The 137173-nt window shown below is 40.8% G+C and overlaps 2 protein-coding genes and 1 long non-coding RNA gene across 13 annotated transcripts; 2 read left to right on the top strand and 1 right to left on the bottom strand.

The window, feature by feature from the left end:
- Nucleotides 1-21224: 21224 nt before the first annotated feature.
- On the top strand, nt 21225-46183 carry RAB14 (RAB14, member RAS oncogene family). Its single transcript, XM_003995812.6, has 8 exons — nt 21225-21494; nt 30188-30246; nt 31370-31423; nt 32933-33110; nt 37504-37570; nt 42354-42441; nt 42841-42871; nt 43855-46183. Exons 2-8 carry the CDS (start codon nt 30195-30197, stop codon nt 44030-44032), a joined length of 648 nt encoding a protein of 215 aa, XP_003995861.1. The 5' UTR covers nt 21225-21494; nt 30188-30194; the 3' UTR covers nt 44033-46183.
- A 1636-nt stretch (nt 46184-47819) lies between these two features.
- Nucleotides 47820-132050, bottom strand: CNTRL (centriolin). Of its 11 annotated transcripts, XM_023242660.2 has the most exons (47): nt 131914-132034; nt 129324-129435; nt 124513-124760; nt 120900-121030; nt 116831-116961; nt 115389-115530; nt 112820-113006; nt 109287-109480; nt 103791-103847; nt 101752-101871; nt 100984-101212; nt 100171-100293; nt 99518-99627; nt 97343-97537; nt 92934-93087; nt 91644-91864; nt 88509-88685; nt 86242-86376; nt 82784-82929; nt 81929-82136; nt 81265-81444; nt 78478-78657; nt 77610-77726; nt 77200-77344; nt 76092-76240; nt 74235-74424; nt 72878-73191; nt 71175-71380; nt 68758-68950; nt 66177-66307; nt 65896-66036; nt 65668-65794; nt 64471-64635; nt 63552-63711; nt 62302-62417; nt 62002-62219; nt 58885-59042; nt 57786-57859; nt 56220-56408; nt 55587-55812; nt 53929-54134; nt 52782-52922; nt 51933-52205; nt 51696-51758; nt 49794-50000; nt 48491-48575; nt 47820-48249 (listed from the first exon to the last, which is right to left on the bottom strand). In XM_023242660.2, exons 3-46 carry the CDS (start codon nt 124727-124729, stop codon nt 48519-48521), a joined length of 7203 nt encoding a protein of 2400 aa, XP_023098428.2. In that variant the 5' UTR covers nt 124730-124760; nt 129324-129435; nt 131914-132034; the 3' UTR covers nt 47820-48249; nt 48491-48518. The 11 variants fall into 11 exon arrangements, with proteins under 11 accessions (XP_023098428.2, XP_023098427.2, XP_023098433.2 ...); XM_023242659.2 differs by lacking the exon at nt 129324-129435 and having other exon boundaries at nt 131914-132050; XM_023242665.2 differs by lacking the exons at nt 97343-97537; nt 129324-129435 and having other exon boundaries at nt 131914-132050.
- On the top strand, nt 94968-104637 carry LOC109493955. Its single transcript, XR_006588860.1, has 2 exons — nt 94968-95096; nt 100294-104637. It is a non-coding gene; the product is annotated as an uncharacterized LOC109493955 (long non-coding RNA).
- Nucleotides 132051-137173: the final 5123 nt, after the last annotated feature.

Raw genomic sequence — 137173 nt, 5'->3', positions numbered from 1 at the left:
ACACTCCCGCGCACGCTCGTATGCACCTACAAGCGCCACAACAATCCACCCCAGTAGGCTAGCAGCGCCATCTAGTGGAGAATGAAGCTGTTACACTAAGCCCGGCCCAACTGGGCCAACCTCGCTGTTCAACAGAAGTCTCACTGCCTGGTTAGTTTATGGACTATAAAGCACTTCATAGTCTGACTTCTAGGGGAAAACGAAGTAATTTCGGTCGTATGTCAGTCCGTTAGGTCCATCTATTTAATTTTCTTTTTTCTTTCTTTCCCCTTTTCATTTCTTTTCTTTTTCTTGAATACAGAAAGAGAAAAAATTCATTTTTATTTTCAATTTTTATTAAAAATATTTTTAATTTTTGCACTTTTTTTTTTACTTTTGTGTAAATTTTTTCAAATTCTATTTTACTTCCATCATTTCATTTTAGTCTACTTCAGTGTATTCATTTTCTCAAATTTTCAAACAATTTCCTTTTTTTTTTTCTTCTTTCCCCTTTTTTCTCTAATCTATCAAGCACTTTCAATGCCCATACCAAAACACACTTAGGATTTAGCATCATTTATTCAATTTTGTGTGTGTGTTTAATTTTTTAATTTTAATATTTTTTAACTTTAATTTTTTTAAAATTTTTTCTACCTCATTAAATCCTTTTCTCCCTTCAAAATGATGAAACGAAGGAATTCACCCCAAAAGAAAGAGCAAGAAGAAACGACAGCCAGGGACTTAACCAACACAGATACAAGCAAGATGTCTGAACCAGAATTTAGAATGACAATAATAAGAATACTAGCTGGAGTTGAAAATAGATTAGAATCCCTTTCTGCAAAGATACAAGAAGTAAAAACTAGTTAGGATGAAATTAAAAATGCCATAACTGAGCTGCAATCATGAATGGATGCCACGGTGGCAAGGATGGATGAGGCAGAACAAAGAATCAGTGATATAGAGAACAAATTATGGAGAATAATGAAGCAGAAAAAAGAGGGAGATTAAGGCAAAAGAGCATGATTTAAGAATTAGAGAAGTCAGTGGCTCATTAAAAAGGAACAACATCAGACTCATTGGGGTCCCAGAGGAGGAAGAGAGAGAAATAGGGGTAGAAGGGTTATGTGAGCAAATCATAGTGGAAAACTTTCCTAACGTGGGGAAAGACACAGACATCAAAATCCAGGAAGCACAGAGGACTCCCATTAGATTCATACCTGCACCCCTGTCTGGCGCTTTTGCACAGATTTTGGCCCCATCACTGGAAAGCAGAAAGATCACGATAACAGTCCTAACAACCATGCCTACGTTGGGGAAAATTGCCTTTGTGCAAAGCATGTTCACAGGCGTTATCCTTTTCAGTCTTATCATTGGTCTAACAATTGGTATGTGCCTAAGTAATTTCTGATGTGTGTTTTTTGTTTTAACAAGTGGGATCTTGTGCACAGTATCCTTTTGTCTTTCAAACTCATTTGTGGAGGTTTTGCCACATGTTTTAAGGCATTTAGTAGTCAAATTTGTTAAACCTTTATGATTTGTTTTATAAATCATAGAACTGATTTACTCATATTTTTCCTAAAGTCTACTTATTTATTGATTTTATCTTAAAAAAATTTTTTTTAAACATTTAAGTGTTTGGTCCATTGGTGATAAAGTAGCAAATTCAGTTTTCTCTTTTTCACATGGCTTAGCTAATTATATCACCTCCATTGATGGACTAATCCAAAGGGCTTACTTCTGATGGGTCCCTGTTACTCCCTCTGGTATTCAGACTAAAAACAACACTGGTGTCAGAGAGGCTCAAAAGAAAGGCTCTATTTATTTTTGAAAGAATTCAGAACACTCTGAGGAGAGCCCCAGTTCTGCCCCTAACTCACAGGATGGCCTTGCACAGTTCCTTTCCCCACTGGGCACCTTGCTCTGAGTTTAAATATCTGCCCTACAGGGCAAAGAGAGAAGGTACAAAGTAATCTCTGGCATTGACAATTACTCATCTAAAAGAGTCCTGAAAAATTCTTGCCTTAAGAAGAAGTGTTAATTAAAATAATACCAAGAAATCTTTTTTTTTTTTTTTTTTGTAATCTATCAGGCAAACACTGAAAAGATTGATGTACTTACTCACTGTTGGCAAAGATGTGGGAAAATAAACTCTGCTAAGCTGGCTGCTAATGGGAGTGTAAATTGATTCCGCTTTTTGGAGGAGGGCATGTTGGCCACATTTATTGAGGGTAAAATGCACACGTCCTTGAACCCAGCTAGTCCACTTCGAGGAATTCTGAAAAGTAGAGGATGACATAAAGATATTTTCTGAAACGTTCATCATTGCAAAAAAAAGAAAACTGGAAACAACCCAAATATGCATCAATCAAAAGTTGGATAAATGATGATATAATGTCATAGTTAGGGGTGTTAAAAAGAAAACCACACGTCCAAAAGAGAGTCGGTTACACTAGGCCATGTCACCAAACTGGGGCTCAGTAGCTAACCTAATTGCAGTCTCAACCTCCCCCAGAGATAGTTTTCAGAGGTCAGTTAGCAATATGCTCAGCACCAATAAGTTGATCTGTCACATGGGCCCTCTCCAGTCCCCAAAGGGAGATAAGATAATCCACCCATTAAGACCCTTTTGTCCCCCAAAGGAAGGTGACCTCACCCAAAATAATCCTTTCTCCTGTTATGATTTCCTTGCCCTGTCTTTAAAAACCTTTCCCTTTTGGGGTGCCTGGGTAGATCAGTCAGTTGAGCGTCTGACTTTGGTTCAGGTCATGATCCCACAGTTTGTGGGTTCCAGCCCCGTGTTGGGCTCTGTGCTGACAGTGTGGAGCCCGCTTCAGGTTCTCTGGCTCCCTCTCTCTCTGCCCATCCCGTTTGTACACTCTTTCAAAAATAAACATTAAAAAATAATAATCATCAAATAAAAAGCTGTCCCCTTCTGTAGCCCTTTGAGCTGCCCTCTACTTGCTAGATGGGATGCTGCCCAACTCACAAATCGATTCATAAAGCTAATTAGATCTTTAAAATTAACTTGAACTTTTGTTCTTTAACAGGGGGTTGAATTCTGGCTTCCCCACTTCCTAGCTATGTGACATTGTGCAAGTTACTTAACCTCTCTGTATCTTTCTCATTAGTAAAAATGGAGTGACGATGGAGTCTACCTCACAGTCTTCTTGTGAGGATTAAATAAGATAATACTCATATCTCTGTGCCTGGCACATAGTAAGCACCCCCAAAATATGAGCTATTATAACCATAATATACATTTGGGTGAACATTTGGAAGTTTACTGAGTGTCCTTTCAATGGAATATTGGATGCTATACTTGATTCTACAGGGGTCTAAGTCTTTCACTGTCTTTGACTAGGCTATTTCACAACCCTGCAAATTTCAGAAAAGTTACGGTAATGCGAACTATTCTTGCCCACAGAAATGCAAATTGATCTTGGCCTGAAAATGTACAATTTTAAGAGATGATTTCAAACACCACTTTATTGCTCTAAAGATAATAACTGACTCTGCATCTATTGGCAAATTTATGTATAGATCTAGATATAGATAGATCTGATTCTCCTTTGAACTGGCTTTAGTTTATTATTGGTTCTTTCATTAATTACTGTTAAATACAATCTTTGACAGGGGCACCTGGCTGGCTCAATCAGTAGAGCATGCAATGCTTGATCTCAGGGTTTTAAGTTCGAGGCCCATGTTCGATGTAGAGATTACTTAAAAATAAAATCTTTAAAAAAAATTACAATCTTTGACAAGTGTTCATTTTATGTTTGTAAGCGAGTCACGATATTGACTTTTTAAAAATTGTAACAGTGTTTCTAGTATGATCCTATCTTCACTATAGAGATACATGTCTTTATATTCCTTAGAGAAAGCCAAGAAGGATGAACATAAAAATGTTTATGAAGACTATCTCAGGCGGGTGCCTGGCTCGCTGTCAGTGGAGCGTGTGACTCTTGATCTCAGGGGTTGTAAGTTCGAGCTCCCCATTGGATATAGAGATTACTTAAAAATAAAATCTTGAAAAATAAAGAATATCTTGAGCAGGGGTAGGTAAATAATACAGTAAAACCTTGGTTCACGAGCATAAATTGTTCCGGAAACATGCTTATAAGCCAAAGCACTTGAATATCAAAACAAATTTCCCCAGAAGAAATCATGGAAACTCAGATGATTTGTTCCACAACCCAAAAATATTCATACAAAAATTATCGCAATACTGTAATATAATAAAGAAAATACAAAATATAAAGAAAAATAAATAAATTAACCTGCACTTCCCTTTGAAAACCTTCGTGGGTGGTGTGAGGGAGACAAGAGAGAGGAGGGTTATTGTGTAGGATGACTTTCACTGTCACCAACGGAATCACTGCTCTCTATTGGCTCAATGGAATCTTCTTCTTTTCGTGCAACTTTAACAAGGAACCTATCCGATGACCTAGAATGCAGCAAAGCATTCCTAAGCTTACCCTTCTATGGAAAAGCAAAGGACCGTCCATAGGTGCTCTGAAGTGACAAAAAATACACTAGTGCCAGTTGTGGGCACCCCTTCCAACGTTCTGAAAAATCACTGATTTCTGCCAAACACCATAGCCTGAGACCAAGCATCTGAGCATGGGAGACATCACCCACAATCTCGCAGCAAGAGAGAGAAGAGAGAGAAGAACTATTGGCTCAGCTGTGATCATGTGACATTCAGTACCACATACTACCTGTTTGTACTACTTGTATTGCAAGACATCGCTTGTTTATTAAGTTAAAATTTATTAGAAATGTTTGCCCGTCTTGTGGAACACTCGCAGAACAAGTTACTTGCAATCCAAGGTTTTACTCTATTTCAGCTGACTTTGACTCTCTTCTTTGTACATTTCTATACTGTCCAAAAATTTTCATGCTGAACATGTTTTATGACAAGTTAAAAACAAAACAAAACAAAAACATTCTCCTTTTTTTTAATTACATAGTTTTCATTTTTTTTTTAAATAACATAGTTTTCTTTTTTTTTTTAAATAACATAGTTTTCTTTTTTTTTTTTTTTTTAATGTTTATTTATTTTTGAGAGGGAGAGAGAGACAGAGCTCAAGAGCGGAAGGGCCAGTGAGAGAGGGAGACACAGAATCCAAAGCAGGCCCCAGGCTCCAAGCTGTCAGCACAGAGCCCAATGTGGGGCTCTAACTCACAAACCGTGAGATCATGACCCGAGCCGAAATCGGATGTTTAACCGACTGAGCCACCCAGGCGCCCCAAAAACATTCTCCTTTTTAAAAGACATAACAGAAAACTCTCCTGCTGGAACCAGTCATTTGGGATGGGATGAGAGAGAGTTAAAAGAGGTCAAGTGTGAGCAGCTTCCTCACTCTCTAGGGCTCTGTGTTTGGTTATTTAGGTAAGGAAACCCCTTGGGAAGTGGGGAGCCCAGTTTAATTACCAGCAGACCTGTTTTTCCTGACATAGGGCACTCAGGCCCAGAACAATCTCAAGGGGCAAAGCCTCAAAGTCTTCTTAGTGACTGGGCTGGGGGTGGTCAAGTCTGAGGCTTGGACTTCAGTGCTGGCTCTTTCAGCCTCTTTGATCTTGAGCTGGTCAATTAATTCAGGCTCCAGCCACAGAAACAGAAAGTCAGCCCTGGAGGAGACTCTGATCCCTTCCTACTACTGAAATGAAAACAAGCCTGGAGAGGGGAAGGAAACAGCAGAGGTCACAGAGCAAATTAGGAGTCACTCTAGCACTAGAACCCCAGAATCCCAAGTTCTGGCCCAATGAGCTTCTACTCACTATAGTGGGTTGACTGTGTGGGGCCTCCAATGCTAAGCCAAGAAGACTAGCCCAAGAGAAGCAGGCATGTTGAACAGAACAAGCCAGGGCCAAGGTCAGGGCTGTGCTTTAGGAAAAGTCTTCTCACAGAATGGGGCAGGGGGTGGGGGTGGGGGTGGGAGGGAGCTGTTAGCACACCCCTCCCCCATCTGGTGGCTGGGCCAGGAAAGGGAGGCTACTCTTGTGACTGAACACTTTACAGACCTTTAATAAATTGCCATTGCAAAGCTGCCTGCCATTTTAATTACACTGGAAGAGAAAACGGACTGCACTTTTTTTGTTTGAGGAAAAACAGTGCTGGGGACTTTTGTTACATGAAGAGAGATGGAGACCTCCCTTGAAATGGAGCCCTGTGGGACAATAAGGCGGCATAAAGGAAAGGCTGAGCTCCTGGTGGGTCTGGAATTGGCTCTTCTTGGGGCTGGAGCTCGGCTGGGTCAAGGGGCCTCTCCTTGTGGTCCCTGCCAGGAACTGGGGAGAGAGGCGCCATCCCCCTTCCCGGGGACTGAGGAGGCCAGGCCAGGCCAGGCCATGGATTCTGGCATCCGGTCTTAAGTTCCTCATTGTTATGTGCAGTGTTCCCTAGCCTTGAGGCCCCAAATTGCACAATTTTGCCATTTCAATGGACTACCTACATTACTGTTCACTTAATATTTTTCTGTAAGTCTACTCACTTTCAATAATAAAGACATTTATGAGGTTACATCAATGGGAAATCAGCATCATTTCCATAAAAATAAATACAAGGAAAACAAAACAGTGTGATTAAACTCTAGTTAGATACTGTTGCCTGCTCTCTTGTTAGAAAGGGAGACTAGCACGTGTTAGAGAACTTTTACAAGGATATTAGATACTCCAGGAGGCTTTCCTGATTTATTCAGAGGAAATGGAAGATAATGGAAAATAGAATGACTATCGCACAATGTGGTTCAGTGACTTAATGCCTTTGTGTGAAGCAGCTCCAATGAGATGTGGTTCCTCCCCTATAAGCCAGACTTTGGACGGGGCCCTGCTCTCCCACCAACTAGCTGAGTGACTTTGGGAAAGTCCCTCACCCTCTCTGAACGCCTGATTCCTCACCTGTGAAAGGGAAATGCTGGCAGAAGTGAATCCAGAGGCTTCTCTGAGAGATAATAATGGTGATAATAATGAGGATGATAATGATGCTATCAGGAAGGCATTGGTAAAATTCCTTAAGCTAAACCTTGCAGTGTTAGGTATGCTTTGGGGAGCTGAGTTAGTAGTCTGGGTCTTTGAGCAAAAGAAGAGTGGAGAGAACAGCTGCAGACGGGCCAGCAGACGAGCTGCCTGGTCAACAGAAATTAGCAACCTACTAGGATGGATTTGTGGAAAATTAAAGCGTTCCCTGGGTTGGAAGAAATGTCAAGGAAGTAAAACTGAATAAGGATACTGGACCTCTGATGGTCATGCAGGACAGGTGTTTGGACAATACTGGCTGAGTATTAAAGTGAAGGATAACTGGTGCACCTGGATGGCTCAGTTGGTTGAGCGTCTGACTCTTGATCTTAGCTTGGGTCTTGATCTCAGGGTTGTGAGTTCAGGCCCCATGTTGGGCCCCACATTGGGCTCCTCGTTGGGCGTGAAGCCTACTTAAAAAAATAAACAAATAAAAACAAAAATAAGTAAGGTGAAGGATAACTACTAATAGCCAAACAACGAGGAGATGAGTATTACAGTTATTGTCTTCCCCTTTACACACAAGGAAAATGAGACTATAATATTAGGTGACTGCCAGAAAATTCATAGCAAAATTACACTCCATGCTTTCATTCTTTTCAATATTTCAACAAATGCCTGAACATGCTTAAGCCCTGGGGCAGGGCAGCAATGGGATAGATACATACGAAGAAGGAGAAGGAGAAGGAGAAGGAGAAGGAGAAGGAGAAGGAGGAGGAGGAGGAGGAGGAGGAGAAGAAAGAGAAGGAGATTTGCAAAAACAAAATGGACAATATGATCTTGTTTACATAAAAGAAAAAAACAGCAAAGTTATATCTTCGTGTATATGCATCCATACGTACAGAGGCTTAGAAATAGATCTGATAGCAGTGTTAATGATTGGGTGGAGTCAGGTAGGGAAACAGGGGACTTTAGCTTTACCTGTATTGTTTGAGGTAGTAGTAATAATAAGTTTCTATATTATTTGGCTTATTAAAAAATTAAAAATGACGGTCATGAGCTGAATTGTGTTCCATCCCCAAATCATATGATGATAGCCCTAACGTCAGTACCTGAGAATGTGGCTGTATCTGGAGATAAGGTTTTTTAGAGGTAATGAAGCCAACACGAGGTCATCAGGATGGGCCCTAATCAAACACGACTAGCCTCCTTATAGGCAGAGGAAATTTGGGACCCAGAGACACACATAGGGAAGACCACGTGAAGACACAAGGAGAAGACGGCCATCAGCAAGCTGAGGAGTGAGGCCTCAGAAGAAACCAGCCCCCAGACATCTTGGTCTTGGACTTTCAGCCTCCAGAATTGTGAGAAAATAAATTTCTGTTGTTTAAGCCACCCAATCTGTGATATTTGTTATGGCATCTGTAAATGAAAAAAAAAATTCAGTAACACTTGTTCAGGATGGTAAGGAAGCCTTTATTCTGGACTAGTGTTAGGTATAGGGGCTGTGATGGGATTTTACAATGGGGGAGAGAGATGGGCTCAACTCCAAGCACACCACGGGCTAGTAGGAATTTGTAGCCAGGGAGTAGCGTGGGGTCAGGGGATGGAAATTTACTAAGAGGAAACAACAGGGATTAGGGGGGCTACTGGCTATATCGACCTAACAGGATTTTAATTGAAGACAGGCCCAGTGTTGAGACATCACTCGATGGATGGTGGAGGATGAGGAACCTGATTGGACGGTGAGGGTGATCAGGTATCAAGAGTTGGGGGTTCTTGCTAAAATGACTTAGTAGGGTTCTTACTAAAACTGGATTTTATAGCAAAATGCACAGATGGGTCTAAGAGAAGGTCCAGGAGGGTGACCAAAGTTAGCTCAAGCAAAGAATTTTTGTCACAGTCCCAGCAAATTAATACAATGACCAAAGTAAGTTCCTGACTTCCAGGCGTTCTAGCCATGTGGGAGAAGCAGTTAATGGTAGAACCTCACTATGATACTGGGAAAACTGGGGGATGTACTGCAGATGCACAAATGAGGTACTGCAAATACATGGACCTGGGGGTGGGGGGACAGAATTGAGTCTGGCAGGTTTCACAGAGGAAGTGGCTTTTGAGCTGGGCCTTGAATGATGTGTAGCAGAAGGAACTTGGGGGTATGTTGGCGGTTGGAGGGGGGATGGGAAAAATGGGGACTATTTCTGGAGGAAACACGTAAGTAAAGGTCTGGCAGTGAAGATCTGTCCTGGGTCAGGTTAAGACGGGGGAGCCACACCTGAGCACAGGCTTTATTAGAGGACTGGGGAGATGTAGCTGAAAGTGTTCTTTGGAAGGGGCCATTTGTCGGCTATTGGCCATCATGGAGGGAGTAACAGCATCATATTTGCTTTGTGGGAAGACCACCCTGACAGTCCATGAACCGGGGGTTGAAAAGTGACGGTCCGAGCACCTTTCAGATCCACAGAAATGCTTTGTTTGACATACCTCGTTTTTTTTTTTTTAATTAATTAACTGTTCTAACAGTTCACAAATTATAACTACTTGATTTAAATAATTTAATCAATAACTTATTAACAGAATTTGAATTTATAATATTTATAATAAATAACATTAATTTATACAGACCAACAAAATAAAATTAATTGTAATTATGTTAACTTATACATAAATTATAAATATTATTAATAAATTGGAAGAACTCGTAAAATTTCAGAGTTTTTTGAAAATCTTTTAATGGGCATTGTGGCTTGAATCGTGTCCCACATCAGGTATGTTGAAATAGTCCTAACCCTTAGTACCTGTGAATTTGACCTAATTTGGAAATAGAGTCTTCGCAGATGCAATTAAGATGAGGTCATGCTGGAGCAAGAGAGGCCCTTCATCCAATATGAACTGTGTCCTTATAAGCAGAGACAAGGGACACAGAAACACCAGCGGAAAAATGCCATGTGGCTGATGACAGAAGCAGAGATCGGAACAATGTACCTTGAAGCCAAGCAAGAGCAAGGATTGACAGCCATCATCAGAAGCTAAAAGAGGCAAGGAAAGATTCAACCACTTAATCCTCCTCACAACATTATATAAAACCTCATGCTACAGATGAGAACACTGAGGCTCAGAAAGGTTACATGGCTTAGATGATAAGAACTGACACTGCCCCATTGCCTACTAGGTGCCAGGCACTGAGCTGAGCACTTAATGTGTGAGCTCACTGAATCCTCACAATACCTTTGAGGTAGGTATTATCATTATCCCCAATTATTTCCCCTCCCCTGTTGCGATGAGGAAAGTGAGGTACCAAAGGGCAAGTAACTTGCTCAAGTTAGTCACCACTGAAGCCGAGATGGATGTAGCACTCCACTCCATGCTTCTGTCTGGATCCACAGCCCTTGCTCTACAAAGGCGCAGACTTGTTAGTTAAGGGGTTGTTTACCTTTCATTCATTTGTTCATTGATGAATGCTGTAATGCTTGATGTGTTTTTGAAGGGGGAAGCTGGGTATAGCATGGAAAGCATAGGCTCAAGTGTTCAGAGTCTTGGGTTCTGGTCTAGCCTGGGCCTCAGTTTCCCCATATGTGAAATGTGGGGATTCTACTGGCCAATCTTGAAGGTCCCTTCTTGCACCAAGAGTCTATTTTTCTGTGATTCCCCAGCCTTGGGAAGAAGTTACCGATCACTAATACAATAGCTCAGGATGCTAACTCATTGGCCAATGTCTCCACAAATGGCAGACAAAGCCAGGATTTTAATCCAAGTACACTTGACTCTCAAAGCTTCTGCACTTCCTCCTGAGTTCGGAAAAGAGAGGAACTAAAACAGAGGCCCAAGGACATACAACTGCCAAACCAGATCTGTGCAACACAACTGGGACCACTGACCAAAGCCCAGGAGTTCTGACTGGGGAGCTGGCTTGGCATGGGCCTGTTACACCCTCTTGTGGAGCATGTCTGAAATGCTCCGTTCTGCCAGCTTTTTCATTTCGGTACCAGAATAGATGTAGGAATCCCGGAAGCAGGAAGTAGTTGTCCTAATAGATTTGAAAACCAGCAACTCCAGCTATTGTCCTAAAACAGAGACTGTTTGGAGGCGCCTGGGTGGCTCAGTGGGTTAAGCATCTGACTCTTGACTTCAGCTCAGGTCATTATCTCGCTATTCCTGGGTTCAAGCCCCGCGTCCAGCTACAGGCTGAGAATGCAGAGCCTGCTTGGGAATTCTCTCTCTCTCCCTCTCTCTGTGCCCCTCCCCTACCTCTCTCTCTCTCCCAAAACTAAATATGCTTAAAAAACAAAGATTGTTTGAAGGCATCAAATAATACAATAAACTTAAAAAAAAAAATCCAGAGACTATTTGAAGGCACCCTTCACTTAGGGAAGCCCAGCTGCCCTGTATTCATTTATCGATGAAACAGATCACTTGTTGTTTCTGTTTTTACATCTTGTACATACATTCTGTTTTACATCTTGTATCAGGTATAAAGCAGTAACACAAATGTACTTTTCCTCCTTAGTTCACAGTGAGGGAGGTCAGACATTAAACCTGTAAAACCCAGAATACATTCGAAGGCAAGAAAGAATTTTTCCTTCACTTTCCCTTTTCCCTGTTTTCTTTCCAATATCTGGAGAAGAAAAGGATCTTTAGCAAGACCAAAGAATGAGAGATGAAGACTTTTAAGCCTAACAGTTCATTAAAATTATGTCTATCTGCTTTCAAAAGTTTCATTTGTGTCACAGATGCTGTGTTTTGGGGATTCTAAAATAACTAAGTCCTCACCTATACTGAAGTGCTAGTCCCTGTTCTCCCAGGGAAATCAGCGGCAGTGCCCAGATTTAAGCTTGGAGTCTGCAGGGATCTCCTCCAGGAGGGACCTGACATTGTGGCCACCCAAGAAGGATGGGAATAAGGGGGGCAGGTTATGGTGGAGAGGGATTTTAGATATATTCCTAACCTTCACAACAGTCCAATATGGGGTACCATATACCTATTTTACAGACGAGGAAACTAAGGCCCAGAGAGATTCAAAACCTTGCCCAAATCTAAGAGCTAATAGGCTACAGAGTTGGAATTTAAGTGTTAGAAAAGCAATAGATTAGGAATCCAAAGTCTGGTTTTTCATCATAGGTCTAAACTGGCTTGCTGAGCAACTGCTGACCAAGTCAGTTAACATCTCAGATCTCTGTTTTCCCTTCTGCATAATGGAGGCTTGGCTCAAAAGGCGTCCATGGACCCTTTCTGGTCTGCCAGTATTCGAGGCTGAGCAAAAAAACAGGATGGGGGCCCTGAGGGGCTCCGATGGACAGGAGGAGAGAGGAGCTCAAGTCCAAGTACAATCATTAGTCACTGAAGAGTGAATCACTGATGAGCGAATGCCCTGTTAACTGTGATGTGTGATCACCTGGCAGCCTCTCATAGCTTGGCTCTCATAGTGGCTCTCATAGCTTTCTTGGGAAGAGAACACAGAACTTCTGAAACCTCAGATTCCCTTATCCAGCAGACTTTAAAGTTTTAAACAGAAGTACCATCCATTAAAAAAAACTTAAAACATTAACTGCTATGTGAGGGTTTGGGGGGGGGGGAGGGAGTGTTTAAGGTGGGAATTGACAGGGTCAGAGACCACCTAATTAGACCTCACAGTGTGCCAGGGAGGTTCAAATACGTGGGCCCTATCCCCTCTCAACCCCTTCCCAAAATGTGTGTGTTTGGGGCGGCACAGCAGGAACGGAAAAGGGAAGGCCCAACCCTTTGCCCTGGACCCTATTCCAGCCAGTCTCTCTGATCAGCTGAACCTACAGGAGTCTTGTTCTCCCATTTGTCCCGTTGTCTTTCCCTCTCCCAATTACTTTTATTATTCTGCAGAAACTCTTCTGATCTCAGTTGAATGCTGTGACAGCAGATAAAGGTGTTTTTCTTTCCCAACAGACATGGAGAGACTGCTTCAGGAGCTATTGATGGGCCCTCAGAAATGTAATTGCAGCTACTGTTTCCCGTGGGCTTCTTCATACCAGGCACTCTGCTAAGAGCTTGGCATGCTTTACCTCATTTTCTCTTCACAACCACCAGAGGAATTAGATACTACGATTTCCTCATTTTGGAGGCAAGGAAATGAAGAATTAGAGACCTCATGGAACTTATCCAAAGGCACACAGCTCCTAAGAGGCCAGGCTGGGGCTCAAATCCAATTATGGTGTTGGGTAATCTCTGACCTGTCAGTTTGGGTCCTTCTTGTAGTTGTTGGTTCTGTTATGGTTGCTTCTTCCGCTGTTTCTAAGCCTCGCTCTTTGTTCACCATAGACGGTAGAGGGGAACCCCTTTTCTCCAGTCTGGGTTTCAGTTGGGAAGGGTTTTTTTCTAACCTCATTTCCTGCTTCCTCTCCCTGCTTTATCCATTCCTGCGTAGATGAGGAACGGCTCTTTTGATAAATTTGAAAACACCGGTCGTGCCTATTCAACATTGTCCTTCTTACGGGGAGGGAGCCGCTCCTGGGGCTCTGCCCCCCTTTAGCAGGGGGAGCTGTCCTAGTCTTTGCAGCCCAGGTCTGGGATTCATTATTAGTGGTGCCCTTCAGCTACCAGCTCTGAAAGCTTCTTTGCCAGCCTGGTTTCTTATCACTAGTAAAGGCGATCTTTTTGTTTTCTTCCCCAACCTGTTCAGAACTCAGGCAAAGTAATCAGGATGCTATTTACTCAGAGTCCCTCAGAGAGCCCACATGGCATAGCCTGAGGGAATTACACTGGTGGGAGAGTTTCATGGTCTGCTGCTAGTTCCAATCCTTATCTTGGTGGCTTCAGAGTAGAACTCCAACTTCCTCAGGCCTTCGAGCGCTATTGCCTGCCCCCTCTTAGGCAAAGGGCAGTGTGGCAGAAATGGCTAGTGGTTTCTCGGTATCTGTTCTTTTCTCCCTCTATTAATAATAGTCCTCCCCAGAATAAAGACTAGATTTCCCAATGTCCCTTGCATTTAGGTGTGGCCACGTGACTCATCAATGCCATGTGAGTAGAAGTGATGAGCACAACTTCTGTGTCATACGTGAAAGAGAAGGCACTTTCTATTCACTTCTTTTTCTCTCCTCTACTGGCTGGAATGGGACATGATGGTGGAAGCTATGTTTTGGGGGTAGCAGTGCAATAACCAAGGAAGAGCTTAAAAATTGCCACCTGAAACCTGCCATATCACCCCTAGACTACCTATCCAAACTTTTATGTGAGAGAGGAGTAAACTTCTACCTTGTGAAAGCCTCTATCATTTTTCGGTCCCATAGTTACAGCATCTGAACCCATGTATCCTAACTAACACAGGTAGGGGCCCAAGAAGTTGCTTCCCGATTTCGAGGAAGGGTGTAAGGCTCTGGCGCCTGATTCACATGTATGAGGGAATCAGTGAATAAGGGAAAGATAGAAGGATAGAGTATCTGTTGGATGCTTGGAATATTCTAGATAACTGTGCCTGGTACTTTCAGTTACACTTTCTCAGTTGACCTAGACAACAATTCCATTGGGGTACATTTATTATTCCATTTTGTAGTTTAGGATCTGAGAAGTAATTTGACTAATGTCAGGTAACTAATAAAATGTTTGCTAGAAATGGAGCTACAGTCACCATGCTTCTTAAAACCATATTCTTTCATCCGCAGCATACTACTCACTCACCAAATATTGTACAACACAATGAAATCTTGCCCCCATTGGAAGCCGACCCTCCATGGGTCTCTTGTTGTTTCCACACACTTTGTGAGCACAAGGACTATCATTTGTCCCAGACTATTTTTTTCTTTTCTTTTTTTAATCTTTATTTATTTTTGAGAGAGAGAGAGCAGAGGAGGAACAGAGAGAAAAGGAGACACAGAATCCGAAGCAGGCTCCGGGCTCTGAGCTGTCAGCACAGAACCGGACACAGGGCCGTGAGACCATGACCCGAGCCGAAGTCGGACGCTTAACGGACTGAGTCACCCAGGTGTCCCTCCCAGACTATTTTTTCAAGGATGTTTATATACCAAAGAGCCTTTGAAAATAGAGATAGTTTCCCTTCAGAGTAAAGGACAGAAATGCTCACTCTCCAGTAGGAAAGATTTGGTTTCCCTAAGCTCAGAGTTCCCTTCCTGTAACATATTGTGTGTTCAGACAGCCAAGAACTGAGGCAGAAGTGTTGATGTATGTGCTGCATGAACTGTTGTGAATAATACAGTCCTTTGTCTCTGACCCAGAGGTTTTGCATCTTTTTGCGTCTTCTACTTCTATCCAGGAAACTGCATTAGGCTAAATTATTAGCTTGCAACTAAGGTAAAATCTCAGTTCTTGAGAGCACCTGCCATATTTGTACCATGGTGACAGTCACCATCAGTTTGATACACTTGTGTCACATCACACACACTTTTAACCTACATTATTTCAACTAAATGTAAAAGGTCAACAGAGCAATAAAGAAAATCATACATTTTGCATGTGATAAAAGAGCCAAATCTGCTATTTTCTTAGTAGATTTCAGTTTATCCTGTAGATCTCCTGGTGTGGTCATTGCCATAGTAAGTGTGATTCTAAAGTTGAAAGATGCCCATTTTTTAGGGGCACCTGGGTGGTTCAGCTGGTTGAGTGTCAGACTTCAGCTCAGGTCATGATCTCATGGTTCATGGGTTTCAGCCCCACATCGAGCTCTGTGCTGATAGCTCGGAGCCTGGAGCCTGGAGCCTGCTTTGGATTCTGTGTCTCCCTCTCTCTCTGCCCCTCCCCCACTCATGTTCTGTCTCTCTGTGTCTGTCAAAAATAAAGAAACATTTTTTTTAAAAAAAGAGAGATGCTGGGGCGCCTGGGTGGCGCAGTTGGTTAAGCGTCCGACTTCAGCCAGGTCACGATCTCGCGGTCCGTGAGTTCGAGCCCCGCGTCAGGCTCTGGGCTGATGGCTCAGAGCCTGGAGCCTGTTTCCGATTCTGTGTCTCCCTCTCTCTCTGCCCCTCCCCCATTCATGCTCTGTCTCTCTCTGTCCCAGAAATAAATAAAAAACGTTGAAAAAAAAATTAAAAAAAAAAAAAAGAGAGAGATGCACATTTTTTTCACATAACATGGCCTCTAAATCTAAACCACTCACTTCTTTTTGGTGGTCAGCCAAAGAGATGGCCATCAGATCTGACACCAGAGGAAAACTAAGAAACAATAAACAGTCTCTAGTGTGGAGCTTTCCTGAGGAATTTAAGTATACTTTTCACCTTATGTAATTCTGCTGTGGTTGTTAAGAGAAGTCATGCCATAATAAACTGTGATGCCAGAGGATTACAGTTTGGGGGGATTGGTATAAGATCCATGGGTACGTTGGAGGGGGGACTATTTTAATGGTCAAAACATTTCTTTTCCAATTGAGTATATCATGTACTCATCCTTACATTTATGCATTATTTTCTTCTTTTGTATCATGAATTTGCATCGAATCCTTTTTCATATCCAGAGACTAAAAAGTCTCATGCGCTTGATTATGACTTCTCTGTCAATCTGCTAAATTTTTAAGTACATCAATTGCTATTTCTTCTTTGGTTGATGTAGTATTTTTTATTTGTTGTTTTTACTTAATTCAATTATGTATCACTGGAGATTAACAAACTACACTTAAAAATGCACTTAAAAATTAGGTTCTTAAATAAAATTCAGAGTACATATTGTTTTGGTTTTGCTATGTCTTCAATATCATCCAGGAACTAGAACACCAAAATTTTAGTATCTGGTTCTAGATTTATGGCAACTCCAAAACCACTGGACAAAATGGGGTGAGTGGAGAGAGAGAGAGAGACAGACGGACAGACAGAGAGACAGACAGAGAGAGAGGGAAAAAATATATAACCTAAGACTAGGAACAAAAATTCTAAAATGCATGAGCAAAATTAACCAATGTAATTAAGCCTATAAAACCAATTAGGAGATGAACTAATTTGGTTTAAATAAGCACAATAGATAGATCTGAAAATAACTTCAAAATTTTAGGCTCTGGAGAAAGATAAAGACTAGGAAAACATCGATTTTTATTAAAAAACTATACAAATATAAACAGGGAGAAATGAAACAAGAATGGGTAGATATGACAAAGAATCAGTACCTGGAGTGATCCCAATTCTCTCTCCCTAGGAATGGGTAGCCCCTTGTACATTTGCTGTATCTTCCAGCTGACCGCCAGCTTGTGTCATTTACACCACATGCCGATGATGAACATCTCTTTGTCGCGCTCCAATCTAGGACTGAAAAGTCAAGGTATGTATGGATTGGTGGGGCAGTTTCAGTGCCTCCCCATCTGCAGCCCTCCATCATACCATCCAAAGCCCCTTGCCATGTGGTCTGTCTCGTATGTTTTCCTTTGCCAGAAATGCAACAGCATAGAGCATATCAGTAAGTCTGATGCTCAAATAGCTACTGGGGAGTTGCCAGTCTCCTCTTCCTATGGGCACACCTAGTCTTCACTAGTGATTCCCTTGGAGCCCTGTTCCCTTGTTTCTAGGAAGGGATATAATCCCCCCATGGAGAGACAGGAAGGGATACGTCTCTTTCCAGAACACCACTCTTTCCCAAAGGCTGACTTCCCTCTCAACTCTCTATTCTTTCCACTGATTAGTGGTGATGGTTTATCTGTGGGGAGAAGGGATGGGCATGGAGAATGGGTGGGGCTTATCGGAGTGGAGATAGGGCTTGGTGGAAGGGCTGGTTTCTCCAACCAATGGCTCTTTAAATGTCCTCCTGGAAGACAGCTAGTTCCAGTAACTGGCGGTGGGTACCTTATGTACTTTTTGGTTTTTAGATTTGGGCCTCAGCAGCAGTTTCAGGACAGTAGGAAAAATCCCTCTCAATGTCCATTTACACAAATATATATATATATTTCCCCCTCCCTTACAAAAAAAGGTGTCCATTCATTTATTTTGAGAGGGAGAGAGAGAGAGCAAGTGTGAGTGGGTGAGCCACACACACACACACACACACACAGAGAGAGAGAGAGAGAGAGAGAGAGAGAGAGAGAGAGAGAATCCCAAGCAGGCTCTGCACTGTCAGCACGGAGCCCCATGTGGAGCTCCACCTCATGGTTCATGAGATCGCGACCTAAGCCAAAACCAAGAGCCAGAAGCTTAACCGACTCAACCACCCAGGTGCCTCTCCCCTTTCTTTTATAGTTTAACGAATGCTGGCATACTATTTGCTTTTCTTATTTTTTTCACTTGAAGTATTCCTTAAAGATAGTTCCATATCAGGACATACTATGTGCCTCAGTCTTTTAATTGCTGCATATATTACACAATATGGATGTATTAAAATTTATTGGGGCGCCCGGGTGGCTTAGTCGGTTGAACGTCTGACTTCGGCTCAGGTCATGATCTCACAGTCTGTGAGTTCAAGCCCCGCGTCGGGCTTTGTGCTGACAGCTCGGAGCCTGGAGCCTGCTTCGGATTCTGTGTCTCCCTCTCTCTCTGCCCCTCCCCCACTCATGCTTTCTCTCTGTCTCAAAAATAAATAAAAACATTAAAAAATTTATTATAACAGCTCTCTAGTGATGGTTTGTCTCTAGTCTTTTACAAACAGTGCTGTAACCAATATTTTGTGTATATATCTCTTTTCATATAAGCAGCCTTAAAGAAAAAAATTAACTAGGAACCCTAATAGACAGGCATCCAATGGACAGTTCTAATTATGCTGCAGTTGGTCACATACACCTCTCCTTTGAAAATTGTGATTTATTACAAGAATTGACAATATCTATAGTCTTTAATTGTATTGCTTAGCATGTAATAGACACATTACATTCACAACGTTTCTCTTCAATGCTGCATCCAGGGTAACCTCTTCCACACAGACTTAAGTAACAATTAGAAATCTATACTTAATGGGGCCCACTGGCTCAGGTCATGTTCTCACCTGAGTTCAAACCTGTGTCAGGCTCTGTGCTGACAATCCAGAGCCTGGAGACTGCTTTGGATTCTCTTTCTCTCTCTCTCTCTCTCAATCTCTCCCCCCTCAACCCTCCCCACTCATGCTCTCTCTCTCCTTCAAAATTAAATAAACATTAAAAAAATAAAAGGAATCTACACTTAAGCTGCTAACAAGTGGAAATAAGGCATGACGTCTAAAACGGGGCTTAGGAATGGGTGCTCTGAAGTTATATGTGCCTGAGTTCAAGTCCCAGCGCTACCAATATTTATGTATTTTATAGTTTCTGACCTGTATGACACATAGTTTTATCATTCATAAGATGGGGTGAATATAGTACTGACTTCATGGGGATGTTGCAGGGATTAAATAAGAAAGTATACATGATTCCTAGGTCAGTTCCTACTTCACAGAGGGACTGCACGCAAATTCCCCCAGGGGCCAAGACGGGGAGGAGAGGCAGAGAATGGACTTGGGAGCCAGGCTGTCTGGATTCAAGTCCTGGGTCTTGGCTTCAGGCAAGTTACTCTACTTCTCTGGATCTCAGTTTTCTTATCTTTAAAATGGGAGACAAAAAATAAAAATAAAAAACTAAAATATAAATAAAATGGGGACGATGGTCCTCTCTACCTTATAATTTGGTTGCCAACTCAAATCATCAATACAAGGAAACTGCTCAGAACACTGCATGGCACATGGAAACCCAGGTATTATTTTTTTCAAGGTCATCTCTTTCATTCCCCTGCCTCTGAGCAATCATTTACTCCAGAAGCATTTCCTAAGCATTTGCTATACATGAAGTTTTCAATTCAGGTGACAATTGGATATATAGAAACTCTCTAGCCAGACCTAAGCTCACAGTTGGACAAGTAAAGGCAATTCGTCCACAGCTTTCATATTTACTTGGCATAGGCGAATTTCTTGATTTCAGAGATGTTAAATTGTGACCGCAAACAAACTATACTTATTGGAGTTAAAGAATACAGGGGAAAAAAAGAATATAGGAATAGAAGCATAGACCTACAGGGCTAGAAGAGATTCCAATATTACCTTATATTGGATTATCACATAATAGCCATTCCTATGTATTAAATATTTATATGTCAAGCATTTTGTACATATTACCTCACTTAATTTTCGAAAGGACCCATGTGTGATAGGTATCATTATCCTTATTTTGCAGAAAAGATTGAGGATCTGAGAAATCAAGTGACATGCCCAATGGTGGGTCATTCGTAAGATGAAAAGAAGGTATTCGCACACAGGTCTTTCTGAAAATAAGAGGTTTGTAACCTGTCATGCACTTTCCCAAAGAAATCTCACTTGTCTGTAGCAAAGATAGCTTATGAAAGCTCTTCGGTGTCTAGAGAGAGCTTGAACTTCATTTTGGGTGACTGAGACAGGGCAGTCTTATCCATTAGCTACAACAGGCACGGTGCCCACAAAAATGTTTTAAGTGCTTTTAAGTCAGGGGAAAAAAAAGAACTTGTAGGTCAAAGAAAATGTTTTGCTGTACAACATTGATACATTCATCTGTATACCAATTTAGTTGTAAAATGTGAGCTATATAAGAATATGCATGTTTGTACATAAATATACATATGTATATGTTATCTATCTACCTACCTATCTACCCACCTCCACAAACACAAGGCCAATGTGTCGCGGTTCCACGAAAGTCATAACTCGGCCTTGCGAAGTGCGCTAAACTTTCTGGGAAGGGGAGAATAGCAAACCAAGTTGGAGGGTGGGAAGCGGTGGTCAAATTGTGGAAAATGTGGTAACAATTTCTCTGCTCCCATCAAAGAAATCCTAAAAGAGAGGTTAAAAAGACAAAGGTGAAACAGAATAGGAAGCGCCCACGTTCTAGTCGCATGATCTTGGGACCAGTGACTTGATCAACGTGAACCTGTTTCGCCATCGATAAAATGGGGATAGGTACCTGGGACCTGGTTAGGGACCAAAGTGCTCACTGCTACGTAGGAATCGTTCAATACATACACGTTGAGTGAACGCTGTAATTGTATGGTTAGCATTGTGGCCGGTGTACCACATGCGTCCAGTAAGTAGTAGTCGGTGGCATTAAAAATTGTAAAAAGTCCAGAAAAGTGACAAAACTAGCCCTCCAAGACCTACTGGTCTCTCCGTAGGTTCCACGCGAACCTGCGCAGTAACTTCTCTAGAAGGCGAGAGCACGCGAATGCGCTTGCGCGGAAGCGCTTTCCTCCGCCCCTTCAGGCGCCACGGTCAGTGGGGCGGGCCTCGGCGGCGGCGCGACAAGTCCAGAGGGAAGGGCTGAGGAAGGGGCGTGGCTAGGGAAGCCAGGCCCCGGCCACCCTCTTCCGGGGCTCCGCCAGCTGCGCGCGCATTCTCCCCCCCCCCTCCCCGCCTTCTTTTGTGGTCCGGCCCATTGCGAGGGTGACAGGAAACCCTGTGCAGGGAGCGCCGCCATCTTGGACCTGCCCGAGGAAGATCCTGAGGGAGCCGCAGGAGCAGTCGCCGCTGCCACCGCTACTGCTGCCAGTGCGTCTGCACCTCCTCGGCCAGCCCGCTAGCTGCCGGGGCCTCGGCCGATCGCCCCTGCCCCTCTCCAGCTGCGCCCGCACTCCTCTTCATCGTCCTGACGCCCCCCTCCCGCCCGGAAAGCTGCCCAGCCACCAGCAACCCCCCAGGTAACGCGGGCCTTCCGCAGTGTCCGTCCGGCCGAGGCCTCCTCGCCCGGCTCGCCGGGGGCCGGGGTGCGGACCACTGCGAGCAGGGCGGCGGGCGGGTGGCGCCGCAGGGCCGGCCCTGCCAGGCCGCGGCGAGCCCGGGGTCGGCGCCGGGCACCTCGGCGCCCGGCCCGACGGGACTCCCGTGCGGGGGCGGGGGGTGTCCCCGCGCTGCGTCCGCCCGAGCCTCAGGTCCTCCCCGCCCAGCCGAGAGCTGCGGGGCGTGCGGGGAAGGGTGTGTTCGGCCGCGCCTTCCCCGCCTCCTCGACCGGACCCGGCACACACGCACCTCCCGCAGGCCCCTCTCCCCGCCGCCGCTCTGGCGGACCACCCCCGCCGTATTTATCCACGCGGGCAGCGCCGCCTCGCAGCCCACGAGCCCAGACGTGGCATTCCCCGTCCCGGAGGCCGCGTCTGCCCGGAGTACAAAAGGCAGCACCTCGCAACCTCGCCGGCATCTTGGACTAGCCCCGGTGTCCTTGTCGATGTGGGTAGACCGTGCACTTGGGCTGGGGAAGGGGTCTTATGCTTGCGAGGTTCTGGTTGGGATGAGGCCCTGTAAGGCCCCGGACACCCTCCGAGGCCTCGGGCTTAGGTAGCATGGAGAAGCGGTGGAGAAGACCAAAAAAGTTTTGGCATTTTGAGAATGGAAGCCAGCGTTTGTTTTGATGGTTGGCACCTTGACTGTGTGCCGGGTGCAGCCCAGGTGTCTTCCCACAGGGTTTTCTTCGAGTAGCCCGTGGTGATAAGCAAAGTTCTCTTCATTTGCAAGGGAGGAAACTGAGGCTTGAAGTTACGAGGTGACCGGTTGGTTCAGGATGCTTCCTACCGACTGGCCTCTGCCTGCACTGTGCCTGGTGTTTCTCCACTACCCTCAAGTTAGGCTAGGGTTACAGGCATGGCCACGTAAAATGTACCCACAGCTTAATTCCTCTTTCCCTGCGTTTACACTGGATGACAACTGACGACTTCTTTATAACTGGAAGTGTGTAGTGTCACTCCTCCACTGTCAGTCCTCATTCTCCCAACTCCAGAGGGGAGATGGCAAGGTTTTCACTGTATATTTGAAGACGAAACTGGGGTTCCCGGAGGCCAAGTGCTTTTCTGGTGGTCCCACACGAGTGTCAGAGCTCACCTGAACTCTTGCAGAGTTTACTGCTCATTTTGTTACTGTCACAACCGCCTTTTATTTGTACGTGGTTATTGGAGACAGACTTGACCTTGCAGTAATCCAGCTCCCACTCCTTCCCCCAACACTTGCCTGTATTTTTTTCCACAGTTCTGCTTAGGCCCTTTTATTCGTGCATGCCTCGAGGCATGTGGTGGTTAAGAGTTTTGGAGGGTTTCTACACTAATACTGCCGCTTTCTAGTTGAGTGACCTTAAGGAATTGACTTAGCCTCTCAGAGTCAGTGCCCTTATCTATACAGGGGATAGTTGTACCTACATTTTAGAGCTGTTGCGAGGATTAAATGGGATTAAAAACCCTTAGCACCTTGCCTGGCATATAGTAGGTGCTCCATTGTAACAGTGCCAGGCATGTAGTGGTTGTTTAATATTTGTTGATTCAATTAAATCAGGGAATTGTCCGGTTAGACCTGGGCCTGAATCTTCATTTTCCCTTTGGTAGTGTGGGACTGTGGATATATCAACTCTTAGTTGGTTTCCTTACCTGTAAAAAGAAATATTAGGATTAGAGATTGTGTATAAAGTAGCTGGCGTATATTAGGCATTCAATAAATGGCAGTTATTGTAAAGAGGTAAGATCCCTTTAGATTCTAATAACCTAAAAAAATTCCTTGAAATTAAAGCTACCTTTTAAAAAGTTTTTGCTTTTTAAATTTCATGTTAAACTTTATTGTTGTGGCATACTTGAACTGTGCGACAGAATTTGGAGTGTTCTTAAAATTAATCTTTATCAGTGTTAAATATTTTTGCATAATCTTAGTAAGATTTTGTACTATTAGGGGAAACTTTTGGTTAAGGCAAATATATTAAAACTAGGGCAACTGAGAGATTTTTTATTTTTTTTTAAAGCATGAAACATTTTTGTGTGGTTAAAAATGTCAGGCATGGTTGGAGACAGCAGTGTACAAATAGAAGTATCGGAGACTACTTTTAAAAAACTTTATGCTCTAGATAGCTTTAAACATGTACAAAGGAGAGTGATATACTGAGCCTTCTCCTACCCATCAGCCAGTGTTAACAGTGATCAGTCTTGTTGATCTATATACACCTATACTCTCTCCACCAAATTATTTTGAAGCAAGTTTCAGACATCATATTTCATCAGTAATTTTTTTGCTATTACTAAACCTTTTAACTCTAGTAGTAAGTACAGGTTTTAGTGTTTTGCCCTTTTAAGTACTTTCATTCTGTGAACAGAGGTGCAGTATTAGAGTACTTCTTATAGCATACCATCATAATTAACTGGAAAATTTTGTCTTTTTCTTGACACAGTAAGGGATCTAGTTCCTAATACAAGTATGACGTTAAATATCTTGTCCAAAGTGAGTTTTTTTAAGTGGATGTTATAAATGGGTGGGTTATTTTCAGAGATTGCATTACTGTTGAGGAAAGGAAATTGACCACTCTCACTGGTTAGGTTAGATTATTAGATTAACTGCCCAAATTTTGGGTCCACTTGTCTGACAGATCAAGTAGCATTCCATGTTAGAGGGCTTGTAAACAAATCAGACTGCTTCTGTTCTTAAGTTTCATGAAGGCAAGGAACAATGATTTTTGTGATCATTACTATATTGTCCAAGCCTAGTCCCCAGGCTTTGTGCTTAGTAGATGATCAACAAATATTTCTGTATTGGAATCACAAAAGCAGTCTATCTTGGCTCTGGTATTTAAACAAAATGTCTTGCATGTAAAACACACACACACACACACACACACACACACACACACACACACACAAAACAAGCTTAACTAATTTTAACAATGCAGATAAGAATATAAATCACCTGGAATATTTTGTGGGTTGTTTTTGGCCTGTGTTGTCTTGAATAAGTTATGTAAAAATTATACGGTAACATGTTCTAAGGAGTAGAATAAAATAGCTATATAGCAGTTGTGAAAGGATTAGTCAGACATAGTGCATAAGTTAACACGGTAAAAAAAGCCAAGCTATTTAAAAAAAAAAAAAATGGGAAAATTACTGTCGATTATTGGAGGGAGTGGTTTTTGTCTGGTTTTTGAGGATGATCATATGATTGACTTCGTATGATGTTCCCCATATTGTAAATGTGGAAATAATGTTGAAAGTGTTATGAAAGGGAAGTTTTTTGGTTCTGTTTAGTCTTTAATTTATTTTGTATTAGAATTGTATATTAAAATGTCTTAAATATTTCATAGTTTTTTATTGTCTCTACTTTGAATACTTTAGAACATTACTAGTGAATATAGTACATGCTCGTACTGTTAGTCCAGGCATATATAAAGTTAATAATTTCTATCCTTTTTCTGCTCTAAATCCAAGTATTCATTTTTCACAATTTGGTGTGTATCCTTCCATATTACCTGTATACAGGATTGAGAGAGAGAGTGTGTGTGTGTGTATGTGTGTATGCTATTGCATAAAATTCTGCCAACTTTTTTTCACTTAAAATCATGGATATGTTTTCAGGTTAATAATACATATATATATATAAATGGTTTTTAAACTAAATGCATATTATTTCATAATACAGATGTACTCTATTTAATCATTTCCCTGTTGATAGGAGTATAGATTGTCTCCAAGTTTTGTTTTTGGGGTTTTTGGTTTTTGGTTTTTGGTGTTGTTTTTTTTTCTGTAAAAATGCTGCATTAAATGCTCTTGGACCTATAACCTTATGGACTGAAGATTTTGTATCTGTAGGCTACTTCTTGGTCAAAGGGGGATTTGGATTATCTTTAAGATTTTAAAATATATTGATTACTTCCCCCAAAATGTGGTAATTCATACTTTCATAAGCTGAGTGTATGAAAAGTACCTAACCTTCCCATCTACCAGCATATTTCAAATCCAGTCATTTATATGTCTGTATAATCTTATTTGGAGAGATGTTTGATTAACTGTATGGAGACCATGCAATTTTATTTTGGGGGCAACAATGATTAGTTTTTAGTGTGCACTTAGTAACTATTTAGATAGATCTCTGTGTATTGGCCTGGAAATAGATCAATGATTTTGTTAGGTGAAAAACACTCTGCATAGTTTTATGCAGTAGCATACCCCATTTTTAAATATATTCCTTACTTTAATGGTGGTATGTTTTTCTTGTTCAAGAGATGATGTTAATCTAGGGAAATCTTTTGTTTAAGCAATATTAAGCATAGTTAATATTTAAAAGGGGCCAAACAACAATCATCAGTGCTTAATGTGCACTTATTAATCCTTTCTCTTGACAGCCAGGAAGCTCAGAGCTAAATTTTAGATGAGCTGATAGTAAAACTATGACCCTAAATATTTATTGTAATTATCCTCCATTTTTCTTTTGAGTTTTTGATTTTATTTTATCAGTCTACATAGCTACCTTAGAGAAAATCATGTTCTTTGGAATCAGGCATGAATTCAGATTCCAGCTCTGCCATTTTACTAACTTTGTAGCAGTAGCCAAATCAGTGAATTTCTCCAAACCTCAATTTTTTCAGTTTTTACATAAACCTAATAATGATAATGACTCTGCAGAGTTGTGAGAATTAAGTAAGAATTATATTAAGACAAAGTAGGGAAACATAGTCCTGATCATCCCATGGTTTACTCCCAGCGAATGTTAATTTCAGAAACTTTTTTGTAAGTAGATATAATTTGAATTAGTGTTATCATTTATCCATATCTACAAATCCTGGTTACAATGCATCCTCTGAATATAATTTTTTTAGTACTACTTAGAGTATTAAATTAGAACCAAGTGAGTGAACTGAAAAAGATATGTCTTCCTAAGTATCACAGAAGGGTTTCATGATGCATCTCATAACTATGGAGGAGGTGGGATGGTGTAGTGGTTAGAGGGGGTTCTCTGCAGTCAAAACAGTCTCAGGTTCAGTATAGACTTGACCACTTAGCTTTGTGACCTGGGCATGTTACTTACCTATTGAGTCTTGATCTATAAAATGAGGATTATAGATGTTTTATAAGAGTGTAGTAGTAAAGATTAATTGAGACTGAATGTAAAGCGTTTAAAACATTGCCTGGCACATATTAAGTGCCTAATAAATGATAATGTAACAGTTACATTTGTTATTAGTTTAGAAGTTATTCACCTGTATTTAATGATGCTTGTTGTCTCAGTATAGTACTTTTTTATTTTTTTTTAATGTTTATTTTAGAGAGTGCAAGCAGGGGAGGAGCAGAGAGAGAGGGGGACAGAGGATCCAAAGCAGGCTCTGTTCTGAAAGCAGACAGCCTGATGCTGGGCTTGAACTCACAAACCATGAGATCATGACCTGAGCTGAAGTTGGGACACCTAACTGACTAAACCACTCAGGTGCCCCTGAACGTAGTACTACTCTTAAGGAAATCAAAGGCATTGAATGAGAGCTTATCTTCATATGAACTTTATTCACATGCTTTTGTAACACATGGAAAGAAGTACATTTAATCACATCAGTAGCTGTGTACAAGTTACAGAGTATTTTAAGGTTTTTTAATTAGTGGAGATTATAGTGTTGAATGAACTCATGTTCTCAGTGTTTGAACTGGACCACCAGTTTTTGACTTTTGAGTAAAGCAAAAGCATCCTTAAGTAATAAGAAGAAAACTTGTTTCCCCTTCCAAAGCTACTTTAAAAAGTACATTCTTCACCTTAACAGTGGTATGTCTCATTCCATGTGCAAGAAATGATGTTGAAAAATACTTTTTTAAAATCATATTAAGCATGGCTAATATTTAAAAGGAGACCGCTTGAATATAATTCTATAAATACATAATTTTGAGTGAATGTTATGCATAACATTATGTTTAAACCTAGGTAGTATCTTAGCTTATAATAAGAAAGGGAGGATCTGTTATGTTAGTGACTACAGTTGTAGATATTTTCTGCCTTCATTGTCTACTGAAATTACTAAGTTTGAGTAGCTTTCCTTTTTTAACTCTGCTTTTTGGGTCATTTTTAAGAAACTTGAACCAGAAAATTGTGTGGTGGGGTAAAGACAGGGCACTGGTATTCACTGTGAAATAGTGGTCATTCTCTTTTATTTATAGTGTGTGCTAATTAATGCTTGATATTTTGTAAAAATGTTTTGAAAATTGGTCATTGTATAGATAATTAAGGAATGCTTGTGTGATGACTAGCACGCACACAAATTAATACAACTAGAATTGGTTTATAATTTCCTGATTAGACTTTAGAACATTTCAAGAAGATATTAGGATTGTTAGAGGCCTTGGTTTCAACATAATATAATGGTAGGCAGCAAAATATCTATAGCTACAAGTTTCAGTAAGAAGAGGGAAAGGAAATAGGAAAATCAGAAAGGTAAGAACATGAAAGACAGTAATTTCAAGGTGACTAAATGATTACTTTTCCCCAAGTTTGAATGGGAAAAGAGGAGCTTAAAAAGGAAGTTAAAAGTTAATTACAGGGTTCTGGGAAGAATACAGGTGAAGAAGTTAATAACCTTTAAATATCATTTTTATTGTGAAAGAATGTTTTCTTCCTTGTGTTTGGGATCTGGTGAATAATCCACACCAATTTTAGCCTCAGGACCAACCAAGTTCATTCTTAAAAGTTTTGAGTCCCCATTGTCTGGAAAAAGGGAAACAAATTATTATGTTCAGAATCAGTTAATCTAACTAGAAAAACTCCCTTCCTGTACGAACTGGTTAAGGGAGTTTTCAGTGATGTTGAAGACTGATCATAAAAATGTTACAACACATCAAGCTGGAATGGGTAGCAGGGCATCCACTTTTGTTAAAATAATCCTTACAGCTCATTGAGAAGACTCTACTGTGTCCTGATTGTCTAATACCTTACTGTAATGAACTTTTTTCTCTTCCCTGATAGCAGTTATATACTTATTTTAAATACATATTTTTTCTACATGTTAAATTTTATTATATAGTAATTTTGTTAGTTTTAGTAATTGAACTTCTACAAATGTCTTATGTCTGGCTATTATATAATGTGACAATTGACCATGACAGTAAAATCAGATTAAAAAATACTGGAAATTAAAATTTTAGAAATGGGGTCAAATATTTATAAGTGTGTGTATGTATAATTTTTTATCTTTTCCTTAAGCTGAAAACTGGTTTGAGAATAAATGTTACAGGAAATCATTACCAGTATTAGAATTTACTTCTTGTTTCTAGCACCTAGCACAGTGTCTGACACATTCAAGGCATTCATTTGAATAAATTGGAGAGGTTTTTTTTTAAGTTATTAAAGTAGAAAGAAATTAGAATTATTTAGGTTAAGTCTATCTGAAGGTAAAGAATAGGCTGTGATCTTTAGAAATATTTTCTAATACAGGGGCGCCTGGGTGGCTCAGTCAGTTAAGCGTCTGCCTTGTCAGGTCGTTACCTCACGGTTCGTGGGTTCAAGCCCCGCATCGGGCTGTGTGCTGACAGCTCAGAGCCTGGAGCCTGTTTCAGATTCTGTGTCTCCCTCTCTCTCTGCCCCTCCCCCACTTGCATTCTGTCTCTCTTTGTCTCACAAAAATAAATAAATGTTAAAAAAATATATATTTTCTAATACATAAACTTGCCAATTTTTATAAACGTAAGTGGTATTTTATGCCATTATTTCAGCTTCTAGAGTAGTATGTAGTAGGCATTTGAGACATAATCTTCAAATTCTGTATTAGGTTGAGCCATATAAAACTGCAAAATAAATGACTTTTTAAAAAATACAAGAACAACAGTTTCATGTGGTTTTATCTAATCCTGGCAGTAATTTGGTTTGGAAATCATATGATTGGTCTTTCTTTGGAAGCTATGCTAACCATGATTTAAAGTAGAGTTTTAAAAAGGGTTATTTTATGTTTATAAGTTAGTGGTTACTTTCTATGACATTCTGTTGTGAAATCAAAGAGTCCTGAACAAGTTGGACATCAGTAATTCATTTGATCAGTTGACGAGTGGGGACTTCAAAGAGGAGGGAGGACTGTTCCTAAAAAATAAGGATTTTGTGAAGTTTATTTATTTTGAGAGAGAGAGGGAGAGAGAGAGAGAGAGAGAGAGAGAGAGAGAGAGAGAGAGAGAGAGAGAGGAAGCATTAGCAGGGGAGGGGCAGAAAGAGAGGGAGAATCCCAAGCAGGCTTCCTGAAGCGGGCTCTCAGGACTGTGAGATGCGACCTGAACCGAAATCAAGAGTCAGATGCTTAATGGACTGAGCCAACCAGGTGCCCCTATAGTGATATTTAACTTAAGTTTATAAAGATTTCCTTGTTTGAAATTTTGTTATTGGATGTTTCCTACAGTGAAATACTGGAATTGTTCTGATATAATGGTTTCTTAATATTTCTATGGATAGTATGTGAGAATGTTAATATTCATCCAAGATAATTTATGCATTTGGTCAATTTGAGAAATGTATGCATGCATACATTTTGTTTATAATCATATGCTGTATTTTATATATCTTTAAAGGCTAGCAGTGATCAACTGGGTAACTTGTGTATACTTGCCTTCTGCAGTAACACACTTTTCTTTGTTTTTAGTGCCACCATGGCAACTGCACCATACAACTACTCTTACATCTTTAAATATATTATTATCGGTAAGTTTACTTAACTTATACTCTTGTTCTGCAAAGAAAGTCAATGTATAAAATATTTATATACTAAAACTTAAGATACCACTCCAGAAGAAGTGTATGATTTTTTTCACTGCAAAATTCAAGCTCCTTTAATAACATTTATTTTTGCAGTAATATACTTTTTGCATTGTGGCCATGGATACTTCTATAGTACAGTGGTGGGTACCTTTTGAACTGATGTTGATTGTTCTTGAGGACTGCCTGAAAGCTGTTAATCCTGGAAATGGGACAGATTTGCTAGGAGTACTGATAACTTTCCAAAAATATCATGAAAGCCCTTGGAGTCCCCTGGATTCCAAAAAGTGATAGAGAACACTGATTCAGAGTAATTGTGTAATATATATAATATGATATTGGTAGTTTTTCCCTTAAGTTTCAAGATATTGCTCAAATTAAAACACAATGCTATTTACCCAAGTATAGTTGTAAGAGCTCAGTTGAAAGTACATATACTTTATATATTAGACAATTGTACTGATTGTCACATGTTGATCATATGTGATTGTATTGTAACACTTTTCTTCACCAAAGGTTAAATTGCTATAGTACAATTGGAGATTGCATCTGTTCTGTTGTGGTTTTCATGTAGTGTACGTGCTTTTCTTTTGTGGAATTCTGTAAGAAATACAAGGAATATGAGAAAATACGAGATCTAGTCCATCAGACTTCTAGAATTTTTTATTTCTGCTAGTTATATGCTGCCCTGTTTACTCCCAGAAGTCTTTTGCTTTAATGCATGGATTAAGGGAAAAAAACAATACAAAACTTTGAAACAGCTCAAAGTAGAAAATGCTCTTACAATAGTTTCTCTGTTAGAAAACACTTCCTATCTGATGGTTATTAACTAACATAATTTATAACTTCAGTTCTATCATACTGAAGGTTAGGAATCGTCAGTCTGTACATCACATTGAAAAGTGACCTGTATGATCTTTCAAACTCATTATATATTAGGGAAATATAACTTCACATGTCCCAGAAATTTGTGATGTGATATGGTAGGGGATATAACAATCATTGTATATAATTATAAGAGTATAAAACTGAGTATGTAATTGCCACTTGAAATCTTTTTTTGAAACAGGGGACATGGGAGTAGGAAAATCTTGCTTACTTCATCAATTTACAGAAAAAAAATGTAAGTTCAATATATAAGGTAAAACATTAATACATGCTTTATTGTCACTTTCCTACTTTTCAAAAAGTGCCATTTTCACTATATGCATTTAAATACAACATTTCTTTAGAGAGTGAATTTAAATAGGTGTATATATAGTGAAATACACCTGCATGTACAGTGTTGATTTTTATATACCATATATAATTTGAGTTTCTTGTTTAGTTTGTTTTGATGGTAGGAAATTTTTTAAAATGTATATTACAGTGTCAGATTTAAATAATCTTTTCTCTGACTTCACCATTTTAGAAATTATTAGAAATTTGCTGCATGTATCATTTGTCAACTAAATAATAGATTGGAGATATTTAAATAAAATTCTTTCTGTATCCAGGACTGGTTTATTAATATTTGAAGTACAGTTCTGTCTTGGGTGGTAGAGGAAGAGACCATCTTATTTTATGTAACTGATAGGCTGAATGTAGTTGAAATTGTTTCCATATAGTTGAAATTATTTTTATGGCTTGTTTTGTTTTGTTTTGTTTTTGCTTAATGTAACATTTTGTGAAAGCTCCAGCGGTCTGTGTGTACTTGTACCGCAGAGTAGTGGGTTTAGGTTTTCAGTGGCCTAATTATAAGGAAAGGACTAATAAGCTTGTCCTACTGGATTAGACGTATATAACCTGCCAATATATGATTGTAAGTATATGTTAAATGTGTTTTTCTTTGAGATATCGATAGTATTTTCCAGGATAAAAATTTGACCAACAACTCCTAGAGTCTTAAAACCATTGATTGGTTTGTTATATGTAATGATTATCGGAAGTCTAAATAGTATAATGTTGATATTATGAAGAACTTATTAAAATCTTTATTTTTAATTTGCAGATTCTTTTAGTCCAGGGGTTAGCAAACAGTAGCCTGTGGGCCAAATCCAGTCACTGCCTGTTTTTGTAAATGAGGTTTTATTTCCACAACCATGCTCACTCTACTTACTGTCTCTGGCTGCTTTTTGTGCTTCCGCAGCAGAGTTGAGTAGTTGTGACAGACCTTTTGGCCTACAAAACTTAAATATTTATTATTTGGTCCTTTTTTTTTTTTTTTTTTTAAGTTTATTTATTAGAGAGAGAGAGAGAGAGAGAGAGATGGTGCAAGTGGAGGAGGGGCAGAGAGAGAATCCCAAGCAGGCTCCACACTGCCAGCACAGAGCCCACTACTGGGCTCAAACCCACGAAGCCCTGAGATGATGACCTGAGCCGAAACCAGGAGTTGAACACTTAACCGACTCAGCCACCCAGGCCCCCCTATTTGGTTCTTTATAGAAGTTTGCTCACCTCTGTTTTAGTCCAGTCAGATTTCTTTGACCTCTGGGTTTTTGTTAATTTTTTTTCAGTGCTAGCTTGAGTGCATTCATAGCCTACAAGCCTTAATAAGTCATTTGATTATCCAGTGGATTTTTTTCTGCTGGTCTTAATCTGAAGCTTTCTGGAAGTTGGAATATTATATTCTATTTCTTTTCCTCTCTAACAGTTATGGCTGATTGTCCTCACACAATTGGTGTTGAATTTGGTACAAGAATAATTGAAGTTAGTGGCCAAAAAATCAAACTGCAGATTTGGGATACAGCAGGACAGGAGAGGTTTAGGGCTGTTACACGGAGCTACTACAGAGGAGCTGCGGGAGCGCTTATGGTGTATGATATCACTAGGTAAGAGATTCATAGTTTTTCAAACTTCGTACTTGAAAAAAGAAGTCTACTTTAGGCAGCGTGGTCTCCTTTTTTATCGATGTAGGCATTCTTTAGTTTGTGATTGTGTGCCTATACATGAGCTTATTTGGGCTTTCTTTATGGTTTCTTCTCTAAATTGTTGTATAAGACTTGATGTACGTAACATGTTGATTTCCTTTTCTGAAAGTGGATATGACTGAAGAAAAACTTTAGGAGATGCTGGTGGAGCTAATAGAAGAATACTATTCTGAAAAGCAGCATCTGTTCAATTATTTGAGGTGAAATAATATTTTATACCAAACTTTGTTCTTTTCACTTCAGTAGAAAGCAAGCGAGTCTTGGGTTACTCTGTTCAGTCTCTAGTGTTAAACACACTTTTTCAAAGTAAGGTCAGGGAAGGAATTAAGTAGTTTTGCTAATCCAACATGGTAGGTTATAAAAAGTTCTTATGCTTGCATCTGAAGGTGTTTGAGGTATTTAATTGTTCATTCACTTAAATTCTTTTTTGCTCTAAGATGGATTGAAATGGTTTGCAATACCACATGCAGCAAGATTAAGTTTATTTCAGCTTGGCTTTCTGGAAACTGAAAGCGCTTGATACAACATAACAAAGCTGGACCCTATTTGGGTTGAGAAAAACATGGAAAATTGGGCTACTTCATTAAACTGTGCTAAGCTAGCAAATGAACTGGATCACCTTTCATATTAACGCAGAGTGCCAGTTTATTATTATTTTTTTTAAAGTTTATTTGTTTATTTAAAGAATGTGTGAACAGGGGAGGGAGAGAGAGAATCCCAAGCAGGCTCTGCACTGTCAGCTCCGAGCCCAGTGCCGGGCTCAGTCTCATGAACCGTGAGACCACGACCTGAGCCAAAACCAAGAGTCGGACGCTTAACCAACTGAGCCCCCAGGCACCCTGCAGAGTGCCAGTTTAAAGCATTGTGACTCTTGTCTTATTTTTTTGAGAGGAGGTAGGGATGGGTGAGTGGGGCTAAATGATAATTAGACTTTCAAGCATATTTCCTTTTGAGAAATGCTTTATATGTTTGCTCTTGAAGAGTCACAATACAGCGCACATTAACATGTTAGCACCCTGAGAAGTTCTGCAGAAAAAGTCTTTAACTTAATTTAGTTTGGTGTTTCCTAAGCTTATTTTATTGAGGAACACACTGGGAAATGTGGACTTAGAATGAAGATAGCGGCTGATTATAATTACAGTGCTTGAAGTTCATTGAGTTCTAGAGTTGGGTGATCTCAGGGCAAAAGGAGTGAAATAGCCTTAATGCTTTTCTTTATAGCCAGGAACTGGTAACATGATAAGTAAATAGTTTTGTGGGAAGAATATTAAAGAACCTGGCCATCTCTACAAGACATCCTTATGAGGGGTGCATTCCCGAAGACTTTGCATAATTAAAAACTGTATTCATTATTAATCAATTTAAATGTGCTGATATGTGCTTAGAGTTATCAATCTGTAATGTAGTTGGTTTTATTTTGTGTGTGCTTGTGTTTTTCCCCCTTCAGCTTTACTGATAATATAGTTGACACATAACATTGTGTAAGTTTAAGATCTACAAAGTGATGATTTGATACATGTTTGCTTTTAAGCATAGTAACTACTTTTGGTAGAATATGTGTCTGTTCAAGTCATGAAAAGTACTTTGGCTGGAAACTGCCCAAATGCCCATCAACTAAGGAAGAGATAGACAAATGGGTATATTCATGCAATGGAGCATAATTCAACCATTGAAAGAAAAGAAACTCTGATATATGCCATAAGGTGGATGAGTCTGGAAAACATTTTGCTAAGTGAAAGCAGTCAGACATAAAAGGCCACATGTATGATTCCATTTATATGAAAGATCCAGAATAGGCCAATTCACAGAGACAGAAAGTAGATTGCCAGGGGACAGAGAGTGAATGCTGATGGGTACGGAGTTTCTTTTGGGAGTGATAAAAATGTTGTAGGATTAGATACTGGTGATTGTTGCACAACTTTGGAATATATACTAAAAACTGATACATTGTATACTTTAAAAGGATGAGCTTTATGGTATGTTCATATCCCAATAAAAGTATTATTGAAAAAAAGTACTTCAGGCTTTATACTGGTGTTTTTCATATGCTACATTTCATAGTAGCATTAATCCTTGACATTTTGCAAACTTGAAAGTTCCTGCTTTAGTAATATTTTTTATTCTTGGCATTAACTATAATTGTTACATGATACTTTTCTAAATTGATAACATAGCTTATCATGGCAATTTTTTTGGCTATATCAGTTGTTTGATAGTCATTTAACATCCATGCCAAAGTTAGGGATATAGTTGCACTTTTTTTTTTTTTTTTTTTAGCACTATTACCACTAATTAATGAATATTCTGATGCTGCTGTATTTATAGATTTGAAATTATGGTGAATTTAAGTTAATAAAATAATTACCAAAACTAAAGTTTACGTGATCTGTATATTTAAAAAGGATGTGTAGATTTCTGTTTACCAAAGTAATGGCAGTTTGTGATTCACTGTTGCTGCCAGCTTTGACATTTTAAAATTTACTAAAATCAGTATAAATATTTGTGTATTTGTGCTGTTTGAGTTTTTGTGCACAAAGTAGGATAAATTTATGTGTAAAAGCAAAGTATGTCAGTGCTGCAAATACTGAAGAGTAAAGTGATACGGCTTGTGCTTTTTAAAAATATTTGACCATTAGAAAATTATAAAACATCAGGAAAATGTTACTTTTGTTTATTTGATTTTTTTTTTTTTTTTTTTTACAGTTAGGTGGTGATTTATGTGTAACATGATTTTGCACAGTAAAAAGAGAATCTTAGTACTCCTTTTCAGTTCCCACTGGGAAAGGATTAAGTGTTTGGAATATTCCAACTTTATATAGGTACTGACAGCTGGAGATGATGGAATATATTCACAAGGCTAAATTTGAAACATTTTGAGGACAGTGTGTGTGCAAAGGGTTCAAGGCCTGGCTCTGAAATCATTTGGATCTTTGTGGGGCTTCTGTTTACTTACCTGTTAAATGAGTAGGATGGATTAAAGTTCTGTGAATGTATTTAAATCAGAAACCCCTTTTTAAAAAAATCTTTTCTAGTATTTATTTTTGAGAGAGAGAGACAGAGTGTGAGTGAGGGAGGGGCAGAGAGAGAGGGAGACAGAATCTGAAGCAGCCTCCAGGCTCTGAGCTGTTGGCACAGAGCCTGACGCGGGGCTCGAACCCACAAACTGTGAGAACATGACCTGAGCTGAAGTTGGACACTTAGCCGACTGAGCCACCCAGGTGCCCCCAATCCGAAACATTTTTAACCTTCAAAATTTTATTTGATCCTTTCGGTAGAGTCTGAGAAATATTAATACTATACTGTATTTAATATTGTATATTATTTAAATTTGCTTGCTCTCTTCGGGCCTGTTTGGCTAGGGCAAATGAGCCTATGAGTTTCTAAACTAATGCTTGGAGAAAGTGGAGAAATAAGGCAGTCTGGATCCCAAAATGATTTAGCTGCTGGGTAAATAAGAGTACAGAGTTAGAATAAACTTGCTCTGATATCTAGGGACTTCAATTTCCAGTCAGATGTATTAAGTGCCTTTTTAAGGCCACATTGGTTTTAAAATTTTCTTAATGTTTTTATTAATTTTTGGGAGACAGAGAGCACAAGCAGGGGAGGGGCAGAGAGAGAGGGAGACACAGAATCCGAAGCAGGCTCCAGACTCTGAGTTGACAGCACAGAGCCTGATGACACAGGGCTTGAACTTAACAAACTGTGAGATCATGACCTGAGCCGAAGTCAGATGCTTAACTGACTGAGCCACCCAGGCACCCCTAAAGCCAGTTTTTATGCTGTCGTATTCAACTTTCTCTTTAAGGAAAGGTGAATTTTGTATCTGTCTATAGTGTGACTGTCTTGGTTTCTAATTTGAAAAAGACAGATGCAAACATGTTTGCCACTGAACATACACCATTTGTGAGACATTTTGGTGCTGTGTCTCCATTTTGTGGTCAAAAATCTGGATGATTTAAAAATAATCTTAGTTTTTACTTCAGATTGTAAATTCTGGGTTCAGAATTGTTTTCATTAATTTTCTGTGTTGTTCCTTGCTTGCCTATTGGTGTGCTTTATGAATGTACTTTTAAATGCAAGCAGTTTACTCCTGAAATGTAATTAGAAAGTTGTTGGATTATTGTTTATTTATTTAAAAATAATAGGTTTAGGCTAGATTTTTGGAAAATATGTGTTTACATTCAACAGATTTTGATAAAAGTGAATATTTTAAATATTTATTGAAGTTTGTTTTTAAAAAATTGAAATGGCAATTGTATGTGGTAGTCATACACGTAAACTTTAATTTTTGCAGAAGAAGTACATATAACCACTTAAGCAGCTGGTTGACAGATGCAAGGAATCTCACCAATCCAAATACTGTAAGTTGAATAACCTTTGTTCTACAGAAAATGTGAGAACTACACTAACCCTGAAAGGAAAGTTATTTGTTAATAGGATTTTTGTATTTGAGTACTAAGAATGAAAGAATATTTTATTTTTAAATTAATTAAAGAGAAGTTAACCTTTTTTTTCAGTAGTAATTACTCTAGGTTTTGTATTTATACTTGGTTTTTGTGCATGTTTGTGGTTAAAAAAAAAAATGTTATGAATGGAGTGGTGACCTCCTGTGAGGTGGAGACTATGAAATCTGAAACAGTCACTTTGAAAGGGATCTGCATTTGTTTCATAAAATCTTACCATTAGAAGAAACTGGGAAAAATATAAAGGGTCTCTATTTTTTCTTTTTTTTTGTCCCCAAGATTTTATTTAAATTCAAATTAGTTGACTTATAGTGTAGTATTGATTTCAGGCGTAGAATTCAATGGATCGTCACTTACATACAACACCCAGTGCTCTTAACAAGTGCCTTAGTGCCCATCACCCATCTAGCCCATCTCCATCCACCTCCCTCCATCAACCCTCAGTTTGTTCTCTATAGTTAAGAGCCTCTTAAGTATTTGCCTCTCTCTCTGGTTTTACCTTAATTTTCTTTCCCTTCCGCTATGTTCATCTGTTATATTTCATCTTCTTTGTTTCTGGATCTCTATTATTTCTTAACAACTGCTTGTGAGTCTACAATTATCTCAGTAAAATTTCAATTAAAGATAAAAGAGTTCTACATGCTTTAAAAAATTAGTTTTTTAATTAAAAAAATTTTTTTACCAAAAAAATCTCAACTATACTTAAATATTAAAAAGTAAATTCAAAAAGTAAGCATTATTGTGCTATATTTGCAAACTGCAAATTAAAAAAACTTTTTTTGAAAGAGAACATGAGCTGGGGAGGGGCCGAGGGAAAAGGAGAGAGAATCTTAACCACTGGGTGTGGAGTCTGACTCGGTCTCAATCTCATGACCCTGGGATCATGACCTGAGCTGAAATCAAGAGTCAGATGCTTATCTGACTGAGTCACCCAGGCACTGTAAAAAAATTTTTTTCTTTTTAAAATGAAAATAAAAATTAGCTTCTTAGCCAGAGTGAGAAGATACTGAGATTTTAAAGGCCAACTACCAGCCTAGACTCTGTAGTAGCCGAAGATAAAGGTGCATCTTGGCCCACGGAATGTTATGGTCTAGTAAGGAGATAGCTGTGCGTATGTGTTTAACTGTGCTGAAAAGCAGAGTGAAATAGGAGTTGGAGCAACTGGTGTGTGTGTTACTGGAAGTGCTCCAGATAAGCAGTGCTGTCTGGAGAATCCAGCTTTACAGAGAAAGTGATGTTTGAACTGGGACTGTAGAGGTGAATAAGGCTTCCAGGAACAGGTGAGGAAAGGCCGTGAGCTGTGACTGACTCTGAGCTTCTTCAGAATAAGGCCTGTGTCTTACTTGGCTTTGTTATCAGTGGTAAGATTGGCTTTTTTTTTTTTTTTAATCAAGGAACAGCAAGCAATTGGTGGAACTGAAAGTTAATGTCATTTGCCTTTTATGTCAAGGGCTGTGCCTGGAATTTTCATATCAATTATCATTTTAAACCCACTGTAGGTATACATACAAAGCTATAGATAAATGTTCATAACAGCTTTATTTACAATAATGGGAAACAACCTAGATGGCCATCAGTAGGTGAGTGGTTAACCCATCTGGTGTATTCATACTACAGAATACTCCTCAGTGAAACAAAGGAATGAACTATTGATGCATATAGCAATTTAGATGGCTCTCAAGGACATTATGCTGAGTGAAAAAAGTCAATTTAAAAAATTACATTTTGAATGACTCCATTTATAAAACACTCTCAAAAAGACAGAATTGTTGCCGGGAGTTAACAGATGGGGGTGAAGGCTATGAGTGGTGTGGGATGACTATAAAAAGGGCAGCACAGAGAATTTCCTTTGTAGTGATGGAACAGTTCTGTATCCTGATAGTGGTGACACAGATCTGTACCTGCAATAAAGTTGCATAGAACTGTGCACACACATGAGAGTGTACAGCTGGTGAAATTGAGTGCACCAGTGTCACTTCCCTGGTTTTGAAAGTCTGTAAGATGCTACTGTTGAGGAAGCTTGGTGAAGGGTCTTTAGAATCTCTACTTTTGTAAGCTTCCTATAGTTATTTCAAGGAAAATGTTAAAAAGAAAAAAAAACCTCATTGTAGAGGGTTCTTAGAGGAGTATAATGACAAGTTAGGCATGTCTTTCCTGTCTTATTTACGCCTCTTTAAATTTTACCACATCTTCAGAAGAAAGAATCTACCTTTCAAGATTCTTCTGGTTGGTCTAAGAAATAAATTGACAGAGTTGTTAAAAGTTTCTGGAGGTTGAGTTGGTACCCTCTCCCTGGTACTGAGAGGGAAAATACCCTTACAAATGGAGATTTTTCTTCTAAGTGTAAATGTCTCTTAAGGTAAAGGGTAACTTTGGGTTTTCAGAGCTTTACCTCTGTCTGGTGTTTCTTAAAAATAAACTAGCTTAAGATAATTAATATTCCAAAGAGGCCTATCTTGAGCAAAATTTGCTCCCCTACAAAAGAAAATCTCTTAAAGTTCAGCTCAAACGTTACATTTTCTATAAAGTTGCCTTCAATTTCTATATGGAGGTTCCATACCTTCCCATCTTGTCTGGTATGTTTTGTATCTCTGTCTTGTTAGCATGCTACTTTCATGTCTCCTTTCAGGATGATAGGTAAAGCACGGCTTGGAACTTCTTAAGGAATTGGGAGAGGAGGCAGCATTTCCATTCAGCTAGCATTTAAAATAATTTCTTAAATTATCTTTTATTTTTAAAAACAGCTTTACTGAGATAAAATTAGCATAATTACCCATTTAAGGTGTGCAGTTCAATTTTTTTTTAAATATTAGAGAGCACACACACATGCATATGTAGGTGCATGAGATGGGAAGGGGCAGAGAGAGGACCCCAAGCAGGCCCTGCACTGTTAGTACAGGGCCTGACACAGGGCTCCATCTCCCAGACTCTGAGTGAGGTCATGACCTGAGCCAAAATCAAGAGTTGGATGCTTAACTGACTGAGCCACCCAGGCACCCTGGTGTGGTTTTTTTTTTTGTTTTTAAGTTTATTTATTTTGAGAGAGAGAGAGAGAGAGAGAGAGCGCGCGCGCATGTGCAGGGGAGGGGCAGAGAGAGGGGGAGAGAATCCCAAGCAGGCTCCATGGCTATTAGTGCAGAGCCTGATGTGGGGCTTGAACTCATGAGCCATGAGATCATGGCCTGAGCTGAAATCAAGAGTCAGAGGTTTAATCGACTGAGCCACCCAGGTGCCGCACCCTGGTTTTTTGTTTTTTGTTTTTTTTTTAACTGAAATATAGTTGACATACAAAACATTTCTTGTTTTGAGTACTTGTCTTATAATGGCTCTGTATTAGGCCACCATGACTTTATCAGCCTTGATTTTTTTTTTTTTTTTTAAGCTGATTTCCTTTTTTAAGTGTTCTTACCTTATTCTTTAAAAGACTGACTCCATGTGAAAATCTTTCCCTCTTTAGTGGGCCCTTGTCCACACTGATTGAAAAATGCTCACATTTGTTACACTGCTTAAGTGTTCTTGCTCAAGGTTTACATTCAGATCACAGTGGTTCTTCAGTTCGTTAGACATCGTGTTTTAGAAACAGGAGAGCCAGGTGCTGCAGTGTCACATGAGAAAAAGTTAATGGTGGAAATCACTTTTGGTTGAAACCATCCATTCCTGTCTGCATCTGGATTACCACCACATCTGTTTGGAAGGGAAAGGAAGGGGGGATCACTCGTTAGTATGAAATAAGGTTATATATGGACAGAGACAGTTTATCCATAAATGCCTCCCCGCCCTCCCAAAGCACCATAACGATCAAAGCTCTGTTTCCAAGGCTGCAGACTTTTTTCTTAGAGCTTTTCAGAGCTGCCTTTAACTTTGGCCTAACTTCACCTGTATAAATGATTCCAAACTGAGTATAGATGAGTGTGTATTTTGCCTTGGATTTGAACTTGTCTGCATATGTGTCCCCCCACTCCCTCTTCCCACCACCACTCTTCCCCACAGAACACAGACATTTGTTATCAGTTGCTACAAATGTAGTCCTGCCTAGGGCTAGCTAGTGTAAGGACAGTTTTTGAAGGTCACAGTTTGGGTTTTCTGCCTTGGTTCTAATATCTTCCTCCCCCTGACTCACCGAGTAAACGTTGATAAATTCCTTTGCCTTATTTGAGCATTGATTTCCTTACTTATAGCCTGAAGGAGTTGAACTAGTAGTTTAACTTTTTGAGGGTCCTAGAAACTTTAGAAAATCTGATGAAAACCATGAGCATTCTCTTCCAGGGAATGTACTTGTTGACAACATTCTGTGCTTAATTTCAGCGCATTCGCAGATCCCCGGGAGCTTGTCCGTGACCCCTTTAGTAAGCTTACTCAGATAAGTCATAACCTTTGGCCTAGACCAGTTGTGCCTCATGGACTCTTTTGTTTTTGAATGGCTTGCACACCTGAAAAATCTACTCTTTGCCCTTTATAGACAGTTTGTCAGCCCGTGGCCTAGATAATTGCTGAGATCCCTGTTAATAGTACTGACTTGGTGATTTTTCATATGTGTCTGCTAGATGAGATTGCTGGTACTTGGGTGTCCTTTTTAGGCCCCTGTGTTTTTTCTGTCAAGGTTTTTGGATTTCAGAAATTTAATGGTTGATTTAAATGGTTGCTTTTATTTTAAGATGTCTTTCTTTTGGTCACAAATTAGGTAATAATTCTCATAGGAAATAAAGCAGATTTGGAGGCCCAGAGAGATGTAACATATGAAGAAGCCAAACAGTTTGCTGAAGAAAATGGTGGGTTTCTTTTAAGATTTTTAATGGTGGTTTTGGTTCACACACAGAATTTCTAAGGAAGGGTGGGATTTTGATACTGCAGATTATGTGACTTTTTTTTTTTTTTTTTTTTTTTTTTAATGGCAACTGCTTACATTTCCAGAGTGAGGAAATAAAATGTTTCTATTTGACATTCGTGTTTTCCATGTTGGGGGTAGTACAAGTATTTAATAACAAATATAAAGATTCCCCACCATCTCAAGCTAACATGTATTGTTTCATAAAATACTATGATAGGAGTACTGATAGCTGATGGGAAACTTTTATTCATGGGAAAGTTTTATTCAAGTGTTATTGAAGATAATCCCCTTTTGAGTTAATTTGAAATGTCTTAATCATAAGTCTGAATTTTATTTTTAGGCTTATTGTTCCTTGAAGCAAGTGCAAAAACGTACGTATGGCTAAAATTAATCATTTTCATTTATGTTTAATTACATTCAAACTTCTCAAAGTAGAACCACACATATGGAAAATGGATTCTAATATATTTGCATGTAATAACGCTTATGGTGGGAAGAATAGTAAGCACGCATCCCTTTGTTTCCTGTTTCACATTTAAAAGTAATATTTTTTGTTAACTTTGCCTAAAAGATTGTACCTTGATTATTCCCATTGGTAATCCAGGTTAATAAATGAAGTTGTGTTAGCATTTCAACAGCGTTTGACTTTCACAACTGAGGTTGAGTTTGGCATCTTAGACTCAAGCTTGGCTAATCTGTTCATTTAATACTGCTGATTAAAAAGCATGACCTAAGGAAACAATGTCTAAGAATAATTAGAAGCATAATTAATTTTCTGATTGTTACTCCGTGTCCATTATTGAACCCCAGGCCTCCCATCTTCATTTATTAAGTCAAACATCTCTTGCTGGTGAGAAGCTAGCCCCTTTGTTCAGTGCCATCTGTATTGTTAGTATTAAGAGAACTGAAGTGTGAACATAGCCGAGCATGAATATATCACCATCACATGATAAAAACAGTATAGTTGGTGCTTGGCTAATCAGACCATACAAATCCTGGAATCCTGTTCTGCATGTTTTGAGATGTTTGTGTTTGGAATGCCTTCTCACAGTTACAAAACTGGCTCTTCATTTTCATTATATATTAGTGTATAACATTTTAATGATTAGAACGTACCCTGTTATCCAGTTGGGGCTTGTAGAAACAGCTCTTGGTACTGTGTTCACATGCTTTTCCACAGAAATTATTTCCCCACGTTGCTCTCCTTAGCTCAGTCTTTGGTAATCTCTTGTTAGATGACAGTGGCTAAGTTGAAGACATCATGGCAGTTGACTAAAGGTTAACAAAAGTGCATCATGTCTAATCTTTCGTGGAGAGCTGTGATTCTTGAATAAAGTTGTCGATTGCCTCTCAGGGGAGAGAATGTAGAAGATGCTTTCCTTGAAGCTGCCAAGAAAATCTACCAGAACATTCAGGATGGAAGCCTGGATCTGAATGCTGCTGAGTCCGGTGTACAACACAAGCCTTCAGCCCCGCAGGGAGGCCGGCTAACCAGTGAACCCCAACCCCAGAGAGAAGGCTGCGGCTGCTAGTGACCTCTTTGCCGTAGCTCCCGTGTGACCTTTCACCTGTCTGTTGGAAGCAGTACTTTTTACTGCCTCATTGTCTTCTGTACATCTTACTGGGTTTAATTAAAAAAAAAAAAAAAAAAGGAAAAAACAACTCTGTTGTAAAAACAGTTTAACACAATACTAAACTGCTAAACAACTAGGTGTAATCAGGTTATCAAAGGCAAGTAGAGTAATAAATCTCTCCTGCATGGTAAATCTAGACTTTTTTTTCCCCCTTGATCGTCCTCGTGATAGGTATGTCACCAGTACATGATTTAAACTGAGCACTGATGCTGGACTTAAATGATTTTTATCCTTCCCTCTTTTTGGCAAGGCTTTGTCTTACTGTATGGTTTAATTTGATGATATCTTAAGCCTTTCTCCCCATCTTTAACTGTTCAAGTATGTCTGTTGTAACCAGTAAGTTTATTGCTGTGAAATGACTTCTGATGATAGAGAATGGGCTCTATAACTGCTTTTGTTTTGTTTTCGTTGGATAAATTTTCTGTCGTGTGGGTGGCATTTTTCTCGTGGAGGTTTGCTTCTGTCTTAGCCTTGCACAGGGAAATATCCACTTATCTTTTCTCGTGCTTAATTAATAGCTTTATCTTTTTTTTTTTTACACCATTTTATCCTTTTCTCTTTAGCAGAAAGTAAATATGTATAAAATTTGAAGGAACCGAACTAACAATACATTCTGTGTATATTATTTTAATGAAGAAAATAAATTGATTACTGGCATTGGAACAGTATAAAATACCAGTTTGTACAGTATGACCTATATGTGACCATGTTACTCCCTTCCATTTCACACAAGGAAATAGACACAACTGCAGTTCACAGGTAATACTGGCTTCGCCCTCTGGTGCTGGCAGTGTTTGGGGACACAATGCTGGAAGGAGCTCCTAGCACGAGAGGATTAACACTAGCAGATTCTGTTCCATCTTTGCACCGTGGCTTACCTGCTGATTTTCTTAACTGTTCTTGTGCAATCGACAATGTGCTAACCTGCTTTTCTCTTTGTAAACGTTTTGCATTACAGGCTGCATTTCTTGCCTTACTGTATAGAAAAAGAAAAAAGGCTGGGTTTATTATTGCACATTTTAAGCTTTTATACCTTTATCTTCTTGGAATGGTGAGATTGTGGACCGGACAGTCAGAACCGCAGGTCTGCTGTTAAGGGATTTTAAATTGTGCATTTTTAACACTACAGTGAGATAATTTAAGGTATCCCTTGTGTTCTTAGTATAAGGGGCTATTTTATGTCATGGGGGCATAAATTGTTTTGTAAAAGGGAAAGTGTTTCTAACGGTGTTTCAGTGTTTGCGCCAGTGTTTGCACCGATCCGATCCGAAGTAAGTTATTACTTTGCACTGGGTGGTTTGGCCACTGAAAGAATACTGTGTTGCAAGGGAAACGATCTCTTTGGACAACAAACTTCTGTTTCACCAGGTTCTTTACTTCTTTTGATTGATTTCTGATGGAGTTTATGGTTCAGACTGAGAATTGAGGTTATTTGAAGTAGGATAGGTAAACCTTAGTGTATTATCTAAAATCACTCAGCTCACCTGCTGTGTTTAAAATACACATTTTAAATCCCTCTTTACAGACACTAAAGTAAAAATAAAAAATATGACTTTCTGGGTTGTAAACATGTGGTAGTACTGGAGTATTGTATAGTCAATGTTAAATAAAAGCCAAAACTGGAATGTGCAGAAAATAGGATTGGGTTAATTTGTGGACTCATCTTTATTTTTGTCTTCGTTGAACTTTTTTAAAAACAAGATTCCTGGAGTAGATTGGTATATTCTGTTAAAGACTTAAAAGTGACCCATTTTGCTTACCCTGTTGCTTCACAAGGGACTTGCCCAGGGACCATGACCTGCTGGTGTGTGTATATATTTTCAAAAACAAAACCAACCAACCACCCATTGGGATATAAGGTAGCAATCACAAACTAAAGACTGTGGCTTGTTTAGGTGCAATACCCTGATTCCCAAAGTTAGTTACAGTGGGTCTTATTGTTTTTGTGACAGGATTTATTCAGACTGCTGTACTCTTCATTTGATGTAACAAAATGCTATTAATCTAAATATTTGTAAATAAAGTACCTGTATCTAGATTAAATTAAAATGGTTTGCATTATTTTCTGAATTACAATAGGATTTCGTATTTTCTTCAGGCAAACAGTTATCTGGCAGAAGCTGTCAGTTTTTATTGCAGAACTGTCCTTGTATAAAGAGAAGTCTGTGTATATAGCGTATAAATCCACATCGCTTAGTAATTGACCTACACTTTTATTCTTGTGTTCAGATCACACTTGCAGTGTTTAAGTTGACTTTTTTCAGCGTGAGATCGGCACCCTTGGTGCCTGATAGTGTTCTCCCTTGACTGTACTTGGGGCCAAATTCTGTTATTTGCATGTGTAACCCCCTATAATAAACTTGGGTGCTCAAAAACAGAAGAGCAAATTGTCATATTGTAACACACGTGTGCCAGACCCTGGGCAAGTAGAGAGAGTGAAGTTCTTTTAATCTTTAATCCAGGAGAGCTCACTACCTCTGTGGTCACCCGGTTCTCTGGGTTGTTAACCGTGCACCTATGAGGAGCCCCTCTTGATTAGTAGTACTTGGTGCTCAGTACTTTTTATGGGTTAGACGTTCCAGTACAATGTTCAGGTGTTTTTCAGGGATAATAAAGTGTTTGATGCAGTAACCTCGATAAAAAAAAATTTTTTTTTTTCTGGTGGTGATGTTCATGTCCTACTAGAGGTAGTAAAGTTTCTTTGGAAAGCTGTCTTTTGGAACCAGGTGTTTGGCTTCATACATTGATTACTTCACCTAATTCCAGACTATAGTTTTGAGAACTCTTTTGCTCACATATCCATTGTTTCAAGTGTGATCTTTTTAGAAAGGTGTGTGGTTCAATTCACTCCTTCTTAAACCGAAGAACATGGGAATAGAGAGGGTTCACGTGGCAGTTTAGAAAGAAGAATGGGAAAATGTGTCCCTGAAGGATTTCAGTAGAATTGTGCAGAGGCCTGACTTCAAAGCATTTTGCGAAGACTTGTGAAAATGAAACAAGAATGTAATTACAAAAGACACCACCAAATCCATTTTTATTTTGGAAGTAGATGCCTTTTAGAACTTTCTGAGTGTTAACAGATTTTATGCCACTTTCATTATCTTTATTGTAATTATGTCTATCCCATATCTTACTGGTCCAGGTCTGGCCAAACACCGTGGGCATAACAAACCTCTGTGAGTGGTGAGGGGTTACTGCACTGCGCTGTTCTGTACTGTTCTGGTTCAGAAGCTGTCTACGGGCCTAGAAAATAGTCCTTGGCAGTATTTTAAAACCTCATCTATAACCTGTAGTTTCGTACTTCACCTGACCATGAGGGTGATTCTGTTGCCACGTGGTTTTTTGTGACAGGAGTTGCTATTCTTGTTCTGAAATGATGTATTTGTAGATCATGGAGTCGAGCCATTAATTATAGTAGTTCAAAACCTTAAAAGTCTGAACACAATTTGAATTTACCACTGGGTCAGATTCTACTAATTTTCCACCAAAGAATATTTTTGGTTGAGAAAAAGCACCCGAAGTGTAGTTTTATAATAGATTTCCATATGGTGTATGTTCATTGACAGATACAACATACTTCAGGCAAAAGATGGAAAACCATTTGGAAGATGGCCGTTTTCTTGGGAGTTAAGATACAAATTTGATGGCTTTACTGTAGATCTACGAAATGTAAAGTCACATGACAGACTATTTTATCTTTTATTTTCATATGAAAATAGATTTTAAGCAAAATCCAAAAATAAAATTTGACACTATAAATGAAGGGCTTGAGTACATTGTTTTTTTCTCTACGTAGCTATAATTTCACCAGTTTATAGCTTCCAATTTGCAATTACAGTCAGCGGTAGTTTTATGGTAACACATTCAAAGATAAAAAAAAAAAACCCTCAGCCATCTAGGACCCTGGTTTAAGTTGTACACAACAATTCCCATATGTACATGTGATTTACAAAAACCCTGGCATTTAACGATACAGGTGGGGTAAGCTACAGTGGAGGTGCAGCATCTGAGTTCACTGGATCTTGATAAAAACCAAGCGGCACTCCAGTTACGAAGTGAGGTAGAGAAGGTATTTCCTCAGATAGGTTTCCGCATCTGGCTGAACAGTTCTCTTCCTGCAGTTAAGACAAAAGGGAGGAATTCTTGCAACAGTAACCAAAGTATTAACAGAACCAAGTGACAGCACCATGGCTAACAGGTAAAAGACATACTTGAGTACCTCTTTGGAAAAATGTTTTGAGATGAACCACTGTGTAAAATTACCCAAGGGTAAAGGGAAAAGCTTAAGGCTGTATAAGACAGAATTGAAGGTTCTCCAACTGGAAGTGGTAGTTAAAAAACCTCTGTAATACGTACCCCCATGAGCCGGGAGCTGGGAATGGCATCAGTGTCGGTAACTGTCCAGAAATTGTGACGGACCCTGTAGAACCTGGAAGGAGCTCTGCAAAGGGAGATGAAAACACGGGGCTCAGAAGCCAGCCCCTAACTCCAGCTCCGTTCAGGCTTTCATCCCACACACCTGGATTACGACCCCAGACTCCAAAATAATTCTGACAGTCTTCCCCCCGCCCCCCTCCTCTAACACTTGTTACTCTCCTGAATTTGAATTCAGAGCACCTCAACCCCCGGGGCCACCACTGTGAGCTGACAGTTGAACTCTTCACTTAAACCCCGATGCACTCAACCTCTGCCGTGGGCTGTCTTCCCTCTAAGCCACCTTCTTTCCAACACCCGGTGCCTCCGACACTCTTAAGGCTGCCCGAGGCCCATGATGGTTCTGGTTCTGGCCTGTACCCGACTTGGTCCCACCACAGGTGTTAAGGGAATCCTGTTCAAATCTTGCTTTGCTGCTGCAGAGCTATGTGCCTATGAAAGAGGCAACTGCTTCTGAATGTTCCTTGAGGCACAGCCATGCTATATACTGCTCTGCAGTGGTGACAGATGAGCCCTGAAGTCCTGGTTTTGTCTTTTGCCAGGACATTTTTCATTGTGCACAACTCCTTTATCTACAGATAGGAGGTGTCTCCTAGGAGGCAAAGGCTACATGAGATGATATATGTAAAGTGCTTCGTACATGCACACAGTAGGTGCTCAAAAGTGGGAGCCGTTCCCTATCTCTGGGTCACTATTTACTAATTCCATGAGTGTGCTTCATGGTCCTCCTCAACTATGAATAACCTCGTCTACGTCTCACACGGAATGCCTTCGTGAACTTCGGGGGTTCTAAAGACCCTGCGCTAAGAGGCCTGAGTTCAGACTTTTGCTGAGGAGGCGAGTAGGCACACGCCAGTCATTCTTCCCCACGAGAGAGGGAGACAGACCAGCTAAACCAGGACCCGGACTGGCCTCACAGCCCGAATGCTCTACTGACGGAGCAGAGAACAAGGGAATCCACCGGTGGAGCACAGCAAAGGATTCACTACGTCCCTGATAGTCTCGAGTTCTAGGCTGTTCCCGAAGCCATCACCTTATCCTCTTTCTATGTCTTCCAACCAACCGATTCTAGTTTTCTCAGGGACCATTTAAAAAAAGCAAGTCTTCTGTAAGACAAGTTTTCCAGAGACTTGAAGGTGGCATTTATGTTCTGAGTCTCCTCTGTAGATTGTGGCCCCCAAAGCGTTCAGAGACTTCCCATGTGTAAAACAGAGCCTCCTCTTACCTGGCTCGGTCCAGGTTGAGAGTCCTCAGCAAGGGAAGACTCTGTCTGAGACAGACTGGGTGACGCCGTGGAGTCTCCAGAGGTGCTGGTGACCAATTCCCCCAGAGCATCGACCTGTCTCCTCAGGCTGTGTAAAGTGCCCTCTGTCTGCCGCTTCCCCTTAATTAACACTTCTGCTTGCTTGGACATACAGTGTCGAAGCTGGGCCTGAAAGTGTCACGGTGAAATTTAGGGTTTTACACAGAAGCAACGTACCTGAACGATCAGTAGCCTCCTCATCTTAAACACCGAAAGGCAAATCTGACGATTCTAAAGTAGGAATGGCTGCTGAAAATGTGCTTGTCCTCAAGAAAAAAAAGAAATCCAGGAGGATGCTGGTGGCTACTCTCAGTGTGCGGAAAACTTGGACCATTCCGTGTTGTCATTAACTGGGCCTTTTTTTTTTTTTTTCTTTTTTAATGTTTGTTTATTTTGAGAGAGGCGGGGAGGGGCAGGGGGAGAGAGAATCTTAAGCAGGCTCTGTGCCCAGCACTCAGCCCCAAGTGGGGCTCAGTCCCACGACCCTGGGATCATGACCTGAGCCACAATTAAGAGTCAGGCACTTCACTGAGTCACCCAGGCACCCCGACATGGGCCTCTTGCTCGGCCTGTTCTCTCCACCGTAACAATGCTTAGGATTTCTGCACCCCTGGCCTCCCCATTAAATGACTACCTCGACTCTCTCTTTTCTGCCCAGACTTAGCAGAAGATGGGTTTATACGTGATATCTTCAGTGTCTCTCACAGTATATTCAATCCTCAGCCCCACACTACTTTGCGACTTGCCCCTGTGCTGTTTCTTCAAAATGATTCTCTCCAAGGCTACGGCAGTTCTAACACAACTTTCTGTGATGACGGGGTTCTGTATCTGTGCTGTCCAAAAGCGTTAGCACTAGCCACAGGTGGCTATTGAGTCACTAAAAATGTGACAACTGAAGCACTCGATTTTCAACCTGATTTAATTATAATTCGTTTACATTTAAACAGCCACACGTGACTGGAGGCTATCGGACATCAAGGGCCTCCACTCCCTCAACAGGGTTCACGGCTCCTCCTCAGCCATGCTGTATATGGAGCCATTCTCCAAAGACACATCCTGTCCTCTCATTCTATCCCCTTCCCACTTCCCAACTCCCACCTATATCCTTCACCCCCAAATCGTTAGGTCAACACTGACCGCTAAATCCCAGACTCTGCAGCTACCCAGGGAGAGAGCAGCCCTGGTTGGCTCACAGGCCTTCAGGCTCCGCGTGTTCTGAGCCTAACAACTTCCCGTCTGACACCCAAGCCTACTTTCCCAGTAGTCCCAGTCTTTCCCCCAACCACTGGCCTGTGAGCCCGTTCTGGTTCATCACTGCATCTCTACTTTCTGTCCCAAGTACTCGGGTTCTGTCAGTTGGAGCTGAGGCAAAGCAGCACTACACAGGTTAAGAACACTGGGCCGAACACCACAGTTCATGGTTTTCAATACTGTACTGACTGTGCGATGCCAACTTCTCTGAGCCTCGACCATGCGATCTAGAAAACTGCTGGTGCCGTAACAGAGGGAATGACAGCAGTGCATGCAGGTGAGCAATTTCCCCTACTCTCCTCAACACACCAAGGGTCTCCTACCATATTGTTTCAAAGGGGGACTTTGCAGGGCGCATGGGTGGTTCAGTCAGCGAAGCGTCCGACTCTTGATTTCAGCTCAGGTCATGATTCCAGGGTCGTGGGATTGAGCCCTGCATGGGGCTCTGTGCTGAGCGTGGAGCCTGCTTAATATTCTCTCCCTTTCGCCCTCTGCCCCTCCCCCACTTGCACACGTGCACGCTCTCTCTAAAATAAAAAAATAAAAGAGAAATAAAAAATAATAAAGGGCAACCTTGAGTCGATCTTCACGGTGACGCAGTTTCTCTCGGAGTGCCTCTCCACGCCAGTGTTCATCCTTTTTCAGAGACGGGGAAACATCAGAGTCCCAAACACCACTAGCCTTTCTCTCCTCCCACCCTCCCCCAGCCCCATTCTGGTTTTCAGCTTAATTGGGGCGGGGGGGGGGGGGAGGAGGTGGAATTAAAATCATCCTTCTTCAGAGTCCAGAGATCAGTGGGATAAACCTTACCATTATGTGAATCTGGGAAAAATTCAGTTTTTCTTCAAAAGGTGATGGTCTCTCACTCACGGTGAATGGGAAGTTTTCTTTCAAGCTTTCCAACCCTCCCTCTAGGTTTTCATTCCTTTCCCAAATAGCCTCCAGATCTGCTGGTAGTTCTGGAAGAAACTGGTTGAGATTCTTCAGGCTGGTTCTGATTTCATCCTTCACCTCACATTTAAGTGATCTCATCGCCTCACTGATTTCCATTTGTCTTCTCTCCAAATCTTTTTGGTGTGTCATCTAAAGAGCGAGAGGCAAATACCATTGGGTAAGATCTGGGACTTACGTGGAACTGAACTATTTAATGCATCAAATATGTCTGGAACTTTCCATCTGCAGAATTAAGCTCTCCCACTCTCGGCGTAAACGGCTCTCAGCCTGGTTACGTTACAGGATGGCAGAGCTTTCTCCTGGGGTCATTCCTTCTTGCCTGGGGATCTGGGTCCCATAGACTTGTTTCTGGCAGAAAATCTAACATTTCAACACAGTTCGTTGGGATGTGATAAAATCTCATGTTGAAGAACTGCCACTTTCCTTTCAAAAACTAACAGAAGAAGCCTGCCGCACTTAAGGGGATTTTAGAAGTACATTTTAAACGAATGCTTTTTTCTCGTAGAGGTGCATTTCTCAATTCTAAGACTAGAAAAAAAAAGATTTGATTTAAAGGACATTCTCAGAATCGGCTTTTTACAACTCGCACAAAGAAATGCTCCCATTCAAAGAGCTATTTAAGAAAAAAAACCTGAGCCCCGCGGGGAGTGAGCAAGCCCAGCGAGCGTCGTCTGCCCGGCCGGCCCGTGGGGTCCGGGCGCGCACCTGTTTCCTGAGATCCACGTACTCGCGCTGCATCTGGCTGAGCTCCTTCATCAGGCGCCTGGCCCGCTCGTGGTTGTCCTGGGCCACCTGTTCGATTGTTGCCATTTCCTTCTGCATGCAGCTGTTCTCCTGCTTTTGCTCCTGGCACGGGAGGAGGAAAATGACCCCGGGGTCCGGCACGTGGACGCGTGCGTGCAACACGGCCTTACACGCCCACTACTTCTGACACTTCCCATCTGGGCTCCAGCTGTCAAGTGGGGATAATGCCACCTGCCTTCTTCAGCAGCTGTGGCAGAGCTGGGGGTCCGTACGCGGGCCGAGCCCGTTAGCCCACGGTCGGAATTCTGCGTCTGCAACGTTACCCGTGACAATACGTTACTTTCCGTTTCTCCCCCTCCGTTAACTGTCTGTGACGAGCACGGTACTACCTCATCACAGAGCCATCCGGAGGATGAAAATTTAGATGCCCAGATCTTTGCAATCACGTCGCCGAATCGCTAGTTGTCAGTGTATACAGCACCCTCTGGGGGAACAACACACCCGTTCACACAACAGGGTGACCTCGATTTCCTTCAGGCGGTGTCAGAAAAGTCCATTCCCGTGACAGTCTCTACTCCTGCCCATCTGCCTCCACCCACCGTGAGCTGTTTTGGACCTCCCCAAATTTTTATCCTAAATGTATTTTAGGGATAAAAGCCCGGGAGACTGAACTCCTTGGTTTCAGGATGATGATGAATTAAAGCGAAGGCTGACTGAAAAAGGGCAGGATGAGATCCGTGAGTGCTGACTGCAGCGGGGCAAAGATGTCTCCAGAAGAAGCCTTCCTCCCCCAGAACCCTCTCCAGCCCCTGCGGGTGGAGGCGCAGGCAGGGGCTCCCTTGCGGAGAATGCTCTCTGCTTTGTGGTGACACTGTCTGCTCACGTGACCATCTTTCCAGCCGGCCGGGCTCCTCTAGGGCTGGCGGCTCAGACTCAGGCAAGACACCATCAGCTTCAAGCTCGAATCAGGCACGGACACACCAGAAACAACAGTCGGGTTAGGGACCGGGTTGACAGGTCACTGATTTTGTCTACACCGAAGCAGGTTTTAGTCGAAGGATTTAAGGGCGCGAATTCCGCGACAGCTGCCAGGGCCGCGGGGACTCACCAGAAGGTTCTTCTCCAGCTGGCTCCGCTGAACCCGAAGTGCTTCCTTCAGGCTGGCGACCTGCTTCTCGGCTTTCTTCCTTTCTGTCAAGAACTGGTTCCGCAAGAGGCTGAAGTCGGCCCTCATAGAGTCCGCCTCTTTCTGGAGAGTCAGTAGCTCACTTGACCTTTCCGTTAGCTGCTGCTCCCGTTCCGAAAGCTGTCGTTCTGAAATGAGCATTTTGAGTAGTTTAGCCAGAGGCCCCGGGCTGGCCGTGGGCGGGTTGCGTGACGCCATGTCACCCGCTCAGGCATCACGGAGTCTTCCAACTCCCCCCTGACCCACATCAGAGCCCAGATGAAGGTGCCTCCTGACATCACTGGGTCCTGGAGGGCCGGATCCCAAAGTGACAGACAGCTACTGTCTTCCCTTTGGGTGTCTGAGAGCAGTGAGAATACAGCAATCCTGAGGTGCAGGAGGCCTGGAACAGACGGCCGAAATGCTTCTTATAAACCTGCACGGAGGTGCACCAGTGCTTCTCCTTCACGGGAGGCAGCGCGGTGCAAAGAACATGGGATCTGGAGCAGCACGAGCCTTACCCTATACAGGAGGCGCCTACTTCCTGGCGTTTAACGGGAATTTGTGTATGCGAACGCGAAGTACCTAGTGAGTACTCCATAAATAATGTTTATGAAAAACACTGACGTCCAAAATAGATTTTTCTGGGGCACCTGGGCGGTTCAACCGGTTAAGCAGCCGACTTCGGCTCAGGTCGTGATCTCACAGTCCGTGGGTTCGAGCCCCGCATCGGGCTCTGTGCTGACAAGCTCAGAGCCTGGAGCCTGCTTCAGATTCTGCGTCTCCCTCTCTCTCTCTCCCACTCTCCCTCTCTCTCAAAAATAAACATTAAAACAATTTTTTTAAAATAAATAAAATAGGTTTTTCTAATCATACTCTTTGGAGTAACACCCTGTCCAGGTTTTACTTTTCACATGTCTGGTGTGGTCAGGTGCAGCACATCTGGGAAGTTTCGTTGTCACGATGAAATGGCTGGGTCTGCGTGTATCAAGAGTTGCTGGGGAAAAAGGACTAATAACCCTTTCACTCGGGGAGAGCAAAATTTTCTGAACATTACTAAACCCTGAAGCCTAAGAACAGAATCACTCATTGATGTGGGAACAATGATTCACCCTGGACTTCCATCTTGACTGAAATATGGCTCAGGAGAGCACCGACAGCCCCAGAAACGAACACCTGTATTTTGGTACCATTCACTAGGTCAAACTGAGACAGAAGTGGAACTGTTAAATACTGTTTTCTGATTGGTTGAGATGAAATGGAACACTGTTCCCAAAGCTCAAAACAACGTACTGCTTCACAGAAGGCCTTTAGATCAAGTGCCTTCTGGCACCTCTCTGCCTGAACGTCGCTCTTCCTGGAGGCAGCATTCTGGAAGAAGGCAACGTGGTCAAGTAGAAAGACCTGACAGCCTCAGGGTCAAATCCCGTCTCCAGAGACAAGTGCCCCGTGTCCTCTCTCACAGGGCCGGCAGGACCCCGGGGGGGGGGGGGGGGTGCATCTCCTTCCTGCCGTGCTCCTCCCGATGCCCTGCCGGGCCGGGGCCAGGCTCGAGTCTCCCCGACACGCTTTGCCAGACCGCCACGTTGGGGAATACGTACTGGTCTGGGAGAGCGCTTTCTCCAGGGTCTCACTCCACCTCTCCTCTTCCTGCAAAGCCCTGACACGCTCCTCCGCCACCAACACCTTTGCGAGCACCTGGTCCAGCTTGCTCTTCTGCTTCGTTAATTCCTTTTCCAGCTCTTGCTGCTGCTCCTTCAGAGTCGCCTTACTGGCTTCTAACTTCTTTTCTTCACATTCTGTCTCTTTCTGGAGTCTCTGAAACATCTTAACAGAGAATAAGCTTAGTCATAAAATAACAAACACAGGTGTCCCAGGTGAGGGAAACTTCATGGGCGCTAGATATTTTCAAGTCCAAGAGAAAGCAGAAAACATCCCACAGTGACAGACAGCGGGGGCTGGAAAACTATTTGGCTGGCACGTGAGGCGGGGATTCACGCAGCAAATGGCATGTGGCCATCAAGATTCTTTCCGGGAGCGATGTTCTACGGTCTTAATGGTCCACAAATATTAATGCCAAGAGAGTCAAAGTGCTGGTGTGAAACCCTCCCCGGTTACACGGGGCAGTGAAGGGAAGTTAGTCCTATGGGGGACCCCTCATAGCTTCCGCCTGGGGAGAAAACGCCCGAGTGACAAAGCGTGTCCTTTTCTGTCACGCCATAGATGTGCAGTACCGTTTCTTGTTGGGCTAGCTTCGCCTTGGTTTCTTCAATCTCCGTCTGAAGCACTTGAAGCTGTTGTTGCTTTGTCTCCCCTTCTTTCTGGCAGTCTTCGAGCTTCTTCCTCCATTCCTCGACGTCCTTCTGGAGCCTGGTCTGCTCGCTGAGCAGCACGTCCTTCTGCTCGGCGATGTCAAGCAGGTCCTTCGTGTGACAGAACAAACAGAAGCTACTAACAAAGCCATCCATCCGTTCCAGGGCTGGCCAGTGCCCCTCCTGGCATCAGTCAAGTCTGACGACGTGAGAAGCATCTCAGAAGTCCCACGTCCTCTATTACCTCAACAAACTTATTTAAGGCCCCTGAAGTGCAACTTAATCATCAGGTTTCCTCTGTTTAGTGTCTCAAGAGCAAGACGACAGAAGACGCTGAAACCTAAGAGACCCAGTTCTTCTGAACTTTAGTTGCTTAGTCACTGAGGTGGGAATAAACAACACCCACCTCACAAGATTGCTAAGAAGATTAAGGAGAGCCGTGAATAAGGCTTAATTCCTCTTGAAAATGAACCTAAAGTCATGGTTTTGTTACTATTTGAAATATTTATGTGGGTTGAAAAACTCAAGAAAACAGTAACTTCTTTCCGCGAGGAATCCAAATTAAACATTTCTTTTAAAAATGTTTATTTGAGGGGGAAAGAGAAAGAGAAAGAAAGAGCATGAGTGGGGGAGGGGCAGAGAGAAAAGGAAGGAGAGAATCCCAAGCAGGCCCCGTGCTGTGAGCACAGAGCCTGACATGGGGCTCGATCTCACCAACTGTGAGAGCATGACCTGAGCCGAGATCAAGAGCTGGACGCGCAATCGACTGCGCCATCCAGGCGCCCCTCAAATTGAAAAAAAGTTCATTTCTAATAACACAGAAAATACTCATTAGTGCCTGTGTAAGAATTTTTTAAAGATGGGATACTTTGATTTGAAGTTTTCTACATCTTAGAAACACAGAATCCTTAAGGTAGATGGAAGGATTTAGACGTCTAATCGAACTCCTAATCTACACAGTGAAAACCGAAGCCCAGAACTTGCCTGAGGTTCTCTGAAACTTAAATCACACACTGTTCTCACAGCACAACACTCAGTTACCTTTAAGAAGACTGTCAGAAGTAGAAGGGTCAAGAACAGCTCTCAACGAACATCTGATAAGACGGATGCCCAGATCCCCTGCAGGTGGCAGTTACCGTGCAGCCCAATGAATGACCGCGTCTAAGCCCAGCCTTTGGGGGCCTTGTCTGTGTCATGGATAAGAGATGGTCCATCTGGTGCCTAAAGCCCCCAGAGGGGCTGCTGAAGGGTTGGGCTCTGGTCTAGCTTCCTACCTTACTTATGACCTTTGAGTGAAACTTAAAATAAATGAGAAAATCACTGCTCTGCACCAAAAGGTGTGTGTATGTATGTCTTTGTCATATGAAGGCCCGCTGGGACCTGCTGGCGTGACAAGGAACCAACCTACTTGATTTGTTTGTTATTTGAACCAGTGGTCTGCATGCCTTCAGGACACTACTAGAAGATCGCATTTGTTACGGAGCTTACCTGTTTGGCTAGGTTCAGATGGTCTTGGACATCAGCTTGTTCTTTCTGTAGTGAGTTTACTGCTTCTTGTTTTTCTATAGAAATAATATTTACATAAAACGAATACATTCGTATGCATTTTCCAAATCCCCACCGGCCCCCCAAAGAAAGTGGAGGTGAACATAAACTTACCTGTTAAGTGTATGGCTTATACCGTGTCATCTTACTAAAAGGTCAGAAGAAAGAGTGGCATGTGCGGCACATACACCTGGGCATGGCGCTCAGGTTTGTAAAGACTTACGTGTTCGAAACCTCGCAATAAAAACAGTTTCCAGACAATGCCTACCACTGATGACGTGCATGGCTCAGAAATGAGTACCTTCTACAATGTGGACAGAAATGTAAATTTGATACACCCTTAAAGGGAGACAATTTGGGAACAGGTTTTATATCTATACTGGCTTTGTCACTTACTAGCTGTAAGCCACTTCTCACTTGAGTTAAGTCACAAGGAAACTAAGCTTTCCTCATCTATAAATGGGTGAAATAGTTTCTGTCTCACAAAAACGTTACCAGGATTAAATGAAAAAAATGCATATCAAATAACTGCATCACGTCTAAGAGTAAGTGCTTAACAAGCATGTTGTTAGCCAGGATTACTTAGTAACTTCTCCTAATCATGAATATTTACAAAGATTTGGTAATAAAGGCATTATCTGCACTTTTTTTTTTAATCACACACCCACAGCCCAAGGAAAAAATCTGGAAAGATATTCACCAACCTGTCAACAGGAATTCCCTCTGAGGGTGTTTATTTCATTTTTTTACCTATGTTTTTAAATTGTTCTTTAAGGAACATCAACTAATTTTTTAAGCGGCTCTATTGAGACAGAATCCACACACCATGCCTTTCACCTGTTTATGCAATTCAGTGGCTTCAAGTACATTCACGGAGTCGTGCAAACACCACCACCATCTATTTTAGAACATTTTTGTCACTTCTAAAATAAACCCCATGCCCATTAGCAAGGAGTTATTTCTAGAATAAGAAAAGCAGACAATGAAAAGCAGCAGCCAGAGCAGGAAAGAGCCTCGTCTCTCCCACCATGCGGCCGCCTACCTCGGAGCTGCTGCTGCGTGGCTGCCATGTCTTTGTGCAGTGAGAGCTTCTCTCTGTGCAGTCGGTCCAGCCCCTGCTGCAAGTTTCTGACATCCGATTCCAGCTTCTCTAAGTTTGCCTGCTCCATTTTGCTATTCTCTTCTGCAGCTGCCAAAACCCTACCGTCCAAGCAGAGTAAGTCAGACTATGAAGCATAAAATGTTCAAGCACGCACAAGACACAACCGAGGAAGAGTGTTCTGCCCTCACGGGGTAGTTACGGACTACGAATGATCATAAATCTTAACGAAACCGAAGGCTCTTCAACTCCTTTTCAAAGGACGTCTTGTTTTCTGCTTTCCAAACAGGAGATTTTTGGAAAAGGGACTCTCTAAACTGAAGCTTTATAAACACCAGGGATAAAAACATGGACAGCACTCAGAATTCCAAAAGTCTGGTGATTAAAACAGATCGCTAGCTTCTCATCAGTGAGAAAGCAGGAAACACGATTGTGCATGTAATAGGATTTGTCCAAAAGACAGACGGGCATGAGCGTAACTTCTTTTATGTAAATGGAGTCCTACAGTAGGGGCTCGCTTTTGTCTGGCTTCTCCCCCTGAGCGTAGTCACTTTGAGTCATTCATGTCGTTGTGTGTAAGCAACACTGCATTCCCTTTCCATTGCTACATGGTATTCCAAGGGATGGGTATACTGGAATCGGTCTATGCATTCACCAGCTGATGGGACTTTTAGGTTGTTTCCAGGTTTGGGCTGTTGCAAATAAAGCTGCCATGAACATCAATGCCTGTCATTCTTTATAAACGTACACTTTCACTTCTGAAGAACAATCTAGGAGTGGAATGGCTAGCTCTTCCGGTAGGTGTTAGTTTCCAAAATAACTGCCAAACCATGCTCCGAAGTGCCCTAACAATTTACACTCCCAGCAACTGTGTATGAAAATTCATACGCGAACATTTGGTATGGTCAGTGTTTAATTCTCATTGTGGTTTTAATTTGCATTTTCTGTGGGGCCTGCGTGGTGTGGTCGGTTAAGCGTCTTTTTTTTAATTTTTCTTTTTTTGCTTATGTATTTATTTTGAGACAGAGAGAGAGGGAGAGCACACTCAGGGAAGGGACAGAGAGAGAGAGAGAGAGAGAGAGAGAGAGCACAAATCCCAAGCAGGCTCTGCACTCACAGCCCAGAGCCGATGCTGGGTTCAAACTCATGAGTTTTATGAACTCATAAATTCAGGAGTTGGACGTTGCACCGACTGAATCACCCGCACCCCCTGACTCTTGATCTCAGCTCAGATCATGATGTCACAGTTTATGAGTTTGAGATCCACATCAGGCTCTGTGCTGATGGTGCGGAGCCTGCTTGGGATTCTGTCTCTCCTTCTCTCTGCCCCTCCCCCGCTTGTGCACAAGCTCGCTCGCTCTCTCAAAATAAATAAAACTTTAAGAATTTGGACTTTCCTAATGGTTAATGATGTTGAGCATCTTTTTATGTGTTTATTTGCCACCCATTCATCTTAAGTAAAATGTCTTTTCAAGTCTTTTGCCCCTTTAAAAAAACTGGGTTGTTCGTTTTCTAATTACAGCTCTTTTAAGATATACGTTCTGGGTACAAGTACTTCTTTTTTTTTAAGAGGAAAGGGTTTTTGGTTTTGTTTTTGTTTTTTTTTTTGAAACAGAACAAGTGTGCGCAAGCAGGTGCAGAGAGAGAGGGAGAGAGAGAGAGAATTCTAAGCAGGCTCTGCACTGCCAGGGTGAAGTGAGATGCGGGGTTGGAACTCACGAACCCTGAGATCATAACCTGAGCTGAAATCAAGAGTCAGATGCTGGGGCGCCTGGGTGGCGCAGTCGGTTAAGCGTCCGACTTCAGCCAGGTCACGATCTCGTGGTCCGGGAGTTCGAGCCCCGCGTCAGGCTCTGGGCTGATGGCTCAGAGCCTGGAGCCTGTTTCCGATTCTGTGTCTCCCTCTCTCTCTGCCCCTCCCCCGTTCATGCTCTGTCTCTCTCTGTCCCAAAAATAAACGTTGAAAAAAAAAAAATTAAAAAAAAAAAAAAAAGAGTCGGACGCTTACTGGCCTGAGCCCCGAAGGCGGCCCTGAGTACAACTCCTTTATCGAATACATGTTGCAAAGGTTCTTCTCCCAGGCTGGGACAGGTCTTTTCATTGTCTTAACAGTGTCTTTTGAGGAGAAGTTTCAAATTCTGATGAAGCCCAATTTTACCAATTTATTCTTTTATGGATCATACTTTTGGGGTCACATCTAGGAAATCCTGCCTAACCCGAGGTCACCAAGGTGTTTTCCCTGTGTTCTCCTAAAGGTTTTATATTTAGGTTTCACATTGGTATTTATGGTCCTTTTGGGGATAATTTCTATTTATAGCATGGGTGTGGACTGAAGTTCATTTTTGGGGTTTTGGATATACAATTGGTTCAGCAACAGTTTTTGAAAAGTCTGTCTTTTCTCTACTGAAGATGATGCCTTTGCATCTTAGTCAAAATTGGTTGTCCACACATTCGTGCGTTTACTTCTGGACTTTCTGTTCTGTTCTACGGACTGCTTTGTCTATCTTTCTACCAGTATGACAGCATTTCGGTCACCACAGCTGTATGTGGGGTCTTGAAATAGGGCAGTGTTAAGCTCTGAACATTTGTTCTTTTTCAAAGTTTTGGTGTCATATCTAAAAAGTTTTAGATTCTATTCCACATCCAATCTTTGCATTTCCACACGAATTTCAGAAGCAGACTCTCAATTTCTATTTTAAAAGCATGTTGCAATTTTGATTATTTTGAATCTAAAGATCAATTTGAGGAGAATGGAATCTTAACTATACTGTCTTTCTACCCACAAACAGGTATCTCTCTCCATTTATTTATATCTTCCAGCATCCCTTATTTTCCTTAAACACACACACAACAGGTTATTTAAAAAAGTGCTTTGGGGGGAAAAAAGCCTAAAAGGAAACTCCCCCAGAAATGGTATTGATGAATTGTATTGTGACACTGAGTTCGTGGGGTATTTTTTTTTTTCCTTTTCTCTATTTTCCACTCTTTTTAAAATAGTGTGTTTATCATGCTTCAGCCTTCAAGAAGAGATCTTGCAAGCTTACTGGGTTTTGCTCTTACCGTTTGCTCTGTGCCAACTTCTTTTCCCAGCTGTCACATTTTTCTTCGAGATCTTCCTTTTCTTTGCTCAAAGACTCAACGCACGACTGTAGCACTCGGGTCTCGGCAGTTATCCGCTCTATTTCCCGTCTGTCCCTCTCGAGGACCTGCTTCTGCCACTCAATTTCCCCTTTCTGTTGCAGGGCTGTCTGCTGCAGATTCTCTAACTCCAGTCTCTCCTAAGTCAGATAAAAGGGGACTCACATGTGCCCACCGAGGAAGACTGCAGTTGGCTAGGGGTAAAACGGCTTTGTTTATTACCTCCAGCACTTCGACCTGAGTCTTCTCTAACTCGGACAACTTTTGCTCATGTTGTAGCTTCAAACCTTGCAGCTCCTTGCTTTCAAGTTGCAGCATGTCCAGAATATTCTTTAGTTCTAAGAGGAACAGAACATGGTCCATGCTGTTAAATGAAGTTCACAGCACTTACAAACTGAAACAGAAAATAGTGCTATGGATACAAGAAACAATAGGTCATCAAAACATATCTGTTGTGTGAATTACTGGAGCTAACTGTATTTTAACTTAAAACAATTCTTTAAAATCTTGTTAAACATTAATTTGTTAAATTTTGTTTAAAAATTTTAACCCCAAAACATAACAAAGATCTAGTTCTACGAGCAAGTGCTCCATCTAAATGAATTTAAAAAAAAAAATAGGAAAAACTTCAAAATATGTAAGTTGAGATCCAGATAATAATTTTTTATATTTTAAAATATAGATTTTTAAGTATTAACTTTTTTCTGATTAAAAAAAATATTTGGTCACCATAGAAAATTTCAAGAAAAGAGTAAAAAGAAAAAAAAAAAAAAAGAAAACCCATCATTATCCCACTATCCAAATATGATCACTACGACGACAGCATCCTGACACCTTTCCTTCCAGGAGCGTGCACACACGCACGCACACGTACCACGCAGATATTCAAAGTAACTTGGGACTCCACTCTATGTTCAGTTTTTATCTATTTCTTCAGTCTTCCCATCGGCATTTTTGCATGCCCTTCAATGTTTGAAATATAGCTTTTAAATTGGTCATGGTTCCAAATTTTGTCATTATAAATTTTGCTGTAAGTAGTCCACTCAGCCAGCTTAATTTGTGAAGCAAGGAAATACTTACTCACTACATAAATAAATAAATAAATAAATAAATCCAATATTGCTGCAACGTGCATGAATGCTTGCCCTTCGAAACTAGAACTGAGCTAAATGGTTTAACAGGTATGAGTTTTCAGTCCTGAAACCCTGGGGGGTTGGTCCAATTTATTTTTCTATCAACAGCCTATAAGTGCTCTTCCTTCCCCATGCTCTGGTCAGCAATGATCAGGACTATTTAGCTTTTAAATAAACTTTATCGATTTGAATGACAAAAAATATTGTATTCCTTTTATCATACTGCTTTCCTTCATATCTTTAAAAGAAGTTTATTTCACTATTCATATTTTTCCTGTGATCTGGAAAAAACACTTTTCCAAACTCTGACTTTATACGATTGTTTTCCTTTAAACTTACCAGTTTTATGTTTAGACATCTGCCCTAAAACTACCTGAAGATTTTCTTCCTCTTTTTCAATTTCCTGCTTTATGAGTGCAAGTTGAGTTTTTTTTTCACTAATCTGGACATTGAGTTCTCCTTTCTGAAAACTCAGTTCTTCCAGAAGAGATTTTACTTCCTGTGCCAAAAAAAAAAAAAAAAAAGTCAACTCCCCTCCACAATATTATGAATGGAAATTATACTGAGAACAGTTTTGTTATTAACTATCTCATTTCACAAAAACTCCAATTTGGAAACAAGTTCAATTTTGCCTTTTATGCCAAGAACAGCACTGTATTTTATTTTCCACTAACATATTTCTGTATAACGGAAGTAAGGAAGTCACATATCGTCTTCATTTAAAATGCATAAACAGTACTTACTATGTGCAAGGCAATGTGTTATAGAAAGAAAAGGCTGACTCTGATACATCTCCTGCCCTCAAGAGGCTGAGCACCTTGGGGGAAATCAGCAAGAAGCATAAACATGGTCATGAAAGGCTCTGATGCCCTAGGAAACCTGCAGAGTGCCTCCAAACTCAGAAGAGAGAAATTCCTTCCAAGGTAAAGGAAAAGTCAGGAAAGTCAACTTAGTGGCATGCAGCTGAACCAGGAAAAATGGCTAGGATCTGGACATTCCCAAAAAGGAAATTCCTGGAGAAGAAATGGTATGAGAAAGGCACAGAGGCCGAGAACCTTGGGTATGTCCAGAAAATACTACGGGAGAGCTATCCATGCAGCCACAGCCTGGATACAGAACAGTACATCAAACTGATGTTACAGAGGGTTCACGATTCAGGAATTTAGAGCTGCATTTGGAGAGAAAACTAATTAAAATATGTTAAGATAAACCTAGAACATCACCCTTGGATTCTTAAGAAAACTAGTAAAGAACACACCCTAATATGATTGCACTTCTCAGTTACTTCGGTTTCTCCCAGTCTCAGCGCCTCCTGGAGGTCAGCTTTGGCCTGGACCATGCTTCCCTGGAGTAGACGCAGCTCTTCCTTTTTATACCCTAACTCCCTGTCCAAGACGGCCAGTTCTTGCTGCTGATCGGATACCTGCGTTCAAGAAAAGGGAAGAATGCAAAGCTTGACAACCTTCGTGCTTGCTGTGATGGAGAGTATTCAGTCCAGCTAACGGTAGTGGGGAAATCAGGGGCTAGCCTAATTGTAATTGTCCCAGCTGCAGGAGTCAGGAGGGCCAGGCTGGGAGTACAGGCATCAAATGCCTAATAAAGATCTTGAGTTCGCATACATAAAAGCATATCCATCAAATCATAGCAAAAACAACAAGATGATAATAAGGAATATCCCTCAGGTTATGGTTTTCAAAATACTTGTGTGTCTATATACCTTATTCCATTACCTTGGCAATGGAAGTCAGGCAGGGATTTTTTAAATTTATTCATTTTGTAAATTTAAAAATGTCAACTTTAAGAATAGTACACATTTTATATAAAAAACAGAAAATGCAGATGTGCAAAAGGAAGAAAATAGAAAATATTTATCTCCCCTTATCAGATGACTGCTTTTGTGCTTTGATACAGACCAAAAATATAAGCACGAGTGTTCATAAACACATTTAGCATAAATGATCTTAGGGTGCATCCTGTTTGGTTTTTTATTAAAAAACTTTATTTATTTTTTTTTTTAGTGTTTATTTAGATTTATGAGAGAGATACAGAGCGTGAGCAGGGGAGGGGCAGAGAGAGAGGAAGACACAGAATCCGAAGCAGGCTCTGGGCTCCACGCTGTCAGCACAGAGCCCAACGTGGGGCTGGAACTCACAAACTGCAAGATCATGACCTGAGCCAAAGTCAGACACTCAGCCAACTGAGGGGTGTATCCCATTTTTAGACCCACTTCTTTTACTCAGTAATATATTCTATTTGTTCTACTGAGTTGCGATTCAAATTTGGGTTGGACTCTACTCTTAATCACTAGGATACAGAGCCTCATTTATGCTTTATACCTTATTTTGTATTTTCCAGTCTTTTCTACAATCAAACATGTATTACTTTTTATAATCGTAACAGAAACGCAGGTTTCAAAGCAGCATGAACTGCTTTTCCAAGGCATCGGTTGCCACACCTGGCTTTTCAGCTTTTCCAGCTCAGCCTTCTTGGCCTGCAGGAGGGTCTCTGACTCTTTCAGGACATGCAGGTGGTGATCCTCATTGTGTTGTGCGGCCTCGATGTCCTTCTGCAATTTCTGCAGCCTACAAACACCAGCAGCACTGGAGCAGATCTGAAGGAAGGCTGAACCCCAAGAGCGGTCTTCCAGCACAAGCCCCTTGGGCCCCCCAGAGGCTGTACTTACTCTCCGGTCAGTACTTCCTTCTTCTTGTTCAGGCACTGGAAGTCGGAGTCTTTTGCTGCAACAACTTTGTTTATTTCTTTCAAAGTTTCTTCTTGCTCCATTTTGTGCTGCTCCAAACCCTTTGCGTCAGCCTCGAGTAATCTACAACACACTGCTTTACTCTCCAAGGCCCCTTAGACTTAGCCTGCATTATTTATCTTAAGGCGATTACTACTCCCTTAGCCCCGAACTTTTCATTGATCCCCCTGAATACATCAATAGCCAAGAGGGACTCCACCTACCTGAGCTGCTGGTCAGCTTTGACCAGGTTAACAGCAGTTTCCTGGGCTCTCCTTTCTAACTCCTCAGCATCTTTTTCGATTTGCAATAGATTTCTCTTGGCATCAGTGAACTTCTCAACGGCATCTTTTGTCTAAAAAAGACACTGTCATTAGAAGCGATTCAGTTACCACACTCTTTTTGCACCTCTTAGGAAAATCGACAAGGCCATACAGAAAGACTGATAAAAATGTGCATTCACTTTGACTCTCCAACTCTCAGAAGAGAATTCAGGAGTAAAAAAATGCCTACATAAAAATGCTCATTGTGTACTGAAACACAACTTGACAAGTGATAGATTAAGTGATAAAGCATCAACACAATGGAGTACTGTGTAGCCTTTAAGATGACAATATAGCAACATGGAAGAACGTTAATGGTATTATGTTGGCTGAAAAAAACAAATTTAAAATGGCACTCTCAGGGCAACTATGTGCAATTAGATCTGTGTCTGCAAAGACAGAAAGGCTCTGCAAAAAGAAAAAGTCACTTGAGGGTGGTGACACTGTGAATGATCTTTTACTTAAAAATAATCTGTATACTATTATGCTATCTTATTCAATTAAAAATATCTCCACAATTAAGTGACAACAAGCTGATTTTACCAACAGTCCCTCCTTCACAGAGATTATTACTGTACTCTAGATCCGATCGTGTTAAATAAAACCTCCTTCATTTAAAGATGAATTAATAATGTCTGAGAAACACAAACATTAAGTACTTTTGTCGAAGTACTTAAAACTCCTCCTGTACAGGATTTGGCAAAAAGAGATTACTTTTTTTTTTCTTTTCGAAAACAGATTTTTTTTTAATCAACTTGGTTTCCTTTTTCTGTCTAAAATAAGAGGTTTAAGACAATGCCACCAAAGGTCCAAAAATAGTGCTTGCTTTGCACTTCGTTGAACAGTGACTCCCCTTCGGGCCAAATACTCAAGCTGTGCAGCTGCACCAAAGTCCCAGGCTTGTTAAACTAGTCCAGTACATCTCCCGTGTGGATGCAAGAAGGCTGGCGAGCTCCCAAACAGCTAGATAGCTCACCACACTTCCTCCCATTCCAGATCCCTGGTTTCTGTCAGTTTCATCAGCAAAGCACTGGACAAAATGCACTACGTGCTTCAGAAAGTCACATTTCTAAGTAGTTTTCTATCTCTTTCTATGTTAGGTTTTAACATGTCTGGCATCTTTCTCACAAAATGCACCACCTTCTCCCTCGCTCTTCCTCCTTAGCAAGCTGCCTCCCTGAATCATTTTGGGAGGACAAAAGGGGAAGAGCTTACTAGCCTCAGTTCACTTACTATTTCTGCCTACTACTGGTATCAATATTCTTTTATATACCAGTGATAAAGTTTTCTCTAGTCCTGCTCACGCCTATGTTATCTCACAATCGTCTAACATGTGACAGAAGGAACATGATCAGTTGATCATCTGAAAAGACACCAGGATGTTTTTCCATTCTTATTAAAGCCATCACTCACAGAATATCTTTAATAAATCCTTTGTTTCAGTTCCTGGGTTACAGATTTCTATTCATTTAAATCCATCCATGTTGAAATAACATAAAAATAGTTTCTGAGATGCTCCATGTGGGTATGGGACTTTTTTACCCTGGAATTCTCCTCAAACTAAGAAAGCTCTTGGGTGGGGTGCCTGGGTGGCACAGTTGGTTAAGCGACCAACTTCAGCTCAGGTTATGATCTCATGGTTCGTGGGTTTGAGCCCTAGGTCCGGTTCTGTGCTGACAACTCAGAGCCTGGAACCTGCTTCAGATTCTGTATCTCGCTCTCTCTCTCTCTCTCTCTCTGCCCCTCCCCCTGCTCATGCTTGGTCTCTGTCTCTCTCTCAAAAATAAATAAAACATTAAAAAAAAAAAAAAAAAAAAGCTCTCTTGGTGAGGCAGAAGTTGAGCTGTGTGGCCCTGGGCCAGCTACCAGCTTCTCTGAGCTCCACCAGTGAACTGGGCTAACCACCATCTTACAGAGTTGCCAGGAAAGGTTAACGAAGCAGTATTTATAAAATAGCCAATGTGTGGTCAGAGTAGGGGCCCAACAGAGTAGGGGCTCCTTTTCCTCCTCCATTTCTTTCTGTATTGTAGTCACAAGAACACTACCTCAGACCAAAAAATGCTTGATTTTCTATCATCAACTTGGAGAACGAAGTAATACCAGGAAGAAGTCTTCTGAGATCCACTGTTGCTTTTAGATGAATCTAGCATTGACCTATTTAATACAGAGAGATATCAGAGCCCAAATAATTTAAAGACACACACAGGATTAGGAAGTAGGGTGTGTTAGGAACGGAATGATTTCGGCAGCTTTTAAGTCTTCCTGAACAGCCTAAGTATTCTTTGCCTGAACTGATAGGTGAGGGGGAGCAAAGCTGGGGAGTCAGGTGGCTTGCCCGAATTCTCACAGCTCCTTAACTAGCAGCGTGCAGCCTGGAACCCAACTGTCCGCCTTGGGCGACCATGTTCTTATCACGATTTCTTTCTAGTCCTTCATGCCACGGGCAGTGAGCTGCCTCACCCCAAACCACAGCAGAACATACTTTCTCCTTCGTGCGTGAAAGTTCACTTTCGGCCTCCGCCAGCAGCCGGTCAGCTTCCCTGAGTTCTGCTCGACGTTTCATAAGGGTCTTCTCGATGCACTCAATTTCATCCACGATATCTTCATGGTGTTTGAGTGACTTCTCTATTTCTAGTTCGTTCATAAGACTCTCGACATTTCCATCAAGGAAGTCTCTAAAAAAATCGTATACAAACATATTAAGAGTCTTTAAATGTAGACAATACAGACACTTGTAGTCTGATAAAAAGATGTACGATGATTTTCTACTCTCATATGAGAAGGGCCGGAAGAGACATTTACATTTGACCATGTTCAAGGTCTAGGTTTACCCTTTTATTCAACATGGTACGCTGCTGACAGTAAGTGCACAATGCATACAAAGTACGATGCAGCTGTTTTATCTTTTTTGATTATTATTTTTTTTGTCAGCACTTGGGTCAAGACAATGTTGTCGTTTCTATTCTCCTATGGTATAAAAAGAAAGCCAACCACCACCATAATAATCATCCATTCCCCTAAATCTATCTTGCTAGTCGCAGCTCACCAACCATCCCAAAGACTTCCTAATTTTGTGATTTACTGTTCAGTGATACAATGATAGTAACGATATTTGACAAATCAGAAAGCAAGACACGGAAGTCACTAACTCAAGGCTAACATGTCAAAATTCTTTGAAAACGAAACTATGACAGGAAAACATGAAAATAAATTCATCAACATTTAACACGTTGTTTCTCTTTAAATGAAGGCAAACATATCCTTTCTTCAGATATTTTCATGTTATCCAAACTCCTTAAAGTAAGCATTTATTTTACTTTTATAACTAGGAAGAGAAGTGGTTACCCCACTGCCCTACCATCCTCCCTCAAAAAAATCTCACTTTAACCTCTCCCCACCATATGCCTACAAAAGTAAGAGAAGCAACCATCCTTGAAACGCTTACACATTTTTTTAAATTTCTTTTTAAGCTTTATTTATTTTTGAGAGAGAGAGACAAAGCGTGAGTGGGGGAGGAGCAGAGAGGGAGAGGGAGACACAGAATCTGAAGCTGGCTCCAGGCTCCGAGCTGTCAGCACAGAGCCCGACACGGGGCTCAAACTCACGAACTGCGAGATCATGACCTGAGCCAAGTCGGACGCCCAACCGACTGAGCCACCGAGGTGCCCCAAAACGCTCACACATTTATTCCCAATCTTCTTCTCTCAGTGTGACCCTGGCTTTTCCCTGCCAGGTCTACCGGCCAGTCACAGGTGTGCTCCTAGAAGGCAGAGACCATAGCTCACTCACCCCTGGGATCTCCACCGATCTCCCCGCAATCCTGGTGCCTGGGCCAGTCTGGCTGACACGACAAAAGCTGGAGACCGTCATAACTCCTGAACCACTGCACCCATCTGGCCCTCTCAGCAGATACTGCCTTCATTAACGGACCCTATGCCAGATGCTGGGGCACAAAGAGGCCCAGCCACCGCCTTCCTGGGCTCCTTACAACACGGTGTGAACAGTACTATACCCAAGGTTGCCAACCCGAACTGTGGGAGCCAGAGATGAGGAAGGCTTTGTGTAAAAGGGGATCTCTGACCTTTATCTGGATAGACAGGGTGGAGTTAGGCAGGGGGCAGGGAAACCATTTTAGGCAAGGACAGTATGTGCAAAGGTGGAGAGGCAGGGGAGAATGTGGTGTTGGGGGAAACCACAGAAAAGCAGGTAGGGCCTGAACAAACACTGCGTGTAGGAGAGAAGGATAAGACAGGCAGGCAGGTTCAGATCCAGAGGGTGGTGTGCATTCTGACGGGACCGAGTCACATGGGAGAGTGGCTAGCTCGGATCTGTAGCCACGTTCAGGGTAGAATGGAGACAGAGCCTAGACACGGGAGGCCAAAGTAGAAGCTATTACGACGACCTGGGCGGAGATGATGAAAGGCCAGGGCGGTGGAGATGAAAGAAGGGGACCAGTTTGACAGCTCTTTGTGTACAGTTGTAGGACCCGGAGACCAACTGGAGGTTTGGGAAAGCGAGGAAAGCAGAGCTGCACACACCCGGCTTGTTTTTAGCCAGAGTAACTGGGGAGGGCGGAGGGTTATGCCATTCTCCAGGAGGGGCCACAAGAAGAGCTCATTTGGATTACGGGCCAAGAGAACTTGGACTTGCCCTGTGCAACTTGGGAGTCACCTGTGGCTACAACTTTAAATTAAACTCTATTCCTCAGTTCCATTAGCCACACTTCAAGTGCTCAATCGGCACACGTGGCCGGTGATTACCGTTTCGGATGGCATGGATCGACAGCATTGCCAAGGTCACAGAAAGTTCAACTGGACAACACCGATTCAGGTTACCTTAATAAGCCAATGTCATGTTTATCAGAACTATAAAAGTGAAATAGCTAATAATCATAGTTACTTTCGCTGTTTATGTTTCTGGATGGTATCGTGTAATTCTTCTACTTCATGCTCTAAGTCTTTCTTCTCTTGCAAGAGACCATCAATATTACGATGCAGCTCTTCCAATTCTTTCACCGACTGCCGCCTGGATGCTCTCGTGCACTGCTCCTGTTTCTCTGATTTTAAATGCTGCATGATGTCTTCTAATCTAGAAACTTCATTCTCCTGAACAAAGAAAAAAAATGCAATACTGAGAAACATCACTTGATGTTTCTCTTCTTTCCTGCCAAAAGCTGCAATCGACTGTGCTTAAAGTGCTACCTATGACGTGAAAATGATGGTAGCTTCTAGACTTCAGTATGAAAACGAAAAATCAAGTCAGGCCAATTTTTTCACATGCCACAGATGAAACTGATGAACTAACAGAGCTTTTAATTTTTCCATCGGTCCAACTATGGTTGATACACATTCACCAAGCACGCCTTATGGATAATCTCTGCCTCCAGAGTTCAGCAAGTAGCAAAAGAGACGGACACAGGGGTCTCTCTCTAAGCATAGGGAGGGGAGTTTCCTGGAAGGCTGCCCAGAGGGAGAGGGTTTTGCCTGGGTTTTGAAGAATAAGTGAAATGGGGAAGACCTAACCTGAAGAAATAACACGTGCTAATGCACGGAGGTATAAGAGGGCATGTGAGAAACTACAGAACAGCTGGGGACGGCTGGTGGGTAAAGGAACCAGCCCGAGAGGTGATGACAGGCCGAGCTGACGGCGCTGCCGTAAACACACATGCACTGAGACACTGCAGGGCAACGGGAGGGACTACCGTTCCAACCACGTGAGCACACACAGGCCCTCTGCAACTAGTCTGACCTACTGCCCGGCACTCAGGGGTCCTAGTCCTTGTCTTCCTCTTAACCTGCTGGAAGGAAAAGGAAAACAGAAAGAGCTCTAGGCATCTTGAGTTTGAAGGAGGAGTTTGTCATGCATTTTAATTCTTTAGAACCATAAGTTTACAAAATAAGCTGGTGATTAGGAAGTAATCATTTCTTGAAATGTAGCCTTAGAAAAGAATATGAAATACACTAAAAATTTACACAGTTGAGTCAACTACACTGCCTACAAATAGAGAAATGTTATGCAATCATTAAAATACTGCTTAAAAACATCTGTAAAACCACAGGGAAATGTTTGTAATGTTAAGTGGGAAAAAGAGAATATGAAATGTGTGCACAATAAGAATTATGAAAAGAAAAAAATCATGAATCTTACCACCCAGAGATAATCCCCATCACAACCTCGCTATATACTGCTCCTACGTGTGAATACACAAAGCACATCCATGTGTATGTGTGCACACACACATACACATGCGATGCGTGTACAAGTACAGGCCCCACTACGTGAACACTCCTGTATGTACACATTAGTATCATACTTGTCAATAGAAAAATATACAATAAGCTCTCCAAAAATGGTTAATTTCTGGACTGAAAGTATTTTTGCTATAAAGTGGTTAAGCCAATCTTGTGGTCTGGCCTGGTGCCGTAACTCCCATCCAGAAGGATATTTTAGTAAGAGAATGCTTGCTCCATTCTAAACATCAACTTTACGAATACACTTTGAGACATAATCCCTTCATAAGTAGGTCAAATCATCACATACACAACCTTATTCAGTCTCCCATGGTAGCGGGGTAGACGGGGGTCTCATGTCTCTCCACTTACCAAGTTATGGTGTTCCGGGACGTTGCAATGCAGCACCCCCACAGGGATGAGGGGGACAGAGAAGTTGGGGGGCGGAGGCCCATACACGATGGGGGCTCCAGCAGGAGGTGGGCCATAAACAACAGTGCCAGGGCTGAGAGGCTGGCTGTTGTTGGGCAGGGGAGGAGGTGGTGCGTACAGGGCCATGCCCTGGGGAACAGGAGAACCATCGGGAAACACAGTGTACATCATGTATCCAGAAGGAGGCACGAATGGGCGTTCCTCGTGGTCATCCAGCTCACTCTCTTCCTGACTATCTCCTCCACTGTCTGCATCTTGACAGAAATAAACAGAAGAGTATTTTACCCACATGGCTTATTGGGTAAACAAGTTTAGTAGAGAACAGGAGCATTTAGGACAAGATCCCCAAGAACTGGGAGTAAAATTCTGTGAAAAGGTCAAAATAGGGATTCGTATTATTTTCAGAGGCTGATACTTGAGTGCTTCTTATGCCTATGTGTTGAGTTGCTTTTTTCTGTCTTTATTCATTCATTTATTCGGCAACCATTTGGGTGTCTGCCTCAGGCTGCATAAAGACAGAGAAGCGGAGATGTGTGCTGAGACACCAAGGCTCGCAGTGTCTACGGGTGCCATGATGCACGGCACTCTCCAAGGTGCTGGCTTCCTTACTCGCCTCCCCCATAAGCAGGTCTATGTTTGTCTATCACGGATGACAGACAACCTAGCACACAGCAGGCACTCAATAAGTAGCTCTTGAATAAAGAAATTCTCAGAAGGGGACATTCCCATTTTACGGCTTCACAGTCTAAGAGCAGCTAGATAATTTGCCTAGGATCACACAGCTGCTTGGTCAAAGAGCGAGGATTTACCCCAGGTCTGATTGACTCTTCCTCCTGGAGCTTTTGAAGATGGACCTAGAACATTTCATTTTAGTCAAGCTAATCAATGTCATGATACAAGGATGTACGCACCTGCCATGCTCCAGGAGCACAGGTGAAAAAGCCGCTCAGTGTGCCTGGGTAAAGCAAGATGGAGGAAGTCTCCCTAAAGGAGTGGTGTTTGAGGGCCTGAGTCTTGCTGAAAGTCGAGCAGCAGTAGGTTTGGAAGAGGAGGGAGAAGGACATCCTAAAGAGAGGGTTTAAAGCATGGAGGCTGGAGGAACATGGCACGCTGTGACTATCTTAGGCAACTGGGTAGGACTGATGTGCAGAACAGTGATGGGAGGTGAGACAGGAGGTCACTGGCCAAGATCACGGCAGAGGGCCTTGCAGACCAAGCTAAGGAGCCTGGACTCAGTCTTATGGATTTCAGGAAACCAATAAAAGAAATGCAACTTCCCTTATGTGATTTAACTTACCTCTATTTGAAAACGATTTATGTAACCCACTCCTGATGGGAGAATAAACCCAGTATCCTGAGACAGGTGGAGGCCCACTCTCCTCCTTTCCATCCTGCCATCCACGACATGGTTTTCTAACAGGAGTTGAGGCTGTGTACTTTAGGCCTACACCAGAGTCTTTGGTGGCCTGGGAACTATAGCTGGAAACCTGAAATAAATGACAGCAAAGCCCACTATTAGAAATGAAAAGGCTGAGTTGGAGAAATGCCAAAGTCTAGAACAAAGTTGAGATGTGGCAAAGTTGAGAATGAACTGGTTTCTTTCCACAGATCACAATTCTCATTTTTCACAGAGAGAAGTGAGACATGATTACACAGTCAGGTAAACTGCCTGAGTGTCAGCCTCTCTTCTCCAGTACTCCTCTTTCCTGGTGGTTTCTCCTCTTTTGCCTTGTCCTTGATGGCCCACGGATGAAGGCAAAGGAAACAAGTGAATTTTCAAGGCCATTTGGGAGATCAGTCTCTTACTATCCTGGGAGCCTGACATGGTTGAAAAGCTCTACTCTCCTAACTCTCCCTCCTTCCCAGTCATAAATAGGTCTACCTTTCGAACCCTTGCCCAGCTTGGCCTTACAATGTTACAATGTCGAATATCTACACAGCTTCCACCTCCAGCCCTGGTTGTCAAGCAGGTTTAGATGTAGACTCTGGTTGACTCTACACAGCGCTGGATCCTAACTTGTCATAGCCACTTACTTCTCCTTGACGGTTGCCTGTCAGCTGATCATAGCAGGATGTCACCCAGTCCCTCTGCTCTGGATGCAGGCTGCTTACCGTTCTCTCCTCACGTCCCACGTTCAAGACCCATGCCCTGACCAGTTTGTTTCCTGAACACCCTCTCAGTGACACCTCTTCTCCTCCAGCTCTACTGCTCTAGCCCCGGCTTCTGTCCCTCACGGAATGAGTTCAAACAGCACCCTGCTCCCTCCTCCCCGAGTTTATCCACCGCAAATCAGGCCTCCACACTCAGCCCAGTTATTGTCCTTAAACTACAGCTCTGATTATATTATACATGTCCTAAATCCCTGAGGCCTCCACAAGTCAGTGCGAGACATTCTGAGCCCCTATGCAAAAAACATGAGCCCAAACTACTTTTCCAGACTCACCTTTCACCATTGCCAGCCAATCCTCCAGCCCCACAAGACCACTCACCATAGCTAAACCAACTCTCCCCTTCCACACGTCTCTTCCCTCCTAAAAGCCCATCCCTTGACAGCTAAGTGCTGACTTCATGGCTTTGTGTGAAGCCTTCCTTCCTGAACTTCCCCAATGAGAGGAATCCCTAACACTTCTCTGTAATAGAGCACACAGGTCAAGTCTGTTGTCACATGCATGCCCCTGTTTGTAACTGCCCTGGTGTCCCTGTCTCCCCACCAGTGCATGAGCCTTTGAGAGCAAGGGCTTGACCATTCCTCATGGTGCCCGCCCCATCTAGTACCTGACCTAGATTTCAGCAAATACAGAATGAAATGCTGGTTAAAATCAAATAAAATCCAGGTGCTCAGTTCTCTATCAGCCTCTGCATCGTTCTATACCCATTTCCAACAGGCTCTCTGGGCTCAAGTCACCTTATCCCCTTGCAGGATCTGCTATCAGGGACCCACAACATACCACCGGAGCATCAATGGGCAATGGCAATATTCCTTGAGAAGGTCCTATTTTCATCTCACATATCAAACACACTTAAGAACCTCAATGCATGGCTTAGTCTAGACATATTGTTCTTGACATCTGCTCACAAACTAGGGGAAGAGAACATGGTCACACTTCCTTCAAGAAAATTCAGTACACATTCCCAGCATCACAGACTTCCTACTTTTGATGATGATGGTGGTGGCATAAAGTACCAGTAGCCTCGTCTTCTGAAAGGATCTGCCATGCTGCTGATGTAATCATTCTGATGAGAAACTTCACGTCGAAGTTCAGCAATTTCTTCCAAAACATTTTCAAAGCTTCCTTTGTTACCTGCAAAGGAAAGCCATTCTGTGAAGTTGGGCATGAAATCATGTACTTCCCTCCTCTCAACCTATACAAGTGATTCCATGACAGCCAATGACTTTGGCTCCTCAAAGTTGACTTTGCAGCCTCTCCCATGGTAATACGTTTTTGCTAACACTTAAAGAGAATAGACGTACCCTTCTGTTGTTCATTTATAAAGGGAGGCAGAGAAAGAAAACAAACAGATGTGTAAACATTATTTCTTTTGAAAATTCAAAATTTCTTGTCTCATTGTAATCAAGTTTCTTAATATCTCACTTACATAAAATGTTTAAATTCTTTGCTTTTATTCATTAAGCTAATTATCACAGCTCTGGAAATCAAGCATGGAATTGATCTATCAGAGCTAAATAAATTGCTAAGGTGAAAAACAAACAAGATGATTTTTTTTTAAAGATGATCTGACATTAGAACTATAAAACCACTACCAAAGTCAAAGCCTAGGGGCCCTTGGGTGGCTCAGTCGGCTAAGTGTCCGACTTTGGCTCAGGTCACGATCTCACAGTTCAGTTCATGAGCTCGAGCCCCACATCGGGATCTCTGCTGTTAGTGCAGAGCCTGCTTGCGATCCTCTGTCCCCCTCACCCTTCCCCTCCCCTGCTCACACTCTCTCTTTCAAAAATAAATGTTTTTAACAAAAAAAAAAAACCCAAAACAGGGGCACCTGGGTGGCGCAGTTGGTTAAGCGTCCGACTTCAGCCAGGTCACGATCTCGCGGTCCGGGAGTTCGAGCCCCGTGTCGGGCTCTGGGCTGATGGCTCAGAGCCTGGAGCCTGTTTCTGATTCTGTGTCTCCCTCTCTATCTGCCCCTCCCCCGTTCATGCTCTGTCTCTCTCTGTCCCAAAAATAAATAAACGTTGAAAAAAAAATTGAAAAAAAAAAAAAAACCCAAAACAACGAAAAAAAAACAAAGCCCAATACTTTACCAGCCCCGGTGAGGTCTAGTAAATTCCGCAGCCTTGCGATCTCTGTCCTTTGCCTCTCCATCGTCTCATTCAGTTTCTCCATCTCCAGCACGTGTGAGTTTGCTACTCCAGGGCCTACATCTACTTTCTCCATCTCAAGTCGAAACTATTTAAAAAATCACATACACAAAATTGCCAACGAATATTCTTTCCCACATGCACCCTGCAATTTGATTTAGTAAATCCAGAACTTTTACCTACACTTTACTAATGAGGAAAACGCATTACTCCTTGTATTTAAATTGCACTCTGCCTGACATGTGGTAGAGGACAAAGTGCTGATGAACTACTGACTATATTTCCAATAATACTGTCTCTCGGGAGCTGGTATAGGACCAATAAGGGGAAGATGTCAAGGTACCAGCACTGACCTGCTCCTCTTTATCTCTGAGAAGGTTCTGCAGGAGTTCAATCTCAGCTTCTGCTCGGGTCAGATCCTTGGCCGCCTGCGCTGCCTGTCTGCTGAACTTCTCCGTCTCCTGCAACTCCTGCTGGGACAGAGGTATGAGAAAGGCAGCACTGCCATCACATGTTGTCGTCTTCATTTCTTTCTGCCCCTCAGACGGACTCCTCTGTTTTCATCCGACTGCCTGCCTGCCTGGCCACCCTATGTGTGCGTGGCGCCTGGTCCCACCTCATCCTGTGCTATTCCCATCACTTGGCAGCCTGCTCCGCCCCTCTATGGGGGCCACGTGAGCAGGGGGCTGCATCTGAAAGAGCAAGGGCTAGCTTTTTCTTCACTGTTCTACAGCCTTCCACGACTGAGGTCTCTCTGGACTCTCATCATTACATTTTCTCTATGATCTACTGTCCTAATCTCATGGGCATTTGTACCCTTTAAAACCGTTAACAGATACCATCTCAGTCAGGAGGCAAAACAGTCCTGTAGGTCACATATTATCTGACTGCACAAGATGAAAAGTCTGGGGTTCAGAAAGATTCTGTGGCAAGCCTTTAAAACCTTAGTTCAGGTGTGTATGGGCAGCTATCTCCCTAAGCGGAGCTCTACACCTTGAGGTGGGGATGGTATGTTTCATTTGATGGCTCTCGTCAGGGCTCAGTAGAGGGACCCATAGCAGGGCTGTGACTGGAGAAATACAATCTTCAGTCTGAAGGGGAACAGACAACTTTACGGTGGTTTATAAATCAGCCAAAGCCTATAAGAGCAGTGATACAAGCAGCTATGGTTTGGGGACAGCAGCAGCACCGTGCAAACTTGTTCTGCATGTGTGGACTCACCTCTGCTCGCTCTTGGTTAATTTTCATAACAGTTCCATGAAGGGACCTGAGCTGGTCTTTGGCAATGGTGAGCTCAGCTGTGGCCAGCTTATCAGAGGCGGCCACGGCTTTCTTTAGTTTCTTTAATTCTCTGTCTAAGCCGAGAAGCTGCTCCTGAGATTTGGCATCTTCAAGTTTCTTCTAAAGTGAAAGAAACATTAAACAAACAGATGAGTCATTTGGTAACGATGAATTAAGACATAAGCTCCGTGAGGGCAGGGACTCCATTCACTGCTGCATGGTCTGTGCCTAGAATAATAATACATGGTACAGGGGTGCCTGGGTGGCTCAGTCGGTTGTGCGTCTGACTCTTGATTTTGGCTCAGGTCTGATCTCACAGTTCGTAGGATCGAGCCTGGCATTGGGTTCCGCACTGGTGGCATGGAGCCTGCTTGGGGTTCTCTCTCTCTCTCCCTCTCTCTGCCTCTCCCTGGCTTATGATCTCTCAAAAGTAAACAAACTTAAAAAAAATAATACACGGTACAAAGTAGGTGTTCCATATTCACTGAGTGAACGAATAAATAAAACCAACTCAAAACTGTATGGTAAACTTAGAAGGAAATCAGTCTTCTTAGTCAAGAACCTCAGTGATCATAGGGTCGCCTGGGTGGCTCAGTCTGCTGAGTGCCCAATTTTGGGTCAGGTCATGATCTCACGGTTCATGGGTTTGAGCCTTGCGTTGGACACTGTGCAGACAGCTCAGAGCCTGGAGCCTGCTTCAGATTCTGTGTCTCCCTCTCTCTCTGCCCTTCACCTACTCACGGTCTGTCTGTCTGTCTCTCTCTCTCTCTCTCAAAAGTAAACATTAAAGGGGCTCCCAGGTGGCTCAGTTGGTTGAGCATCCGCATTGGGCTCTGTGCTGACAGCTGGAAGCCTGGAGCCTGCTTCGAATTCTGTGTCTCCCCCTCTCTCTGCTCCTCCCTGCTCATGCTCTGTCTCTCTCTCTCTCCTTCAAAAATAAATAAAAACATTAAAATTAAAAAATAAATAAACATTAAAAAAAACGTTATAAAAGGACCTCAGTGATCATAGATTCACTCATTCATTGGAAAAACATTTCCTGGCACCATCACCAAGTGATAGACCAGTCCCTTGGGATCACTGGGTCAGGCACTGGGCATACAGCGATAAATAAAACAGACTTGCCTCAAAGAGCTTATGAGAGATGGATATTAAACAAATACTCAGAAAAACATATAACCCAAAATGGCGGTCAGTGCTATCAAGGGACAGAACAAAGTACTATTTGAGAGACTGTGGGAGAGACCTAGATTGGTAGGGAGGGAGCAGTCAGAGAGGAGGGTGGAAGAATGTGGTCCAGGAGAGGGAATGACATGCGGGAAGGTCAGGAGAACTTAGTATTTTTGAGGAACTGAAGGAAGGAGCATGGTGATAATAAGAGGGAGCTAAGGAGAGGCAAATCATGCTGGGCCTTATAGGCTTAAGAATTTGGGTCTTTTTTTTTTGTAACAACAACAGAAGTTGCTGAAGAAAGTGGAAATGAGGGGGGCTGACAAGAGCCAATTCATGTTAGTGTTTTAAAGTTTATTTATTTATTTGGGGGAGGAGGTTAGGGGCAGAAAAAGAGAGACCTCAAGCAGGCTCCACACTGTCTCAACTGACTGAGACACCCGGGTGCCCCTTAATTTATGTTTTTAAAGGGCATGTTGGCTGCTGTGTGGAGCAGGGTCATCAGTGGGAGTGGGAGAACTGTCAGGTGGCCACACCAGCTGTCCAGACGAGAAGTAATGGCTGGATGGGGTGGTGGCATCCGAGAAGAAAAAAAGGACCTATATTCCAGATGTATTTTGGGGGTGGACTGAACAGGACTTGGGAACTGAAGGGTTCTCAGTGAAGTACGAAGCACGTCATTGAAGCTGGGAGAAGGGAGAAGGGAGAAGGGAGAAGGGAGAAGGGAGAAGGGAGGTGTGGGGAGTGACAAGGTATGAAACGGTGAGGCGTAGGACAGTGAACTTCCCAGAGAGAAGGGGAACGCTGCCCATTTGAGGCTGATGACAGTGATACCACTGTGCCTGGTGGCTGCTGTTTTTCTGCAGGAATGCTTAGCATGGGCATCCGCCTAAAGAAAGCTTTTGGCTACAGTTTTGTCAGGTAAGTGAGATGGAAAAGGACAAGGGATTTGAGGACTTTTGCAAAAACGGCTATAGTGGTGGACCATGGAATTTAAATTGGACGACAAGGTATACGGCCAGGAAAGCCTAACAGACAGAAAAGGTGGGGCTGATGCCCTGGAACTGTGAGGGAGGCTGAGAAATCGTCGGTGTGAGGGCGCAGTGAGAGAGACAGAGAGGGGTGCTGTGGTTCGGGACTGCAGAGGGGGTGGGCACAATTTCTCAACTGGACAAGGTCGACGATGTGACCACGGGAGGAGATGGCTGAGGGGGGATGGAGAAGCTCAAAGAGAGGCCGCAGGATTAGGAAGATGAGGAGTTAAAAACTAATTTCCCGTGGATGTGTCCAACTGTGCACAGGATTTCTGAGGAGGCAAACTCCTGCCAACGGCACTCAAGAGTCTAAAGTCACTCCTCGCACGCCAGCTCTCTCGTTTTCATCTACCATGGCACCACCGTGTCTCGGGCCCTTGATTCAACCACAATGCATCCCGGGTTCCCCTGGGTCCAGTTCCCCTGAGCCAGCAATGCTGCCGGAGGCGACCGTGGGCCTGCTCCCCGGGGGCAGGGTCCAGGCACAGGGACACAGATGGCACACTCCCTTAGTCCTCCCCACCTTTTTCTCTAACTCCTGGAGTTGGGCCAGAATTCTCTCCTTCTCTTCATCAGCTTCCTGAAGCTGGAGATCTGTAAGGCCTTGGATTTCCTCCATACTTTTTAGATTTTCTTGCAAATAGTGAATTTCATTCTCCAACTGTTGGATTCTCGCTTCGTGCTGCCTCTTATCGAAACTAATCTGTGAGAAAATCAAGTTTTGAAGATGATTTTTTAAGCAGAGTATAAACTTCTTAGAGAACTACATTTCATTTTACTAAAGAGCGTAATGACATGTTGTACTAATGAGTTACAGGGGGCGGTTTTATCTTGAATGTTCTCTAGGATCCATTTTAATGTTTGCCTCATCATTAAAATAATTACATCCAGAAAAATCAGATTCTGGCACCATACTGCACCCTAGCAATATGGTATTGTTTGCCCACAGGTTCAGAAACATTTCTCACTTGCTTCCAGAACAAGGAAAACACAGCCACAAAGAAGCCTGACTGATATCAGTAACCATATTCAGGGCTGAATTTTAGTCGCACGCAGTCTGACTGGTTAAGAGTGAAAATAACAGTAATTATACTGTATTGACGCGAGGAAGGAAGCACTGTAATTTGTTGAAAAACAGGAGTATTGGCCGAACGCTTCCCTCCAGCTGCCTCAGGCCCCTTTCTTACTCTCGCTTCCAGGGCTCTCTCGCAGGCATGCCTGAACTCCTCTTGTCCGTTCACCAGTTTCTCTTGTTGCAGAGCCATTTCTTCCTGGAGTTTTCTCTCTCTCACTTGTGCTTCCTGTCTCTCCCACTGGGAGCGTGCAAGGATTTCACTGAACTGTTTCTGCAAATCAGCAAGACTTTTCCCTAAGACATCTGAAGGAGTATGGATTCTGGTAAGGGGGGAAAAAAGACGGTATGTGACCTCTTCTTTCTCATGCCAGACACTGGGTGCAAACTGTGTTGGTAACATCAGTGCGGGACTAAAAGGAGCTGCGTGGAACAGTGACCGGGAATCAGCACACAGAGCAACTGAGCATCTCCTAAGTGCGAATCAATGTTTTAGCCAATGACCGCCGTCACTCCGAAAACACAGGCTCCTAGCAGGCTAACAATGCTTGCTCAAAGAATAAATGTCCCCTTCATATATTTAAATGCACCTTGGCTTTCTTCTGAAATTGATTTTCTATTTAAAATGCATAATGTGGCTCTACTTCCTGACCACATGCAATGAACTTTCAAGAGTTACTCTTAAAACTTGTTTTAATTAAATTAAAGTAATTAAATTAATAAATTAATTAAAATGATTTAATTTAAATTAAAGAATACCTAAAAGTATGAAAGATATAAAATGTAAAAAAATCAGTGACAGGCAATTTGAATGAAGCAACCTTGTGTCTCAATCATGGAAATATGACTTGGGAAACCTTACAAAAGAAATCAGCCATTAGCGTAACTTAGGAAGGTGAGTCCATATGAACCTCACATTCATAACTTGGCAATCTTAACACCAGGAGGTCCCATCCCAATTTTCCATTACCTCATTTCCCCGGCTCCTGACTTCAGTTTTTTCCTTAGCTCATCTACACGAGCTGCCACGTCTTCTGGGCGAATCAAACCATCAACCACATGGTTAAGGTGATTCTGGAAATCTTTAAGTTGCTGTTTTAACAGGTCATTGTCATCCTATGGATGGTGGTATAATGGGGTGGTAAAAGTTACCAAAAGAAATTAAAATACATGCACATCTGCATACACAGCCTGTATTCCTTGTCATATGATAGTTTTATTCAACCCCCTTTACCAATTTTTTTTAAAAACCCTTTCTATTTGGGCTGACAGTATCTGAATCTACTGATCAACCTAAAGTCACAAAAGACAGAACCAGGCATTAGGATGTTTCCTGATGTGATACGAAAGCAAGTACCTATGTTCTTGCTGAGAAGTAACTAAGATGAATCTAAATAAGCCTCTGTTTAAGAACATGTTAATCAATACCATAAAAGATGCTACCAGCAAAATCTAGGATGCGAAACTCCAAGGAACAAAGACCTGGTTTTCTTTATTTATTTTTAATTTTTTTTTTAATATTTATTTGTCTTTGAGGGAGGGAGGGAGGGAGAGAGAGAGAGAGAGAGAGAGAGAGAGAGAGAGAGAGATTGAGAGCATGAGTAGGGAAGGGGCAGAGAGAGAGGGAGACACAGAATCTGAAGCAGTCTCCAGGCTCTGAGTTGCCAGCACAGGGCCTGACACAGGGCTTGAAGCCACGGACTGTGAGATCATGACCTGAGCCAAAGTTGGACGCTTAACCGACTAAGCCACCCAGGTGCCCCTGGTTTTCTTTAAAACATAAAGGGGGAAAGGAGGAGGACATCTATAGACTACAAGAGACTGAAGAACCAAGTCAACCAAATGCCATGTGTGCACTTTATTTGGATCCTGGTTCCAACAAACACTTGTAAAAACAGATAATCTTAAAATTTGATGTTAGGGAATTCTTACAATTTTAAGATATAAAGAGGTATCTGTTTATGTTTTTTTCTTTCTTTTTTAAGGCTCTGTACAGTATTTACAAAGTAAGATTTTCAGATTTACTTCAAAATAATTCAGTGTGTGAACAAGTGGGAGGGTTGGGGTATGGCAGGCATTATGGATGGAGTAACACTGGCCACGGGTTGCTAACTGTTGAAGATGGGTAATGTGTATATGAGGAGTCATTTTAGTATTCTACTTTTGTATGTGTTTGAAATGTCCACAATTCAAAGTTAAAAAACAAAACCAAAAAAAACAAAAAACAAAAAACAAAACCAACAACTTTCCCATAATTCTCTGCCAAGCAACTAAAAACTGAAACCTCTAATACTAAGCTTCTCTAACAGCTTATATAATTCTCTGTGGGAGTATCTGTTACACGCCAGCATATTTTCACTATTAACAAACAAACATATGTGGATCCAAGAATTAAATTCATACAATGCCCCTTGAAAGGGGTTGCACTAGAGTGCAACCCACTCTCGTTAAATTCCTGGATAATTACAAAGATATTTCGGGGGAAGAAGAATGCACCAATCTGACCCTGTTAGCTCAGTCTGGTGACAAACTGAGTGAAAGAAAGTAAAAGAAAACTGTTAAAAATCACCCTAAATTGTAAAGAAAAATTGTTCTACATCCTAAGACATTGATTGTATTGCCCTGAAGTGATTTACTTCAAACTCAGTGAAACACTCTTAACTAAAATGGAGAATTCAGGATTGCAATGAACATGTTAACTGCCTGTCCCATCTGGAGTCTGTTATCTGTAAACTGTCCTGAACATTGCCCTGAGGTGCCCATATTTCTACTACTGTCTCATCCTGGGCACAGGTGATCAAACCAAAGGCCAAACAATCCACAGACTAGCCAGGAAACAAGTTCTCACTCTCTCCAAAATTTGAACCAAGATCCAGTACATCGTCAAGTCTGTAAAAGCTGGCCTTGTAAAGGTATGTCAGCTTAGGGCTGGAGTCAATGCTGGGCCAAATACAATACCCACAGAGACAGAGGAGAATAAGAGAGCCATGTAGTTCCTGAAAGACTGACTGATAGAGCAGCTCTGTCTCCTTTCTTGAGCTAGTGTTAGTAGGTTCTGGTTCACTGCAACTAAATGATTGTCTGACAAAGACAAATGCAGAGTGAGTTTAACTTGAACTCTGTTACCAAGAGGTTAGTAGGCCAAGGACCTAGTTTTAACTAAGGTAGTCTCACAGCATGGGCTAGTGTTCTGGAAAGCTGACTTTGGTTTCTACCTTGGAGGAGAAGGCCCCCGAAGAACACATTTTAGTCCCTTGAAGCGACGTATGCTGAAGTATGTGGGTGAAATAAAGATGTATGAGATTTTCTTTTGAAGTGTTCCAGCCAAAAAATATAAAAGGGGACTAACTAAAACAAGAATGGCAGAATGCCGGTAACTGTTTCAGCAGGGTAAACAAAAGGACATAAGACTATTCTATTTTTGTGATTCAAAAATTTCCATGGTAAATATAAAAAAATAATCTATTGAGCAGCCAACACACACACAACTCAAACGAGAATGGAAAACGCGCACATCTTTTCTGATACTTGTCTCAGAGATTAAACTGAGAGAGGTAAAAATTAAATTCTAGGTTACATTTCCCTAAACTTTAAGGAAAAAATATCCAAGGCCCTGAAAGAAGGGAGAGAATGTGGGTGAGCTGTTTAGGCTTATTTGTCACAAACCCCCCTGCCTGGAAGCCTCCCTTAAGACCTTGGCAACTCTGCGCCTTTATTTCTGGTGAAGTATGACACCTGCCCTGTCAGTCAGCCAAGTGGCCCTTGGCCTCACGGATTTGGAGACCTGAATGTTGATCCAGGTACTTGTTCACTCAGACATCTGTGCTCTCTCAGAGAGTTTAATTATCTGGAAAATCCTGTCCACCTGCTTCTCTGGCAGTTTGTCGGGCAGATTATTGTGACAGTAGCAGTAAAGCCATTCCGCCAAGGCAAACCCCCACAGATGTAAAATGACTGCATTTTTAGTAGAACCCTTTCTGAGAAGGCGACTGTGAACACTGTTTACAGTTAAGAAGTTCTGCAGCCCACTCTAGCTAAATTCCTGGATAATCACAAAGATATTTCAGGGGAAGAAGAATGCACCCATCTGATCCTTTTAGCTCCGTCTGGTGACAAATCTGCTTCTCAGAGAAACGCAAGGTATGGCTGTCACCCGGGAGTTTCCACAGCACTGGCTCTTTACTCCTGACACTGCCTCCGTCTCTTCACATCACCACCACAACACAAAAGATGCGCATGTTCATAATTTTACAACGATGGGCTCACGAGAGGACAGAGGCTCTGGTACCGTCCCACCCAGAATTCTTCTCTTCTAATAATTCAAGCAGCCTACAACATGTTGGCACAGGCTGTTAAGGGTCTGACTACAGGCAGCAACACCTCAGGGTGTCCTACGTGAGAATGCACCCTGGACGAACGCGTCTCTACCTGCAGCTGTTTAAGTTGTGTGCGGAGCTCGCTGTTTTCTTGGTCCTTTCCTTCGGAGAGCTGGGCTTTTCTGAGGGCATTCCTGAGGGCTTGCTTTTCCTTCTCAAGTTCTGCTTGAAGGGCCGACTGTTCTAACTATTGCCGTGGGAAGCAAACGATATGAAAACATAAAACAGCAACAGCTTTTTCAATCTAAAAAGCCATAAATAAATTTACATACACGCACAATTCCTGGCTAGCTATGGTTTCATAGTAACTCCATTTTATGTCCGTACGCTCAGATTTCAAAGCCCAAGTTCATCTTTTTCACATGTCTCCTTCAACTATTAACACTTAAGAGTAGACATCACAAGGGGCTCAGCCCAGATATACCAAATTAGAATCTCAGCGCTGGGCCCAAGGACCTACCTTTGAGAGTTCTGTGAGTGATTCAACAGCGACTGCCCCTCTTTTCCTCAGACCAGTATTTCTCAAACTGTGGTCCTCATCAAAAATCACTTGGTGTGCTTGTGAAAAATGCAGATGCCCAGACTACCTCTCAGACTCAATGGGCCAGAAGCTCGAGGACAGGGCCCAGGAATCTGCATTTAACAAGCATCTCAAGTGACTTCATAGAGCTAAAGTATACCAATTAGAGATCTGTGGGTCAGGGAGAGACTGCTACGCTCCGTACCCTCAACATATGGCTTGAAGACCAATTCTGGCAGCGCTGATTTCAAGAAGGGGAGAGTCCCTTTCAATACCCAGTAAATCTGTGAAAAGGCTAGGCTGCTATAACACTTTTGTCAAGACTCACGAGGGGGAAAAAAGGACAATGGAAATACAACGGAGAATAGATCTTCAACTAGTAAAGGCTGGCTTGAAAACTTAAGAGAATTTATTTTTTATTTGAAATGAGATGCCATTTTATTTACCATTATTTAGAAATCTGTATTTATTCTGGCATTTTAATTGTTTTCCCCCAGCTTCCTATTTTTGCACTCTGATCTTATCAACTGTAGTTTTGTACACTTTGGTACTCTTGAGAAATATAATCCTGACAATTGTCAAGTGGTTTTGATATCTGATAAGTAAAGGGATACAAATTAACATAATTACTATAATAAGCATGGCTTTTTTTTTTCCTTTTCTAATCACACGAATGCTATTTTACATACATTCCTGGGATTTAAACTATCTTATTTTATGTCATTTTCATCCAATAAGTGCATACTGACCCCCTTCGTGACCAGGCACTGAGAAAAGAGAAACAAGCATATACAATCTGGGTATTCACTGTGCTCTGGGTCTAGCAAGAGAGACAGACAGTCTGAACAGATGATTATCAGACACATGATAAAATGTTTTAACTGAGCACAGGCTATAGGAAAACCAAAGCAGGATCCTGAACCCAGATTTCCAGCAGGCACAAGAGGAAGGTCGCGATGGGCTTCCTGGCGAAAGATGCAGCCTATGTGACTAACAGCTGAAGAAAATGACATTTTTAATCTGAGTAAGAATACACTGTAACTGGCCCCTGTCTGCCTCTCTGCCTTGATCTCTCACATTCCTGCCTACCTTCTTCTTGCTCCTGGCATCCAACAGCCATACTTTCAGCACTTCAAATGCACTGTGCTCCCTCTCCTTGCCTCTGCCTAGACCATTCGTCCCTTACCCCTTCCCTTTGCACCCCCGCTGCCTCTGCACAGCAAAATCCAACTCACCCTTTCAGTGAGTTTCTCTAGGGCAGACTTCCCTGACCACCCCTCCCCTGCTATCCCTTTCTTTCTCCCACACCCGTGTCACCTACTGCACTGTCAGCAACACAGGGACAGTGACTGTGTCTGTGCTGGTCACTGCAGCATCTACAGCACCTGGCCCTCAAAGGCCAATCAGTAAGCGGTTCTTGGGTGAATAATTAGTTCTCTAATTTGCAAGTACAATATAAACTAGTAGATACTTCGTCCAACCCAAATAGAAAGTAGCAAAATAACATAGAACAAGGTGCTCTGGTGCCCAGTATTTCCCTTATCCTCACTATAACCCCTTTTACAGACAAGGAGGCATTTTTCAGAGGCTCAAGAGCTATGACGTGATCTGCATGCTCACACAGGGGTTCACAGAGGTAGTATCTGAACTCAGAGTATCTGACTCCAAAAATGTATACTCTTCCCATCATTCCATATACAGTATATTACAAAGTCTTTAATCTTGCATTTAATTAAAGAAAGGCTGATATGCTAAGACCACAGGGCTTGGATTCTAGATGGCTTTATGCTGCTGCTTACCTGGCTGAACCTTCTAAGTTTTTCCAACTCCTCCTTGAGCTGGCTGGCTTCAGCATCCCGTATTTTCAGCTGAGCCTCTAGCTCAGCCTCATAGGCACTGAGATCTCCCTGGGTCTGCTGCAGGGATACATTCACCTCATGCTGCTCCTGGAGGGCACTCTCCAGTTCTGCGAGCTCCTGTAAGGATTCGGTATGTTTATGGAACCCTCTGTTCTGCCTAAGCATCCGCAAGCCATCATAAGTAACCTGAGCCCTGTGAACCAAATGGCCAGCCAATGCTGGCCTGGCACAGAAAGCCCTCATTAACAATACAATGAAGCCACAGGCTGTGCTTTTCCAGGCTGGAAACCAAAGTCCTGACTAAATGTAATCAGAAAAATCAGTAAGCTACCAACATGTTTTCCAAAGTAACCATCTGTGTGATACTTTAAATGTGCCTGAATATGTAAGAAGAGAGGGGTATAAAACGTTAGGCCTATTCTCCATCAGACACTGGAATAAATGCCTTCACGTGTATTCTGTTGAACCTTCACGGTAACCGTGTAAGGCACGGCATTATCCTCATTTCACAGAAGAGGACAGAACGAACATGTAAGTAAACTGCACAGGGCTGCGCAGTTAAAAAGACAGGATATGAACCCAGATCTCTGACTCCAAAGCCCGCACCCTCTTCTATTAAACCACAGCATGGTCACTTATTACAAGAACAAAATGGGACTAGCGCTAATATTAAGGATGACAGAGTAACTCGAGTGAGTACTGACAACAGAAATACATACTGATTGGCATACCACAGTTCTGATTCATTTTAGCCCGTCTGTTTTTTATGATTAAACATTACAGCTTTCACCTATTTATTTGGGATCTCGAAGAATTGGATCAAACGATTCTGGATTAAAGAGGAGGCTCTTGTGATAAGAACTTCCACAGAAGAGTTTCTCGGGGAGGTCTGAATTATTTGAGTTGCTTGTTCAAAATGCAAACTCCATATATAACCAACAAAGGTCCAGAATATTTAGAGAATTCCTACAAATCATTAAGAAAAAGACAGACAATCCAGGAGAAAAAATGGACACAAAACATGAATAGGGAATTCACTGAAGAGGAAAGCTGAATAGCAAATTAACAAATGGAAGGTGCCCAGTCTCTCCAGTATTCAAGGGAAAATGCAGTTAAAACAAGATACTAGTTTATTTAGAGCATAGGGGAACAAGCTGAACAAACCACGAGAAAACAGCAGACAAATTCAGAATGTGGGACACCCTATGGGACCACTGGCCTCGTCTCTACACATACATTTACACACACAGCTGTAAAAGGCATTCTCGGTACAACTGGCAAAATCTGAACATGGTTCAGATATTAGATGATATTAGGGAATTATTGTTAATTTTTCCAGGTGTAATAATGGTATCGTAGTGATGTAAGAAAATGTCCTGATTTTTAAGAGATATGTACTTAAGGGACGATGTCATGATGTTTGCCAACTTTCAAATAACTCGGGGGAAAAAAACCAAATACAGCAAAATATTTTTTGAGTCTGGGAGAGCATATAGATATTCGCTGAACTATTCTCTCAACTTTCCTTATAAATGTAAAATCTTCATAATAAAAAGATACCATTTCAAATTCAGCAGGCTGGCAAACAATAAAACTGACAAAATGTTAAATTTCCTGAATGTGATAATTATTCTCTTAGATATTCTATGTTAGAAAATGTCCCTGTTCCTAGGAAATACACGATGAAATATTTAGAAGCTAAGGAGGATGAGGTCTACAACTAATTCTCAGATGGTTAGAAAAAAATTCATATAAAAGTATGTAAAAATTATATATGAGAAGAAGAGAAAGCAGATGTAGCAAAATATTCATTGAGGACTCTGAATGCAGGGTACAGTGAGTTATGTGGACTATTCTTGCAACTCTCTTGTGAATTTAAAATTATTTCAAAATAAAAGCTTAAAAAATAAAAGTTGGACAACACTAAGGTGTTAGCAAGGATGTGGTATAGTGGTGGCCCTCGCATTGCTGGTTGGAGTGGAAACTGATCGAATCACTATGGATGGTAATTTGACATGTAATGAAGTTGAGCAGGCACATACCCTCTGACTCACAGTTCCAATGTGAACATAGTCCCCACGCTCAAGATTGTGTGCAAGGATGTTACGCTCAACATTGTAATAGCAAAAGACCAGAAACCACCTAAATGTCCTCCAAGAGGAGAACGGATAGGCAATAACTTTGTGGTAGCTACCTACAACGGAATGCTATATACCCTCACAAAAATAAGCAAAGCAGAGCTATATGTATCAACGTGTATAATTTCCCAAAACATAAATAGGAAGGAAGACAAAAGTGACCAAAGAATATGTACACTATGATATCTTTTACATAAATCTTAAAATTGTGCAAAACAATGCTACATGTTGCTTATGGATGACTTTATATATAATAAAAGAGAGATGCAGGGAAATAAATATATCAAGATACTGTTACACACAGGGTTTCGAATATATCCGTAGTTTCATTTCTTAAGCTGAGTTGTGAGTGCATGGTGTTAAAAACAATTTTTAACATTTTTATCTGCCTGAGAAATTTCATAATGCTGCATATATGACCTCAAACTTCCAGCACAAACCCTACGAGGGATGAAATTTGGGAATATCGGTTCTCATGCAAGATAAAGTTTGTCAAACAACTAAAACAGATCAAGTGAAATCTCCAAATGAATGGCAACAAGCCAGGTATAGAAGGGTAGAGTTTACAACACGGCCTCTTGTTTGGTAAATAGTTAAAATTATGAACAAGAAAATTATGTTGTGCTTAATTTTGCTGTACAAATAACAACCACTTAATACAGCTAATGTAACAGCTACAATTTCGCAGTGTTTAGAGTTATGGGATAACACATTTCAGGGATAGAAATTCAGCTAAAATAACCTTCCTTTTCTTAGTAAAGGAAAAATAATGATTCCAAGTGTGTCACACCTGTGGGGGGGGGGGGAACCCCACTAAATAGCCACTGCGACTTTTTGTCATTTCAGATTGCACAGCTGCTAACTTCCTTAGCTATCTTAATTTGGACGTCACCTACTTCTGAGGCTCAGGAAACAGGTAAGAAGAAACAAATCATACCTTCCTCATATTTTCTGCATCTATGGCAACTATTTCCAGTTGGTCCCTTTCCTGCTCGACCTCACTCAATCTCTGGAGCAATGTCTCTTTCTCATCCTGTAGCTTTTTGCACTCATTCTGGGCCTGGGTTGCCTGGCCTTTGATAGTCTCCAGGTATTCTTGTAACCCACTGATGACACTCTCTAAATCCTTCTTCAGGGCTTCATTTGCTGCTATTTGTCCTAAGCAAAATGGAAAAAGGGAAGGTGACAATGTATACAAGAAAATGCTTTCAAGATATAGAACTACAGCATTTAGTCTCCTTAGTTATTTGTTACTGGCTAAGAATGAAATTGTAAATGATGTACTATCTCATTTGTTCTTTTTCAAGATATAATGATAGTTTTTCCCCTCTCTGGTCTACAGTACAGGACTACTAAGTAGCTACACAATAAAAACAGTATATTCAGTGGGTATTGCTTATAAAATGCTCAATTCAGGCTATAAAAAGTTTAAAATAAAATAATGAAAGTAAACTTTTCTAAATAAATTTCCAAATAAAATAATGAAAAATGTGCAGCAACACTGTGAGTTCTTGCCGCTAGATACACAAAACAAAACCACTCAACATAGAAGACTAATCCAAGACCGGCAGCATAAACATGTAACTTGAAGACTTGTAAAAAAAAAAAACAAACCACCAACCAAATCATATACTGGGTGCTTACCATGTGCCAGGCACTTTACGAACACTACCTCGTTTAATCTTGCCAACAACTAATGACTGAGACAGAAATAACTTGTCCCAGGCCACACAGCTGATAATGGCAAAACGGGGATTGGGATCATTTTACACTACTACAACCTATATTATCTTCCTTTCCCACCATTACGGCAAAGTCACAATCTCAATCTGCATTGCAAATGTAGGTCCTAAATTCTTCCCATACTCTCCTTATAACTAGAAACTGAATGCCCTGGTGTCAATGGGCTCTTTGTTCCTGAAAGGATTATATGCTTTGAAAGAGAGCGACATGCCCCAGCTTACCATGATTATACACTGGCTTCTAGCCTACTGAATGCAATGACCTGACTCACTAGGAATCAATACAACAAAACTAAAATTGAATTTTTTTTTTTTTTTTACTTTTTACTTTGATGAAACAAGTATTTTGGGTACTCTGCAAATATTTCCCTATCAAACACTAGTACAAACAACTGAGGCATATCAGGATTAATGCCTGCCTGAGTGTCACTTGTCTTTTATTAATACTAGAACTGATTTACCTTAAATCTTACTTAAATTCTCACCTTCAGTAAGCTGTTGTTCAAGGTCCTTAATCTCTTCAGTCTCTTTGGCAATTCTAGAAAGTATCTCATCCAAACGGCTTTCAAGTTGTTTGTACTGCTTGTTCATGATGTCAAGTTGTTGTTCTTTACCTCTTTTCTGAGCCTTCATATGGCACTGAATTGAAAAAAAAAATTAACAAAGTCCTGAGTTCCTTATACTCTTAAAAAAAATAATAATGCTTACCATTTCTAAAGGCAGAATGGAAAATAAAATGTAACATTTTGAGTCTATTTCTGTCAGGCCTTGTGTTGTTTTCACGCAGTGGTTTTCATTTAAACCTCATGATAACTTGATCTGAAAATCACCTCCATTGTACAGATATGCAAATTGAAAATCAAGGAGATTAAATTATTTTTCCAAGGGTACAGCCACGAGGTAATGTAGCGAAGCTCAATATTCTCTGCAGGGCATTAAAAACCAATTAAAATTGGTTTCCAAAATGTTAGCTGATTTTTATACTCAGTATAGCCATAGAAAATGAGCGTATTCTAAAATGTTAACAAGAATTATATCTGGGTGGAAGGATTACAGATTTTTTTAATGAATATTTTTAGTACTAAACATTTTGTAATAGACAATACCTTTTTAATCAGAAAAGTACATTAAACACGCTTTTAAAAAAAAAGGTTTCTTAGGGAGAAACAGAGACATGGAAGAAATACTTAGAATTCAAGTGTATTTTTGATTCCTTAGACAAAGAAACACATGATTTTTAGGTTCGATAAACTGGTAGCTGAGACCTACACCATTCAGCCCAGTCACTGTCAAGATGGAGGGCCACACGGAGGCACACTCCTCTACCAAGACATATGCCCCTGGTGGAAAACTGAGTTTTCCCATATTCACACAGCCACTCACACCCCAGAGCCACCGCATTAGGGAGCTACTGTCAACTGAAAACTGGATTGTACTTCCAGGTGGGCTCTGGGAAGAAAAAACAACTGAGAATCAATGTCTGGTTTAACTCTACTTTTTACATGTGAAAACGGAATCTCAGATCTACCAATGACTTGCCCAGGTCTTCCTTAGAGGCAACTGTTCATGTGGAGACAAAATAATTCTCCAGAGAACCTTTGCCCTCTCACTGACATCCTCAGGGCTCCGGCTTGCCCCCACGGGATCAGAGGAACAGAACAATAAACCAAGAGAACGTTAGCAGGAGAAAGAAGTGCATCACAGGCCGAAGAGCCAACTCCAAGGCTCTCATGGCTAATACCCATTTGATTATAAAAGAACATTTCTCAATTTTAGATGTCTGCTGCCACCAAAGCCAAGAAAGAAAAGTCTCTTCATTTTTAAGGAACAAGTGAATGAGAGCCTGGTCAGATGGTTTTTGTTTAATAGAAACTTGGTGCAATTTTCAAAACTTTTCTTTCTCTGCCCTCCTAACACTAAACTGAAATCTTTCTGGAAAGGTAAGTGCAGATAACAGCTTAAATTCTAAGTACATTTAGAATTTGTATGGCTCAAGAAAGAATTAAAACAAAAACAAAAACCTCCTGCATTCATGTCTCTCTTAATAAACCTTTAAAATTCACCATTAAAAATTCCACTGAAATCTCTTTACACGCAGGGCAAAAAACCCAAAAAAGCTCAATATGCCAATGATTTGCATTAAACACATGGGAGCAAAAGTAGATTCTGCGATTTTCACAACTGTGGCGCTCACAAGAGTTATAAAAACAGGAACTTACATCTCTGACTCCTCCTCCTTTCGAGTCTTTTGCACAGAGAGAGAGAAAAGGATCATACCTTAACTTAACATTTGTCCTGTTAGAACTGAGCCGTTGAGAACAGGGAAACTGTGGGCGGAACACTTTCTAAGGCTGTTTTCAAATTCACATGCACTTCCCTCTCTGACAGCCACATTTTTGTCATCCGCTTGGAGTCTCAGTAATTTCCCAGGGCTTCAAACCACATTCTTGGCGGAGAGTGAGCGGCAGCCCAACCCATCCAATCACGAGCAGCCTCTGCGGGCAGGCCCCACCCTCCGTGCTTTAAATCACAACACAGGAAGCTTCCGAGGACCAATCACGCACAGCCTTTGCAACAGATTACTACAGGCTAATTCCCTACAGAGAACAGTCAGTCAGTTACCTTTTGCTTCCACAGGGCATTGCCAGGTAGGGAAGAACAACACAAATCTTCCTTTATTATGTTTGCTGCTGTGGTGTTTGTGCCTCTACCTATGAAGTGTGTTTTTTTTTTTTTTATAGCTAAAATGGGATTTGATTTTTAAATAGTACTTTTTCCTTTAGAAACCTAGTTAAATGCTTTCGTTTGTTGAAAACTTGCCTAGGTTTGGCTCTTAGCTAATTTTAAAAATAATTAATCCCTGTACACCTTTAGTTCCTTTGTGGGGAAAGGGTCATTGTAGTAGCATTGCATGGGCTCAGCCTCTTCCTAAAAAGGTGAATTTAGGAAATCATTTCATCTTTTAAAATCACACTTTCATCTTATGCAAAATTTTAAAAAATGTCCTCAGCCATATGGACGCTGTGAGAAAGTTCCTCACCAGTATATGCAAAAAACCCCAGCATAATGGAAAACATCACTGGCACTTAATATATTTGTTTTCCACCAATTGCAGACTGACATACTGTTTTCTAATCTCTCAAAAACTTTTACTTTTAAATTCTATTTGCTACGTAGAAAAATACTCTATCTGCTTAGATAATAAAACTCAAGTGGATAAAAGTCTATCCACACCTATAGAAAAGTATGCTGGGATCCCACTCCTGATTCCTTCCCTCTTGCTAAAATGTTTATATTTTGTAGAATGTGAGGAGCCTAAACCTAGCCAAGAAGGTGACTTTGTGCAAATCAGAAAAAAGACACTCCCTCAGGGTGAACAAATTAAAAAGAGACATCCTCTGGTGCTTTGGCTAAAGCTGTAACCTTAAAAACTAAGTAGTTTTAACGATACCAAAAAGGAGCCTGGGTGGCTCAGTTGGTTGGGCATCTGACTCATGATTTTGGCTCAGGTCATGACCTCCCATTTGTGGGTTCAAGCCCCATGTCAGACTTTGTGCTGCCAGTGCAGAGACTGCTTTGGATCCTCTCTCCCCCTCCCCTACTCTCTCTCTCTCAAAAATATATAAACTTAAAATATATATATTATTGACCATATGACATATTACTGGAAAATCTACAATTTTTTCGCATAAGGAAAATTCTTTAAAATAATTAAGTCCTCTTTTACTTTCAATTTTACTAGTCTTAGGCTTTTGTTAGAAAACACCTTATGTCTGTGAATGATAAGGTTACCTCTTCTCAAAATTATCTATGATATTTTATTAAAATGTTTAAAAGGATAGGGGCGCCTGGGTGGCGCAGTCAGTTAAGCGTCCGACTTCAGCCAGGTCACTATCTCGCGGTCCGGGAGTTCGAGCCCCGCGTCAGGCTCTGGGCTGATGGCTCAGAGCCTGGAGCCTGTTTCCGATTCTGTGTCCCCTCTCTCTCTGCCCCTCCCCCGTTCATGCTCTGTCTCTCTCTGTCCCAAAAATAAATAAACGTTGAAAAAAATTTTTAAAAAAATGTTTAAAAGGATAAATAACTTAACAAATATTGAAAGTAATTACAGTGTATTGTTCTTACCATGTCAAATTCTATGATATCTCTTAATCCAGAGATTTTAAACTTCCTTTAAAATATAACATTATTATTCAAAGCATACCAGTAAAATATGCAGGATTTTTTTTTACTTCCTTTTTTACCAATACTGGGTAAAATGTAAGCTATTACTAAGACTTCTCAAGACAGAGACAACTTAACTCCATCCTGCAGCCACCTGCCCACCTACGGCCACATAGGAGGACACACTCTAGAAAAATGTTTCCTTTTTTAAGGAAGAAACAAAACAATATGAAACAAATAGCTTTAGAATATTTGCATAAAGGATTAAAGAGGTAGAAAAAGGATTCTGGACCCTTTTCAGCTCTCCCATCTCACCACCTTGTTCTTAAGAAAATAAGGCAAGAAAAGAGAAAGGGTAAAGGTTTGGACAGCACCTTGCAGCAGGTTTCTCTTGATTTGAAATACAACGAAACTCAGTCACTTAAAAAAATAAGTACCATGCATCTATCGTTCTATTAAAAGCTATCTCCTTCAAGCCTTAGGTTTTGTTTTCAACACAGTGATACACACACACACACACACACACACACACACACACACACAGGTATAAAACACACAACCAGATATATATGACAGACACACACATCCATAAACATATATATCACTCAAATCTGTGCATCAAACTCAAAGGCTTTCAGAAAGAACTCTGGGGCTAAAATGAAGAGACATAATTTCTAGATGGAATGATATTCTAGTCCCCATAAAACAAGCCAAAATCTCTCCATTTGCTTACATGTTTTGGGTCTCTGGAATCCAGGCTATCTAGGGCTATTTGCAGGTCCTTGATCTCATTCTGCTTTTCAGCAATTTCTTGCCTTTGCTTTTCCATCTGTGTTTCGAGATCCACAACTTCTTGGCGTAACTTATTGAGAAGTTGTATCCTACTACCCAACTGCTTGAAAAGAAGATCTTTCTCTGCTTCTGAAATCTAATCCCCCACACACCCCAAAACAGAATTAACAGAGGATAGCAACAGTGATTTACAAATTTAAAGACGATGATTTCTAAAATCCTAAAAGGTATTCTGTGCTCTACCAGTTTTTTAAATAAAAGTTAATGTAAAAGTCACCTAGGCATTCCATTCATCTTATACTTTTATGCTTATTACATGAGGAAAATCTCACTTTATAAAAGTTTATGAAAACTCATAATAGGTAAAAACGAAGTTGTCATTCAGTATAAGCAACTTGTAAATTATTAATAACCATAACATTAATGGTAGTTGACTTCGCCCTTACCCTTGTTACTAGCATGTCACCTAAATTAATAGTGTAATGAAAAATGTAGGCTTATATGTACTCATTTAAAATAATTTTTTTCAAGCACATTTTATAAGCATCCATGTATTTCAACATTATATACATTATTTACATCTATCAATCTATTTATATAAGCTCTGGCCAACATTTATTATAAAACATTCTTTTTCAATTAGTAAGCTCCTTCTTGATGGCTCCCTTCACCTCAGGTCGACCCCACTTCCAATCCATTTTGAAGTCTGATCAGTTCACTGCTACATTTTGCTGACAATCAGTGTGCATTCTCTCCGCATCCACCGTCACCCTCCTGGTCCAAACCATTGTCATCTCTTGCCTGTACTCAACAACAGCCCCCTGAGACATGGGACACATTCTTTCCACTTCCCTCACCCCATTTTGCTCTCATGCAGTAACCAGAGTGACCTCACAATAACACAAATAGGATTAGCCATTCTACCTTCCTAAAGTCCTTCAAAAGCTTCCCGTTACATTCCGAATAAAATCCAAACCCCTTACCACAGCCTGTGAAACAGGTTATTTACTCTTTACCCTCATCTTCCGGAACACTCTCCCTCACTCCACGGAGCAATCTCTAGTGTCAAGGTCTTTGTGCACACTCTCACTTCTGCCTGGAATACCTGACCCCCTAACTCTGCCTCGCTGGCTCCTTGTCGTCCTTTGGGTTTCAGCCTAAATGTCACCTCCTCAGAGAGGCCTCTGTGGTCCTCACAATCTAAATTATATCTTTTTTACTGCCTCTCCTAATTTTCTATTTTGTTACTATAACACATTGTTAACTATATTATTTTTTTTCCTTTCTTTTTTTTTTTTTTTTTCTACTGTTCATTACCTATTTCCTATGCATGTGGGAGGGAAACATACCTGTTTTATTCGTCACTCTGGGCCCAGCCCAGACAGGGACTAGCATATAGTAAGCTTCCAATAAACTTGAATCAATTTCTAGTTAGTATATAATTTTAAAATCACAATAGTGTTTTGAACTTCACATTCTTGCCTTACCTACTGTGGTATGAATGCAGTTACCACCATAATTTTGAAATACTGCTTTTTACAAGTTGCAAATAACTGAAACCTTTTACACACTGAAAAACTGTCAAAATACTTCCTTTTTAAGTTTCTCCCTGTGCAATCACATCATGGGTTTGAGCTGCTTCTGCATGACAAACTTTCTGAGAGTGTATTAATTACTTCTTTTTGTTCACCATATTTTATATCATTGACATTTTTGCTGCTTGTGTTTGATAATGTTCATGTATAGTAGAGATGTCTTCTGACTCTTAACCTAGGTCCTAGGATCTTAAAGGTGGGTAGTGCTTAATCAGATTACAACAGATACAACAGGAAACAGCAACTTCCCTGGGTAAAGGAGACACTTTCCTATTGAACACGTATTTTTACATAAATTAGACGTCATTTACTTCTTCGTACTTTATAGAACACTAATAGGATGTGATCATGGGTGGAAGGAAAATGTAATTGGAAAATGCTAGAACCAAAGCTGACTCTGAAAATTGTTACACCATAATTAATTAGGCAGCACTGATTTAAAATGTTTTACGTGGTTATGAAGGGAGAAAACCTTTAATATTTTGCATTTCCTCTTGCATTGCTACTTTGCTTTTACATACTTTTTTAAGCTGTATCGCTTCTTCCAGTTGTTTAAATTCCTCAGTAGCTCTTAAAATTTGTTGTTCTGCCTTTTCTATTTCATCATGTAGTTCTGATAGGCAAGTTTGCGCTGCAAATTTAAAAACCATGCAGACAGACACAAGAAAAATCTTGAATTCTCAAATTTCTATGAGATTTTTTTTTCTTCACAATAACCACCTCCTCCCAATTAAATTGTCATTCTAGATCACAGAAATTAAAAAAAAAGTAATTTCTTATGACAGTTTTCCTCTCAGTTAATCTTTAGTTTCATCATAGGCTATAGAACTATAATTGATAATTTGTAAAGTTCTTAACATTAAAGGGGCTTTACTTGCTATGTCCAATACTAAACTCTTTTGAGCAAATAAGGTTTTTATTGATACACACTTCTTTGTCACTAAGTTATAATTAAGTTCAAGCTGTAACAAAAACCCTGTATTTTAGGTAATTACTTTATGATAGGGCTCAAAATCAAGAAATTCACCACTGAACACTCTTCCAGCTTGGGGTGGGGGTGATCTCCAGTCAATTACTCTCTACCTCAAACTTCTAATTTCTCTGTCTCCTTCCCTTCCTATAAAACTGCCTCCTATAAAACCATGAGCCCCTTGAAGCTAGTCTACACAAATATCTGATTTATTTCTGCTTTCCTCTTCCAGAACTTTGTACAGAGTGTATGAGATGGATATCTCAGGTCTCTCTTCTCCCCTCTCCAAGTCAGCCTCTCTACTGGTCTTTCCTGTTTTCCATTTAGGTTGGCCTTTCCTACCAACCAAGGAAAGATGAGCTACTCCACTGGATTGTTAAAGAGCCCCACCATGGACCATAATTACTAAGGGGATGCATAAACTCAGTTCTGCTTTCTGCTTCCGTATCCATGAAGCCCACCGAGTTAAGTGGAGTTTGCCATTAGCAGGGTCTCTAAGTACCCTTTTGGATTGACTTCTTCCTCTTTGTGACTTGCCAGGAAGTGGTAAGATCCTTTCAATCGGATGTTTGGGGACAGGTTAGGAAGAGTCAGAAGCTGGTCTTAGGCCCAAGCCTGAGGAGGGTGCACTGATCCAGCTTATCCAAAGTACTGCTTTAGGTTTTGGCTACATGTATAGTAATCAGTTAAGTGTACTTGCTACAATTATGACCAATTAGCCTTTGAGTGTGCAGCTCCAATGGTGAGAAGGACCTGCTGGCAGGTCAAGATTTAAGCATTCCTGGATCCCCTGGACATACTGCCACCAAATTACTGTCAAGAACCCCATTCTTCAACATAACAGGAATTATTAAAAAATAATTTGCTCCATGAATTACTACTTTTGTTTTAGGCTTTTCATGTAAACAACACTACAATAACCTTCAGCATGATTACTCAAAAGAATTGTAAAACAAAATTCGCCTATATATCCAGTCTTTTTACATTTTTAAAGAATTTAAAATAGCTTTTGTTAACCTGCACTTATTTTTTTTTCTTTGTCTTCCAGTTGTATGTCCAATGGCGTATGGGCTCTCAAGTTCACGTGCTCATTTTTGAGTTGTTCCCCTTCATCTGGCTCCATCCTTACGATCTTTATGGTCTGGGCATTTGGAATAATGTAACTCTCTGTAGTGAACATATTTCTCTTATATCTGGATTTGCCAATGTAGGGACTTTCATCTGGGGTTTTATCAATTTCGACATACTAAAAGCAAAATAAGTAAAGATTTATGGTTTAATAAGTAACTTCTAAGCAGCCAGATAAAAAATATATACTTTTTTTTTTTTATCTTACCCTTAACATACCAAAAAAAGAACTAAAACAAAAAATGGTCTCAAGGTGTTCCTCTTCCCATCCCCAAAGAGTGGGTTTAGCTTGGTTGATTAAAGAACTGCCTACAGGTATGTGATTATTAGCATTGCTTAATCTCTCAAATCAGAAATTTCAGTGTTTTATTTTGGCTTCTTAGCTGATATGTAAGTAAAACCCCACCTAATAAGTGATAATAATTGACTTTTTTATGAAATAATATTATGATATTCGTTGGAATCACAGATTCCCTTGGGGCTTTTTACCTTTTTTGGAGGCTGCTTTAACTTACTGAACCAAAAATTCACTGTTTCAAGCAAAATATGTTTACTCTGAAAGTGGAATGTCCCTTGAAAATTTCTTTCCACCATCTGCCTCCCCCCACTCCACTCCCTGCTGGCTTTAACTGTGGATTACTAAGAAGTTTAACTCACCTCTGATGGATAATAATTTAGTGGCTCAAATTTGGCATCAATTTTATAAAAGGCCAATTCCTGTTCCATCTCATACTGTTTTTGACACGCTCGCATTAGTTCCATGGTCTTCTGTTTTAGCTATTGGTCCAATTTGATATGAAACATACAGTGTCAGTAAGTTAGTATACAAGTATGATGGTATGGCAAGTTCTAATCACAGCTAATAATTAGATTGTTTTAAACCTCGCAGCAAATAGCAGAACACTCACAACATTTTGTTTTCATTCTAAAGGATTATAAAGAATGCGATATAAAATTACCACTTCATAAGAGATCACATAAAAGACCTTTGAAGTTTATATGCTATTTCAGGGTATAAAGATTTAATGAATAAAGATTTAAAAACTCATCTAAATTTGCTTTATCCAAACGTGAAAATAATTCTATATCAATTATTTTTATGTAATCTATTAAGTACCTGCTTCCAGACTTTCCAATAATTAACACTAATTTATTTAACTTACTCTACAATGTTAATAGCAGCTTCAAATTATGGATGGAAATGATATCTGGGATTAATTACAAAGGAATCAGAAGAAGGAGTGAGAAGGAAGAAATTAAGAGACTGGTTTTAATTGTTGTACTGTTGTTGCTGTAGTATCTCAATGTTCTGAACATTATTCTTTGTAATAGAGGATAAAGGATGTAAATAATGTCAATCAGATCCCAATATGTAATATTACATTTTTAATAGAATAATTCTACTATAATTACAGTTTACTTATTCTTAGAAATTTTTAGAGCTAGAAGAAAAGAGATCATCCAATTTAATTCTCTGAAATATAAATAAAGAAATTGAGTCCTAGATTGGTGAGCTGACTTGTCAAAAGTTACACATGAGATTAGTGGCAGATGCTAAATATTTTATTAACTACCACTACGAGCCCCCTTTCTACTAAACCAATCCGGTGAGTTCATTTCAAAGGTCCGCTAAGTGATTTTTGTCTTTTTTATTTTTTGACAGGGTCTGATAGTAGTTACCAGACAAAAACATGCAGAAAAACTTCATTAATATAAAAATGCAAGCTGAAGAGAATAAGACATAAACAGACAGGAACATTTTACAAGGCCCAGGAAATCAAAGTCGTGCAGGATTTAGCTTACAGTCATCTCCTGATTATCCATCAAAATGGAAGTAAGGCTAACTGGGATAACAGGTAATCTTGATCAAGTACTCACTGTATGGGAGACACTGTGCTAAGCCTTTTTTATGTGTGCTGTCTCACTGAATCTTCACAACTACCCTATGAGATGATAAAGGCTGCACCAGGAGGCTAGATAACTTGCCCAATCGCACAACTTGTAGTGGAAGAGGCAGAGTTCAATTCCAAGTCTCCTGGATTTCAAATTCAACACTCTGTCTGCTGCTGCAGGGTGTTCAGCTCATTACCCACATTGATGTTCTCACTGAATGCTCGCTCTTAAGTCCCTGAATCTCAAGAAGGCAACTCACAACCAACAGCATCAACTAATCTTGGGCTTCTCTTCCCAAAGAAAGATCATTGGCAGTAAGGCCCAAACAAAGGCAAATGTGACGGGATCCATGGACAATGTAGGGACTTGTCTCTGCAGGCAAATGATACATACTCTGTGCATCTTAAAATTACCTTTGTGTCTCTTATAGAGCTAGGCGTAGCATTTAGTAAGCATTCAATAAATGTCTGCTGAAGAAATGCATAAATGAGAGCAAATGAGGAGTCTAAGGACCTGGAAAGTAAGGCTAGTTACGGTACTAGCTGTGGATAACCAAGAGTTGACTGCAGTTAACATATTTACCAATAAGAAAAATGATACAAATTCTTTCCTTCACAAATTCACAGTCCTATGTAAACATCAATTAAAAAAATTACACACACACACACACACACACACACACAAGCACATTTATTGAGAAGGCAAGCCAGATTCAACACTTAAAATGTACATAAGCATATTAATACAAGGTATCATGCAAACCATGAAAAACACAGTGTGCAATTCATCCCTGAAGGAACTACCTTTAAGGAAGAATAAAGAATCGGCAGAAAATGCTCTGCAAGAAACCAAGACAAGGGCTAAAAGGAGAAAAAAGCAGACAGAGACCATCACCTGGAGAACTTTAGGGAGTTAAGCTGTAGTTAAATAGAAGCTGCTCTTTACTGAAAACTTACCTTAGGAACATAATGTTATTAGAACCTGCACCATTCTTATATGGACACATTTTACCATCATTCTGACTAGGTTACAGATGTACCACCTTCCATTACCTATTAATTCAACTCAAATTATTTTCACCTGTATTACCTTACTTGGTCCTCACGACTCTGTGAGGCTGGCAGGACTTGCAAAAAGAGAAAGAGTAATATTAACATTAAAGTTAATTAAAGTTAATGTTTGTTGGTGGCAGGAGAAGGGGACTATTATAGTTTAAATGGCACCAGAAGTTTTACTTCATTGTCACTACATTTCTTTTATAGGCTAATTGACTTGCTACCTGAAGAATTACTTTATGAAACTGGAAAGCATTATACAACTAAAGAAAATATTATCACCAAATAGTCTGAAGATAATGGAAAGTGTTTTTCAAAAGTAGGCTCTTAGAATAAGATCCAGAATTCTTTTTGTAACATAGTATAGTCTTTTGGAATAATGAAAGAAGAACAGGCAAATACATATGCAATACTCAACTCTCCAACAACTAAACAAAAGTGAAATTAAAGCAATGACATTCTACTTTTTTCCTATCCTATTTACACGTTCAAAATAATAATATCAAGTGGGGAATTGGGCTCTTTCACTCACTGCTGTAGAAGTATAAAGCTGTTATAAGCTTTTAATGTTTACTAAAATTTAAGATGCAAATTACACAGTAATTCCACTTGTGATTTCTTTTAATTTTTTTAAAATTAAAGAAAGAGAGAGAATGAGTGGGGGAGATGGGCCGAGGGAGAAAGAGAGAGAATCTCAGGCATACTTCACGCTCCGTGTGGAGCCCAATGCTGTGCTTGATCCCACAACCCTGGGATCATGATCTGAACCAAAATCAAGAGGCAGATGTTCAACCAACTGAGCCACCTCGGTGCCCCTAAATTTTTTCTTGAACTCATAACCCCAAGACTCAGAGTCACATGCTCTACCAACTGAGCCAGTCAAATGCCCCAACTTGTAGTGATTTATACTAAGGAATTACTATTATGAATGCATAGGAATATACACACATGGACTTTTCTCTGTATTATTGTTTCTAATAAAAAAGTGGAAGCAATCTAAATATTCATCAATAAGAGTAGGTTAAATTATGGAGTACCCATATAATGGAACACAATACCGACTTTGAAAAAAACAGATTTGTGTGTACGTGTGTATGCACATGTGGGTATGTTTTTTAACTTGGAGAGCTATGATATACATTGTTTTGTAAAGAATAAGATGCATAATCAAAAATACAGGAAGTTTCTTTTTTATCACACAATATTTAGAGGTACATATATTCAATTACATATACATTACATAATATTTTATAAGCATAGAAAACAAAAAGAATATATATTAACATCCAGGGAATAGGGAAGAGAAAGAGTGAAACCTTCATTGTCTACTGTATACATTTGTGTTGTCAAAATTTGTTATGATAAATATATAATAACTTTGTATGTAAATATGTTTTTAAATGGTTAATGGTAAAAATACCATCATAAAAGCAATGTCTTCTAGCCAAAAATAGTGAACAAAAGCCCAGCAAAAACTGTTGACAAATAACAAAACATTTATTCACAGCAAAACATAAAAAAGATCAGTAACTCAGGAAAATTTATTAAATGTTCATAAATATCAAGTCAAAGTCATACCATAGTAAGTATTGTTTTTTATATATGTATTTTATTTTTAAGGTTTATTTTTTATTTTTAAGTAGGCTACATGCCCAACGTGGGGCTTGAACTCATGAACTCAAGATCAAGAGTCATGTGCTTTATTGACTGAGCCAGGCAGACGCCCCTATATTTGTTTTTTGTTTTTAAGTTTATTTATTTATTTTGAGAAAGAGAGAGAGTGCATGTGCGCATGCTAATGGGAGAGTGGCAGAGAAAGAGGGAGAGAGAATCCCACGCAGGCTCCTTGCTGTCAGCCTAGAGCCCAAAACAGGGCTTGAACTCACAAACTGTGAGATGATGAAATCAAGAGTCAGACACAACTGACTGAGAGACCCAGATGCCCCTATATTTGTTTTTTTTTTTTTAATTTTTTAAACGTTTATCTTTATTTTTGAGACAGAGAAAGACAGAGCATGAGCGGGGGAGAGGCAGACAGAGAGGGAGACACAGAATCGGAAGCAGGCTCCAGGCTCTGAGCTGTCAGCACACAGCCCGACGCGGGGCTCAAACTCATCAACTGAGAGATCGTGACCTGAGCTGAAATCGGACACTCAACCAACTGAGCCACCCAAGCGCCCCCCTATATTTGCATTTTAAATACAAATGCTAAGTGGTGGCCCAAAGAGTACACTGCTAAAATAAAACTGATCGTCACAAAAATTTCCAATGATTAGGTTAGGCATCGATCTACTCTATTATGAAATAGAGAGCAACAGATAGGTGTATAGTATAAAATTACTGGTAATTATCAGATTATTAATATCACGTATGTCTCTCATGATGTCCTCCTGGTATATATCATCTTTTCTTTTTTTCTTTTTTAAGATTTTTCTAAAGTAATCTCTACACCCAGCATGGGGCTCAAACTCATAACCCCAAAATCAAGAATCACATGCTCTTCTGAATGAGTCAGCCAGGTGCCCCTGTATCATCTTCTTTCTCAGGCAAAGAAGAGCTCAAGAAGGAGGTAGTCAAGTATTCAGATTTGAAGAAATAATTTCCATCTCTACACAGAGGAGGAAACACTTTTCTTGCTAAAAACTTTAAGTGCGTAAGCAGAATTCTTGTCAACAAATCAAGTCATTCAAGCCAGCATGCCAATCTTGAAAAGGGGGATGGTGCAAGAAAAAGATAAATGTATCAAGGATTCTACTAGTTATATGAGAAATCAAATACTCTAAGTTATACACAGAGCAGAAAAAAGAATGGTCAAAAGAAAAAAAAGCAATAGCTATTTTTTTTATAGAATCAAATTATCTGGGTTGAAAAAGCCTTTAAAGGTCATGTAGTCTGGGGTGCCTGGGTGGCTCAGTCGGTTAAGCGGCCAACTCTTGATTTCAGCTTAGGTCATGAACTTATGATCAGAAGGTGCCAGACCCAGAGACTTCAGAGGCCTTGAGTCCATGTTCCGTGAAGAATGGCCAAAGCAACAGAGGTGTCCAAGCTGGAGAAGAGGAGATCTAGTGAGCGATGAAAATTACCTTCGAGAGTCAGAGGACTGTTTTGTGGAAGAGGGACTAGAGTTACTGACCCAGGTGCCAGAGAAAAATTTAAGAAATGGCAAATAGAATTATAAGAAAACAGTTTTTCATCTGGTAATAAGAAATTTCTAATGGCTGTCCTGAGATAAAATGTGGTAATTCTGGAATGTGATTGCTATCACTAAAACAGGCATATATGCTCAGGTTTTAGAGAAAAGAGAAAAAACATTAGATAGGGAGATGGACTAAATGACCTCTATTTTTTTGTTGGTTTTTATTTGTTTGTTTAAAGTTTATTTATTTTGAGAGAGACAGAGTTGGGGAGGGGCCGAGAGAGAATCCTAAGCAGGCTCCACCCTTGGCACAGAGCCCAATGCAGGGCTTGATCTCATGAACCGTGAGATCATGACCTGAGCCGAATCAAGAGTTGGACTCTCAACTGACTGAGCCAACCAGGTGCCCTATAAGGCTGTCTAAATCTAATCTGTCTAAATCTCTTTTAAAATATCTTGGGGCGCCTGGGTGGCGCAGTCGGTTGAGCGTCCAACTTCAGCCAGGTCACGATCTCGCGGTCCGTGAGTTCGAGCCCCGCGTCAGGCTCTGGGCTGATGGCTCAGAGCCTGGAGCCTGTTTCCGATTCTGTGTCTCCCTCTCTCTCTGCCCCTCCCCCGTTCATGCTCTGTCTCTCTCTGTCCCAAAAATAAATAAACGTTGAAAAAAAAAATTTTTTTTTTTAAATAAAATATCTTTTATTCCTGTTTCAACCATAAGGCCAAATTATATACAATTTAAACATTATAGATGTGCATAAATGGCAATTGGAAAGTGCTTTAAAATTCCGCGCCCCAGAATGTCAAGAGTTACCATTTTTCCCTATATATACTTGTAGCATCATACATACTACTTATGTAGCATCATACTTGATCTACTCTTTCACAGCCTGCTTTTTCCACATAGCAATATGTATTAGACATACTTCCATATCAGGACATACAGCCCTACCTCATTTTAGCAACACGAGTATTCTACCAGATGCATATCCACTGAGGAACAGGTTAGCTATTTTCAATAGTTTACTTATATAAACAATATTGTAGCAAATGTCCACGTGTGTGTGTGTGTGTGTGTGTGTGTGTATGTGTGTATGTATAGGTACATATATAATATCTTCATACATTCTTGCTACCATTTCTACAAAATGCATTAGAAATGTGTATTATATGTAAAACTATTATATGTAACATTTCCAATATGTAGAACATAGGCATGTCCATTTAAATTTGGATAATTTTGTCAATTTGCCTTCTTTTATTTATTTATTTATTTATTTATTTATTTATTTATTTATTTATTTATTTTTCAGTTTCCTGGTTTTATTTTATTTATTTTTATTATGAAATTTATTGTCAAATTGGTTTCCATACAACACCCAGTGCTCATTGCAACAGGTGCCCTCAATACCCATCACCCACCCACCCCTCCCTCCCACCCCCCATAAACCCTCAGTTTGTTCTCAGTTTTTAGGCGTCTCTTATGTTTTGGCTCCCTCTCTCTCTAACCATTTTTTTTCTTCCCCTCCCCCATGGTCTTCTGTTAAGTTTCTCAGGATCCACATAGAGTAAATGTTTATTTACTCTTGTGAGAGAGAGAGAGAGAGAGAGAGAGAGAGAGCGAGCACAAGCAGGGGAGGGGCAGAGAGAGAGGGAGACACAGAATCTGAAGCAGGCTCCAGGCTCTGACCTGTCAGCACAGAGCCCATCTGAAGTCTGAGCTGAAGTCAGACGCTTAACTGACTGAGCCACTCAGGCGCCCCTGTCAATTTGAAAAGTTTTTGCCAATGTATAGTCTCACCAACAATGTTGTTGTTGAAAACAAAATACATACATCTAGGGGCAGTCTGACTCCTCATAGTGGGGGGCTTCACTGTCCTCCTGTTTTGGATACCAGCTTCACATAATGCAGCCCAAGATAGTATTCGTCTTTTGTGGAGCCATTTCACACAGTACACAGTTACCTACAACTTGTAAAACCTTTTGCACAAATTTCTGTTAAACCACACCTTCCCCATTTTATGTCCAAGAAGTTTTGTTTTTAGACCCAAGGACAAAGAATTCTCTATCTGAAAAGAACATAGTCAAAGCAATGTAAAACATGGGCTTACCAGTTCATTTTTCGTGTTTAGGTTACTCTCCAGCTCCTCATAGCTCTGTTTTTGTAACATGGCCTCCTCTTTCAGTGATTTGTTCAATTTATCTTGACTTTTAATTTCCTCAAGGAATCTTGTCTGTGCGCTCCGAAGCTCTTCAGTTTCCGTTGTCTTCTTTTCCAGGTCTCTTTCCAGTCTCTCTACCTCTTCTGCCAACACAAATGTAATAGTTTATTGAGCATTATATTTTCTACTTGAATAAAGGTAAGACTATCTCTCAAATAATAGCAAAAGAAGTCTTACAACAGTATAGGTACAATTCTACTTTGAAAACTATTCACTATGGTTTTGGGGGAAAAAAGACTATCTTGAGCTAGAAAGTGATTTATACTAAGAGGTAAGAAGGCATTATCATTTGGATAACAATTTTAAAAGGTAACACTTTACTTCCAAGTATTTCATTCAATTAGTATGTTGGTAAATGAGGGTTTTTTCCAGGTCTCCTACTAAAATACATGCAATATTTTATTTCATATTCGTCAGCATGTTTGTAAAATACTGTGTGATCTTAAAAATCATTCAAAGGCTTCCAACTATGCTTAGAATAGGATCCAAAACGCTTACATGAAGAACTGACAAAGCTCTTCATGATTTGGTCCCAAAGTCCCTCTCCAGCCTCATTGTCAAGCCCACCCCACTGTAGCCTTTCTGAAGTGACTCTACTCCTTCATATTTGTGATGGCTCTTCTTACCTGCGGGCTTTTATTCACACCTCTGCCTGGAACTTTCTTCCTCTATCTCCTACTGGCTTATTTTGTATCCTCTAGGTCTCGATTTTGGAAAATGTTTTGAGAAGGCTGCTCTGACTCGATCCTCTCCCCAGGTGTGATGTTTCCTAGGTATGCTCTTAGGTTACCCTGCATCTGTGCTGTGGCCTTCATCACCCAATGAGTTGTAAGATGTGATCAAATAGCCAGGCTGTCGGCCTTTCCCACTAAACCTTTGTAAAAGCAGAAACTGCATGTGTCTGGTTCACTACTGGATCCCAAGAGCCTTAAAGGCTCCTAATTAATATTCAAAGTCATGTTCATAAGTAATTTAAACATTTGCCCGAAAACTGTATTTATATGATGACTTTCCTTTGCATTATTTATATTTTCAAGATTCCAAAACATAAACTCCAGGGTAACAAATATGGAGTTAAAATAAAATAAATAAATAAAAATGTGTCCTATTTCGCAAGCATGAGATCAAACCATATGAAACTGCTGTTTTCGTAAGTCAAAATGGACTAACATCAATTTCAAATGATAGAACATAGACTCATTTCCTAATGCTCTGACATAACTATTTCATAACTATTTCTCTTTCTCTTCAAGCCTCCCATACTCCTTTCATTTTCTTTCTCAGCTGATGACCTCATATTCCACTGAGAAAACTTAGACCCCACCCCCCGGGAACTTTCTCATTTTCCTACCACCAAAGCAATAAAACTACCCACAACTGCACACATCTTTGCTCCCTTCTGATAAAGTATCTCTCTTATCAAGAGACAATCTTTCCTCTTTTTCTCTGATCCCATCTTGGGCCGTAAGAATTGAGCCATGATTGTCTCTCCACTCCACTCCTGAATATTCTCGTTCTTTCTTTGGTTACTGCATTCAGTTCTGCCCATTTCCTGGTCTGGAAGCTATAGGTGAATAAATATATATATGTATGTGTGTGTGTGTGTATATATATATATATATATATATACACACACACACACATACATATATTTTTTAACTGAAAAATTTAAATTTAAATGATTTAAAAAATCATTTATTAGGTACTAGGAGAGAGAAATTATGGGAGAAAATTTCAAATATTCACCCAAATGTCTCCCTTCCATTCACTCTTGGATCTATATAATCTAGCATTTTTCCAACCACTCCTTATATGTTGCCCATCTAAAGCACTTCTCTGTGCTCATCTTATTTTCTCTTTATGTCTTAGCAACATTCAACGTAGCTGACCACTTCCTCTCATGAAATCTTGGGGTTTTGCAACCCACTACTTCCTGGGTTTCTCCTTACCTTGTTTGCCTCTCTTAGTCTTCTTAGGTGGCTCACCTTGCTCCTCTCAACGCCTGTCTGAGTGAGCCAATCAATTCCAGTGGGATTAAATTCTGTTATGCTGACAAACAATATCTCTAGGACAGATCTCTTTGAACTTCAGATGCACATTTCCAACCTTCTTCTTGGTTATCTCACAGCCATTCAAACTCAGCATTCTGAATTCTCCCTTTTTTATGTACAATATCACCAATCGAATCACTTACTTAAGCCAGAAGCCTGGGAAATATCCAATTCATTAGAAAATGTTGCTAATTCTACCTCCAAAACTGATCTGTCTATTCCACATCCACCACCTAAATACAAGCCACCATTTCTAGCCTAGATTACCATAATAGCCTCTGCAGACAAGTCCTTTTATCTCCATTTGCCTTGTTCTAAATCAATCTCCATCTTGCATTAAAAATCATCTTTAAAAAAAATTTTAGTTCCAGTATTTTTTTTTAATGTTTATTTATTTTTGAGAATGAAAGAGAGAAAGCAAGCATGAGCAGGGGAGGGGCAGGGAGAGAGGAGAACAGAGGATCTGAAGCAGGATCTGCGCTAACAGCACAGAGCCCGATGCGGGACTCGAACTCACGAACCCTGAGACCATGACCCGAGCCGAAGTCAGATGCTCAACCAACTGAGCCACCCAGGCGCCCATCCAGTATTCTTAACATACAGTGTTATATTAGTTTCAGGTATACAATATAGTGATTCAACAATTCTACACATTACTCAGTGCTCTCATCATGCTAAGTGTACTCTAAAAATAATCACTAATATATAAACTGGATTGTGTCCCACTGCTGCCTAAAAATTCTCAATTGCTTCCCATTGCCCCTGAAACAAAATCCAAGCCCCAAGGCCCTGTGTCATCTCATGCCTCCCCCTATCTTCTCCCAACTTTTGCTTGAGCGACTCTGCAGTTTTTAATCTTTCAGTTCCTTAATTTACCAGGGTCTTTCCAGCCTGAGAGTGCAAGCAAGCTGTCCCTCTCCTTGAATGCCTTTGTTTACATGGCTAATCCTCTCCTGCCTCTGCCTTCTGCTTACAGGTCACTTTCTCAGAGAGCCATACCTTTACATCACTTTACCCAAAAGCGTGTCCTCCTCTGTTATTTTACCTGAGTTTGCTCGCTTTTTGTCTGTCTTTTCCACTACAACACAAGCTGCCTGAAGGCCAGTACCAATATCTTGTTCACCATTGTATCCTCGGTGCCGGACACAGTGCCTGGCTCACAGTACGTGCTCAATGAATATTTGCCAAGTCTTAATAATGTTAATGTACAATTGTTGTATAATAATGTTGATGTCAATTGATTTATGATGCATTTTCCACGCAAATTGTAAGAGCATTATAAAGTTCATACGTCAATATATTTTTCTGGATAACTCCTGCAAATAAATTCCTCCCCCACCCAAATTTAGTTTTTTAAAAATGTCACCTTACCTAAACTGAATCTCTCAAAAGCTTCCTGTCTGCCCTGAGTAGTTACTGGCTGACCTTCCAAACTTTCTAATGAGCGAAGGTGAAAAATGGTAAACTGGATGTAATGAGGAAGGGCCACAACTGGATTTTCAAGTAGGATCAGAGAAGTCAAATCTTGAAGTGGTTTCAACTTGCTTACATCTTGGAGCTGAAATGATATATAACATTAGTATAAGTTAATTTTAAAATAAAAACATACCCAAGGAAGTAAGAAATCAAGAAAATTGCTATCAGCATGGCAAGGAACCCATGGTCCTATGCATAGAACCCATTATCCAAAACTGGTGTAAGGGGAGGAACAGAAAGGGAGTATCTGAGTATCTAGAGTATATCAGAGGAGTATTAGGCATTTTCCATATACCATTTCATTTATGATTCCTCACAATAACCTATGATATAAACACCACCTTAATTTTGGAGATGAAGAAACTGAGGTTCAAAGAAGTTAAATAACTTGCCCAAAGCTCAGAGCTTACAAATGAACAAAACAGGATCTGAATTCCAGTCTGTGTAACTTAAAACCTATTATCTCTTCACTGTACTGACTGAACACATCAAAAATATAAATGGCTATAAAAAAAGATTTTGGCAAATCTTCAGATAACGGTTACAACTGATAGTTAAAATAAATAAGAATATGGAGGGCTACTCACATTTTTGAAGTATGATTTTTATGTTTATCCAAAGAGGATTTTAAAAGGTTGAGAAACACTATTTAAAAAAAAATTTTGTTAACGTTTGTTAATTTTTTGAGAGAGAGCGTGAGCATGAGCAGGGAAGGAGCAGAGAAAGAGGGAGACAGAATCTGAAGCAGGCTCCAGGCTCTGAACTGTCATCACCGAGCCTGATGTAGGGCTGGAACCCACAAGCCGTGAGATTATGACCTGAGCCAAAGTCATATGCTTAACTGACTGAGCCACCCAGGCGCTCCGAGAAACACTATTTTTAATAGCTAGTACAAATAAATCTCCTCTCACAAGTGAATGTGTATCACTCTTACTGATGTCAATGTCAAATATAAACTGGGATGAGAAAGTCATGCAAAATTAGAAATGATGATAAATACTTATTGAATGATTTTCCTGTTAACATCAGCTGACACCAAATCCTATCTGAAAATCAACTACTTTGAGAAGTATTTTTAGCAAATTTTAGATTCATGGCTCCCACTTTCCATCACTCCATGAGCCACAAGAGCTCCAAAGTGATGCTGTGCAACATAGTACAGGCCTTGGGCTCTTCTGAGGCTGTTGGGCTGTTGCAGTGAAATGGCACAGAGTCATCTTACCACAACTTTATAAAAGGTGAAATAAAAAAGCATAGACAATGTGAATTGCAATGCAATTAAACAAATGTTGATTATCATTATTGGCTTCCATTGGTGAAGGTTTAAGGAATACAACCCTAAGAGTTATTTAGTGTTTTAAAGTTTTTAAAGCATCTTCACATCGATCATTTTATCTGAGCCCCATAACATGCCGGTAGGGAAAGAAGGCGGGGCAGAATTTGTTTTTTTTCCAATTTAAACAATGAGTTTTAGGCAGATAAAGGGATTTTCCAAGGTCACAGAAGGCAGGTCTAGACCCATATTAGAAGGCACAGCTTTTTTTTTTTTTTAATGTTTATTTATTTTTGAGAGACAAAGAGAGAAAGTGTGTGAGCAGGGGAGCAGCAGAGAGAGAGAGAAAGAAAGACACAGAATCTGAAGAGGCTCCAGGCTCTGAGCTGTCAGCACAGAGCCCCACGCGGGGCTCGAACTCACAAGCCATGAGATCATGACCTGAGCCGAAGTCGGAAGCTTAACTGACTGAGCCACCCAGGCGCCCCAGAAGGCACAGCTTTTATTATCTATTCTATGACTGATGTTCTTTAAATTAGGCGTGATTGTTCCTCATTTTAATATAAATTTAAGTAAATCAATGTTTTTACTTAACAAATACATATTGAACACCTTGTAAATGTCAGAAGAAAATAATAAATTATACTCCAAAGAAAAATATACAGGATTATCAGATTGTGTGAGCCATGATAACAAAATTGTTCTAATATAAAGAGCTAGTGATTAACCTACAACGCCTGACATTATAATCAAGCTTAATTTGTAAGTCTGAAAAAAACAAAGAACTCTGTTCCTGACATTCAGTGACCTGGATTTTGGCCCACGTTGTGTGCTTTGGGTAACAGACTCAACCCGAAAATGGAAAAAAGACTATACTATCTGATAGTATTATAAAAATAATCCCTTTACTGCCTCCTTAAAAAAAGTTTTCTGAGGCTCAAATGAAATGGTAGATGCAGAAATCCTAAGAGGCCAACTCTCAGTTACCATGGAACTTTACACAACCAGAAAGGCCTATATGTATTTACCCTGGAGAGTCCTTGATTATGCCTTAATTTGATATCTGGTCACAGGACCAAGAACCTTGAAAGAAGAAATCTCATTTTTTTTTTTTTTAAAACTTAGATTTTAACTTTTTTTTCCACAAGTCTAAAAATTTGAAAAACATCCTTGCTACTCTGAATAACTTACCGATGATATCTTGTTGCCTTTCAGATTGAGGATTCGCAAAGATTTTAACTTCTTCCCTAACCATATTGGGATATGTTCAATTTCATTTCCTGCAAGGTTTAGCTTTTGCAAATTATGCATATTTTCTATGCCTTCAATTTTGCTGGAAAAAATAAAATCAAATTTAGTAAATATAATGATACAGTGCTTCCCTTGTATGTTTAGAATAAATTGCCTTGGTTTTATGTGGGGTTAATTTTCGTAATTAAAATTTGTTAACCCTTTTTATAAATGAGAAACAAACAAAAAGTGGCTGAAAAGAAATTGATCAGAACAGCTAAGCTGCCAACTCTTCATTACTGGGTCAGGAATCCTACGTATCTTACTATCAAACTTTAGGATCCGACAATACAGAAAAGAGTCTGTCCGTGGCATTCTAATCACTGTGAGAAGTACTAGTGGGAAGCTAGAGGAGAGCTGAAAATCTCAAGAGCACACACACGCTATGCCAGCAAGATATGGCTGCCATTTTGAACTTGTGGCCTCCCTAAAACAACACTATATTTATGAACATAAATATTTCAGTCAGAATATTTAAATCAATAAAGCATCACTCACACTGAGGAAGTTTCACTGATGAAACATTTTCCCAACTGAATTGTCAAATTAATTTCTTGGTAAGTTTTCTATATGGGCAAATATTTCCAAGCTTTTATATCTTCATTTTCACTTTATTGAAATTGCTTTCATTACGATCAATTATTTTTTATATAAACCTTATGTTAAGGATTTAACTCATTAATCAGGTTTTTTCCCCCATTCCATTTTTGCTGTATTAGAGCCTCTGCCACTGTTAGTTGTTTTATTTTGTTGGCCACTGTATCTACCAAGTCTAAGGCAGGGCGAAGTATATAAAGATTTTCAAGATTTGACAATTGCATCCTTTAGTTTATAACAGGTTTTCTATGTGTATTTTTTTGCCACTGCCAGTTTTATTATGTTTCTTTCTCACAGTAATATATACTATGAAGTGGAAACATGACTGAGAGTGTACTTCTTAGAGCAATAAACAAAAAACTTCAGGATAAACACATAGGATCAAAACACATTGGAATATCTTTAGGATCAAAATGATAGGGTTAAAACACTGCTTCCTGTCAACTTTCTTAATGTAATAAGGCAGTGGATCAAAGACTCTACCTGTGAAAACTTCCTGTCAAAAACAGAATTAAGATAAAACTTGGTACTCATGTATCTCCTTGGATAACGCTAGAAAGATATTATTCTGCACTTTAGTAATGCCAAAACACAAAAGCAGTTATATGTGAAGCACTAGGCTAGCAATGAATGAGGATCCAGGTGTGTGCTATTTCAAAGGACTCTTTCAATTCAGTAATGTGAGTGGCATTAATCTCTCTAACAAAGACAACCCTGCAATGCTACCTAAAGAAGTACTTACTTACCAGATTTTGTTATAGGATAAGTTGAGTTCACGTAATTTTACCAGCTTGTCCATCTTCTCAATCTTCCCTATTATATTATAGCTGAGATTCAGTACTTCAAGTTTAACACATTTTTCCAAATTTTCTATATACTAATTGGAAACAAATGAATACTTTAGACAACAGATTCTTTGACATAAAGTATACCGTGTATGTATGTGCATCAGGGGCTGTTTTGATCAGTCACCAGAAAATAATAAACCCTTACTGCTCTCCTGGACAATCCCTTAGTATGGGATTCCTTTGACCAGGAATAGCAGCTCTCCCCAAACTTTCCTTGCCCTTCGACAGACAACACTTCCTATGTACTGAGACACTCAAGACTGTCCACCAAGAATTCCACCTCAACTTTTCTATCCCTCTCCCTCTTCTCCTTCTTTCTTCAAAGTTCAGCTAGGTACGTACACTCTTGCATCATCTCATCTACCCCCCTCCCCCCACCCCATGCTCTTGCATCTTCAATCTCTATCTCTCCTGGATCAAATTTAAAAAGTCACTATTCAGAGGCACCAGGGTGGCTCAGTCAGTTGAGTGTCCAACTCTTGATTTTGGTTCAGGTCGTGATCTCAGGGTTCATGGGCTCGAGCCGCACATCAGGCTCTCCATGGACAGCTTGGAGCCTGCTTGGGATTCTCTCTGTCCCTCTCTCTCTCTCTCTCTGCCCTCCCCCTACCCCCCGGCTCCCTATCTCTCTCTCTCAAAATAAATAAAGTTTTTTGAAAAGTCACTATTCAAAAGACAGCTATTATGCAGTTACTACATACCAGATACAGCACCAGGCAATGGATACCAATGAACTAGACCATCCCCCCTGCTACAGGAGCTTTTTTTCGACAGGCTCAGTCTCCTCTGTATAAAGCAAATCACCTCGCGCTGAACCTGTTTTCCTATCAAGCTATCATTTTATCTCCTTTATTTGTGACCACGTCCTCACAAGAGTTGTGTACATTTGTTCATTCTGCTTTCCATTTACTCTTACTCTATTGGTAAGGCAGTATATCTTCTGCCTTTACTAGGTAATCAAATAGTTCTAAGACTGCCATTCATTCATCCATTCTACACATATTTCTCAAACATGGATTATGTGCCAGGAACTGTTCTAGGTACTGGAAATACAGTGCTGAATAAGGAAACCAAAGTCCTTGTTTTCATTCGTGGAGAAAGCCAGTAAAGAAATAAACAACATTTTCAGACGTTGAAGCATATTCACAAGAAAAGAAAGATAACGTGACATGACAGCATGCAAGGCATCCAGAGGGCAGATCTGTCTGCTGTGTTCACTGTGATAGCATAAATGCCTGGCACATAATGGGCACTGAATAAATACTCGGTGACTGAAAGAATGAGGAGTCACTGAGAAGGGAGTTAATTGCAACTGGGTGGCACACAGAGGATGTACACTGAGCTGAGACCTAAATAACAAAAAGCCAGCTGTGTGAACAGGCAGAGTAAAAAAGAAAAAATACAAAGGCCCTAAAAGAATGAACTTGGTTGGTTTGAGAAACAGAAGGACTTTTTACACCAGATCCAAATGACTTCTTCTAAGCTTTAGTCCTATTTAATGATTCCGTGACATTTTTTATCATCCGTTCGTGCTTGATGTTCTCCCTCCATTGGCCTCTCTCCATCATACTCTTAGATCTTCTGTTCTCATAGCCCCTTCAGCCTCTCCTCTGTGTGCTTTCTCTGGTTCCCCTTCACTATTTCTCCTCTTAATGCTAGGCATTCTTCTAGGAAGCTCTATGTTCCCAGAGATCAGAAACCGAGCTTATTTACCTGTGTATGGTGTTCCTATAGACTAACATAATGCCTGGCATATAATAAGCATACAGTAAATATTTACCACTTTGGTGTCATTTTTGCAACTTGTAAACTCCAGAATGTCTCCTTTTTCCTTTTTTAAAAATTTTTATTTATTTATTTTGAAAGGGGATAGGGACAGAGAGTGGGAGAGAGAATCTGCACTGTCAGTGCAGAGCCCTACATGGGGCTTGATCCCACGACCATGAGATCATGACCTGAGCCAAAATCAAGAGTCGGATTGAGCCAACAGCTGAGCCACCCAGGTGCCCTCTCCTGTTTCCTTTTTAATTACATAAGTAATACATAAATATATTCTAATGAAAATTTCAAACGAAACATAAGAGGCTCTCTTCATCACGTCCCCAGGCCCATGTAAAAGATCCCACTGATCAAAGGTAGCCATTGTTGAAATACATCTGTACCTTTCAATTCATTTACATCCATACATACACATATATAAAAACAGAATTTTTAGATCTTACTATACAAGATGTTTTAGAACTTGCTTTTTTTCCCTATTAAATACACTGGACATTTTCTCATGTTAATACATAGAGTTCTAACTCAATTTTCTAAAAAACTTGGTAGTATTTCATGGTATACTGTATCATAATTCATTTAAAACCAATCCCCTATTGACATTTGGTTATTTCCAACGTTTCTATTTTAAATAATGCTTAATAAACATGCCTATATACTTTTGGATAAATGTATATGTAAATCAAGTACAACAGACATTGAGGAGTAGAATTGCTGGGTTGGTAAGTATAAATTCAGTAAATATAAACTCAATTTCTGGATCAAATAAGTACATTTGACATTTGGATAAATGCTACCAGTCTTTATAAAATGCAGCACCAATCTGTATGTCCCACTAAGACCATACGATAATATGCACTTCCCACACCTTTCTGAACATGAAATAATCCTTTTGATTCTTGTCCATTAGACACACAAGATGGAAAATGGTACCAAACTCTTATTTTATTTCATATTTATTTGATGTTAATTAAGCTGAATACATTTTCATGTCAGTATTAGTCATTTATAATACTTTTGCGAATGCCTTGTTCATACCCTTTGCACATTTTCCATTGAGTTGTCTCTCTTACCAAATTGTTAGAAGCTCTTTACATTATATGGGTATTGTTACAGATGTTGAAAACAGTCCCTACCAGTTTGTTGCTTTTAACTTTTTAAAAGGTACCTTTCATTAAACACTTTTTAATCTTTACACAAGCTAAGTCTGTCAATATTTTTCTACATGGCATTAAGGCTGGTGTTTGCTTAAAGGGCTTTCCCGACTCTTCTAAAATATATTCTCCTATATTCTTTCCTAATACTGTTACGGTATTTTTGTGGGTTGATTTTGCTTTGGTCTCATTAAGATATTCAACCTTCTGGAATTAATTTTTGTGACTATTGTAGTAGGCATCTAAGTTTATATATTTTCCAGTTCAAAAATTTAAGTCATCTTTTACAATGTGTTCATATTGGATAGTTTATGAATAAAGCAGTAAGCACTCTAGAGCAGGAATCAACAAGCTTTTTTGGAAAAAGCCACGTAATGAATATTTTTGGCTTTGTGGGCCTTATAAAAAACAGCCACAGACAATATTCATGATAAATGAGTGTGGCTGTGTTCCAATAAAATTTTATTTCCAAAAATAGGCAGCAGGCCCGATTTGGCCTTACAAGCTGTAGTTTGCCAATCACTTCTCTAGAGAGAATCCAATAATGTATAGAATAGTAACAGCTTATGAATGTGAAAATGTCATAGTTCTGACAGAACTTTCACTGGAAACAATACAATATCTGCTACAAATTAGCAAGAGATGTTACTGTAAATCTAATATAATCTTTTAATTTTCAGTTTTTTATTTTATTTTTTTTCTTTTTCTGTTTTTTTTTACTTTTAATTTTTTTTATTTTTTTATTTAAAAAAAATTTTTTTTTCAACGTTTATTTATTTTTGGGACAGAGAGAGACAGAGCATGAACGGGGGACGGGCAGAGAGAGAGGGAGACACAGAATCAGAAACAGGCTCCAGGCTCTGAGCCATCAGCCCAGAGCCTCACGCGGGGCTCGAACTCACGGACCGCGAGATCGTGACCTGGCTGAAGTCGGACGCTTAACCGACTGCGCCACCCAGGCGCCCCTAATTTTCAGTTTTAAAACACAGGAAAATTAAAAACAATGCCCATATTTAGAAATGCTGATAACTTACCCTAAATTTCTTGCCACCATCTTTAGCAAGTGAAAGGTTCAGAGATTTTACCAAGGCCAAATTGTCCTGTTTAGTAAGTTTTTTAACAAGGGCCTCTGTAATATATCGGACTCCTGCATGTGAATCAGCTTCTGCAATTAGAGAAACAGATCATCATCAGTAGATGACATACATTTTCTGAAAAACATATTAGTTTGATGTTATATAACAAAAAAAAAATTGTTTTAAGCCATGCAAATATAAAAACAGCTGGTTAGTGCTAATTGCAATGTTTAAATGTTACTCTATATAGCATTATATAATAATTATATAGCATCTATAATAATGTCACTAAATATTAACCATGTACCACGCTGTGCTAAGTGCTTTACACTTACAAAATCTGATTTGTAGGACAAATTTTTGAAATAGAAATTACTATATCTATTTATTTTCAAAAAATTATAACAGTTTGCTCAAGATCTTGTAACTAGTGATGTGCAAATCCAGGCTTGAACGCAGGCAGATGAATCTAAAACATACACTTGAAAAAAAATTTAACGTTTATTCATTTTTTTGAGAGACAAGAGAGAGTGGGGGAGGGGAAGAGAGAGAGAGAGAGAGAGAGAGAGAGAGAGAGACAGAGACAGAATCCAAAGCAGGCTCCAGGCTCTGAGCTGTCAGCACAGAGCCCAACGAGGGGCTTAAACTCAGGAACCGTGAGATCATGACCTGAGTCGAAGTCAACTGCTCAACCAACTGAGCCACCCAGGCACCCCTAAAACTTACACTTTTAATAATTATGCAGCACTGAAGTTTTCAGCAATATTTTGATGTTAGCTTTTTTTTTTTTAAATAAACTGGCACTAACCTGGGTTTGTTTTTTAAACTCCAACCTAAAGTTCAAAAACACTGGAATTCTTCATATATATATATGTGTACATATATATATATATATATATACTTATATATATATATATATATGTACATATAATTATTGTCTACATAATTTGTGAGTATATATATATATATATACATATACATAATTTATTGTCAAATTGGTTTCCATGCAACACCCAGTGCTCCTCCCAAGAGGTGCCCTCCTCAATGCCCATCATCCACTTTCCCCTCTCCCCCACCCGCCATCAACCCTCAGTTTGTTCTCAGTATTTAAGAGTCTCTTATGGTTTGCCTCCTTCCCTCTCTATAACTTTTTTCCCCCCTTCCCCTTCCCCATGGTCTTCTGTTAAGTTTCTCAGGATCCACATAGGAGTGAAAACATACAGTATCTTTCTCTGCCTGACTTATTTCACTTAGCATAACACTCTCCAGTTCCATCCACGTTGCTACAAAAGGCCATATTTCATTCTTTCTCATTGCCAAGTAGTATTCCATTGTATATAAACCACAATTTCTTTATCCATTCATCAGTTGATGGACATTTAGGCTCTTTCCATAATTTGGCCACTGTTGAAAGCACTGCTATAAACATTGGGGTAAACGTGCTCCTATGTATCAACACTCCTGTATCCCTTGGGTAAATTCCTAGCAGTGCTATTGCTGGGTCATAAGGTAGATCTGTTTTCAATTTTTTGAGGAACCTCCACACTGTTTTCCAGAGCAGCTGTACCAGTATGCATTCCCACCAACAGTGCAAGAGGGTTCCCGTTTCTCCACATCCTCTCCAGCATCTATAGTCTCCTGATTTGTTCATTTTAGCCACTCTGACCTGCGTGGTGGTATCTCAGTGTGGCTTTGATCTATATTTCCCTGATGAGGAGTGACATTGAGCATCTTTTCATGTGTCTGTTGGCCATCGGGATGTCTTCTTTAGAAAAGTGTCTGTCCATGTCTTTTGCCCATTTCTTCACTGGATTATTTATTTTTCAGGTGTGAAGTTTGGTGAGTTCTTTACAAATAACTTTTCCCATTCCTCCAGTTGCCTTTTAGTTTCGTTGATTGTTTCCTTTTCAGTGCAGAAGCTTTTTATCTTGATGAGGTCCCAATAGGTCATTTTTGCTTTTAATTCCCTTGCCTTTGGAGATGTGTTGAGTAAGAAATTGCTGTGGCTGAGGTCAGATAGGTTTTTTTCCTGCTTTCTCCTCTAGGGTTTTGATGGTTTCCTGTCTCACATTCAGGCCCTTCATCCATTTTGAGTTTATTTTTGTGAATGGTGTAAGAAAGTGCTCTAGTTTCATTCTTCTGCATGTTGCTGTCCAGTTCTCCCAGCACCATTTGTTAAAGAGACTGTCTTTTTTCCATTGGATATTCTTCCCTGGTTTGTCAAAGATTAGCTGGCCATACATTTGTGGGTCCAATTCTGGAGTCTCTATTCTATTCCATTGGTCTGTGAGAAACACTGGAATTCTTAAAAATCTTTTCTTAAATGGTGAGAAACTCAAATTTGTTGGTCTTATAAATAGAGAATGACACCACATATTTTATTAAGACTAATGTGATGGATTGCATACCCTGTCCTAAGCCTGCATATTGCTATCAAAGTTTATTAAAGCCATCTTACATTTTACAAAAGCAGCTGTAAAAAGAAAATTCTTTATGAGTCAGAAAAAATTAATGCTAGGTTCCCGATTCAGGCTGTGTGACAAAGATTTCCTATGACTGTTTATAATACGTTAATATTACGTTTATTCTGGTTTCAAATAAAATGATTTTCCTTTACTTTGGAAAGAAACTAATATTCTAAAATATTAATCAAATTAGAGTCAGCAATGTACCAACTGGCAGCAAGGGTATAGTCTAAACTCAATTGCTGATCTGATAAGGTTTATTAATAAAAACCGATCAAATAGATAGTTATGACTTCATGACTTAACAAAGAAATCACAGTTTTCATTCACATTTAGTCACATTAAATCGTTTCTTTGAAAAAAAAATCTGAAAACAGATTCCCACACTAACAGACTGTCTTTAAGAAAGAAATAAAAACAAAACCTTGGTGGAATATTTACATGTCCCTTACAGGAAAATCAGTCCGTTCACAGACAGGCACTCTGTCAATAAGCAGACTGGAATAGTGCAAGGGTGGATAACATTTCTGCACTGAATTAAGGCACTCCACTCTGAAGTGAACACATACGCTTTTCCTCTAACCAAGGATGATGGTAAATTTGGCAGATGAGCACTAAGGCACTCTCCCACCACAGGAAATAAAGCTTCCTCTTTCTGGAAACTCCCTTCTCCTTTGCCCTCAGCTTTCAGACAGCTTCACCCTCACCCAGAAGACTTCATCCTCCACTGTCCTTAGACACTTTCCGTCGGCATAAACAACAGGTCGTGTTGGTACCAAGATACGTATTTCACTTAGACCAAAAAGGTACGTTCAGTATTTTCCATCTCTACTCAAGAGTATGTGTTCAAATTCTTAAAATTTTTTTTTTTTTAGTGTTTATTATTTCTTTTTGAGACAGAGACAGAGCGTGAGCAGGGGAGGGGCAGAGAGAGAGAGACACAGAACCCAAAACAGGCTCCAGACTCCGAGCTGTCAGCACAGAGCCCGACACGGGGCTCAAACCCACAAACGGTGAGATCATGACCTGAGCCAAAGTTGGACGCTTAACCGATTGAGCCGCCCAGGTGCCCCTGTGTTCAAATTCTTAAGATTAAAAAGGATTACCTTTATGGTCTTGGTAGTCCAGAAGCATAGTGTTTTCATCTGTGATCTCACCTTGCTCATGCCACTGTCCTCCAAAATGAAAAGGCAGAGTCTCAGATCCACTTAAAGGTGAAAGTGACCTAGATCTCATATTGGACGTGAGGGATGGTGAACTAGGAGAACGCGGTGATGGGGGCATCTTTGCTTTGGAAAATTTTTGCTGAGAACCTTTCTTCATGGCAAGAATAAAGCCAGGTGTCCATCAAAACCTGTAAGAGTTTTCAGCAAATTTAATAAGGTTAATTTTTTAGAGTTCTCAAAACTATTAATTTCTAGCATTTTTTAAGTAAGTTCTATGCCCTAAGTGGGGCTCAAACTCATGACCCCAAGTTCAAGACTCGTAGGCTCTAATGACTGAGCCAGCCAGGCACGCCCCTCTTTCTAGTGTTTTTAAGGTGACAACATTAGAAACTCAGAGGCTATAGATGCCAGGATCCATACTATTCCAGGCAGATGGAAGCGGACACTGCTTCAGACACTGTTGATCACCTGGCCAAAGGAAAAGCAGACTTTCAGAGGGTCTTGTATTGACACATGCTCCACCCAGAAGTTTTGCCTGTCATTTCTGTTCTCTATTGGGCCAAACTAGTCACAACACCCCTCATACCCACAAAGGTCCTAGAATGCAAGAAGGTAGAAATATCTGGCAACCAGCAGTATTTCATACTGATGAGTATTCTCTCCTCCTGATAACGTTTCTTCTTTCGCTTCTGGGACACCACATTCTCCTGGTATCCTCCTGCATCTGTGGCCACTCCTTGGCTTCCTTTGCTGGTTCACACTCTAGTCAATCCTCAAATGTCAGATCTCCTCAAGTCTCTTTTACTCTCTCTAATCTCACTTTAGACAATCTAATGCACACCCATGGCTCCCAGTGTCACCTCTATACTGATGTTTTTATATTTATTCCAACCTCTCTCTTGAGGTCCAGACTCCTATTCCCAACTGTCTCCTTGATATCTCATTGCCTTAGTAACTCAACGTGTCCAAACTGAATTTATCATTTCCCCCATTCCTCCATTTTCCTCCCATATAGAACAATGCACAAAACATAAGTGTACAGCTCCATGAATTTTTATACACTGAATACAACCAGTATCCAGATCAAGAAACAGAATATTACCAGAACCCCAGAAGCCTCCTCATGCCCCCTTCTAATCATTAACCCCCACACCTGGGGAATCACTATCCTGATTTCCAATGCCAGAGGTTTTTTAAACTATTTTTTAAAAAGATTTTGATTTTTGAGTAATCCCTAGACCCAACCTGGGGCTTGAACTCACAACCCGAAGATCAAGAGTTGCACACTCTACCAACTGAGACAGCCAGGTGCCCCAGAAACTATTTTTGAGCTGCATGTAAATGAAATCATAGAATATCTTTTATATCTGCCTTCTTTGTTAAACATTATGCTTCAGATATTCATTCACATTTGTCTCATTCTATTTGAAAAACATCTGATCACTTCAAACTCGCATGGCTTCTATTGCTTGTCCAAAATCAATTTTGTTGAAGTTCAGATCTTCCAGAAGGAACGGAAGCATTTATTGATGAAAGAGGCCTTAGTCAAATCCCTTTACTTTTCATAAAAGGAAATTAAGGCCCAGAACAGTAAATGACCTGGTCAAACACAATGCTAGCTGTAGTAACCATGAGAATCAGTTCTCTTCTCAAACTAATTTGTAACACAAGTAACATAATTAACCTAGTAGAATGTAAGTTCCACCAAAGTAGGGATACTGTTCACTGATTTATTCCAGGCCTAGGACAGAGCTTGGCAGAAAGCAGGTAAGTAATATTTACCTAATGAATTCTTCATGAAGAACTTGGAACTGACAAAATGATATTTAGTACCTCAGCAAAGGATATCTTCTTGAGCAATATTAGTCCTCAACCCCAAGACTCCTACTATGCAAGGTTAGGTTTATGCAAAACAGATTGTCATGATACACAATTGCTCTTAGAAGTATAATCATTCTAAAAACATTGCAAAAATTATAAGTTTAACAAACTTTGAGGCAAAAAAAAAAATCTTATAAAATGGACAGGCCCTGAGCAAGGGTGCATTAACAATGATCCTATTTTTATTCAACATCCATAATCTCTCCTACTCTCCCCTCTTAAAATATTAAGACAAAACACAAATTAATTTTTAGAAAAGTAGTTTTCAATTCAAAGATTTGGGGCAGCTCAAATGTTAATGCTATATAAATTGGTATTAGAAAGAGATATTATAATGGTTTGATGTGTGAAAACCTTCGCAAGTATATGGGTATTATTATACAGGCTGGGATTATGAAGAAATTTATTTGTTAAATGGTTGGAACATACACAATATAGGTAAAAGAGAGCTGCCATTAATATAGTCAATCAATTAACCAACAATTGGCAGATGTAACACCTTTCAATGACTATATAGTCATTCTAGGAATGCTGATCTTACGCAAAAACATTTCTAGAATTCTTTTTTGGGTCCTGCTTTCAGAATTAATTTATACATCTCACAAGAAAATCAGACCCATTACTTCAGCTACAACTTTTTCCTTTCCCAGTTTGATCATTAACTTTACCAAGTGTCAAATACTGTGATAAGCTCTTACATGTATCATCACAGAAGGAATAAATACAATTCCACGAAATAGCTGTTATTATCCCCCCCATAAAGATTAAAAGGTTAAGTAATTTGTTCAAAGTCCCAGAACTAATTAGTTAAGCCAAGGCTTGAATCCTGATCTGATTCCAAAGCCCGTGTCTTCATTACTGCGTCATATTGGTGAGTTTTCTGGAGTCTAGATGTTTGATTTGCTCTCTAGAGCCTAGCATGGTGCCTCACACGAAATAGACCAGAAAAAATGTCACTAAAGGACCTTGATCAATGAATAACATGTAATGTAAGAACAATTCCTGGAGGAAAAACAGAAAATTTAATACAACAGCATCACTGAACTTATTTATGATCTAGTTTCTTTTTTTTTTTTTATTTTTAAATTTTTTTTTTCAACGGTTTTTTTTTATTTATTTTTGGGACAGAGAGAGACAGAGCATGAACGGGGGAGGGGCAGAGAGAGAGGGAGACACAGAATCGGAAACAGGCTCCAGGCTCCGAGCCATCAGCCCAGAGCCCGACGCGGGGCTCGAACTCACGGACCGCGAGATCGTGACCTGGCTGAAGTCGGACGCTTAACCGACTGCGCCACCCAGGTGCCCCTATGCTCTAGTTTCTTAAGGTGACTAGTTTGAAGAGAGAAAAAAAAAACCTGTTACATTTGTTTTTAAAAAGGGATTATTTTGGGGTGCCTGGGTGGCTCAGTCTGTTGAGCGTCCGACTTTGGCTCAGATCATGATCTCACGGTTTGATCTCCTGAATTCGAGTCCCGCATAGGGCTCTGTGCTAACAGTGCAGAGCCTGGAGCCTGTTTCAGATTCTGTGTCTCCCTCTCTCTCGGCCCCCTCCCTCTCTCTTTCAAAAATAAATAAACATGAAAAAAAAAATTTTAAGTGATTATTTCACAATTATATATTACAATATGGCAACTTCCTTATATCAATAATCTGGCTCACTTTAAACTACAAACTTCTATGTGTCTTTACTTTCTCTTTCATTTTTTTTAATGTTTATTTATTTTTGAGACAGAGAGAGAGCACGAGCAGGGGAGGGGCAGAGAGAGAGCGAGGCGGAGGACCCGAAGCAGGCTCTCAGCTGACAGCAGAGAGCCCGATGTGAGGCTTGAACTCTCGCACCATGAATGAGATCAAGACCTGAGCTACAGTCAGACGCTTAACCCACTGGGCCACCTGGACACCCCTCTCTTTCATTTTTTCATGTTAAACTATCCATATGGTTCAGAAAAGCCTCCTCTAAGTCACATAACAGCTCGTTATGCCAGTGACAAGGCTTTTGGTCCAATTTCACAAGTGTGACAAAAAACTTGTGTTACTATCACACTACTCTGCCATGGAAACCAGTCTCTTAGGAATACTATTGGTTCTGTAATAAGCTGAAATGGCTTCTCTTCTTAAATAAGATTAGTACGTTCAAACTTGAGGACAGCTAAGAGGCATGTGCTTTAAAAATAAAATGATGAAAACTAATTAACTAATTAGTTAAAAATTGTATTTATTCCTGAATTAAAATGTAATTTTCATAAGGGCAAGAGATTAAAAAAATAAAAGAGGGGAGGAACAGGGAGGGCCCAGTTGTCACTTCTATGTATCTTTCTCTATCCTATAACATGATAGAAAATTACATAATTAGAACAATAGTGTGTGCCACATGCTACAGAGATATGCTTTATAGATTTTTTAGTTTCGTGGCTAAAAAAAAGCACATCTTAGGGGTGCCTGGGTGGCTCAGTCAGTTGCGTGTCCGACTTCAGCTCAGGTCATGATCCTGCAGTTAGTGGGTTCAAGCCCCACATCAGGCTTGCTGCTGTCAGTCTATCAGAACAAAGCCTGCTTTGGATCATCTGTCCCCCTCTCTCTGCCCCTCCCCCACTTGTGCTCTCTCAAAAATAAATAAACAGTTAAAAAAAAAAAAGCACATCTTATATTTCTATGCAATGCAATTATTTCGTATCCCACATCTTAGTCTTGTCTCGAAATTCTTAAAATATTGAACTGAACCATCCTGAATTCTCCTCCTAACATCCTAAGGACTAAGACCTTCTGGACCTCACTAGACTATCATGAAGCCCTCTGCTACCTCTCGCGATCAGAAAAACTCTGATCAGAAAAACCTTTACTCATTTATAGTTTAAAAAAAAATATCTTACAATGGATTTGGGAAATCTAGGTCAACTCCTTTCTTTTATGAATTGTAACGTGGCTCCAAAGTCACAATGCATTCTCAGGTCCCCTCTCTGGGTCGCCATAGCTCCTGTAAGACTTGGACATTCGAACAACAGATATGTATTACAATCTCATAAAACAGCTAACTCAGTGAACTAGGCTGTGCTTGAGAGCAGCTGGCATTATTTCAGAGACTAGCACCTGGACATAGTAAATTGTCAATTACAATTTTAAGGGAGGGATGGGGATGCTGTTTGACCCTAGATGTAGTTTGCAATCCCATAAAGACCAAGCCAGAGAAATAAGACACTTAGAGGCAGGGCTAGAATGTGTGAAGGGGCAGGATAAAGAGAGAGGAAAACAAGTCCAGAGCTGGAGACACATTTCGAAGGCCCAGAAGGAGGTCTGCAGCAGCAAGAGAAAGTTATTGGAATGATGTGATTATCAGAATCAAATGACCAGGTCAGAAAACACCATCCATCTTGTCACCCCGTTGCCCTGATACACAGCTTAGTAAAGACCATACCTCCCCCTCTATTCAGCCTTTCCTCGCACTTCTAACTTTCCATCTTGTTTGATCTTCTCCAAATGAGACAGACTTCCATTCTCCCCCAAACCCTCCCTCTTTCTTCCCAGCCCACCTCAATATGCAAACATTGATCCCCATTTCTTGACCTCCACATCCCTCTCCATCCTGTAGCCCTTGAATCACATCTCCGCACTTTCCCTACAATTCTACTTCATCCCATGCACATTGACCCACTTAAATACTCTAACTTTCTCTGGCCCTTTCAAATATGCTGATTCCCACTCCTCTCCAAAGGCAATCCTCCACTCCTGTGCTTGTCAGCCTCTGCCTCCCATACTTCATCCCATTCTCATTGGCGAGTTTCCCCACAAACACTGTCCCAATTCCCAAACGCTGTATTAGCCTCCTTTCCTCTGCAGTTCTTTCCAGCATCCTATCTCAACGCTTCTATATCCATCTTGGCTCCCCAAATTACTCATCTCAGCAAATACCCTGACATCCTAATCTCTATTATTATACTCTGACTTCAAATTATTCTCCCCCAACAAAATAGCCAAACCTCTACCCACTCCTCTCCATCCCAATGTGATTGTTTGGATACTAGCCGTTCCCTTCCAACACCCTGACCTCCATGTCCTTTTTCACCCTATTAACATCCCGGGTTCTCCTCTCCTATCTCTCTCCATTCTACTCAGGTATCCTAAAACACAGGCTGCCCATCTCTTCCCATTAATTAATTTATTCAGTAACTCAGTTTTATTGAGTGACTTTTATGCACTAAGAACTGTGAGGCTCAGAAAATAATGCTGAGAAGGCAGGGTTTCTACACTCAAGGTGCACAAAAGGATTACATCTCCCTATTATATACAGTCCCTGCACCAAGTAGTCTCCTTTAGACCATCTCACAATTACAATTAAATGATCATTTGCGCCACAACTTGATTATTGCTTGTTTCTAAGCTACAAGACAGCAGAGATTCTGTCTATTGTTGCATGCACAATAAATATTTGTTGAATGAAAAGAGCACAGTGCTAAGCACTCTTAAAGACATTAGCAAATTTAAATTCTCACAGATGGTGTATAACGTGAGAATTATTCATCTCATTTACAAGTGGCAGTATGTCATTGAGAATTAAGAGCTTGAATTCTGGAACTAAACAGCGTTGAGTTCAAATCCTGCTTCTCTATTTACTGTGTGACATTAGGCAAATTACTTAACCTCTCTGGTCCGCAGTTTCTTCAACTTTAAAATGAAGATGGTCACTTCATACGGGTTATTTTAAATTCTCAATGAGTTAATACACGCGAAGGGCTTAGGGCTGAATTTGACACATACTGTACACTCTAAGGTAATTAGCAGTTATTTTTACAAATGAGAAAACATGCTCAGGAAGATTAAGGTACATGCCCAAAGTCACAGAGCGGGTTAAGTAACACAAGTTGGTAGAACCAAGACTTGAACCCAAGTTTTGATATCAGGATTCACCCATCCTTTAACCATTATACAACAAAATATTCGCTTTCCCTTTCAACATTTCTTCTCAATACCCTAACTTTCATCATTCTCCACGTACTGTATTCTGTCGGATACCAGGACACTCGTAAGGACACCCAAGCCGTCCTTTATCCCTGCCATTCCCCGCAGACACTTGGCACACCCCTGCCTCTCCCCCCCCCCTCCTCCTCCTCCTCCTCCTCCTCCTCCTCCTCCGGGTGGCAGGACCCCCATCCTTCTCGGAGCCGCACCCAACGTCCACACCTCCCCGCAGTCTGGTTCTCCATTCCCAACTGCCACCCACACCCATGCCCACCAGTGACCTTCTCACTTCTCATCCAAACCTCCCTCCTTCATCCTCCTCCCCACGCCCGTTCCGGCCCTCCCCTCCTTCTCATCCAATCCCAATTTCCAGGCACACGCCCCCGCCCCCGGATCCATCCCGAGCCGTCCCACCCCAGGCTCGCTCCAGGCCTTCCCGCCTTCGTCGCCAGCCCCCACCGCTCCGCCCGATGCCGGAGAACGGCCTCGACCCGGCCTGGCACTCACCGCCGAGGAGCCGATCCGAGCGGGCCCGCGGGACGAGGCGGGGCGGGAGACGCGCAGGTTGTTCCCTTCAGGCGTCCAGCGATGCGGCGGCCATTTTGTTGTGTTGTGCCGGTTGCCCAGGGGCCGCGCGCGCGGCGTGGGCGGGGCCTGCCGCGGCCACGCCTCTCCTGGGGCCGTTGAGTGGGCGGGGCACGGCTTCCCGCCGCCTTTGCCGCCCCGAACCGTGGCGCCCTGGGTCGCGGGGCGCCTTGGCGTCCTTGGCTGCCTGAGGACGCGAGCTTTCCTGCTGCAGTCGCCGACTAGCCCATCTCCCTTCCCTGGGGCGAAGCCGCAGCTGCCTCACGCCAGACCTCGGACACGCTCCTGGTGGGCTGAGCCGGAGGCCGACCTGAGAGACCGACTTAGCGCAGTCGCCGCGCAACCGCCCTTTCGGTGCTGGCCGCAGCTTCTGGCGCGGCCTGTTTCTGAGGCGAGGGCTCTCCTTCCGGGACCAGTCAGGGAGCGAGCCGGGCCCGGGGAACCGGGCAGCGAACGTTCTCGTGCGCTGTGCAGAATATTCCTCCGGTTGGGGACCGAGAAGCAAAAGCAAGCAGCCTCTGAGGAGACGTGGGTTAGGGCTTTCCTGAAAGTGCTACGTTTCACCACATACATTCAGCATTCATTTAAGTAGAATTTGGCGGATAGTGTGAATTAGGAAACATTCTCAAGAACACCTTCCTCCCCCCCCCCCAGCCTCCCACTCCCCTGCTTGTGCCTTGAACCGTGTCACCAACAGAGGCTGCACCGTCTCCAGAAATCTCCAGTGCAGTCACTACCTCTCTTTTACCCTCATCTTCGAATCTCGTTTGCGCAAAAGACCAACATCCCGGCATAATCTTTAACTTCGTTATGACCTCCTCCCCGCCCCCCCCCCCCCCATCCCTAGTTCTTAGGCATTTGCTCACAGATTCCTCCTTCCTCAGAGTTCATGGTGCATCTTTGTAACACTTTTAGAAATTTCCCCCCATCTGTGTCTTGGTTTCCTCCTCCACGAAATGGGATAATCACACCTACTTCCTACAGTTTTCCTCATAATTACACAAGTTAATGCCCGTGAAAGAACTTAGAAAAGTGCCTGTCCCACAGTAAGTTCTCAGTATGTTTTCGTTATTTTATTATCAGGCAAAGGTTTCCCGGAAGAGGTGAGCCTGAAAGAGGAGAAGAATTTAGTCAAGGTGTGGGAGAGTGGGGGAAGAATTTGCTTGGCGAAGGGGGACAGCTTGTGCAAACCCCCGGAGGAGGGAAAACATAGCTTGAAAATCAGCTGGCTGTTAAGTAGGTCATTATATTTAACGCAAAAATCTGGAATGAAAAAGCTTAAAAAAAAAAAAAAGAAGAAGAAGAAGGTGGAAGAGGAGCCATATTATAAGCCACACCGCGCCCTTCTAGTTTTTCAAGTCAGGTGGATTCACTTCAATAAGAAATTCAGGTGACTTCCAACAGGGGGCACTATTGCCTTCACATTTTCATGAATGATGCTTCCCCACCTGTCTCCCGCTATTTATGCAACACAGAAGGAAGCCCTTGGAGTTGTTGAAAAGGTGAAATTCCTGGAAAGCTCCAGGTTTTAAATTTAAGAGGAAGAGGTATTCATTTTTTTATTGAAATTAGGTAGAAATTAGCTTGGAATAATAACGTGCACGTTGCTGAATTTCTGTTCTGTCATTTTTTTGTTTGTTTTGTTTATTTTGACGCTCATTTCTTTTTCTTTTCCCCCAGAGAATTGGATTTATCGCGTAACCTCACTGCTATGCCTCACAGTCTGCGACGATATTCAGGTGGGTTCCAATATCAACACATGGTGTGCTGGTATAGTTCATTATCAATGTTATCAGTAGCCACCAAAAATATACACAAAGTCCAGAGGATGGTGCGAAACACTTTTCCTTTTCCTGTGGGTAGTCTCTCAGTCCATATCCAGTCAGCCTTGATGGGTTCTCTCCAGTCCCTTATTGCCAATTTTCCTCCTTCAACCAGATACAGTACCCTCTACTAGTGTCTAGCATGAAGGTGTTGGACAGACCTTAGGCCTTGAAGATGTCAGAGGGGAAACCTTTCTCTAGGTAATTTGAATATTAACTGCCTCTCTTAGCATGCTACAGGAACCTCCCTCCCTAAAGCAAGAGTGAAAATTGGAAAGGAGTGAGGGTAACTCATTCATTCCACGCCAATATGTATTTATCTGATAACATGAAAAAGTTGTTTCTCTTCTGAGTTGCATTTACAATACAAATATTAGCCACGGTAGAATGACTTAGCTGTCCCACGGTTCTTTCCCAATGATAGCAAAGTTATTCTGTTTGTTTGAACTTGCCTCATGTTATGAAACCCAGTTTAATCATTTCGCAAATTTGCTTTAGAGGAGAATCAGACTAGCTGATCAGACAGGGACGGCAGCTTCCATTACTGCCATTTCTGCCTGTGACTTTTGAAAGTTAACTAAATTACGGATGTATTTTTAAATAAATGCTTGTTTGTTTTTTTTTAATCTCACAGAGTAAGGTATAATTTGCAATAGAAAAACAAATCATGTACTTTGTCTAAATGCAAATTTTGCATTAGACACCTATGAATATTGATATGTGAAAATAACCTAACTCTATACAATAATGTACAATGACCTGTCTGCAAAATACCAAATTCGTTGGGCTTGGTTTGCAAAACTGTTGATCATCTTGTCTCAATGTAGTGGGTTCATTTTTTGTTTTTATTGTTGTTCATCTGTCCTTGGCTTTCCTCTCTATTCATTTTTCCTATATATATTAAAACCCTATTATGTGCCAGATCTGTGGGAATGCAGTGGTGAACGAGACAGTTTTTACCCTCAAAAAGATTGCAATCTAGTGGGAAATACAGAAAAGTAAGACACTCTGATAATGGAATAGAATTAGAGACTTGGTGGTGTTCCACTAAAGTTCTAATGTGAATTTGTGTATGGGTTAAATCCAGAATGGGAAGGGCCTGTAATATCCAGTGATTTATAACAACCCCATCCAGGTTAACCTTGGGCTGTTTCCAGTGCCAAGGTTGGTAAAGACACCGAGACTTGAAGAATTAGAGGCCTGCTCTATGAGCTCAGATCTAAAGGCCAGTAACAGGCTTTTTGTGCTCAGGTCCAAACCAGACCCACTCAAGCAGATCCTGAACTCCTCTGTCTCTGAATCATACCACCTGAATCCACACTATTATCTATCGTTTACCTCTTCAGGGTTAGAGTGGCTTTCCTGTGTGACCAGAGAATATTTGAGACCAAAACAGCCTCCAAATACTATTGGCTTGTATCTAGCTTTGAAATATTCTAAGCTCTAAATTCCTGTAACTTCCTATTTTAGAGCTTTTGTAAGTTAACATTTTGAATTTCTACAAAAGGGAAACCCTTTCTTTCAGAAGCATTCCAGCTATAGATGAAATGCTCAAGTTAGCAAATTGCCATTTTGCCACCCTCAACATATTTGATTCAAAGATCATCAATAGGTATTAAAACCATTACGTGAGGGGCGCCTGGATGGCGCAGTCGGTTAAGCGTCCGACTTCAGCCAGGTCACGATCTCGCGGTCTGTGATTTCGAGCCCCGCGTCAGGCTCTGGGCTGATGGCTCAGAGCCTGGAGCCTGTTTCCGGTTCTGTGTCTCCCTCTCTCTCTGCCCCTCCCCCGTTCATGCTCTGTCTGTCTCTGTCCCAAAAATAAATAAATGTTGAAAAAAAAAATTAAAAAAAAAAAACCATTACGTGAAAGACAGTTGGGGAATAACATATTCACTTGGTCTCAAAATATCGTGTACAGATATCAGCAAAAGGGAATAAATTCAGGATAGCATCAGAAAAGGAAGTGAACTAGAAACAAATTTCTAGAAGAAGGAAAACAATGTATTTGTATTGCCAGGTGAATCAGAGATGAGCAAGATTAACTATTCATGTAAAACTTTCCCAGATTCTTTTCAACAGATTTATAGAATGTAAGAGCTAGAGAGAATCTCTCAGTAAGAACTAGAGAGAATCCTCTAGCTAACCTCCTTCAATTTACAGTTAACATTATCATCTTTCAGTCTTAAAAGATAAAGTTATTTTCTTACCTAGAAATGGCTAGGTTCTAGTGTTAAGTCATTGGCTGAAGGCTGCCTGGGAAGAGCACAGCTTGAAAGCTAATGTGGGTCTTGAAAGCATTGACAACTGGAAGCTGTTAACTAATATGCTCCTTGAAGCTGGATGGCAAGCTCTTTCTTTTTATGTTTATTTATTTTTGAGAGAGAGAGAGAGAGAACGCACGAGAGCATGAGCTGGGAGTGGGGGGAGGGCCAGAAAGAGAGGGAGACACAGAATCGGAAGCAGGTTCCACAATCTGAGCTATCAGCACAGAGCTCGACACGGGATTCGAACCCACAAACCTTGAGATCGTGACCAGAGCCAAAGTCGGACGCTTAACTGACTGAGCCACCCATGCGCCCAGCAAGTTCTTTCTTTAAGGGAAATCCAAGCAGACCATCTTCATGGTTGCCACACTGCTGTTGATCAACCAAAGATACCACTCTGTTGCCAAAGTGCATATGTGCTGAGGGAGTTGGTGTCTGATGATAAGTGTGCTTCTGTACTGAGGGAGGAGTCTCCTGAACCAAGAGGTCCTGGCCTCTTGTCATTATTTCTTTTTTTCCCCTTTATGTCCTTAACAGATATAACTGACTCTTTCTCATTGTTAATGCTGATCACTACTATGTAAAACCAATCAAAAGCATACTACTGAGCTCTTCTTGTCTCTCAATTCCCCATGGAGACTTAAACAATTTCAGCTAACCTGTTATTGGGGTTTCCTGGGAACTTAAGCATAGGCCTATTGAAGCTGAACCCAAGGAAAGCCAGGATGACAATATGTATTGTCAGAGTCCTCTCCCCATCTCCATGTAGACTGATGCAGGAACTTGAACTCCTCTTAACTTCCTCTTATAATGACTTCTGAGGACCTCCTTAGTAATTATGCCTTAGATGGCCCTCACTTAGGGTGACACTTAGATTCCAGCTCATACTCTAAAAAGTAAAGTAAAAGAGACCAAACTAATCTTAGAAGATGGTCCCATAGAAGAGAATCTACTTCTAGTACAGTGGTTCTTAGCTTTGGCTACATATTTAATTACCCGAGGTAATGCCTGCCCACCCCACCCTATTCAGAGACCTTGATTTAATCAGACCAAGGTATGACCTAGGACTCAAGACTTTTTAAAACTCCCAAG

Source organism: Felis catus, chromosome D4, assembly GCF_018350175.1.
Source record: "Felis catus isolate Fca126 chromosome D4, F.catus_Fca126_mat1.0, whole genome shotgun sequence".
In the NCBI taxonomy this organism is placed as follows: Eukaryota; Metazoa; Chordata; class Mammalia; order Carnivora; family Felidae; genus Felis; species Felis catus.
The sequence above is the reverse complement of the archived record's forward strand: the minus strand, read 5'-3'. Positions and strand labels throughout refer to the sequence as shown.

Excerpts from the sequence above, each read along its gene's own strand:
- RAB14 (XM_003995812.6), top strand. The coding sequence starts at position 30,195 with ATGGCAACTGCACCATACAACTACTCTTACATCTTTAAATATATTATT. Across the intron at positions 33,111-37,503 it reads ATGGTGTATGATATCACTAG|AAGAAGTACATATAACCACT; the intron begins GTAAGAGATTCA and ends TAATTTTTGCAG. Across the intron at positions 37,571-42,353 it reads ATCTCACCAATCCAAATACT|GTAATAATTCTCATAGGAAA; the intron begins GTAAGTTGAATA and ends GTCACAAATTAG.
- CNTRL (XM_023242659.2), bottom strand. The coding sequence starts at position 124,729 with ATGAAGAAAGGTTCTCAGCAAAAATTTTCCAAAGCAAAGATGCCCCCA. Across the intron at positions 82,137-82,783 it reads TCAGGAGCCGGGGAAATGAG|AATCCATACTCCTTCAGATG; the intron begins GTAATGGAAAAT and ends CCCCCTTACCAG. Across the intron at positions 81,445-81,928 it reads AGAGAGCCCTGGAAGCGAGA|ATTAGTTTCGATAAGAGGCA; the intron begins GTAAGAAAGGGG and ends ATTTTCTCACAG.